Source organism: Salvelinus fontinalis, chromosome 2, assembly GCF_029448725.1.
Source record: "Salvelinus fontinalis isolate EN_2023a chromosome 2, ASM2944872v1, whole genome shotgun sequence".
Classification (NCBI taxonomy): Eukaryota; Metazoa; Chordata; class Actinopteri; order Salmoniformes; family Salmonidae; genus Salvelinus; species Salvelinus fontinalis.
This window is the reverse complement of record NC_074666.1, coordinates 76,717,407-76,829,938: the sequence shown is the minus strand read 5'-3', so window position 1 is coordinate 76,829,938 and position 112,532 is coordinate 76,717,407. Positions and strand designations below refer to the sequence as shown.

The following is a 112,532-nucleotide window of genomic DNA, read 5'->3' as shown; positions in this document are numbered from 1 at the left end:
TGTTTATTTTCAGCAAATTTAACATGTGTAAATATTTGTATGAACATAACAATATTCAACAACTGAGACATAAACTGAACAAGTTCCACAGACATGTGACTAACAGAAATTGAATAATGTGTCCCTGAACACAGGGGGGGGGTCAAAATCAAAGTAACAGTCAGTATCTGGTGTGGCCACCAGCTGTATTAAGTACTGCAGTGCATCTCCTCCTCATGGACTGCACCAGATTTGCCAGTTCATGCTGTGAGATGTTACCCCACTCTTCCACCAAGTTGCAAGTTCCTAGACATTTCTGGGGGGAATGGTCCTAGCCCTCACCCTCCAATCCAACAGGTCCCAGATGTGCTCAATAGGATTGAGATCTGGGCTCTTCGCTGGCCATGGCAGAACACTGACATTCCTGTCTTGCAGGAAATCACGCACAGAACGAGCAGTATGGCTGGTGGCATTGTCATGCTGGAGAGTCATGTCAGGATGAGCCTGCAGGAAGGGTACCACATGAGGGAGGAAGATGTCTTCCCTGTAACACACAGCGTTGAGATTGCCTGCAATGACAACAAGCCATGACCGATGATGCTGTGACACACCGCCCCAGACCATGACGGACCCTCCACCTCCAAATCGATCCTGCTCCAGAGTACAGGCCTCGGTGTAACACTCATTCCTTCAATGATAAACGCGAATCCGACCATCACCCCTGGTGAAACAAAACTGCGACTCGTCAGAGAAGAGCACTTTTTGCCGGTCCTGTCTGGTCCAGCGACGGTGGGTTTGTGCCCATAGGCAACGTTGTTGCCGGTGATGTCTGGTGAGGACCTGCCTTACAACAGGCCTACAAGTCCTCAGTCCAGCCTCTCTCAGTCTATTGCGGAGAGTCTGAGCACAGATGGAGAGATTGTGCGTGCCTGGTTTAACTCGGGCAGTTGTTGTTGCCGTCCTGTACTTGTCCCGCAGGTGTGATGTTTGGATGTACCGATCCTGTGCAGGTGTTGTTACACGTGGTCTGCCACTGCGAGGATGATCAACTGTCCGTCCTGTCTCCCTGTAACGCTGTCTTAGTAGTACAGACATTGCAATTTATTGCCCTGACCACATCTGCAGTCCTCATGCCTTCTTGCAGCATGTCTAAGGCACGTTCACGAAGATGAGCAGGGACCCTGGGCATCTTTCTTTTGGTGTTTTTCAGTCATTAGAAAGGCCTCTTTAGTGTCTTAAGTTTTCATAGCTGTGACCTTAATTGCCTACCGTCTGTAAGCTGTTTGTGTCTTAATGACTGTTCCACAGGTGCATGTTCATTAATTGTTTATGGTTCATTGAACAAGCATGGGAAACAGTGTTTAAACCCTTTACAATGAAGATCTGTGAAGTTATTTAGATTTTTACAAATGATCTTTGAAAGACAGGGTCCTGAAAAAGGGACGTTTCTTTTTTTGCTGAGTTTATCTCAAATTTGGACTCATAAGAGCAAAGGACAGATTTCCACCGGTCTAATGTCCATTGCTCGTGTTTCTTGGCCCAAGATAGTCTCTTCTTATTATTGGTGTCCTTTAGTAGTGGTTTCTTTGAAGCAATTCGACCATGAAGGCCTGATTCACGCAGTCTCATCTGAACAGTTGATGTTGAGATGTGTCTGTTACTTGAACTCTGCGAAGCATTTTTTGGGCTGCAATCTGAGGTGCAGTTAACGCTAATGAACTTATCCTCTGCAGCAGAGGTAACTCTGGGTCTTCCTTTCCTGTGACGGTCCTCATCAGAGCCAGTTTTATCATAGCGCTTGATGGTTTTTGCGACTGTACTCGAAGAAGGTGGGCGGCAGGTAGCCTAGTGGTTAGAGTGTTGGACTTGTAACCGAAAGGTTACAAGATCGAATCCCTGAGCTGACAAGGTAAAAACCTGTCGTTCTGCCCCTGAACAAGGCAGTTAACCCACTGTTCCTAGGCCGTCATTGTAAATAAGAATTTGTTCTTAACTGACTTGCCTAGTTCCAATTTGTAAGTTGTAAGTCGCTCTGGATAAGAGCGTCTGCTAAATGACTTAAATGTAAATGTAAGAAACTTTCAAAGTTCTTGACATTTTCTGGATTGACTAACCTTCATGTCTTAGAATAATGCTGGACTGTCGTTTCTCTTTGCTTATTTGAGCTGGTCTTGCCATAATATGGACTTGGTCTTTTACCAAATAGGGCTATCTTCTGTATACCACCCCTACCATGTCATAACAAAACTGATTGCCTCAAACGCATTAAGAAGCAAAGAAATTCCATAAATTAACTTTTATAAATTAACTTTTTGTCACACCTGTTAACTGAAAAGCATTCCAAGTGACTACCTCATGAATCTGGTTGAGAGAATGCCAAGAGTGTGTAAAGCTGTCATCAAGGCAAAGGGTGGCTACTTTGAAGAATCTCAAATATAAAATATATTTTGATTAGTTTAACACTTTTTTGGTTACTACATGATTCCATACGTGTTATTCATAGTTTTGATGTCTGCAATGTAGAAAATAGTAAAAATAAAGAAAAACCATAGAATGAGTAGGTGTGTCCAAACTTTTGACTGGTATTGTATATCGTTAATCGCCCATAAGTTTGAAAACACAGAGATATGAGTTTTTAAGCGATATTGCCCAGCCCTAACCTGACCACAAGCTAACATTTAAAAGCAGACACAGGTGTCTCTAACTCATCTGCCGACATAGGTCTAGTGTAGTCAACCAATTTATACTCTTGACATCCATTATCCTATACACCAATCTAAATGGCACTAGTCAATTATAAGGCTGGAATCTTATGCCACTCTTCCTCTTTAGTGGAATCTTTTTTGTGGAAGACAGTGTTGGCGCTACCTGCCGCACAAAACAAATGAAGAAGAGGAACTGGGTGCACTGGTTTGTTTTTATTTAGTCTCAGGTTCATTATGTGTGTAGTTTATAACATTGCCAAATGGGACAGAGAACCTACATGGATTATGCCTTGTTAGTAAGCCTTGTATCATACAGTATATCCTTTTCAATAGGTACAGTTGAAGTGGGAAGTTTACATACACCTTAGCCAAATACATTTAAACTCCGTTTTTCACAATTCCTGACTGCTACTGTTACGAATAGCCTACGCTTCAACCAAGTTCTCTTGCAGGTGAGTAGTGCCTTTTGCATTTTATTATACATTATTTTGTGGGTAGAATGGGCAGGTTAAACTAATCTTAAGGCAAGATGACCTTACATACAGTTGAAGTCGGAAGTTTACATACACCTTAGCCAAATACATTTAAACTCAGTTTTTCACAATTCCTGACATTTAATCATTGTAAAAATGCCCTGTCAGAATAATTGTAGAGAGAATGATTTATTTCAGCTTTTATTTCTTTCATCACATTCCCAGTGAGTCAGAAGTTTACATACACTCAATTAGTATTTGGTAGCATTGCCTTTAAATTGTTTAACTTGGGTCAAACATTTCGGGTAGCCTTCCACAAGCTTCCCACAATAAGTTGGGTGAATGTTGGCCCATTCCTCCTGACAGAGCTGGTGTAACTGAGTCACGTTTGTAGGATACTTGCTCGCACACGCTTTTTCAGTTCTGCCCACACATTTTCTATAGGATTGAGGTCAGGGCTTTGTGATGGCCACTCCAATACCTTGACTTTGTTGTCCTTAAGCCATTTTGCCACAACTTTGGAAGTATGCTTGGTGTCACTGTCCATTTGGAAGACCCATTTGCGACCAAGCTTTCACTTCCTGGCGGATGTCTTGAGATGTTGCTTCAATATATCCACATAATTTTCCCGCCTCATGAAGCCATCTATTTTCTGAAGTGCACCAGTACCTCCTGCAGCAAAGCATCCCCACAACATGATGCTGCCACCCCGTGCATCACGGTTCGGATGATGTTCTTCAGCTTGCAAGCCTCCCATTTTACCTCCAAACATAACGATGGTCATTATGGCCAAACAGTTCTATTTTTGTTTCATCAGACCAGAGGACATTTCTCCAAAAAGTACGATCTTTGTCCTCATGTGCAGTTGCAAAATGTAGACTGGCTTTTTTATGCCGGTTTTGGAGCAGTGGCTTCTTCCTTGCTGAGTGGCCTTTCAGGCTATGTCGATATAGGACTCGTTTTACTGTGGGTATAGATACTTTTGTACCTGTTTCCTCCAGCATCTTCACAAGGTCCTTTGCTGTTGTTCTGGGATTGATTTGCATTTTTCGGACCAAAGTACGTTCATCTCTAGGAGACAGAATGTGTCTCCTTCCTGAGCGGTATGACGGCTGCGTGGTCCCATGGTGTTTATACTTGCGTATACTATTGTTTGTACAGATGAACGTGGTACCTTCAGGTGTTTGGAAATTTCTCCCAATGATGAACCAGACTTGTGGAGTTCTACAATTTTGTTTCTGAGGTCCTGGCTGATTTCTTTTGATTTTCCCATGATGTTAAGCAAAGAGGCACTGAGTTTGAAGGTAGGCCTTAAAATACATCCACAGGTACACCTCCAATTGACTCCAATGATGTCAATTAGCCTATCAGAAGCTTCTAAAGCCATGACATCATTTTCTGGAATTTTCCAAGCTGTTTAAAAGCACAATCAACTTAGTGTATGTAAACTTCTGACCCACTGGAATTGTGATACAGTGAATTATATGTGAAATAATCTGTCTGTTAGCAATTGTTGAAAAATGACTTGTGTCATGCACAAAGTAGATGTCCTAACCGACTTGCCAAAACTATAGTTTGTTAACAAGAATTGTGTGGAGTGGTTTAAAAATGAGTTTTAATGACATCAACCTAAGTGTATGTAAACTTCCAACTTCAACTGTATCAACCAATATCAACATATTGGACTGTCTGGAAGAGAGGAGCTTTGTTTCAGCTCACCCAGTTCTAGACCAAAGGTGTCTGGACAGATAGGCCATGTGAGATGTGTGACACTGCATACAATCCTTCGTATCCCCCTTAATTGCCATCGCCAAGCAACCCTGAAATAGAATACCAACACTGACCTGTCACCTTATTGACACATTTCGTAACTGGCACACTTTCTAGAGAAAGAAAGAGAGAATTGCCTTTAATAATTCTGCATTTTTTTCTCATATAAAAAGGAATTTAATACAGTGCCTTCAGAAAGTATTTATACACTTTGACTTATTCCACATTTTGTTGTATTACAGCCTAAATTCAAAATGGATTAAATCGTTTTTTTCTCTCACCCATCTACACGCCATAATGTCAAAGTAAAAAACATGTGTTTAGAAATGTTAGCAAATAATGAAATACAGAAATATAGCATTTACATAAGTATTCACACCCCTGAGTCAATACTTTGTAGAAACAACTTAGGAAGCATTTACAGCCGTGAGTCTTTCTGGGTAAGTCTCTAAGAGCTTTCCACACCTGGATTGTGCAACATTTGCCCATTATTCTTTTCAAATTCTTCAAGCTCTGTCAAATTGGTTGTTGATCATTGCTAGACCACCATTTTCAGGTCTTGTTATAGATTTTTAAGTAGATTTAAGTCAAAGCTGTAACTCAGACATTCACTGTCTTCTTAGTAATGTGTTGCATTGGATTTTCCCCAAAGATAATTGCTTGCCACATTTTTAGCATTATTGCTAAGGGCATTGTTGCAAACAGGATGCATGTTTAGGAATAGTTTTTATTGTGTACAGGCTTCCTTCTGTTCACTGTCAATTATTTTAGTATTGTGGAGTAACTACAATGTTGTTGATCCATCCTCAGTTTTCTCCTAACTCTGTAACTGTTTTAAAGTCAGCATTGACCTCATGGTGAAATCCCTGAGCGGTTTCCTTCCTCACCAGCAAATGAGTTAGGAATGACAACTGTATCTTTGTAGTGACTGGGTGTATTGATACGCCATCCAAAGTGTAATGAATAACTTCATCATCTACCAATAGGTGCCCTTCTTTGCGAGGCATTGGAAAACTGCTCGACTGAGGGACCTTATAGATAATTGTATGTGTGGGGTACAGAGATAAGGTTGTACATCAAAAATCATGTTAAACACATTTTGCACATAGCGTGAGTCCATGCAATGTATTATGTGACTTATTAAGCAAACGTTTACTCCTGAACTTATTAAGGCTTGCCATAACAAAGGAGTTGAATACTTATTGACTTTGCTTTTCATTTTTGATTAATTTATAAACATTTCCAAAAATATAATTCCACTTTGAGATTATGGGTTATTGTGTGTAGGTAAGTGACACAGCATCTCAATTTAATCCATTTAAAATTCAGGCTGTAACACAACAAATGTGGAAAAAGGTAAGGGGTGTGAACACTTACTGGCACGTTATGTATGACGCTTTTAGGCTATTTTCATGTACATTTATTCCAATAAATATCTGAAAGAAAATAACTAGCAATTTTTCGTTCAAAAACTAGATTGTTTTAATGTTTTATTAAATCAATGAAGCTCCTTTTCGCTTTGTAGTGTAGAATCCCAAAATCCTCACCCCCATCAGTTCTGGGCAAAATTTCTTGCTACCTTGGCAACAACCAAATTATCAGGATTTGCTGTTTCAGTCCTTGAAGGTATATGTCCCTAGAATTGGAAAATGTGCAGCAGTGCAGCAATGAGAGCTCTTTCCTCAATCCCATACATTTGTCCAATAGGGATTTTAACCTATGACAAACTATGTCCGTATAGAACAAGTTATTCCTCACATAAACCCTTAAATCATATGGAATTTGAAAGAATTCCATGTCAGTGAAGCAGATATAAACTAAGGTTTCAACATCCTAATGTCAATGGCACAAAATAATGTGTCTGATGGATAACTGTGGATCTAAACCTTCCAATGATATATGATTAAAGGGTATACCTGAGCAAGAACTTGTTGTATACTGACATTGTCATAGGTTAAAATCCCTATGGGAGAAATGAATGGGATGGAAGGATGAAAGAAAGAGTGATAACACAGAGAATGCTCCCATTGCGGCACTGCTATCACACATTTTCCAACTCAAAGGACATTTCAAGAAAATCACTATGAGATATCGTCAACCCAAGTGAGCCTGACCGACCCCCCTTGCTCATGGATTATTTGTCATTTGTTTGCATTATAATTTTAAGCACTGCAGTGCACCACAGCTCCAGAATTATACACATTGTTGTTAAAAATCACTTGTCGCCCAGACAGCGTCTTCACATCTTTTTCATTCTTATCACAATATTGGGCTGATTTGTATGTGGGCGTGGATCAGATATTGTGTTGCCTATAGTTTGTCAGTATTAGGCTAATCAACATAATTGTATCCAATTTAAAATCACTACAAACATGCTAGATACAAGTCACCAATGCTTTAACCCCATTAGGCTGTATTTAAAAAAAAAAATATATATATATATATAAGTGAAAAATTAAAGATGCACTATGCAGAAATCGCTCCGGCATTTCCTGGTTGCTAAAATTCTAATAGTCCGCCTAATTTCAGTTTGTGACAAAACAAGCAAGTATAGTGTAGAGAATCATTGTCATCTAAACCGCTGTAAAATATATTTTCCATAACCAAAAAAATTGTCTTTTCAGCTGTTTGACGCTGGTGTACAAACCCAAAGTAAAAGAAGTGAAAACAAAATGTAAGACTGGGAAGCAAAGAAATAGCGCACATAAAACAGCCAATAGATGTGCTGCTACCAACATTTTGAATTACAAACAGGTAAATCACTTCTTAGACTTGCTTTCAAAGAGAATGACAGCTCTATAACTTACAGTTCTATGTGAATTTGGTCGGGTTGCCCAAAAAGTGACACAATGCAGCTTTAAAAGCCACTGTTATAGTTATCATTTAGCTTACGTTGATTATGAAGTTGTAGTATCAATAGAAGTTATCACTATAGTGTCATTAATCCTCCCAAATGTATGTGTCTTGTCGTTATGTAATTCTTAACTGTGTCATTGAACCAGTTCAGACACCAGTGTAACAAGTTGACTCTATGGGAGAATCACAATAATTAATTCAAGACAAGGGCACTAATTATTTACAGAATGGTCATTCAAAAACGTTTAATTAAGTTGTTAGGTGCCAGTTGTGTTAATATCCATGTTAGGCTGTGTGAATGACAACTGCAATACTGAATTCATTCATTTGTCAGGGAGCATGTGACAGTTTTCACAAAGGTGCACAAATTTCATACATTACACCGGATTTAGCACAAGCTCATTTTGATCTGCAGCCCTTGTTGCTCAAATGACAGAATGACAAAGACATAGATCTACTGTGAATGATACAAGATACACTGGAACAATAGAAATACCTCAACACGACCTTTAAAAAGGAATATATGCAAATAGATCGTTTCACATTTGTTTTTATGTCATCAATTTAGATTCAAATTGGAAACGGTTTCTGGCTGTGATTTTAAGGTACTGTATAGCCTTGCAGTTGCCATTGTGATTCACATTATGTCTTCAGATCCTACTTTGTCTCCTTCTTACCACATTGAAGGCCTAGCAGAAGAAATTCACTTGATGTATAAATACCACCTTTCTCTGACCAATTAGAGCTACTAGGTACTTGGAGTCACAGAATCCTGTTGGGTTTTTAACTCTCCAGTGAGAGTGGACGTGTGTGACATGTTCATTTGTGTGCAGTAACGTGAGGGTTTGCAAATAGCTGTGCTGCTACCAACATTCTGAATTAAAAACAGAGAAATCTACATTGAGATTCAAGTTGTCATACACTGTGAGATTTCATGAACGTGACCTTGGCTTTGAAGTTACAAATCAACCACAAATTGTGAAAAAATGAGAGAGGGAAGAAGCGGGAGATTAAAGATATAGAGGGAGAAGATGAGAAATAGATAGGGGTGAGTCACTGCAGTATGCCGTTTGGATCAGCTTGGGATCTGATAGCATGCTTGTTTTAAAGGGCACTTCACAAGGAGACTGTCTTATCATTCAACGCCCAATCCATCTCCTACACTACCAAAATAACAAGAACCACTTCTTAGCATCAACATGGTAACCATGACTGGTTGAACAGAAAGGGGTGCACAATACTTAGGAAATCAGTGTGACCCTAATCTGAAGGGAAGTCACACAGTGCATGGATGAGGCAGCACGAAATGTGTCGATTCTAGAAACATGGAGAAGGGGACAGAAAGAGAGAGAAAGGAAGAGAATTGAAGAGAAAGCGTGAGGGAGGGGTGAAGTTGGAAAAGGTCAAGTTGAAGAGATGAGATAGAGAGAAAAATAGATAGAGAGCAGCAGTTGTAATCTGGGCTTTAAGGCTTTCTATGGGTATTAAAGCCAGGACACTTATTAGATTGGACTGAGTGTTTCCCCTCAGCGCAGGCACTAATTGCATATGACAAAATCAGGGCCCTGGCGTCAGAGCAGCGGTGGAAAAAGTACCCAATTGTCATACTTGAGTAAAAGTAAAGATATCTTAATAAAAAAGACTCAAGTAAAAGTGAAAGTCACCCAGTAAAATACTACTTGAGTAAAGGTGTAAAAGTATTTTGTTTGAAATATACTTAAGCATCAAAAGTAAATGTAATTGCTCAAATATACTTAAGTATCAAAAGTAAAAGTATAAATCATTTCAAATTATCTTTATTAAGCATACCAGATGCCATGATTTTCTTGTTTTTAAAATTTACGGATAGCCAGAGGCACACTCCAACACTCAGACATAATTTACAAACAAAGGTTTTGTGTCTAGTCAGTCCACTAGATCAGATGCAGTAGGGATGACCAGGGATTTTCTCTTTAAGTGCACAAATTAGACAATTTTTCTGTCCTGCTAAGTATTAAAAATGTAATGAGTACTTTTGCATGTCTGGGAAAATGTATGGAGTAAAAAGTACATCCTTTTCTTTAGGAATGTAGTGAAATAAAAGTAAAAGTAAAGTACAGATACCCCAAACAACGACTTAAGTAGTACTTTCAAGTATTTTTACACAAGTACATTACACCACTGTGTCTGAGAGCCTGGACCTGTGACAGAGAGATGATGTGCACACCATATGGAAACAATGCCAAGCCAAGCCATGTATACACGGTGAGCTAATGATGCTTTCTAGCCACAAATAGGCTCTTAATCCGAGCTGTGAGAAGAATATGAGGGAAAAGGTGTCTCTGTGTGCATGTGTGTGTGTGCTCGCTTGTGTATAGATGTGAAGGTATGCAAGCGTGTTAATTCAATTAACGGCTCTCTGCAAAGCAAAGAACATTCAAGGTGAACAACACTAACACTACATGTGCCTTGTAAATTGGTTCATTGTCTGTAACAAATATAGTAGGTATTTATGAGAGAGAGAGAGAGAGAGAGAGAGAGAGAGAGAGAGAGAGAGAGAGAGAGAGAGAGAGAGAGAGAGAGAGAGAGTGTGTATATAAAAGGGGGTAACTTGAGATGAGTACCAGTGAAATAAACAGCATGAAATACGTTATTCAGTGTGGCAAAAGATCAAAGGCAGCGCTGAGAGGCTTTCACAGTAACATCCCCCAACATGAAGAAGCAGAACGCTGAGAGGCTTTCACAGTAACATACCCCAACATGAAGAAGCAGAACGCTGAGAGGCTTTCACAGTAACATACCCCAACATGAAGAAGCAGAGCGCTGAGAGGCTTTCACAGTAACATACCCCAACATGAAGAAGCAGAACGCTGAGAGGCTTTCACAGTAACATACCCCAATATGAAGAAGCAGAGCGCTGAGAGGCTTTCACAGTAACATACCCCAACATGAAGAAGCAGAACGCTGAGAGGCTTTCACAGTAACATACCCCAACATAAAGAAGCAGAACGCTGAGAGGCTTTCACAGTAACATACCCCAACATGAAGAAGCAGAACGCTGAGAGGCTTTCACAGTAACATACCCCAACATAAAGAAGCAGAGCGCTGAGAGGCTTTCACAGTAACATACCCCAACATGAAGAAGCAGAGCGCTGAGAGGCTTTCACATTAACATACCCCAACATGAAGAAGCAGAACGCTGAGAGGCTTTCACAGTAACATACCCCAACATGAAGAAGCAGAGCGCTGAGAGGCTTTCACAGTAACATACCCCAACATGAAGAAGCAGAGCGCTGAGAGGGAAATTATGCCTTTGATTTGATCTGATGTGAGTTCTCATATTGCAGTCTTATTTAATTTTATACACTCGAGGTTCCCCATCGTCTCCTTACATTCTGCTTTTAAAACTCTGAGGTTTTCTCATGGTCTAAGACTTTGGAAATCCTTTAAATGTGGTAAAAAATGCATTCATTTGGATTGAAATTAGAGATTTATACTAAAATCCTATTTCAGAGCGATATTCAGTTTAAACAGACCAACCTAACCCACCAATAAAATAGAACTTTAATGAGAAATAACAGGTAATTTTTGTTTAATTTCTGATCATTGAACATTACAGCAAATAGTCAATGTACTTACTTGCCATATGTAGACTTTTACTATTCAATCTAATTGGTTACAGATTTAGTTATTTTCCATTGCACACATCCTCGGATGTTGGGTTCAAAACATAATGACTGGAACTGAATTGAACCCAATATAGTATAAACACTGAGTATACAAAACATATTTTTCCATGACATAGACTGCCGAGGTGAAAACTGTGATCCCTTATTGATGTCACCTGTTAAATCCACTTCAATCAGTTTAGATGAAGGGGAGGAGACAGGTTAAAGAAGGATTTTTAAGCCTTGAGACAATTGAGACATGGATTGTGTGTGTACCATTCAGAGTGTGATTGGACAAGACAAAAAATGTAAGTGCCTTTGAATGGGGTATGGTAGTAGTAGGTGCCAGATGCACCGGTTGGTGTCAAGAACTGCAACGCTGCTGGGTTTTTCAAGCTCAACAGTTTCCCATGTGTATCAAGAATGGTCCACCATCCAAAGGACATCCAGCCAACTTGACACAACTGTGGAAAGCATTGGAGTCAACATGGGCCAGCATCCCTATGGAACACTTTCGACACCTTGTGGAAGATATCTTAAGGCGCTCTTAATGTTCGCTATACTCAGTGGATATAACCACGCCCACATGACTTATTCTGAAAACTGGAAGAGGGGGGTCTACCTGGAGGGAGTTTTACAAGTCATTTAATTTCATCAAGGGAAAGAATAGCTTTCACAAAGTGGGTTCAGTTGAATTGTGAGAGTGTTAATGCATGCTCCTCCCTCAAGCACAGACACACAGGTCATTGGATGACTATTCAAGCCCAAATCTTTGCAAAACAATTACACATACAATGTGCCATATGTCTTAGCACTGTACATCAACAAAATATTTCTCAGAAGTCCACCTTACGTTCTCCAGCTCAATGTCGTTTAGATGAGTCTGTCTCTTTAAAAACAGGGGGAAATGGTTGACAGGACTTGTCAAGTGTCATTATGAAATCCTGTATCCAGGGTATTTCTTGGCTCGCCATTCACTCTTTCCCGGTAGTGTGGTCTGCTACAGCACAGGTTCTTTCTAAGCCAAACAAAGAAGCCATAACGATCCAACAACTTCTACATTTAGGCTTCAATGTAATAAAAAATGCTATGTTTACTTTTAATCTGTGGCAGACAATACCTGCAGTGCAACAGTAAACAAATCAGGAGAAAACAAACTCAGTGAACCTACAGCAAAGATTTTCCAAAGACCTTTGTAGGCACAGTAAGTGTTGCGTAATGTTTGTGAAGTCTGCCCACGAGAGATTATAGACACAGTCACAGCTAAGCATACCCTTATTACACATGTATCTCTTACTGAATAGAACACACCAATGAATGAATCATATATCCAGATAATATTATGCTATTCTATTTACTTACTGCATATGTATTTTTTTATAAGCATGTCAGACAACACTGGGTATATTTATCCCCCTGTCATTCAGGCTTTTGTGTGTTAAGTGCAGGGTTGGGTAGGTTACTTTCTAAATGTCATCCTTTACAGTTACTAGTTACCTGTCCAAAATTGTAATCGGTAACATAACTTTTGGATTACCCACACTCAGTAATGTAATCTGATTACATTCAGTTACTTTTAGATTGCTTTTCCCTTAAGAGGCATTAGAAGAAGACAAAAAATGTATGTTACCAATTGAACCACATCTATTGCAGGATAAATCAATGTTAAAGTTTACATAGCTGGCCATATATGGATGTTAAAATTTACTTTATGGGTTGGTTATGTAGGCTTCTTCTAACCCATCACTTTCTACTACATATAATAATACGATTCAATTATATCCTTACATTAAAAACCAAAGTCTATCAGAATTACAGTTATTCTAATAAATGTTATACCCCTTGATCTTCAAGAATAGGACTTGGAAATATGGAAGTATAGATTAGCCATAATGTTTTACCTGAGCACCAAAACAAAGAACTTATTAGCCAGCCCTACTCTGTTGTTTATGATTTTGTTGTCATGGTGAACTGATTGGGCTCATTGATTTGAGTTGAAAAATGAATGCTGTGCTCATGGAATGGCATGCTTTGATCAATAATATATGATATCTGTGTCGCCATAGACCACACCACTGCTGTCATCCTTACCTCCAAGTGTTTATTCAAATTGGATAATCTTTGGATGCTGACAGCAGTCGTACCATTGGAAGACATAGCTTGGACTGTAGCCTACAAAAGCCTATTCCTGCTCTTTTAACGTGATCCATCAAACACATCTGGTGTGTCGTCATAGTGGTCTCTGACTTGTGGTCAGACTCGCTCGGGTGGAACAAACTTAAATGTGCGCCTTTTTTCAATGCTGATTTGAATGTCATTAAGAAAACAGAGAAGTGTAAAAAAAATGTTTGTCGTAAACATCCTTTCTGAATGTAATCCATGAAGTAATCATCTAGTTTTTCAAAAGTATCTGTAATCCCATTACAATTTTTTTGCTTGTAACGTTACGGATTACAGTTACCGTGTTTTGTAATCCCTTACATGTAACGGACTCCCCAGCCCTGGTTAAGTGGATGTTCAGACTGTTGGCTCATGGAGCGTAGAGTCTATATTGAACTTCCCCAGATTTTCTCCTCCTCCCATACTTCAGTCCAGCCTTGTCGGTTCAGTGGTATTGGTCTCACTCTCAGTGTCACACCCACACTGTTGAAAATGTACAGATAGATGGAGCAAGAGAGCGAGATAGAGGGTGTGTGTGTGTGTGTGAGGGAGAGAGAGAGAAAGAGAGAGAAATGTTGCTGAGAGATGTGATGAGGATAGAGAGAGAGAGAAACCCTTAAAAGTGACAGGGAGTGATGGGAGGCAAAGCATCAGATGGTGAAAAGAGAGGAAAACCTGTAAGCCACTCTCAGATTGTCACTGACAGCTGTTTACTGATAGCTGAGAGGAGGATACACAGGCAATTAGGAAGAGGTTAGGAAACACTTATAGTGAAAACGAGAGACTGGAATGGAAATACTCAATAGGGAAACAGTGATATGCAGTTCATTATTCCTAGTTGCTGTCATTATTATGTTGCTATACCATTCATCTTTATTCTGTTTCTCTCTCTGTAACCATATGTTTGGCACAGGACCTTTTTGTCGCCGTGGCAATGGGGCAATGTAGGCATGGGCCTTCAAGTGCCAAGCCCTGTTGGCTGGTGATCTTCCTGGCGAGGGTAGGTGAGTTGGAGCTGGAGGGCGCATGCGGACAGGAAATGAGGCCGCAAGCGAAGAATTATGGGATTGGCAAGCACCTCAAAACCACCGTAAATGAAAGAGGCTCAGAACAAAAGGGATGGTGTTGAAATAGCCTGCATATTGTACGAATCTGTTCTGTGTGTATCTGCCTAAGATCTGAGGTCTGTCTCTGATCTAAATACATTTTATTATACAACCCATTTATATTTCTCCCAAATTTTACTGTCATTTTATTTTTGTAAACATTGCTATACAATGTCCAAATGTCCTTGTCCTTCATCGACTTTACTCATCTGTGGCATCTTTGTTCAAAGTTAAACCGTGTCAACAGAAGTACGCTAGGGGACTGACTGTCTGCAAAAAAGGTTCCACTGATCACATGCAGACACCTCCCACTATCCACCTGCAGAGGGCAGACTAACTACCGAGCAGGGACTGTAAATGGCTTTATACCATTACATTAACTACAGCTGAGAGATTAGGGATAGGATTATCAGAGTTTCGCGGTGCCATATAATTCACATGCAGCCCATAGGTTTATGCTGTCTAATTCACAAGTGAATATGGCCTGAACATAGTTAATCTCAATGGGTTAACTAACTCAATGATTACCCGTAAAATGCTTAAAAACATTATATATTTTTATAGTTAATCCTTACATGCAACATCTCATAATTCTTAAACAGTTCTGGGAAGCACTACACTGAGTAATGACTGTGTTTGTCTGTCCACACTCATGTTCATTTACAATGTTTGTTGAGTACATCCCTGCTGTGCTCTGTGTATCTGTGTATCTGTCTGTCTGTGGACTGGCTGTGTGTCACTTGCTGGTTACATTCTGTGTTGGCGTGTTGTGTTATTGGTTCAACACATGTTATAACACAGCCGTCAACAAACCACAGACGGACAGAGGGAGTGAGGGGAGAGAGAGAGGGGTGAGAGAGAGGGGGTGAAAGGGAGAGGCGACAGAGAGGGGGCGAGAGAGAGTGTCAGAGGGCAGAGAGTGCACCAAGGGTGGGAGGGAAATTAAATTGAATCTGAGACTGATCAAATATAGATGAAAAGCAAGAAATCATAGGAAATATGAAAGAGCGAAAATGTTCCAGTAAAAAGTACAGGTGTTTAACTCAGACATGATGAGGGGTAGAAGGACTAGGATTATTATAAAACATGTTATACCCTACATAGACAGAGAAATTCAGCTATAAAGTTCAAGTATAGATTCCAAAAAAGAGAAGACAAACTGAGCTCAGAGTTGGTTGTGGATAATTAGTGGGGAGCCTATAGCCAAGGGGAGAGGAGAAAAGTACTGTTGTGTTGAGGCAGGAAAAAGAGAAAGAAAGAGAGAGGGAGTGAATAAGATTGAGAATTATTTATAAATGAGCAGAATGTTGCATTTAAGTCTTTGTGGTTATGCATAATAATAACTATGGGGATTTGGTTTGAGGACATGCCTCTAAAACCGATTGCAAAGGGCAGAGTATGCCTGTCCTCTGCTTTCATATCATTGCATTCAACACCCTTTTTTGAAAGCCATGAATCTGTATGTGAATGCGCAATTTTATGTACAGTACCAGTCAAAGGTTTGGACACACTCATTAAAGGGTTTTTCTTTATTTTTTATTATTTTCTACATTGTAGAATAATAGTGGAGACATCCAGACTATGAAATCACACATATGGAATCATGTAGTAACCAAAAAAGTGTTCATTTATTTTATATTTGCGATTCTTCAAAGTAGCCACCCTTTGCCTTGATGACAGTTTTGCACACGCTTGGCATTCTCTCAACCGGCTTCACCTGGAATGCTTTTCCAACAGTCTTGAAGGAGTTCCCACATATGCTGAGCACTTGTTGGCTGCTTTCCTTCACACTGCGGTCCTACTCATCCTAAACCATCTCAATTGGGTTGAGAACGGGTGATTGTGGAGGCCAGGTCATGTGATGCAGCGCTCCATCACTCTCCTTCTTGGTCAAATAGCCCTTACACATCCTGTAGGTGTGTTTTGGGTCATTGTCCTGTTGAAAAACAAATGATAGTCCGCTAAGTGCAAACCAGATGGGATGGCACATCGCTGCAGAATGCTGTGGTAGCCATTCTGGTTAAGTGTGCCTTGAATTCAAAATAAATCACAGACAGTGTCACCAGAAAAGCAACCCACAACATCACACCTTCATGCTTCACGGTGGGAACCACACATGCGGAACCATCACCCGTTCACCTACTCTGCGTCTCACAAAGACATGGTGGTTGAAACCAAATTTCTCAAATTTGGACTTTGCTCGTGTTTCTTGGCCCAAGCCAGTCTCTTCTTCTTATTGTCCTTTAGTAGGGGTTTCTTTGCAGCAATTCTACCATGAAGGCCTGGTTCATGCAGTCTCATCTGAACAGTTGATGTTGAGATGTGTCTGTTATTTGAACTCTGTGAAGCATTTATTTGGGCTGCAATCTGAGGTGCAGTTATCTCTAGTGAAATTATCCTCTGCAGCAGAGGTAACTCTGGGTCTTCCTTTCCTGTGGCGGTCCTCATGAGAGCCAGTTTCATCATAGCGCTTGATGGTTTTTGCGACTGCACTTGAAGAAACTTTTAAAGTTCTTGACATTTTCTGGATTGACTAACCTTCATGTCTTAGAGTAATGATGGACTGTGGTTTCTCTTTGCTTATTTGAGCTGTTCTTGCCATAATATGGACTTGGTATTTTACCAAATAGGGCTACCTTCTGTATACCACCCCTACCTTGTCACAACACAACTGATTGGCTCAAATGCATTAAGAAAGACATTTTTTTCACAAATTAACTTTCAATAAGGCACACCTGTTAATTGAAATACATTCCAGGTGACTACCTCATGAAGCTGGTTGAGAGAATGCCAAGAGTGTGCAAAGCTGTCATCAAGGTGAAGGGTGGCTACTTAGAAGAATCTCAAATATAAAATATATTTTGATTTGTTTAACACTTTTTTGGTTACTACATGATTCCATATGTGTTTTTTCATAGTTTTGATGTCTTCACTAATATTCTACAATGTAGAAAATAGTAAAATAAAGAAAAACCCTTGAATGAGTAGATGTATCCAAACTTCTCCATTTCGTCTGTGTGCAATGTGTCTCTGTGTGTGTACTGTTCACATTTGACACCATATGTTATCCTGTCTTGTGTCAGTGTATCTCTGTTACAGTGAATGTGTGTGTTTGTGAATGTACCAAACGTGTGATTAAATCCATGTACAGGATGTGGTTAAATATTCTTGTGACTGTACTGTCTGTTAGGTATTTGATATGTCTGAGTGTGTATGTACGTACCTCAAACTGCTGACAGGGTAGAATGAGTGTTGGCATTGTGCAGGACAGTTTGTTGCTATTGGCACTGAGGAAGTGTAGGGGGAACTGAGGCAAGAGAGACTGAGATTACTTAAAAGGAGAAAGTTGGATAGTGCTCTCAAACAAGGAATATTATCAGATTAAACTGTGGAATGCAGACAGAACTATACTCACACACACATACTGTACGCACACACGCACACACACACTTTCAAAGTATACCTCTCTCCTTGACTGACCCCACTAATTGATACAATTAACCTCATCCTCGAATAAACCGTAACAGCTTGCACATGTATCTTATACACAGACATGCTGTCTCATTGTCAAATCCAAACCGTTGTCTAGCGAGCCCAAACAGCCAAGAACACAATATTCTGGTAAATATTATGAAAACAAGTATTATCATAATTGCTGACAAAGCTGCACAGAGATATTGCTGTAATAAAGAGTTTTTCCTCCTTGATTTTGTATAATTCACAAAAGGCATATACAAGAGAATGTAGAGCAATTCATTTCAAAGGGAATGGCAGACAAAACACAATGAATTAATTCAGGAAATCGTTTCTAATTGGTGTTTAAGTAATAACCTGTTGAGCGGTGGAGAGAGAGATGTTTGGATTTGGCATTGTTCAGCTAGCTGCCTGTTCCTCCTTCCCACTGACAGTTAGAGGAGATGTGTTTGTTGCTGAGATGCGGGACAGAATAAACATACTTTATTGGCCAAGCAAGAGGAGAAATAGCAAACACCAAAATAACAACTCTGGCATAACAAGTATCTGTCATGAATGCATATTCTACAAGAGCCAGCTGAAATGTTAAACCTGAAGAGCATATACTTTACAGTTCTGATGAATTGAAGAGGTAACTTACCTAACTTTCACTACACCCTGCACAAGGCCCACACAGGCTTGTCACAGGCCAGCTAGGGACAGGGACAGTAGTGGGACCATTGTTGGCTCATAGGGAGACGGTCTTGAGTAATGTCTGGATACGTCCAGTCTCGAAAAATCCCCCACTGGACAACGTATTGGTGGAGCTATGGCATGACATCACACTGTTGTTTACTGTTTGTATTTCCTCATTTTATTGAGTCATTTTCTAAATGTGTCTACTGTCCTCTAATAACTTGAGACAGTGAATCATTGCAACGACTATTACAAAAATATGTTGGAAAAATAGCTGGAAAAACACAAGTGTTGGCCAAGATAGGCTTTACTATAGAAGCTTGGTCATGGGTTTGGGTTTGGAGTGAATGTTAGCCCAGTGTTTTTGTGGGTTCTGTTCTCCCACTAGCCAGCAAACTAGCTGATAGAGCCCCAAAGTACACCTATACCTGTTAGACAGCTTCAAAGACTGTCTTGAGTGTGAATGTTTAGGGACCTGATGTTTTGGGTTACGGTAATCCAATTTCCACGTTGAGCGTGTGGCATTGTCAAGAAAACAATTTCTCTCTCCCTCTCCCTATGCCTGTCACTGGGTCCAGGCGCTGGCTTTAGAGCCAGACACACAGGTGCACTGTGTTAGTCACAACTGAACCCGTCGGCTCGGGTGACTGTCTCTCATCCTGTTTTTCATTTATACAGTAATTTATCAGTGCAGCGTGCATCTTGCACAGTTTGTTTTGTGGCTTTTTTTAGGAATGATATCCAGAATATTTCTCTTGAGGTAAATATTTAGATTGTAAAAAGACAGAGGGTGATAGGTGAAAACAGGACAGCAGTTGCATAAGAGAGAGTAAGAGAGGGAGAGAGTAAGAGAGTAAGAGAGGGAGAGAGAGTAGAGAAAAGACAAGAGGAGAGAGAGGGGGAAATATACAGGTAGTTTAGAGTAAAGAAAGACAAAGGGAAAAAAAGAGAGAGATGGTGAAAAAGCATGGACACCGCTGTCAATATTTCCACGCTCTCACTTTCTCCGTTTCTTTCCGTTTCCCGCCTACTCTCTCTTTCTGCCTCTGTCTCTCTGTCTCTCCCCTAGATTTTGACTATCTTGGCATTGTAATGATCTGGCCGTGTTCCAAAGCTCTTAAATCAATATAAATATCAGTGAAAGCAAGACAAAAATAACATAAATACACACATATGCTCCCTCTCATGTTTGTCTTGTTGCATTCCTCTCTCTCTCTTATGATCCCGCTCCCTTTTCTTTCAATCTCTCTCCATCCTGTTGATGTTTGTAGAAGGAAATAGGATCTTTAGTATTGCCATTAGATATTCAACTTCAGCACGACTGCACATGCCCAGTGTTGCAACCCTAATATGACCACATCACTAACCCTGTATGAACCAGAGCGCCAAATGTCTGTTTGACAACCTGTGCCTACGCCCCTGCCTTCATTTTGACAGTGCCTTCTGAAAGTATTCCTACCCCTTGACTTATTCTACATTTTGTTGTGTTACAGCCTGAATTCAAAATGGATTCAATAAATGTTTTCTCTCTCGCCGATCTGCACACAATACCTCACAATGACAAAGTGAAAATGTTTTTAGACATTTTTGCAAATTTGTTGAAATTAAAATACAGAAAATATTCCGTTTATACACTGCTCAAAAAAATAAAGGGAACACTTAAACAACACAATGTAACTCCAAGTCAATCACACTTCTGTGAAATCAAACTGTCCACTTAGGAAGCAACACTGATTGACAATACATTTCACATGCTGTTGTGCAAATGGAATAGACAAAAGGTGGAAATTATAGGCAAAACATACTTGGTAAGCATCACAACATAGGGTATAAAATCTATTCGAGCTCTTAAAGGGGCAGTAGCCTACATTGGGTGTACATTTTTCAATTATAGTATTATTTAATCTGCATTTATTATTCTGCTATTTATTCTGTTACCAATAATATTTGCATATTAATAGTATCTTCTGATTACACTTATTATGTCTCAACTTTTAACTATATGCAATCTATTAGCTTCCAAAATGAAAGTAGGTATATGGTAGAGTATATCTAGCTGTCCGATAACACATTCTGATGGAATGGCTTATCCTGCACAGTGTATTGAGGGAATGTTGGAAAAAGATCTTGGTTCCTTTCTAAACATAGCAATGAGAATGCAAAGAGGATTTGGACCACAAAATAGGTGAAGTGAACAGGCAAAATAGTTCAAATCAAATTTTATTGGTCACATACACATGGTTAGCAGATGTTAATGCAAATGTTTGTGCTTCTAGTTTCGACAGTGCAGTAATATCTAACAAGTAATCAAACAATTCCCCAACAACTACCTAATACACACAAATCTAAAGGGATGAAATAAGACTATGTACATATAAATATATAGATGAGCGATGGCCGAGCGGCATAGGCAAGATGCAATAGATGGTACAAGATACAGTATATACATATGATATGAGTAATGTAATATATGTAAACATTATTAAAGTGGCATTGTTTCAAGTGACTAGTGAGTCTTTATGTAGGCAACAGCCTCTTTGAGTTAGTGATTGCTGTTTAACAGTCTGATGGCCTTGAGATAGAAGCTGTTTTTCAGTCTCCCGGTCCCAGCTTTGATGCACCTGTACTGACCTCACCTTCTGGATGGTAGCGGGGTGAACAGGCAGTGAACAGGCAGCTGAGTCCTCATTCAAAGGCAAGGGCAATGTGAATACAATGAGAACTGAGATCGAGCTCTTTTTTTACCCCAGAGTTCACTTTAAAGAGGACTGAGATAGGTTATTTTAAAGGGGACTATATGTGAAAACCCAAATAAGAGATTTCCACACCTGGATTGTGCAACGTTTGCCCAATATTATTTTCAAACTGTTTCAAGCTCTGTCAAATTGGTTGTTCATCATTGCTAGACAACCATTTACAGGTCTTGCCATAGATTTTCAAGTAGAATTAAGTCAAAACCGGAACATTCACTATCTTCTTGGTAAGCAACTCCAGGGTAGATTTGGCTTGTTTTAGGTTATTGTCTTTCTGAAAGGTGAATTGTTGGAAAGCAGACTGAACCAGGTTTTCTTCTTGGATCTTGCATGTACTTAGCTACATTTTGTTTCTTTTTTATCCTGAAAAACTCCCCAGTTCTGAACGATTAGAAGCATACCCATAAGATGATGCAGCCATCACTATGCTTGAAAATATGAAGAGTGGTACTCAGTAATGTGCCACATTGTCTTGCAAACAGGATGCATGTTTTGGAATATTTGTGTTCTGTACAGGCTTCCTTCTTTTCACTTTGTCAATTAAGTTAATATTGTGGAGTAACTACAATGTTGTTTATCCATCCTCAGTTTTCTTCTATCACAACCACTCTGTAACTGTTTTAAAGTTACCATTGGCCTCATGGTGAAATCCCTGAGCGGTTTCCTTCCTCTCCGGCAACTGAGTTAGGAAGGATGCCGTATCTTTGTAGTGACTGGGTGTATGGATACACCATCCAAAGTGTAATTAATAACTTTACCATGCTCAAAGGGATATTCACAAATATGTGCCCTTCTTTGTGAGGCATTGGGAAAAAAAACATCCCTGGTCTTTGTGGTTGAACCGGTGTTTGAAATTCACTGCTCGACTGAGGGACCTTACAGATAATTGTATGTGTGAGATGAAGAGATGAGGTATTCATTCAAAAATCATGTTAAACACTATTATTGCACACAGTGAGTCCATACAACTTATTATGTAACTTCTTGACGACATTTTTATTCCTGAACTTATTTAGGGGTAGTTATTGACTCAAGACATTTCAGCAAATGTTTTATTGATTTGAAACTTTTTCTAAAAACATAATTCCACTTTGACATCATGGGTATGGTGTGTAGGCCACTGACAAAAAATCTACATTTTATACATTTTAAATTCAGGCTGTAACACAATCACATGTGGGAAAAGTCAAGGGGTGTGAATACTTTCTGAAGGCACTGTATCCGTCCGGCTCTTCGTCTTCTGTTTGTTTCCCTTTGGGCAGGTCTGGTTTCACTGAGTTATTCCTAGAACATTCCAACTTAAGTGAGGTTATATAAGGAAACCTTAAGTGAGGTTACATAAGGAAACCTTAAGTGAGATTGCATAAGGGATTTGTATTCTCATCTGAGCTGAAATCTAAAGAGGTTATTACATACAACCAACTGTAGAAGTATACTCAAATAGCCCTAGATATATGATTAGTATAATAAATGCATCACCCCACTATGCAGTTAAGAACAGTTTTGGCAGTCAAAACATGAAAGGACTGGCACTACAGTGAAAATTCTACATGACATTTTCGTGAAGTGTTGATGATAAATAGCGGAGTCAGTCCGTGTGGAGTTTGTATGTTACTTGCTCTTTTCATACCATGCTGTCATGTTGGTAAACAGCAGTAAATATTGTCAGGTAGCTGTGATAGAGCAGGTAACTCCGCTACTGGCCTTCCTCTCTATTCCTCTCCTCCATCCCTCTCTCGTTCTCTGTTTACACCCTGTCTGTTTTGCTTCATTCCACTCCACCTTTCCATAATCTGTTTTTCAGCGAACGTGTGAGTATGTTTATAGAAGAGAGAGGGAGTTAAGTGTGGTCTGATTGAGGAGGTGGAATGGGCTGATAGTAAGAAGAAGGGAGGAGAAAGAGAGAGGGAGGGCTGAGAAAGAGGGAGTAGGGGGAAACAGACGGGTGGGGGGAGAAGAGGTATAAAAGTATAAAAGCCTTGCTATACAGAATAAAGAAATATCCCCAGAGGGAGAGAGAGGGAGATTGTGAAAGAGACTTTACCAGAGAGTTGACTTCTTAGGGTAAGTACAACTATCTCATTGGTTTATAGCTACATAACAATATACTATCCACAATATATTAAAAACAAGATATACATTTGATATGGGTAACTTTGACATAACTCCAACAGAAATCCCATAAAGGAGGTTAATGTTTAGGTATAAATATTGGCTGTCACTTTTTGCAGCCTAAAATTAAGTGTGACTGTAAATAACAAAACATAGAGACTTTGATCCATTAAAATAGTGATACAGTGAGATGCATGGGTACAGCCTTCAGTTTATTTGATGTGCTACTGAGTGCTGAGTGAATAGGGGTCATTAGCCTGGTGGTGCAGTTCTGCGGGTTAGCACAATCTGGCCTGGGGGGGGTCTCAGGGCCTGCTGTGTGTTTGCCAGGCTGCAGATGTGCATAAAAGGCTGCAGACGATGCTGTCAGCACCTCACTAACACACACACACCCACTCATTGATATCCTCGTAACCCTTTTGCCTGTAAGGTCTGTGAGCTCCCTCCCTGTGGGCCAGCTGTGCCCCATGCCTGGGGGGGGGGGGGGGGGGGGGGGTGACGTGTGCCATTGGGTATGTAAAGGAGGGGGGTTGTACCAGGTTGTCATCCAAACCCTATAAACACAGGAGGCGACAGAGAGGGTCTGCCATGGGGCACATGGATGTGGGTGAATGTGTTTTTTTTTGTTCGGAAGGTTGGGGTCTTGTTGACTATTTGTACAGGTGTCAAAAACCTGGCAAGATCACTGTGTGTGTGTGTGTGTGTGTGTGTGTGTGTGTGTGTGTGTGTTTAACTATACCAAAAGGGACCAAAAGTCCCTACAAGAATAGTAAACTAACAAACATTTGACCAACTGGAGACATTTTGTTGGTCCCCACACGGTCAAATGCTATTTCTAGGGGGTTTAGGGTTAAGGTTAAAATTTGTGTTAGGTTTAGAATTAGAATTAGGTTTAGGGTTAGGAGCTAGGGTTAGTTTTAGGGTTAGGAGCTAGGGTTAAGGTTAGGTTTTTTGGTTAAGGTTAGGTGTGTGTGTGTCACTGCTCCATTGCTGCCAGCACTATGACTGTTTTTCTCCCTCCCCCATCATTCAGCAATAGCACTGACTAGTTACTACAGTATACCCATATACAGTGCCGTGAAAAAGTATTTGCCCCCTTTCTGATTTTCTCTATTTTTGCATATGTTTGATACTGAATGTTATCAGATCTTCAACCAAACCCTACAAAGAGAACCTGAGTTTACAAATACCAGTTTATACCAGTTTAATGGAAGTATATATGGAGATAGTTTAGTGCCTAAAATAAGGGGATAAATAAAAATGGGTTCCTGATCTATAGGACAGACAATTCAGAACAAACTTCCTTTAGATTTTTTGGGGGGACTATATGTTGTTCCATGTAGTGAATCTGTTATTCAATGTGTTTCTATTGGCTAATAGCAGTAATGACACATTCAATGTTTCATCCAATAATTTTATATATTTCTTTGATACCTTAAGGGGTCTTAAAATTCAAATAGCTAAAAAATCATTGGTATGGTCATCTTAAAACAATTCATAAGTTAGCTTAGAACCCCCCTCGGCTTAGACAGGGCTTAGACTCTAATTAAATAGTTTTCAAGCATGAACTGCTCGTTTCAAGTCTTCGTTTCAGATCTTCAACAGACGGGACCCATCCAAAACGTTGACTCAGGTTTGCCAAAAAAACACCTGGAAGCACCTGGATGATCATCAAGAATCTTGGAAGAATGTTCTATGGACAGATGAGTCAAATGTGTACCTTTTTGGATGACATGGGTCCCATTATGCCTGGCGAAAACCAAACACTGCATTCCACAGTAGAACCTCATACCAACGGTCAAGCATGGTGGTGGTAGTGTGATGGTTTGGGGATGCTTTGCTGCCTCAGGACCTGGACGACTTGCCTTATTAGAAGGAACTATGATTTCTGCTCTGTATCAGAGAATTCTACAGGAGAATGTCAGGTCATCCGTCTGTGAGCTAAAGCTGAAGCGCAGCTGGATCACGCAGCAAGACAATGATCCAAAACACACAATCAAGTCTACATGAAAATGGCTAAAACGCAACAAATGTGAAGTTTTGGAATGGCCTAGTCAAAGTCCAGACCTAATTCCAATTGAGATGTTGTGGCAGGACTTAAAACAAGCAGTTTATGCTTGAAAACACACAAATATTGCTTAGTTAAAGCAGTTCTGCATGGAAGAGTGGGCCAAAATTCCTCCACAGCGATGTGAGAGACTGATGAACAACTACAGGAAGCATTTGGTTGGAGTCATTGCAGCTCAAAGTGGCACAACCAGTTGTTGAGTGTATGGTTGCAATTACTCTTTCCCACAGGGGCATTGGGTGTTGCATAACTTTATTTATGAAATAAATTAAATAAGTATGTAATTGTTTTGTTATTTGTTCACTCATGTTGCCTTTATCTAATATTAGGTTTTGGTTGAAGATCTGATAACATTCAGTAACAGAAATATTCCAAAGTAGAGAAAATTAGAAAGGGGTTAAATACTTTTTGGGGAATTTGTTTGTTTGCCCTCTACTCTGGAAATACATAAATGTATAGGCCTAGATATTATTATTTTTGTTGACATTGAGAAATAGTGTGTAGTCAATGGATTTATGGCTGTGTTAACATGTACATGAACCCACATACAGACCCATGTAGAATCTTTACCACCAGTTCACTTGTTTAATAGCTGTCACAGTCCCTAACGTACAGTAACGTCATGCGCTCCCTCCATGCCTTCTTTCTCACATGGTGGTGGTGGTATTATGACACATTTTAACATCAGTCTTCTCTCCAGCAGACCAAGAGACCGACAGACAGCCAGAGTGAGGATGAGGACTCTCCTCCAGTGTGTGGCCCTGTGTGTCACCATCTCTCTCTGCGTCTGCTACGGTACATTTCTACAAATCAACACTACGTCAATTCAGAATCTTTTTAGTAAACCTGGTGATCTACAGTGATAAGTCACTAATAACTTTCCCCTTCTTTTCCACAGATTCTCAAGAAAGCACAGAATCCTTTGAAGGTGATTGACCTTCAGATTCTTATGGCAGTAGAACATTCCCACACATTTGATGTATTATAAAAACACTATATTTGTAATTTTTTTATTTTATTTAATCTGATTTAGAATTCCAGAACAACTAGGCCATTCAGTGAATTCAATATGATTTTGTCACTGAAATCTGTATGCCCGCCCCTGTTGAGATGGGGGTAATTTCTTCTAATAAAATGGTTTTATTTAATTCCATTACATTCCAGATGTGTTTGTCAGTCCATACCGAGCCAACTCATTCATCAACCCACAGAGTCCACAGAGGGGAAGCGCCTACAACACTCCATCAAGAGGCAGCACTTACAGGAGGTACCACACACACGATCATTGGCTTACACACAATACCCCATAATGTCAAAGCTGAAATGTCTTGAATCAATAACTATTCAACCCCTTGTTATGTTAAGCCTAAATAAGTTTAGGAGTAAAAATGTGCTAAAAAAAGCCACAAAATGAGTTTCATGGACTCACTCAGTGTACAATAATAGGTTTTAACATGATATTTGAATGACTACCTCATCTCCTTACCTCACACATACAATTATCTGTAAGGTCCCTCGGTCGAGCAGGGAATTTCAAACACAGATTAAACCACAAAGATCAGGGAGGTTTTCCAATGCCTCACAAAGAAAGCCACCTATTGGTAGATGTTTTTTATTTATTTTTAAAGCACACATTCAATATCCCTTTGAGCATGGTGAAGTTATTAATTACACTTTGGATGGTGTATCAATACACCCAGTCACCACAAAAGATGCAGGCGTCCTTCCTAACTCAGTTGCCGGAGAGGAAGGAAACCATTAGGCCAATGGTAACTTTAAAACAGTTACAGAGATGGCTGTGATAGGAGTAACTGAGGATGGATCAATAACATTGTAGTTACTCCACAATATTAACCTAATTGACAAAGCGAAAAGAAGGAAGTCTGTACAGAACACAAATATTCCAAAACATGCATCCTGTTTGCAAGGCACTAAAGTAAAACTGCAAAACAAAGCAACTAACTGTTTGTCTTGAATACATAGTGTTATTTTTGGGGCAAATCCAATACAACACATTACTGAGTACCACTCTCTGTATTTTCAAGTATAGTGGTGGCTGCATGATGTTATGGGTATGCATGTAATCATTAAGGACTGGGGAGTTTTACAGGATAAAACATTTACGGAATGGAGCTAAGTACAGGAAAATAAATCCTAGAGGAAAACCTGGTTCAGTCTGCTTTCCACCAGACACTGGGAGATTAATTCACCTTTCAGCAGGACAATAACCTAAAACACAAGCCTAAATCTACACTGGAGTTGCTTACCAAGAAGACAGTGAATGTTCCTGAGTGACCGAGTTACAGTTTCGACTTAAATCTGCTTGAAAATCTATGGCCAGACTTGAAAATGGTTGTCTAGCAATGATCAATAACTCTTTTGAGAGAGTTTGAAGAATTTTGAAAAGAATAATGGGCAAATATTTAAAGCTCTTAGAGACTTACCCAGAAAGACTCACGGCTGTAATTGCTGCCAAAGCTGATTCTAACATGTATTGGCTCAAGGGTGTGAATGCTTATGTAAATATATATTTCATTTCTAAAAACATGTTTTTAGAAAAAATATCAATTTAAACCATTTAGAATTCAGGCTGTAACACAACACAATGTGTAAAAAGTCAAGGAATATGAATAGTTTCTGAAGGCACTGTAGGCCTCTGTGTTCTTTGTTTATCTGTGTTTCATAATGGTTGACTATGATTGTAGTTGACTTGTGTCTGTGTTTCAGAACAATGAAGTCTCCAGCGGAGAGGCGCACAGAGACATGTGAAGACTACTCTCCCTGTCGCTTCTTTGCCCATCGCTATGGTTACCAGCTGGCCTATCAGAGATATTTTGGAGCCAGGAATCCAGGCACGACGGGGACCCGTGGATTCTGAGTTCCTGTCCATCTTATTATAGCAATTGTTCCTGCTATTGATTTACTGTACGCTCATTCAACACACTCTAACATAACATAATAGGATATTGGTTCGGTGATGTAACAGTAAAAGAGATATGACAAATATATGAAAACATATCAGTAAATCAATTACGTATATAGTGATCCAATAATCTTGCGCATTTATATAATTCAAGCTCCATTTATTGTATACATTTATAGCCTACTCACAATCACCACACCCTCAAAGAATAACTGCTTTCAGAAATCTGTGTTTGTGAAGATTAGCTTCACACCCACCTCCATTGTTCCCTTTTTCCATCCACACTAAGACAACAGCCTCTGTCTAACCCATATGTATTTATGTATTTATGTATTAAAAAGTGTTTTTGAAGAGTTTCTTACATTCATTGTCTAAATCCTATGGTGTCACGATATTCCTCAGAGGGGCTTAGTAACCTTACTTGTGGGCTACAGAATTCCACCTCATTTGGTTCCACGTGTTGCCAGATTTCAGCTGAATAGGATTTTGAATAGGGAGCAGATGTGTGAACGCTAATAGCTGTCCCAGTTTGACCAGTGTGGTAGCAACAAATCAGAAAAATGTAGTGTGGAAACAATAGAAGCCAAGGGAAGCTACATCTGTGCACCAGCATGACAAAGTTTGCACCTGTTTTTAAACTGTAAGTGTAAATTATGTTCAAAGTCAGTTACTATTTGTTTGATTATCCAGTAGTTTGTACGGCCTCTTCTTCCACTTTTGGAATGTAAATGTACATATTTTTGGTAATTTATTTCCCTAACTTTTGTAAATGGGAGCATCAATGGTATCAATAGAAAATATTCATTTCCAGGTCACATACAAAAATAAGTAGTCAGTGTTTTTGTAGACAAGATGCAGCTCCTTCCCGTACCATAAGAACCAGAGGTCATCTGAACACAGTGAATGTCAGTCTCTAGAAGACGAGAGAGACACAAGCAAGACACTGGATCTGGTCATGGCACACCCACGAACAGTGGTGTAAAGTACTTAAGTAAATATATTTCAAGTACTACTTAAGTCGTTTTTTGGGGTATCTGTACTTTACTTTACTATTTATATTTTTGACAACTTTTACTTTACTACATTCCTAAAGAAAATATTGTTATTTTTACTCCATACATTTTCCCTGACAACCCAAAGTCCTCCTTACATTTTGAATGCTTAGCAGAACAGGAAAATTGTGAAATTCACGCACTTGTCAAGAGAACACATGGTCATCCCTACTGCCTATGGTCTGGCGGACTCACTAAACACAAATGCATCTTTTGTAAATAATGTCTGAGTGTTGGAGTGTGCCCCTGAATATCCGTACATTTAAAAAATAAGAACATGGTGTCGTCCGCTTGACTTATTATAAGGAATTTGAAATGATTTATACTTTTACTTTTGATATATTTTAGCAATTCAATTTACTTTTGATACTTAAGTACATTTAAAACCAAATACTTTTAGACTTTTACTCAAGTAGTATTTTACTGGGTGACTTTCACTTTTACTTGAGTAACTTTCTATTAAGGTATCTATACTTTTACTTAAGTATGACAATTGGGTATTTTTTCCACCACTCCCTGTCACACTGATGTTTTTTTGTGATTCCGCAGAACCAAAATGTTCATAATTAAGGCTTTGCTAGGATAGATTTCTGAACTTTGTCCCTACATGGAGGAACGACATCAGCACTGACCCAGACGCTGAAATTACACCCCACATTGTCAAGGCCACTTCAGCGTTCCAGAAGTCCGACTTGGAAAGAAACTGAGAGAGCAAAATATAGAGGGACATTTCCCTTAAAGGTGAGGTCTTTCAATAAGGTCTTTACACACCCCTTAAGGGTGAGGTCTCTACATTCTGCAATGCTGTCAAGCAATAATGTGCTACTTAAGAAGTTGAACATGAGTGGGGAAAAGGCAACAAGTAATAGAATAGAATGGAGCAGAATAGAATAGAATGAAGCAGAATAGAAAAGAATGGAGCAGAATAGAATAGAATGGAGCAGAATAGAATGGAATGAAGCAGAATAGAAAAGAATGGAGCAGAATAGAATGGAGCCGAATAGAATAGAATTTTGTTCTACTTCAGTAGTTGAACAATATATGTGTTTTAGTTTTTATATGCCTATCAATGCTCCATACAGGCACTGGATATGCCATACCATGTGTATCACTGGTGAATGAATGTACAATCAACAATCAATCAAAAAATTGCTTTCAGTTTCTTCATATAGGAAATCACTGTGGTTTGTTATAAAAAAACAAAACCTCTGATCAAAAGTCTGTCACATAATGACGAATGTCGGTTTCTCTTCTTGTTCAATGAATATCATATGGTTTTATCAACCAGTAGCTAGTGGTTTGAATAGGATGTCGTGTGGGGATGCTGTAAAACTCGGACCTCTTGAGGTTGTCTGGTGGTACTGCACATTTAAAGGAATGTTGTCTATACAAATTGGGGTCCGAAATTATTGACACCCTTGATAAAGATGAGCAAAAATGACTGTATAAAATAAATAATTCAAATACTGAGCTATATTGTATGCAACAACAAAAAATGGGGACATTTTCATTCTCTATTTTCATGTCATCCAGCAAATGTAAACGCCTGGAGTTTGCTAAACAGCATTGTCACTTGTATTGGAATCAGTGCTATGGTCAGATGACATGAAAACAGAGCTCTTTGGCCACGTACACCAGTGGTGGGTTTGGCGTCGAATTGAGAATGCATAAGCAGAAAAGAACCCCATACCAACTGTAAAATATGGTGGTGGATCTTGAATGTTATGGGGCTATTTTTCTTCCACTGGTCCTGGGCCCTTGCTGAGGTCAACGTCATCATGAACTTTACCCAGTACACAGACATTTTAGCCAAAAACTGGTTGCCTCTGCCAGGAGGTTGAAACTTGGCAGCAAGTGGATCTTCCAGCAAGACAATAACCCCAAGCACATGTCAACATCCACAAAGAAATGGTTAATTGGCTACAAAATCAACATTTTGGAATGGCCATCTTATTCTCTAGGCTTGAAATCCATAGAAAACCTGTGGTTTGAATAGAAGAGGGCAGTCTATAAGCACAGATGAAGGATATCAAAGATCTGGAAGGATTATGTATGGAGGAATGGTCTAAGATCCCTCCCAATATGTTTTCCAACTCATAAAAAAATTCCTCATTGCCATTATCCTAGCAAGGTGAGGTATTGAAAGGTACTGAAAACAGGGATGTCAATAGTTTTGACCCCTATCTTTTTGAGAAAAAAAGTATTATTTGTTAAACAAAATCTCTTTCTCTGAAGAATTGTATTAGCAGTGGTGTAAAGTACTTAAGTAAAAAATACTAAAGTACTACTTAAGTAGTTGTTTTGGGTATCTGTACTTTACTATTTCCATTTTTGACAACTTTTACTTTTACTACATTCCTAAGGAAAATAATGTATTTTTTAACTCAAAACATTTTCCCTGACACCCTAAAGTACTTGTTACATTTCGAATGCTTAGCAGGACAGGAAAATTATCCAATACACACACTTATCAAGAGAACCCCCCTGGTCATCCCTACTGCATCTGATCTGGCAGACTCACTAAACACACATGCTATGTTTGTAAATTATGTCTGAGTGTTGGAGTGTGCCCCTAGCTATCCGTTAAAAAATCTAAATAGTGCCGTCTGGTTTGCTTCATAATATAAGGAACGTGAAATGATTCATACTTTTACTTTTGATACTTAAGTATATTTTAGCAATTACATTTACTTTTGATACTTAAGTATATTTAAAACCAAATACTTTTGTATTTGTAGTATTTTACTGGATATCTTTCACTTTTACTTGAGTCATTTTCTATTAAGATATCTCTACTTGTACTCAAGTATTACAATTAGATACTTTTTACACCACTGTGTATTAGTATAAAATAATAGCATTTCCAAATTTTTGGAGCATACAATTTAACTCAGTAATATAATTATTTAATTTCCACATTTTCGGGGGATACAATTTAACTCAGTAATATAATTATTTATTTCATCTTCATCAAGGGTGTAAATTTCGGAATTATTAGAGACATGTACATATGTTACTACAACAGTTAAGTAGAAAAGGTGTAACACAATTTTTTCATGGGGTTTTTTAAAAACGCTTTTTTTTAAAGCATGACCGCACCAAAAAATATGATGAAGCATAAATGTAGAATGTTTTTTCGAATGTTTAGAATATATGCAAAATTATTTGAGAATTCAGGGTGTGTGTGTGTGTGTGTGTGTGTGTGTGTGTGTGTGTGTGTGTGTGTGTGTGTGTGTATCTGTTCATGTGCCAGTGTACATTTGCTGTTGCTTGTGGGTGTATGATACATGATTCCTCAACCAATCACAAACTCAAGATATTGTGAGGGTCATAACTATAATCTGAGTGTGTGTTCATGTACTGGTGAGAGAGACAAGCAAGACAGAACAGTCTAAATCTCATACTTGTTGATCGTCCAGATCGTGAACCAACAGCAAAGAGAAAGATGAAGACCTTGGCCATCCTTGTCCTCTGTGCTCTGGCATGTGTGTGCCACTCTATTGGAGGTAAGAGCAGAGATAGAGCGACAGCGTTAGTCAAGGTTTTGCAAATGTGCAAAATGTGCAACTCTTTTAAGGATTTCAGCATAAATGGAATGGAAAAGAATCAAATAAATAATGAAACTTCATATAAATGTTAAAGAATAAATAAAACATGTACATGTTGTAATTGTGTTTTCAGATCGAGATGATGAATCATGTACAATGCTGTTTCCTCTCTACACAGACTCCTCTACCTCCACTGCCTCAAAGCCTGCTAGTGACAAAAGAGTGGGTAAGAGACATCAGTAGGATATTTGGTACCAGAATGGCAGTGGTCTGATTGTGTGTACTGTAATGTTGATGACCAGTCGTAGATGCACTGAACATGGTTATTCTAAGTGCAGTGTGATTACACTTGTTTATATTTCTCTCGTTTTAAAAAGTGAATATGTTCTATGACCTTACAGGTGTGTTTGTTAAGAAGGACCTGGCCTCCACTTTGGTGCGACAGAAGAGAGCCGGCACTGCCCTTGCAGACTTGTCCCTGACTCAGCTGGAGAGGTACCGTACTGTTGTCCCATGTCTGTCATCTGATAGCCTGGCACACAAGGTTGTTTTTCTACAAGGTGTCGGAAGCGTTCCACAGGGATGCTGGCCCATGTTGACTCCAATGCTTCCCACAGTTGTGCAAAGTTGACTGGATGTAATTTGGGTGGTGGACCATTCTTGATACACACTGGAAACTATTGAGTGTAAAAAACCCAACAGTGTTGCCGTTCTTGACACAAACCAGTGTGTCTGGCACCTACTACCATACCCTGTTCAAAGACACTTAAATCTCTTGTCTTGCCCATTCACCCTCTGAATGGAACACATACAGTACACCATCCATGTCTCAATCCCTCTTTAAAAATCCCTCTTTAACGTGTCTCTTCCCCTTCATCTACACTGACTGAAGTGGCTTTAACAAGTGACATCAATAAGGGATCATAGCTCTCCCCTGGATTCACCTAGTCAGTCTATATCATGGAAAGAGCAGGTGTTCTTAATGTTTTGTACACTCAGTGTATGTGTTTTGCTGTTAATCAGTGATTGTATGGGAACATGCATAATTTCCACTTCATTTAAGATTAATTTAAGATTAAATGTGCTCAAATATTCAGGGAATTTCCTGTTGTTATCATGGAATGAAATGTTAATTTTATAAGCCTATTTCTTCATACTGGATAATATCTAGATTTTCATCTATGTTTTTTTTCGACACCCTTTTTTCTTTCACCTCTTCCTCTTATTTTATGGAAACTGCCCAACCCTTCATTCCCAGTCTGAGGGAGGTGTGTGAGCTTAACTACTGGTGTGAGAACATGATGGACACCGCTGGGATCATTGCTGCTTACACCGAATTCTATGGACCAATCCCATACTAGATGTCAACCCACTGCACAAACCAACTTCCATTCTGCAAGGCTTTTTGGAGAGAAATAGTTGTAATGTTCTGAGGATGAAACATCTGAATAAATCTAAACAAATGAAGTATAAATTGATACGGTGTTAGAGGGAGAGCGAGAGAGAAAGAGAGAAAGAGGACAACGAGAAGTTATCAAGAGAACTATTTGGTAATATTCTGTAGTGTAGTATGGTCAATAAAATTATCTAAACAATGTGTCTTTCATAAAATTATTTCATATTACATAACAATATTCTAACAATGTTATAACATGATACATTGTATGAGATCTGTAATTTCCTTAAGGGAACAAATGAGAAACAGATTAGGCTACACACTAATGGAGACCTGAAGAAATTACCTCTGTGGTATCAAAGGCTGGTAAAGACCTTGATACCAAAATAGTGGAGCAAAAAGTTCCATTGGCTTGACATTACTGACTTTGCTTATTGAAATTTTGAAAGAGAATAGTTACATGTACAGATCTTCAGCACCTTCATGAATATAAAACATCTATGACAGCTGAAAACATTTAGACTACATTGCATTTTATATTGCATGAACAAACATATCTATCTACCTGTTCAATTGCATAAATGATTCCAAGGCTGGGGCATTTAACTTGGTCATCACTGCCAATGTTCGTATTTACAGTTGAAGTCGGAAGTTTACAAACACTTAGGTTGGCGTCAATAAAACTAGTTTTTCCACCACTCCACAAATTTCTTGTTAACAAACTATAGTTTTGGCAAGTCGGTTAGGACATCTACTTTGTGCATGACACCATCTACTTTGTGCATCCAACAATTGTTTACAGACAGATTATTTCACTTATAATTCACTGTATCACAATTCCAGTGGGTCAGAAGTTTACATACACTAAGTTGACTGTGCCTTTAAACAGCTTGGAAAATTCCAGAAAATTATGTCATGGCCTTAGAAGCTTCTGAGAGGCTAATTGACATCATTGGAGTCAATTGGAGGTGTACCTGTGGATGTATTTCAAGGCTTACCTTCAAACTCAGTGCCTCTTTGCTTGACATCATGGGAAAATCGAAAGAAATCAGCCAAGAAATTGTAGACCTCCACAAGTCTGGTTCATCCTTGGGAGCAATTTCCAAACGCCTGAACGTACCATGTTTATCTGTACAAACAATAGTAAGCAAGTATAAACACCATGGGACCACGCAGCCGTCATTCTGTCTCCTAGAGATGAACGTACTTTGGTGCGAAAAGTGCAAATCAATCCCAGAACAACAGCAAAGGACCTTGTGAAGATGCTGGAGGAAACAGGTACAAAAGTATCTACATCCACAGTTAAACAAGTCCTATATCAACATAGCCTGAAAGGTTGCTCAGCAAGGTAGAAGCCACTGCTCCAAAACCGGCATAAAAAAGCCAGACTATGGATTGCAACTGCACATGGGGACAAAGATCAGACTTTTTTGAGAAATGTTCTCAAGTCTGATGAAACTAAAATAAAACTGTTTGGCCATAAAGACCATCATTATGTTTGGAGGAAAAAGGGGGACGTGTAACGGCAGTCCTCCTCCTCTTCATCTTCGGAAGAGGAGGAGTATTGAGGGAACCAAGGCGCAGCGTAGTGAAAAGACATATTTTATTAACGAAACACGAACTTGATTAAACTAACAAAAACAACAAACGGTGTAGACAGACCTAGACGACGTACTTACATAAAACAAGAAAACGCACGAATAGGAACATAGGCTACACAAACCGAACAAACCGTAAACAGTCCCGCGTGGTGTACAAACACAGACACGGAAGACAATCACCCACAACGAACACTGTGACAACGCCTACCTAAATATGACTCTTAATTAGAGGAACGCCAAACACCTGCCTCTAATTAAGAGCCATACCAGGCAACCCAAAAACCAACACAGAAACAGAAAACATAGAATGCCCACCCAAACTCACGTCCTGACCAACTAACACATATAACAAACTAACAGAAATAGGTCAGGAACGTGACATAACCCCCCCCATAAGGTGCGAACTCCGGGCGCACCAGCACAAAGTCTAGGGGAGGGTCTGGGTGGGCATCTGACCACGGTGGTGGCTCAGGCTCCGGGCGAGGTCCCCACCCCACCATAATCAATCCTAGCCTCCCTCTCCCCCTAAAAATGTCCACCCTCAATTTACCCCCACAAAATCCTCTTAGTAACATCAATGACAGGGACAGCACCGGGACAGAGAGATAAATCAAGACAGAGGGATAGCACCAGACAGAGGGATAGATCAGAATATAGAGGTAGCTCAAGATAGAGAGGGAGATCAGGATAGAGGGGCAACTCCGGACTGAAGGGCAGCTCCGGACAGAGAGACAGCTCTGGACTGAGGGGCAGTTCTGGGTATATAGCCGTTTCTGGCTGAAGGGCAGCTCATGGCTGACTGACGAATCTGGACGCTCATGGCAGGCTGACGGCTCTCGGCGCTCATGGCTGGCTGACGGCTCTCGACGCTCATGGCTGGCTGACGGCTCTCGACGCTCATGGCTGGCTGACGGCTCTCGACGCTCATGGCTGGCTGACGGCTCTCGACGCTCATGGCTGGCTGACGGCTCTCGGCGCTCATGGCTGGCTGACGGCTCTCGACGCTCATGGCTGGCTGACGGCTCTCGACGCTCATGGCTGGCTGACGGCTCTCGACGCTCATGGCTGGCTGACGGCTCTCGACGCTCATGGCTGGCTGACGGCTCTCGACGCTCATGGCTGGCTGACGGCTCTCGACGCTCATGGCAGGCTGACGGCTCTCGACGCTCATGGCAGGCTGACGGCTCTCGACGCTCATGGCTCTCTGACGGCTCTGGCCGCTCATGGCTCGCTGGCGGCTCTGGCAGATCCTGTCTGGTTGGCGGCTCTGGCAGATCCTGTCTGGTTGGCGGCTCTGGCAGATCCTGACTGGTTGGCGGCTCTGGCAGATCCTGACTGGTTGGCGGCTCTGGCAGATCCTGTCTGGTTGGCGGCTCTGGCAGATCCTGTCTGGCTGGCGGCTCTGGCAGATCCTGTCTGGCTGGCGGCTCTGGCGGCTCCTGTCTGGCGGACGGCTCTAGCGGCTCCTGTCTGGCGGACGGCTCTGTAGGCTCATGGCAGACGGGCGGCTCTGTAGGCTCATGGCAGACGGGCGGCTTTGCAGGCTCATGGCAGACGGGCGGCTTTGCAGGCTCATGGCAGACGGATGGCTCAGACGGCGCTGGGGAGACGGATGGCTCAGATGGCGCTGGGGAGACGGATGGCTCAGATGGCGCTGGGGAGACGGATGGCTCAGATGGCGCTGGGGAGACGGATGGCTCAGATGGCGCTGGGGAGACGGATGGCTCAGATGGCGCTGGGGAGACGGATGGCTCTGGCCGGATAAGGCGCACTGTAGACCTGGTGCGTAGTGCCGGAACTGGAGGCACCGGGCTAAGGACACGCACCTTCATACTAGTGCGGGGAGCAGGGACAGGGCACACTGGACTCTCAAAGCCCACTCTATACCTGGTGCGTGGTACCGGCACTGGTGGCACCGGGCTGAGGACAAGCACATCAGGATTAGTAGGGGGAGAAGAAACAGTGTGTACAGGGCTCTGGAGACGCACAGGAGGCTTAGTGCGTGGTGCCGGAACTGGAGGCACCGAACTGGATACACGCACTACAGGGAGAGTGCGTGGAGGAGGAACAGGGCTCAGGAGACGCACTGGTAGCCTAGTGCGTAGTGTAGGCACTGTAGGTACTAGGCTGGGGCGGGGAGGTGGCCCCGGAAATACCGGACCGTGGAGGCATACTGGCACTCTTGAGCATTGAGCCTGCCCAACCTTACCTGGTTGAATGCTCCCGGTCGCCCGACCAGTGCAGGGAGGTGGAATAACCCGCACCGGCCTATGTAGGCGAACCGGGGAAACCATGCGTAAGGCAGGTGCCATGTATGCCGGCCCGAAGAGACGCACTGGAGACCAGACGCGTTGAGCCGGCCTCATGACACCTGGCTCAATACCCAATCTAGCCCTACCAGTGCGGGGAGGTGGAATAACCCGCACTGGGCTATGCACTCGTACAGGAGACACCGTGCGCTCTACTGCGTAACACGGCGCCTGCCCGTACTCCCACTCTCCACGGTAAGCCTGGGAAGTGGGCGCAGGTCTCCTACCTGCCCTTGGCCCACCACCTCTTAGCCCCCCCCCAAGAAATTTTTGGGTGTTACTCACGGGCTTTTTGGGCTTCCGTGCAAGACGCGTTCCCTCATAACTCCGGTTCCTCTCTCTTTTTTCCTCCACTCTCCGAGCTGCCTCCAGCTGTTCCCATGGACGGTGATTCACTTTAGCCCATGGTCCTTCTCCGTTAAATATTTGCTCCCAACTCCACAAGTCCTGTATACTTCCCCGTTGCTCCAAATTACGCTGCTTGGTTCTGGATTCTTGGTGGGTGATTCTGTAACGGCAGTCCTCCTCCTCTTCATCTTCGGAAGAGGAGGAGTATTGAGGGAACCAAGGCGCAGCGTAGTGAAAAGACATATTTTATTAACGAAACACGAACTTGATTAAACTAACAAAAACAACAAACGGTGTAGACAGACCTAGACGACGTACTTACATAAAACAAGAAAACGCACGAATAGGAACATAGGCTACACAAACCGAACAAACCGTAAACAGTCCCGCGTGGTGTACAAACACAGACACGGAAGACAATCACCCACAACGAACACTGTGACAACGCCTACCTAAATATGACTCTTAATTAGAGGAACGCCAAACACCTGCCTCTAATTAAGAGCCATACCAGGCAACCCAAAAACCAACACAGAAACAGAAAACATAGAATGCCCACCCAAACTCACGTCCTGACCAACTAACACATATAACAAACTAACAGAAATAGGTCAGGAACGTGACAGGACGCTTGCAAGCCGAAGAACACCATCCCAACCGTTAAGCACGGAGGTGGCAGCATCATGTTGTGGGGGTGCTTTGTTGCAGGAGGGACTGGTGCACTTCACAAAATAGATGGCTTCATGAGGAAGGAAAATCATGTGGATATATTGAAGCAACATCTCAAGACATCAGTCAGGAAGTGAAAGCTTGGTTGCAAATGGGTCTTCCAAGCTGACAATGACCCCAAGCATACTTCCACAGTTGTGGCAAAATGGCTTAAGGACAACAAAGTCAAGGTATTGGAGTGGCCATCACAAAGCCCTGACCTCAATCCTATAGAAAATGTGTGGGCAGAACTGAAAAAGCGTGTGCGAGCAGGGATCCTACAAACGTGACTCAGTTACACCAGCTCTGTCAGGAGGAATGGGCCAACATTCACCCAACTTATTGTGGGAAGCTTGTGGAAGGCTACCAGAAATGTTTGACCCAAGTTAAACAATTTAAAGGCAATGCTACCAAATACTAATTGAGTGTATGTAAACTTCTGACCCACTGGGAATGTGATGAAAGAAATAAAAGCTGAAATAAATCATTCTCTCTACAATTATTCTGACATTTCACATTCTTAAAATAAAGTGGTGATCATAACTGACCTAAAACAGGGCATTTTTACAAGGATTAAACGTCAGGAATTGTGAAAAACTGAGTTTAAATGTATTTGGCTAAGGTGTATGTAAACTTCCGACTTCAACTGTATGTAAGGTCATCTTGCCTTAAGATTAGTTCAACCTGGCCATTCTACCCACAAAATAATGTATAATAAAATGCAAAAGGCACTACTCACCTGCAAGAGAACTTGGTTGAAGCGTAGGCTATTCGTAACAGTAGCAGTAGCAAAGGTAGCAGGTTCACCCAAAACTGCAGACATGAAGCAAAGACTTTGAGTGCAAAACTGCAGTCTACTAGGTCAGCCACTGGGGGGGTTGAGCGTATTTTGTTTGACCTTCTTTTTGGCGTTTCCGGTTGATCTCACACGAGACATCCGCCCAAGCTCGCGTCAATCAAAACATGATGGACTGCATCAATTAGCCAAAAGCGTTTATGTCAGTGTGATCTAAAAGGGTATCACATACATTAGTTTGATACAGGCAACGACATTTATAGTTGGCAAATCACCCGATTGGAAAGTAAGAGAGGGGAAAGGCGCACTGCCGACAGTTTTCACGTGGATAAAGGTAGAGTCAATTCAAGTTAGCTTTTTCTTTACCTGTTCATCGAGCTAGTTGGCTGGCTAATTTAGCTAGCTAACGTTATGCTGATGTGAAACCTGCAGACTTTGGTGATAGAGCTACCGTTGGTTACACATTTTGCTAGCTAGCTAACTATTTAACATTTCAGCAAATTAATATTGGCGAGTATTTGCATTATATATAGTTAGCTAACATTAGAACTGGTACAGCTTTGCTAGCTAATTTAGCTAACGTTAGTTGTTAGTTTGGACTAGTTAACGTATACTTCTGACTAGCTGCTTTTCAACTAATAATTGTCTTGTGACATTGTGCTGGGAGACGAACTTGTATGTACAAGTATGTTTCCCAGCACAATGTCAAGAGGCAATTCATTATTGGTTTAATCGCAGCAAGAGAGTGAACGTTATTTATAATAAGGACCTCTCTGAAATGGAAATGGATGGCCCTCCCAAGAGCAAAATATATTTCACCTAAACCCTCCCTGAACGCAAATAACGAGTGACCCTCCCCTATACCCAAAATAATAATTAAAACAAAGTGGATAGCAGAGAACATGTCTACCGTTTACCCTCACTTCATGGACAGACCAGAGCCTTAAATATGAATATTTGTTTAATACCATACCAATTTCCGAAATTACAGGCAAAGAATGAACATATGCCTGTGTGTTCATATCATCATATTAATCCAATGCCAAATCAATGTATCTTGTTTGCAATGAAACTGCCCCTGTTTGCAAATAATAAAATCTGAGACCTCATTAGGAATCTGAGCATGGTGCTTTCCAAAGTTAGGCCTAACTTATCACCCCAGACAGAGTAGACCGACCGACGCAGAAAAATGGAAACTTTAACTGCTCGCTACTCATCTTCCGTAGTTCAACCCAACGAGAGAAAGTTACCTAAAAGCTGTCTGGGTTTAAACATCTTATATTGTATAGAAAGTGAATAACTTAATCAATTGGTAGTGACAGAATAAGATTACTTCCCAAGCAAAGGACATTTTTTGTCTTTATGCTAGAAACAATGATATCCCCATATATATCGGAATCACGTCTTTCCTGGATATTTTACAGCTTGTTTCTAGCATAAAGCATCGCGGACCAAAGCGCTGTTATAGATGACTTTCTATAATCAGATCTGTTTTTTTATTTTTTTGCTATTTTCTTTAATAAAAAGCAGACCTATGGCATACCATCTCATACCCCATCAATTCGACTCTTGGTTTTAACTTAGCCTACCTCCGTGTCAGTGAAGTGCTGTTATTTAAAGAGTGGATGGTGGAATTGACCAACAAATCTATTGACATAGCAGCCTATAGCCTAAGTTAGTCTGCCAACCAGGTGGGCCTACCTCTTATTTTTTAAATAGGCTCCAACACAAAGCCCTCTTGTTGTTAGTAAACTAATTAAAATTAAGACTGTTGAAATGAGTTATGCCTATTTGAATTTGCCTGCTTTCAGCACCATGAGCTGTCCATTTCCTATTGATTGTACCGCTGCTTCGATTCAGCACCACAATGTAAGTTACTCGAATCTGGCTTATTGTGAGGTCAATAACTCTGATAAATAGGCCTACATCATGGGAAGAAACATTTTGTTTTTAATCAAATCAATTATTGTAGTAGCAAGCTATAAAAGTTGACCTCCAGTCCTCCTTTTCATCTTTGCGCTCTCCTTCTCAAACTTAACTGAACATAGGCTATAGCAGTGTTTCCCAACCCTGGTCCTCTAATACTCCCAACAGTACACCGTTTCGTTGTGGCCCTTGACAAACACACCTCATTGAGTGCTTGCTGATTAGTTGACAAGTTGAATCAGGTATGCTTGTCCAGGGTTACAATAGAAATGTGTACTATTGGAGGTACTCAAGGACCAGGGTTGGGAAACACTGTTCATGCGCAAGAGTGCATTTTTTGGAAGAAGCCTCTGACTCTCCCTCTGAACTGCCACTGTAGGTCTACACAGCACAGCTATTGGTTAGGAATCACATTAAAAAAAGTTTTGTTCAGCGAGAGCAGAGCATGCTGGGGCTCATGGTTGGAATATACATTGCAGTGTGTAATGCAACCTAGTTTTATTTACACCATCCCAGCAGCTATCTTAGAAGTGTAACTTATAGATTTTTTCCTGATTCCAATAAGTTGATACTGTATCTTCCCTGGCAGGGTGAAGGAGACTCGCCGGCACCATGGGGCGACGTTCGACCTCCTCCACTAAGAGTGGGAAGTTCATGAACCCCACCGACCAGGCCAGTAAGTAACGTCACACCCTTTCCGTCATCATGTGACCGCTCACATCATACGTTCACCCCAACTTGAGCATGAACACATCAGTGGACACCCATTGTTACTTAAGCTTCAGGGGATCCCATGTCTGTGAAAGGAAAATCATTTCTGTGTCTGTTATTGACCTCAGCAGCACTATGAACAATAGTAAAGGCATCAATGTAGAAGAGCTGTCAGGTAACAGTTTCTACATCAAACTTAATGCGGTGCCTTTTCCTCTTCAGGGAAGGAGGCCAGGAAGCGGGAGCTGAAGAAGGTAAGACCTTGGCTGACAAGTTGAATGTCAATGACAGGTTGACTTTAATCTGTCTATAAATCTCACTCCGCTCTTCTTTGCTGCGCCACAGAACAAGAAGCAGAGGATGATGGTGAGAACAGCTGTACTGAAGATGAAGGACCCCAGACAGATCATCAAAGACATGGAGAAGCTGGATGAAATGGGTGAGCCATGGCAAACGGGTTTTAAACAAGGTTGTGCGTTTGTTATTTGTCTTCCAAAAAGATCTTGCTAATCATTTTCTTTTCTCCTGTTCACATCCATTCTCTATCTGTTTTTTCCTGTGCCAGAGTTCAACCCTGTGCAGCAGCCGCTGCTGAATGAGAAGGTGCTGAGGGACAAGAGGAAGAAGCTACGAGAGACGTTTGAGCGCATCGTACGTTTGTACGAAAGAGAGAACCCAGACACTTACAAGGAGCTACGCAAACTGGAGCTGGACTATGAGAGCAATCGCGGCAAGCTGTCACTCTACTTCGACTCAGTCAAGGTGTGTATGCTATGCTGATAAGCATGTATGAATTGCACAGATAAACCGAGCAGTGCTGAGATCATGTCATAATTGTTGCTGTTGTTCACTACTCACTCTTTCTCTTCCTCGCTCTGTCAACTAGAATGCTGAACTAGTGGAGGTGGATAGCATCCCACTCCCAGAGATGCCCCACGCCCCCTCCAGCATCCTGATCCAGGACATCCCCCTGCCTGGGACCCAGCCTCCCTCCATCCTGAAGAAGGGCTCCTCGTTTAGGTGGGCACTCCCCTGAATTTACAGTGCTGTCTCAGTATCATTCCTATGCACCATACCACAACCCTACCAGCTGCTCTGTAAACACTCTCTCACTCTCTCTTTCTCTCTCAGTAAGGGGATCAGTGCCTCCATGTCTGCAGCGGTGGCAGGCGTCCCTCGGTTACCCCCTGGTAGGAAACCCCCAGGTCCCCCACCTGGCCCCCCACCGTCTCAGGTCCTGGCGCTGTACGCCTCACGCAGGGCCCAGTTCGCAGCAGACGCAGGTACTGCACACACACCTCACTACTGCTTGTTTGCACATGGGATCAGGAGGAATAAATATGCTTCATTCTACTTTCTCATCCAAATCCACCTTTCTCTGCCTACAACCAGATCTGTCCAACCAGGCCTCTGACATGGAGAAAGCCATGGACACTATGCTGATGGGAGGAGAGAGGGACAGTGAGAGCGATGGAGACGATGGGGAGGAAGACGACAGCGACTCTGAAGAGGACAGTGAAGGAGAGAGGGATGACGGAGGCGAGGTTGACAAGAGGATGATGGAGGGCGATAGAGAGAAGGGCAGAGAGGAGGACAGAGGGGACAGACATGCAGGTGAGAGGCGGAGCCTTGTCCGCATATGTGCTTTCTTGATCACCCCAAGTGTGTTGGGTTCTGTCTTCAAGTCTGTGCACTGCTTGGTGTTGTAGTTTAAAAAATGATAACACAGATATGGCGTTTTACACGAGGTTGGTTGTGTGATATGTTTTGCAGGACGCAGTGTGCGGTTTGCAGACATGCCCCCCTCAGCACCCAGGGAGAAGAGCAAGAAGAAGAGGATTGTGAAGAAGAAAAAGGCCATCACTCCTCTGCAGGCTATGATGCTTAGGATGGCAGGTACTGTATGTCCTTCAGTCTGCACACAACACCACTACCACACTTCAGCAGGACTTGATGATGCAGATGAATGATTGGATTGTTGCCACTATTTTGGAGAATGACCTTTAAAGAGGTTTGTATTCGCTGGAGGATGATTTCTCTTTGGGAACTAGGTTATACTTTCTTCCTTCATCCTTTTCTCACTCATCCCCCTTTATTATTTGTCTACAGGGCAGTCCATCCCTGAAGACGAAGAGGAGGAAGAGGAAGTTGAGGAGGAGTATACTGACTCTGACGACTCAGACATCGAGGATAGGGGACCACCAGGCGACAACCAATCTCATCTTATACCCAATCAGCGCATGCCTCCACCCTCTGGACCAATGGGAGGACAGCAACCACCTCTACACATGCAGGGTCCACCAGGAACAGGGCCTCCACCGTTGGGACCACCACCAGCTCCTCCAATGAGGCCTCCTGGTCCGCCCTCTGGCCTGCCTCCCGGCCCTCCACCCGGTTAGTTGGTTTTATTTGTAGTAATGATTGGAGTACAGTGTCATCTTGTGTGACGTTGCTTCATTACTATTAAATTACTAAAACAAGGCACTATGATGTGATATGTCATATGATATGTCTTGTTTGTCATCCTAAGGTGCTCCCCCATTTTTGAGGCCGCCTGGTATGCTAGGTGGTCCAAGGGGGGCGATGCCCCGGCTACTGCCCCCTGGACCTCCACCAGGTCGTCCCCCTGGCCCTCCCCCAGGCCCCCCTCCAGGTCTCCCTCCTGGTCCTCCACCCCGGGGACCTCCACCCAGACTGCCTCCCCCAGCTCCCCCAGGTATGTGTGGATTTATTTTTGTGCCTTTTATTGGAATTTCATATGACTTTATCCCTTCTCCTTAAACACGGAACATTGTCAAAACATACATATGTTTTAAACATAACTACAGTTCAGCAGTACCCAAAGTTAACAGTAATAAAAATATATGTCAACATGGCACATACCTCTGCTAAAATAAATGTAAAATGTATTTTGGGCCGCAAAGCATGGGAATAAAGCAGGATTTTCCCCCACTCTAATCTCCTCTCTTCTCCCTTTCTGTAGGCATCCCCCCTCCACCACGATCTGGCCCCCCACGCCAACTCGCCCCTCCCCTCTCTCTTTTCCCCCCGCCGCTTAACTCCAACGTCCTCAGCGCTCCCCCCAGCATCGTCCACCGCCAGAAACCCGGCTCCAACCCAGATGGCTCCCAGAGCAACCCCAATGCCTCCATGCTGCCCCCTCCCTCCATGCCTATGTCCATGCGCCCAGGGATGCAGATGCCCCCTCCCCCGGGGACAAGTGCCCTGCCGTTGGGCGCAAACCCCACCAGCCACCACCATGCACCAACCATCGAGAAGCGGGCCAACATCACCTCTGTCTCAGCTGGAGGCAGCAATCTGGCAACAGGCCAGGGGAGTGGCGGAGCCACCATCTCAGCCAAACCCCAGATCATCAACCCCAAGACAGAGGTCACCCGCTTCGTGCCCACGGCGCTGAGGGTGCGCAGGGATAAAGGGGCCGGGAGCGGAGGAGGACCTATGGAAAAGAGAGGAAGAAGAGAGGAAAGGGTGGGAGGCCAGAAGCAGCAGTCGATGGCTGCCCCCATGGGGTCGGCCAACCCTACTCAGATGGGCCCAGTCTCTCAGCCCAACATGAAGACCAAGGACCAGATGTATGAGGCATTCATGAGGGAGATGGAGGGACTCCTCTGAGACTGACAAGGGCTGCGGGGTGAAAAGGGTGGGTGTGTTGAGAAGGAATGAACAGTAGGGGTCATGAAGAAAGTGTTAGTGATACCATCAAGCAGATGCTGTTCAGAAACACATTGGTTCCTTTAAATGAAGCGGAAAGGCTTTGTTTTTCACAATGAGACAAGAATCTCCTCCCTACCAACTTACTGTACATGGCTATGATAATTTGTCTCAATCTTTGTGAAAAAGTTAGTGTTTTTTTAGGACTGTCAAATGTTTATTTTATTTTTGAACTGAGAAAAGTGATGGATTTCAAAGAAAGAAGGGGGTGTTTTGTCAGGTGTTTGTAGGAAAATCCAAATGAGTGTGCATATGCTTGTCTGAAATGGTTAGACCTGCAACTAAATAAATACTTAAACTCAATTAACTAGTTTCAGTCCAATCTTTTTTTTAAGTATCTTTTCATAAGTCAGACTACAAATTAATAAACCACCATGATGAACAGGCTCGTTCAGCAGGATGCAACATTTTGGGAACATTCAGATGTGAGAACTAGGCTATGTAGGGTAAGGAATCACATCAGCTCTATTCGTGGCATTTCTATCTGCAACGTTCGACAACGTTTGACAACTGAATGTGGTCTAAACATTGCAATTAATTTGAATGATTTATAAATTCAGCGGGGAACATCAAGTCCCAGAAATCATAGCATGAAATCTTATCCATTTCCGTACATGCGCACTTTAGCGTAGACGGCACGTTGGCAAACAAGCATGGCGGACGACTCGGAGAAAAGTGTTGAGATAAAAACAGATGACGCAAAGGATGAAGATTCGAGTAGTGATGATGATAACAGTAACGTTAATATCACTGAAAAGAATGAGCCAGTGAAGACCTTCAAGGATCTGGTGAGTAACGTTAGCTAGCTAAATGGAAATGGTGGATAAGCTTGCCGGCTTGGAAGCGAGCTAACGTTAGTTAACAGTACATCAACAAACCAACCTACCGCCGATAAGTTAGCAAGTTAACTGTCTTTCAACCACCAACATACAGTTCAGCATCCTACTGTTCACCAGGTAGAGAGCTGGGTACAGCTGTGAGATGATGTGATGTCATTGACAGACATTTAAAAATGGGGCGCGCATTCAGCCATGTTATTTGTGTAGATGTGTAACATGCACTCCATATTCTAACGCGTTTACATATTTCTGCTATGGCATGCATCTGTTAATATAGGGTGTAACTGAAGTGCTGTGTGAAGCTTGTGAACAGTTGGGATGGAAGACTCCTACAAAGATCCAGGTAGAGGCAATACCTGTAGCCTTACAAGGTGAGTTCAGTTGAATGGAGGGGGGTGAATGTTCTTGTTTGTGCCATGTATAAAACGGTTTGTAAAGACCTGTCCTCTCGGTGGAAGGTCTCATGTCTGTTTGTACACTCACGACGCACTTCTCTCCTATCTCAGGAAAGGATGTAATTGGCTTGGCAGAGACTGGCTCAGGGAAGACCGGTGCGTTTGCTCTGCCCATCCTGCAGTCACTCCTCGCTTCTGCTCAGAGGCTGCATACACTCATACTCACCCCCACCAGAGAGCTGGCTTTCCAGATAGCAGAGCAGTTTGAGGCCCTGGGCTCCAGCATCGGAGTCAAGACCGGTACGTGGGCATTGGAAGGAGTAGAAACATATTTAAGGGAACTCAAGTGTCATGTGACTGTTGTTTTAACTCGTCTTTTTTTCTGTTTCAGCTGTTATAGTTGGAGGAATTGACATGATGTCCCAATCCCTGGTCCTGGCCAAGAAACCTCACATTGTCATTGGTGAGAAAATAACTTCATCCAACCTACCCCTTTTAGGTGCATAATATGGTACCATCTTTTAAGTGCATTCCTGGTTGATACTAACTGTGTATTCACCGTGCATGTCATAACAGCCACCCCTGGGCGGTTGATAGACCACTTAGAGAACACCAAAGGCTTCTCACTGCGAGCGCTGAAGTTCCTGGTGATGGATGAGGCAGACCGGATCCTCAACATGGACTTTGAGACTGAGGTGGACAAGATCCTAAAGGTTATTCCCAGAGACAGACGCACGTTTCTCTTCTCTGCCACCATGACCAAAAAGGTACCCACATAATAGCCCCTATTATCTATTCCTTTTAGCTCTTCATTTGAGACTTGTCAGAGTATCCCAAACACCTGGCCTGTCACACTAACCCTTCTATGTCTCTATATTTACCAAGGTCGCAAAGCTGCAGAGGGCAGCTCTGAAGGATCCAGTTAAATGTGCCGTTAACACCAAGTACTCAACAGTAGAAAAACTTCAACAGTACTATGTCTTCATACCCTCCAAATACAAGGTACTTGAAGTTTGATGTTCTAATGGTATCAAGGTAATTTTTCTCTGAGAAGTCAGAGGCTGTGTATGGCTAGTGTTGGATTGTAAGTTAACTGCCTGTGTCTCCAGGATTGTTACCTGGTGTCCATCATCAACGAGCTGGCTGGGAACTCCTTCATGATCTTCTGCAGTACGTGTAACAATGCCCAGCGGGTGGCGCTGCTGCTCAGGAACTTGGGCATCACTGCCATCCCCCTGCATGGGCAGATGAGTCAGGTACCCCCCTTATCCAAACACACTACTGTCTACCAACATACTCACTCCAAATATCATACTCTAACACTTCCAAATGTTTTACACATCAGTGAAATCTGCATGTAAGAAAGTATAAATAATGTCTTTCTCTGTTGGTCAGAACAAACGTCTGGGGTCGCTGAACAAGTTCAAGTCTAAGTCTCGCTCTGTGTTGCTGGCGACGGACGTGGCATCAAGAGGACTGGACATTCCACATGTAGACTGTGTTATTAACTACGACATCCCAACCCACTCAAAGGTATCAGTCTGGTGTGGATGTTTCTCCCTGGTCTGCAGTCTCTTCAATGTTATCACAAATGATGGACCCAACTGAGCAAGTTTTATTGTGTGTGTGCTCTCAGGACTACATCCACAGAGTGGGGCGAACCGCCAGAGCAGGACGGTCTGGAAAATCCATCACATTTGTCACACAGTAAGGGCCACCTTTATGCTCAATCTCAACCAATCCTATTGAAATTGGTTACTTCGTCCAAATATTTTCTTCTGATTGACATATTAACCTCTCAGGTATGATGTGGAGCTGTTCCAGCGAATCGAAACTCTGATTGGCAAGAAGCTGCCTGCCTTCCCCACGCAGGAGGAGGAAGTGATGATGCTGGTGGAGAGAGTGAGCGAGGCACAGCGATTCGCCAGAATTGTGAGTCTCAATCAGTGTCTTTTCAGCAGTGTCGTCATCCATTGTAATAGCTCTAAAGTCAGTCACGATAACCTCTTTCCCTCTCAGGAAATGAAGGAACAAGGAGAAAAGAGGAAGAGGCCCAGAGGAGAAGAGGGGGATGACACAGAGCAGTCCAGCGGTGTGAGGAAGAAAGTAAGAGGTGGCGCTGGTAGTGGTGGTGGAGGGGGGGGAAGAGGTGGAGGAGGAGGAAAAAACCGTGGCGGAGCAGCATGGAGAGGAGGACGTTGAAGGTGCCAGTAGAATAACACAATACTGTACATATTGTCAGATAGTATGTCATTTTCTGCTTGATATAAAACATCTATGATTATTAAAGGATGCCGCTTTCTTTACAACCACCACATCACAGTGACAGGCTATTTAATTACCAATGACTTGTTCAATTTACTAATCAATATTTCCATTTGTAATAAAAATGTTTATGTAAAATCAAGACCATTTTCAGTGAGTTGTGTTCACATTCACAATTTGATAATAAAGCTTGGTCAACATGAATGGAATCCTGATATGATAATATAACATCTTCATGAATTTTTATTCAATATTTCATTAAATCTTTTGAATGTAGATTAGCAATGCAGGTGACATGAACAGGGCAAAAATAGACTTTAAACCAACAATGACCTATATTTCCAGGAAGATAATGATACAAATAAGCCCCACCACTTTGGACACAAGATGCGGGGGGTGTTGCAAATCATGATATCTAACCAGTTACTCTGTGGTAGCTTATTGTAACATTTGTACCATGTCAAATATCACACCATGCAATACTTAACGAACATACAAAATTAACATTGCACCAACAGCGTGTTAATGACTTTAGGAACAAATACGTGCATTATTATTTCGTGCACTGAGCATAATGATTTAATTGAAAGGAAATTAATTAGAAAAAAAATACATGTCGAGGGTCAGGTTGAAAATTGTGTCAGGAACAGGTGGAACCGTGGACCAGAAATAATTCCTCTAATAATAGTTGGGTTTTTAGCCAATAGGAGGCGAGGGTACTAGAGACTGCAGCGTGCGAATCCAATTGTGTTTTACCCGCATCTAGTAGGTGTGTGCAGTGTATAGACTTTCACAACTAGATATTATATTCACCTCATGTGACTTCAGAATTAAACATGATTTGTATTTGTTTATCATTAGACGTCTGTTTTTCAGAGGATATCAACACTTTAGAAAATATAGACCGTAAAGCATCACAATGAGCTGTTGAATTCGAACGAGCTGATCTATTGGTCAATATCTATGTCTGCACAACCCATCGTAGGCGGAGTAACAGCGGTCAGATCTGTTCGGTTGAGGGGTCCCACCAGAGGGGCAGTATCTTTGGTGCAAACCAAAGCCTAGATATAGATGCCTGCATATCAGTTGTGTTGTTGCATAAAGTGTTATTAAAGAGGGAGATCGGTCTATTCGTGTGAACAGTTGTCCTCGTTTCTTCTCTCACACCACCAGGTAAATTACCAGTTCTTTTAGGAATAATTGTGTTCTGCATGGTTACATTAGCAGCTTGAAGACTGTCCAGCTGGATGGATTTAGGCTACATAGCGCAACTGTGGAGGTACTTGCAATGATGTCGTTATATTATGTTCAGGACTATTGATTACCCAGACACGTTGAATTAAAATATGTTAAAGTCATATATTGAGTTATATTTATCGAAGATTTTAATTGAATGAAATTGAAATTATGACTTTGGAGATGTTTCTACACCAAAATTGACTCCCTTGACCAGTAGAGCTCTCAGCATGATTTCAGATGGTTTCTGTTATTAAAGTGATCGCAAATGTCAGATAACGTACAGCTATCTGAATCTATGTGATCTATAATAGCGATTTAGGTTGTTCGGGGACCTGCTGATCTAATAAATACATGCTTATTGTCTATGTTGATTGTCATGTGTGGCAAGATTGCGTACCATTCACAACACCGTTACACCAGCGCGCGAGATGGCTCTAGTTAAGTCAGCGTAAGACGCGCGTTATTAAACGAGTCAACCATGTAGCCAGCCTGTCAGGCAAATCAACAACAAAAAAGTTTTTAAAAACGGGGTTCTGTTTGGCACTTACTTTATTCTGAATACATTTGTTCAACACGATGAATACTCTACCTGAAGGTGAGGAATTGCTTTCCATGTTTGGCTGCAAACGTCTACTTGGATGAGGAACTTGTGATAAATTCTGCTGTAAAAAGCAATGATGCTGTTGGTCTATTTTGGCTGTACAGATACAATGTAACAAACATCTGTGTCCTCTGTCCAATATCTGATACAATGTGGCGGAAACCAACATCATACACAAGAAACACACTTTTGTCGTACTGCTGTTAGCTTTCAAAACGCTTAAACTATAACCTATAAGAAATAAAGAAACAATGAGGATGTTGGGAAATCTGTACCCTAATTTAGCAGCCGTAAAAAGAGTCCCTACATTTATGTTGAATACTGTATCCCTGAAAACTGGAAACATCACTGTATTACTATTATTTGACCATGCTGGTCATCTATGAACATTTGAACATCTTGGCCATGTTCTGTTATAATCTCCACCCGGCACAGCCGGAAGAGGACTGGCCACCCCTCATAGCCTGGTTCCTCTCTAGGTTTCTTCCTAGGTTCTGGCCTTTCTAGGGAGTTTTTCCTAGCCACTGTGCTTCTACACCTGCATTGCTTGCTGTTTGGGGTTTTAGGCTGGGTTTCTGTACAGCACTTTGAGATATCAGCTGATGTAAGAGGGCTTTATAAATACATTTGATTTGATTTGATCAGCTTTCTGTCAAGCCCTCGGAGAGTTGCGAGAATTCTGGGCTGCTCTGGAAAGCACTTAGGCTACCTAGCTACCATTCGTTATCCATTGCTAGGCCTAGCGCAGTGCAGCAGAGTATACTCATCTCATCCATTTTTGTAAGTATGTAAAATTATGCAGCTTTGCGCTGTGCCTCCCTTCATAGCCTATAGTAAAACCTCTCTGTTTTCCTCCTGAAAATAAGATACAGGTGAGTAAAAATGTCCCCACCTAGGCTAGCCAGCAGATCCGACAGCTTGCTTAGAGCTGCACTAGGGTCAGACAGCATTCCTATATAGTTTAAGACAGGTTTTCCCAAATTCACAGCTGATTCAAATATCCAACTCATCATCAAGCTTTGATTATTTGAATCAGCTGTGAGTGCTACAGCAAAAAATGTGCCCCCGGGGGTGGCCCAGGACCAAGTTTGGGAAACCCTTGATATCTCGCCAGTGTGCGATATGGCTCGGGAAACATACCTTCCAAAATGGCTGCTGTGGCTTTTTCTACCTAGGACGAAAAGGACAGCTTTCCGTAAAAACTGGCAGTAGTTCAGTCTTCTCGGTGTAACAGTTGGGATAATGGGACAATTCTTGGAGTGCAACGCTTTTCCCATCCTTGGAGGTGCGTTTTCCGAGCCATATTCGTGCCGGCTTCACGTTGTCTTAATCTACACAGGAATGCTGTGGGGTCGGATCTGCTGGCTACACCTAGGCTTGAAAAGGGGGTAGCTTTATTGTCACAAAGGAATGCGACCTTGATAAGTGCCATGCCTGAGAGTGCTTAACATTTCATGACAAACATGTTTCTATACTGAGTTTCTGCCTGTCTCTGCCTCTTCCAGGTGGCACTCTTGCTCTGGTACCCCCAAAATGGCTCATCGAAGTGGGCAGGAGGACCCGGAGCGGTACCTGTTTGTGGATCGCGCTGTGGTCTACAACCCGGCCACACAGGCCGACTGGACAGCCAAGAAGGTGGTGTGGATCCCTTCAGAGCGTCATGGCTTTGAGGCGGCCAGCATCAAGGAGGAGCGGGGAGAGGAGGTGGTGGTGGAACTGTCAGAGAATGGCAAGAAGGCCATTGTCAATAAGGACGACATCCAGAAGATGAACCCGCCCAAGTTCAGCAAGGTGGAAGACATGGCTGAGCTCACCTGCCTGAACGAGGCCTCTGTGCTGCACAACCTCAAAGACCGCTACTACTCTGGCCTCATCTACGTGAGTGGTTGTGTTGTTGTACACAGTTAGAAAAAAGGGTTGCAAAAGGGTTAGGATATCCCTTTTTGGTTCCAGGTAGAACCCTTTTGAGTTCAATGTAGAACCCTCTGTGGAAAGGGTTCTACCTGGAACGAAAAAAGGTTCTGCAAAGGGTTCTCCTATGGGGCCAGCCGAAGAACCCTGTTAGGTTCTCGATAGCACCTTTTTTTTCAGAGTGTATTCTTATTATACATCTATTCACCTAGAAAGCAGATTCAACCATACTTACACATAGTGCACACAACAGACATGGCTCAATAGTTCAATATTTTAGCTGTTTTTCAGCAACTCTGGCGACGCATACCTTAAATGAGACCCAGACCACAGAATCCCATGTATTGGTCTCTTGATAATGTTGAGACAGGGCTGTTTGAGATTTTTAATTCTGTGTCCCTAACCCACTCCTTACCGAACACACCCCCTCACCTACCCCCCACACACTGACACAGCCACTGATAGAGGGGAAAATAAAATATTTTTTTAAATTACTCCTTAAAACTCCCTGTGTCTGTCTGCTCTGCATACATAAAATCATAAATTCCACGGGTATAAAATATACCATGACCTGGCTCACCTACAGAACCTAACCTCTGGGGAACTCTGAGGAAACAGGGTCTGTGTCTGAATAAGTATACATACATAAACTGCATACTGATTTTGACGTTTGATCTAGTAGAATTCACTTGTCTTTTCTGACTCACATGTCTGACAACAGCTGATAATCAGATAAATTGACTCGCTGTACCAAAATGAGCGAATGGCGGGAGTCAACGCAATCACGCATTAGATGACTCATTTAGAGTACTATTTTAGAAATTGCATATACTTTAACACTTTCTTTTTTCGCATACTATTTAGTATGCTAGTGTGGATATTTGGATACGCCACTGTCTTGTGGCTTGATTGAAGTTTAAAAAACATATAAAGACTGATCATACTCTATAACCGTTTCCAGATAGTTCAGACCGATGGTAAATTCTCTCTCTGGAACTAGATTACCTGCCCATCTTCTTTACTTTCACCACATTTCTACCATAAACACTGGTGGGTCAGTTTGTTTGTACGACCCCATTCCTCGTGGTTTCCCTGTTTCATCTCTAAGCTGTCTGTGGGGCTCTCTCATCTCAATGGGATCCCTGGGTATTAAAGCAAACACATTTGGCCCTGTGTGTTGACTGTGGAGCCCCAGAGCAGGGTGGCAGACTAGGAGAGGCACTGGCCCACCTTCTGTCACTGCTGCTGCTGTGCTCTATGGCTCAGACCGGTTGCATTAGGTCTGGTTCATCTTTATGGTCGGGAGCCTTTGTCCTCTCACACATAAGCCCTCTGTAGAAAAGACCACCTACAATCCCAGAATTCTATTAGATGATAGATAGTGTCAGTGATGTATATGATGTCACTCATTTTAAAGCTACCCCTTGCTGTTGGTACCCCATCAATGTTTTCCATTCTGTAGTCCGTAAACTTTTTTTTATCTAAGCACACGTGCAATAAAATCCAACGTCCGAGTTTGCATTGGTTTAAATTGGATGCTTTCACTGTGTGTGGAGTTATCTGCAGCTATGATTCAGTGCAGATGGGTCTAGTTAATGATGTCATATATACAGTGTATCGTCATGATCTTGACCCATTTAGTGACATGCGTTCCAGGAATAGAGTGTGGATTGGTTATCACCTGAGTCATGGTGACGCAGATTCTGGAGGAACTGCAGTCTTTTTGATTTATCTTCTTTACCAGGCTTGATGACGAATTCCACCAGATGGTAGCTTTATGTTTCTATGGATTTCACATGACTCGGAATGCAAATATGCATCTGTTGGTCACAGATACCTTTAAAATAAATAGGGGCGTGGATCAGAAAATCTGTCAGTATCTGGTGTTACCACCATTTGCCTCATGAGGTGCGACACAACTCCTTCGCATAGATTTGTTCAGGCTGTTGATTGTGGCCTGTGGAATGTTGTCCCACTCCTCTTCAATGCCTGTGCAAAGTTGCTGGATATTGGCGGGAACTGAAACATGCTTTCGTACACGTCGATCCAGAGCATCTCAAACATGCTCAGTGGGTGACCTGTCTGGTGAGTATGCAGGCCAAAGAAGAACTGGGACATTTTCAGCTTCCTGGAATTGTGTACAGATCCTTGTTACATGGGTCCGTGCATTATCATGCTGAAACATGAGGTGATGGCGGCGGATGAATGGTACAACAATGGGCCTCAGGATCTCGTCATGGTATCTCTGTGCATTCAAACTGCCATCGATAAAATGCAATTGTGTTCGTTGTCCGTAGCTTATGCCTGACCATACCATAACCCCACCTCCACCATGGGGCACTCTGTTCACAACACTGACATCAGCAAACCGCTAGTCATATGCTCGATACAGTTGAAATCGGGATTCATCTATGAAAAGCACACTTCTCTAGCGTGCCAGTGGCCATCAAAGGTGAGCATTTGCACACTGATGTCGGTTTCGACGCCGAACTGCAGTCAGGTTAAGACCCTGGTGAGGATGACGAGCACGCAGATGAGCTTCCCTGAGACAGTTTTTGACAGTTTGCGTAGAAATTCTGCGGTTGTGCAAACCCACAGTTTCATCCGCTGTCCGGGTGGCTGGTGTCAGCCGATGCCGCAGGTGAAGAAGCCGGATGTGGAGGTCTTGGGGTGGCGTAGTTACACGTGTTCTGCGGTTGTGAGGCCAGTTGGATGAACTTTCCCCCCTGCTACTCTAACTTCCGCGATGCATACATAGCCATTCCCCTTCGGAAAATCCGACCACGACGCCATCTTGCTCCTACCGTCTTATAGACAGAAACTCAAACAGTATGTACCAGTTACTATAACCATTCAACGCTGGTCATACCAATTGGAATCCACGCTTCAAGATTGTTTTGATCACGCAGCCTGGGGTATGTTCCGGTCAGCCTCAAAGAACAACATCGATCTATACGCTGACTCGGTGAGTGAGTTTATAACGAAGTGCATTGGAGATGTTGTACCCACTGTGACTATTAAAACCTACCCTAACCAGAAACCGTGGATGGATGGCGGCATTCGCGCAAAGCTGAAAGTGCGAACCCCCGCATTTAACCATGGGAATATGGCTGAATATAAACAGTGTAGTTATTCCCCCCGCAAGGCAATCAAACAAGCAAAATGCCGGTACAGGGACAAAGTGGAGTCTCAATTCAACGGCTCAGACACGAGACGTATATGGCAGGGTCTACAGGAAATCACGGACTATAAAAAGAAAACCAGCCACGTCACGGACACCTATGTCACGCTTCCAGACAAACTTAACACCTTCTTTGCTCGCTTTGAGAATAATACAGTGCCACCATCGCGGCCCACTAACAAGGACTGTTCTCCCCCCCCTCTCCTTCTCCATGGCCGACGTGAGTAAAACATTTAAACGTGTTAACCCTCACAAGGCTGCTGGCCCAGACGGCATCCCTAGCCGCGTCCTCAGTGCATGCGCAGACCAGCTGGCTGGTGTATATATTCATATTCAATCACTCCCTATGCCAGTCTGCTGTCCCCACATGCTTCAAGATGGCCACCATTGTTCCTGTATCCAAGAAGGCAGAGATAACTGAACTAAATGACTAGCAGCACTCACTTCTATCATCATGAAGTACCTTGAAAGACTAGTCAAGGATCTTATCACCTCCACCTTACCGGCCACCCTAGACCCACTTTAGTTTGCATACCGCCCCAACAGGTCCACAGACGATGCAATCGCCATCACACTGCACACTGCCCTATCCCATCTGGACAAGATGATTACCTATGTAAGAATGCTGTTCATTGACTACAGCTCAGCATTCAACACCATAGTACCCTCCAAGCTCATCAAGCTGGAAGCCCTAGGTCTCAACCCCGTCCTGTGCAATTGGGTCCTAGACTTTCTGACGGGCCGCCCCCAGGTGTGATGTGACCAATAAAGTTTGATTTGATTTGGTTTGCCAGGAGTGTGTAATGCGGTTTGCCAGTACCAGTGGTTAGTAGAACGGTGACGTCGAGCGACGGAGAAAGGGAAGGGGAGTAGGCGTGACATAAATAAAGAACATATTTGTGTCAGTGGGAGAGTGCCCCAGCCCCAGGAGGTGACCTCCCCCCACAGTGGGGCATAACCCATACCCAGCTGCGCTGTACTCTGCTGCCCCAGGCTTTGTGTGTCTGAGCTAGGGTTGGCGTGCAGAGGGAGCCCCCTAGGTAATGTGGCTCCCTGCGTTGTGGTCAGTCCCTCAGTGAGGCCCCAGTACGGCACGGTGGCGTAGCCTTGGCTCCATGTGAAGTCAGGGAGTTGAGCCAGTCCAGTGGGTAACAGGCTAACCGGAACGCTAGCTAGCGACGCTACAACCAGGCCTTTGTATCAGCATATAATCCCCAGCTGTCAGAAAGCCTCAACATTCTTTCATGAAAACAGCGTCCGTCTGTCTCCCGCCCACTTCATTGCAATGTGTCTGACTGTCCTGTCTCCTTTCCCACACTCACTCTCTAATTTACGATTTCTCTCTTCTCTGTCCTAATGCTCTGCCCAATGCCAATAACCTTATTCCTGCACTTCTTTAGGTGTTTCAAATGTTTGATTGTTCAAACATTTAATAAATGTATTGCAGTCTTGGCTGTGCTTCTGTACTTGTGGAGGACGCTGCTTCTTGGTTGACAGGATGTAGGTGGTATCACTAATGGAAAACCCCCACTAATTAGCTGTCTTGTCATTCTTGTTTGGCTGATATGTTTCTTTATTGAGGTTCGAGAACAAGCTTTCACTCGCTATGTGCATGAAGGGTACATTAACTCTCTCTCAAGAGTGGCATTGTTTTCAGGCCTCCCACATAGTCATATCTTGAGTCTCTTGTTGTTGTCATGGCATTGCCATTGTTCCATGGAGAACTCCTTTGCATGTAAACAACTTAGGTGTTACCATAAACTTGGCACACACACACACACACACACACACACACACACACACACACACACACACACACACACACACACACACACACACACACACACACACACACACACACAAACTCCATGGATACCAAACCCGCACCAGGCTTTTCATGGATCACCATGCAGTTATCAGTGGTTGTTTTTGAATTAAATTATCCAGAAAGAGTGAGCAACAGTTTCTTTATTTTATAAAAAATCTTCTGTTTTAAGAATTTCTGAGTAGCTTTGTGTTTAAGCTGGTGGTTAAGGTCATGGGTTAAGAGCTATGCAATGTTAGTGCCATGCATTTACGGTATTTGCCACAATTCCACCTAAGGCATAGCTATCTTTCTTTCAGTTTCCCCAGGTATTATTAATATGATTTTGTTAAAAGCCCATTACATTATCAAATCAAGATAGTTGAACACCCTGCTATTGGCTTGACACTCTTTTTCATTCAATAGCTCTGCACAAAGAGTATTGATCATATTTCAAAGCATACTTTGAAGGGTTATTAGGTTTTATGAATATGCACTGTCAAGGTCATTCTCCACAGATCAATGGACTAGGCCGTCCTCTCCTTGCTGCAGTAGGGGTGCTATTAATTCCAAATGGCAGATGCAGGCGACTGTTATGTCTGCTGTTGCCTGTGTGTTTCTCAGCTGTTACTAAGCCACTGCATCCCCGGATCCGATTTCACAGTGGAAATATCCCCTTCTCTGGAGCATGGAGAGCAGGCTAACCTGACCCACTTCCTCCAGCAGCAGTCCTGGCCTACCACTCCGTTTTCTGCTGAAGTGGCTGCTGCCTCCAACCCCTCCTGAGAGGGAGGGAGAGTGGGGAGGTAAGGGGAGAGGGATTCACATTTTTGTGAGAGGGAGAAAGAGAGGCCTCCTTAGTAGACTGTACTGCAGAATGCATTTATTTGTGTTCTGCAACGTAGCTGAATTTGTGACTGGAGACAAATTATGCATCCGTAAGGTATTGTAGGTCTACCCAGAGTAATGGCAAAACTAAACGCAAAAACTCTCCTGCAATGTTTACAGTGTCAACTCGCTATTGACACACACTCACATTTAACCTGAAAGTAAGCATAATCAGTATGATAGGAAAGTGTTATTTTAAATCAATACTGTTGATTATATTATTATAGAATTATTATCAAGAATAAACAAAATAAACATTGTTGTTTCATCCTGGTCTGGTGTTTAACCATCTCGACCCTGCTGCAGGCTGGTGGGATCTCGACCCTGCTGCAGGCTGGTGGGATCTCGACCCTGCTGCAGGCTGGTGGGATCTCGACCCTGCTGCAGGCTGGTGGGATCTCGACCCTGCTGCAGGCTGGTGGGATCTCGACCCTGCTGCTGGCTTGTGGGATCTCGACCCTGCTGCAGGCTGGTGGGATCTCGACCCTGCTGCAGGCTGGTGGGATCTCGACCCTGCTGCAGGCTGGTGGGATCTCGACCCTGCTGCAGGCTGGTGGGATCTCGACCCTGCTACAGACTGGTGGGATGCAACAGTAGCCCCTGAGATTATTACTGTGGGTGCAGCCAGGTAGCTCTGCCTAGCCAGCTGCCTGGGTCCTGCACGTCACAGAGGCACCGCCACACTATTAATAGCTCCTGCTTTCAGATCAAGGGAATCCATTTTTAATTAGCTACAAAATGGAGCTTCAAGTTAGAGTTACAGAGGGCTGGATTTTCCTATTCACCTCCTCTAAGGTTTAGAAGGAGTGAGAGGAGGCTGATAGAATCATTATGCCCTGCTTCTCTACCAACAGGGATTCTTGTCAGCTCAGCTGCCTCACAGACCAGCTCCGATTAACTGAGACCCCCTCTCTCTCCTTCCGTTCCCCTCTATCTCCTTACAGCCTACTCTCTCTCTGTTTCTCTCTCTATGTCATTGTCAGTGTTTGGCAAGGCATTCCCCTGAAAGGGCTGACTGGGCTCCTCTTGCATCATGAGCATGCTCTCCAGGGCCGCTTGTCGGTGGCTGGGCTGCTGAGTCATTATCCTTCTGCCTTAATTGCTTGGCTGACTCCTGATTGTTAGACAGGGTTGCATCTTGTGGCTCACAAATAGACAACCCATGGGCTTCACCACCGAGGTTTAGGATAAGGTCTAGTATGCCATATATTTTGGTGGTCTCATAAAAATATAATTATTTCTTAATTATAATTATTTCTATTGTGGTCACCTCTGCCCATTGCCTTATCCAGACCCCTTGGAAGAGGTGAATGGAGCCACTGGGCCTTAGGCATGAAATGAGAGTTCTTGAAACAGTTAGAAGCCTTTTAAACAGAGGCTCTGTCAGTCATGTTTGGTGTGTTATAGATACCTCTGTGTGTTCTATGAACTTACTCTCCCTCTCCCCAAAGGGGTTAATTGGCATGGCCAAAGCAAGTGAAATAGATAATAAACAAAAGATAAAAAACAATCAGAAATTAACAGTGAACATTACACTCACAAAATATTATAGCTATGTACAGTTAAAGTACAAAAGGGAAAATAAATAAACATAAATATAGCTTGTATTTACGATGGTGTTTGTTCTTCACTGGTTGCCCTTTTGTTGTGGCAATAAGTCACAAATCTTGCTGCTGTGATGACACTGTGGTATTTCACCTAATAGATATGGGAGTTGATCAAAATTTGATTTGCTTTCAAATTCTTTGTGGGTCTGTGTAATCTGAGGGAAATATGTTCCTCTAATATGGTCATACATTTGGCAGCTCAGCTTCCACCTCAAATCAAATTGTATTTGTCACATGCGCCGAATACAACAGCCCTTACCGTGAAATGCTTACTTACAAGCCCTTAACCAACAATGCAGTTTTGAGAAAAATAAGAGTTAAGAAAAGATTTACGAAATAAACTAAAGTAAAAAGAAAGTAACACAATAAAATAACAATAACGAGGCTATAGTACCGAGTCAATGTGTGGGGGTACAGGTTAGTCAAGGTAATTGAGGTAATATCTACATGTAGGCAGTGGTAAAGTGACTATGCATAGATAATAAACAGTGAGTGGCAGCAACGTAAAAAAAAAAACAGGTGTCAATGCAAATAGTCTGGGTAGCCATTTTATTAACTGTTCGACAGTCTTATGGCTTGGGGGTAGAAGCTGTTAAGGAGACTTTTGGATCTAGACTTGGCACTCCGGTACCGCTTGCCCTAACCGTATGACATGGGTGCCTGGAGTCTTTTACAATTTTTAGGGCCTTCCTCTGACACCGCCTGGTATAGATGTCCTGGATGTACTGGGCACTACCCTCTGTAGAGCCTTGCGGTTGGATGCCGAGTAGTTGCCATACCAGGCTGTGATGCAACCAGTCAGGATGCTCTTGATGGTGCAGCTGTAGAACTTTTTGAGGACCCGTGCCAAGTCTGTCTACGGCGCCCTCTCTCAATAGCAATGCCTACTGAGTCTGTACATAGTCAAAGCTTTCCTTAATTTTGGGTCAGTCATAGTGGTCAGGTATTCTGCCACTGTGTACTCTCTGTTTAGGGCCAAATAGCATTCCAGTTTGCTCTGTTTTTTAGTAAGTTTTTTCCAATGTGTCAAGTAATTTTCTTTTTGTTTACTCATGATTTGGTTGGGTCTAATTGTGTTGCTGTCCTGGGAGGATGATGTTGATGTGAGCCATGACCAGCCTTTCAAAGCACTTCATGGCTACACCGTTAAACGGGTGTCCTGACTCTCTGAGGTCATTAAAGATCCCATGGCACTTATCGTAAGAGTAGGGTTGTTAACCCCGGTGTCCTGGCTAAATTCCCAATCTGGCCCTCAAACCATCATGGTCACCTAATAATCCCCAGTTTACAATTGGCTCATTCATCCCCCTCCTCTCCCCTGTAACTATTCCCCAGGTCGTTGCTGCAAATGAGAACGTGTTCTCAGTCAACTTACCTGGTAAAATAACGGTAAAAAAAAAAAAAAAAAAAAAAAATACTGACGTGGGTACTACGGGACGGTAATCATTTAGGCAGGTTACCTTCACTTCCTTGGTCACAGGGACTATGGTGGTCTGCTTGAAACATGTCAGTATTACAGACTCGGTCAGGGAGAGGTTGAAAATGTCAGTGAAGACACTTGCCAGTTGGTCCACGTATGCTTTGACTACACGTCCTGTTAATCAGTCTGGCCCCGCGGCTTTGTGAATGTTGACCTGTTTAAAGATCTTGCTCACATCGGCTACCAAGAATGTTATCACACAGTCATCCAGAACAGCTGGTGCTCTCATGCATGCCTCAGTGTTACTTGCCTCGAAGCAAGCATAAAATGCATTTAGCTCGTGTCACTAGGTAGCTCGCAGCTGGGTTTCCCTTTGTAGTCCGTAATAGTTTTCAAGCCCTGCCACATCTGACGAGCGTCAGAGCCGGTGTAGTAGGATTCAATATAATCCTGTATTGACGCTTTGCTTGTTTGATTGTTCGTCTGGGGACATAGCAGGATTTCTTATAAGCGTCCGGATTAGTGTCCAGCTCCTTGAAAGCGGCAGCTCTAGCCTTTAGCTCAGTGCGGATGTTGCATGTAATCCATGGTTTCTGGTTGGGATATGTACGTACGGTCACTGTGGGGATGACGTTGTCGATGCACTTATTGAGAAAGCCGATGACTGAGGTGGTATACTTCTCAATGCCATTTGATGAATCCCAGAACATATTCCAGTCTGCGCTGGCAAAACAGTCCTGTAGCATAGCATCCGCGTCATCTGACCACTTCCGTATTGAGCAAGTCACTGGTACTTCCTGCTTTAGTTTTTGCTTGTAAGCAGGAATCAGGGGGATAGAATGATGGTCAGATTTGCCAAATGGAGGGCGGGGGAGAGCTTTGTATGTATCTCTGTGTGTGGAGTAAAGGTGGTCTAGAGTTTTGTGTGACATGCTGGTAGAAATTAGGTAACACTGATTTAAGTTTGCCTGCATTAATGTCCCGGCCACTAGGAGCGCCGCTTCTGGAAGAGCATTTTCTTGTTTGCTTATGGCCTTCAACAGCTGGTTGAGTGCGGTCTTAGTGCCAGCATCGGTTTATGGTGGTAAACAGACTGCTATGAATAATATAGATGAGACCTCTCTTGGTAGATAGTGTGGTCTGCAGCTTATCATAAGGTACTCTACCTCAGACGAGCAATACCTCGAGACTTCTTTAATATTTGACATTGCGCACCAGCAGCTGTTATTGACAAATAGACACACACCCCCGCGCCTCGTCTTACCAGACGTAGCTTCTCTGTCCTGCCAGTGCATGGAAAATCCCGCCAACTCTGTATTATCTGTGTCGTCGTTCAGCCACGACTCATACATAAGATATTACAGTTTTTAATATCCCATTGGTAGTATAATCTTGATCATAGGTCATCCATTTTATTTTCCAATGACTGCACGTTGGAAAATATGTGTTATTGTATTATTCTAGCATGGCAGTGGTGAATGTGTGTGTGAGGGTAGGTACTCTAGGGTAGGTATTGCACTCTTTAGTGAGAATGTCAAGCCCCAGTCACATGAGAATGAGCTAATATCCCACCAAAGCCTCTGTCATTTCTCAGAACATTAACCACAGGGCTTGATAAGGAGGCACTCACTATGGCTGTGGAGTTCAAACTGTTTAATGGGGAGGCGTCACTGTAAGGAGCCGCCAGATCTTACATTCAACTGGATAGTTCATGATAAGCTAGTCTACCATTTGACTGCATTTCTCACAACTATTTCTCTCACTTTATCCGTTTTCTACTATTGCCTCTTTGCCACTGCATGCTCAGTCTGCCCACTCTGGTGACGTAAGGGTCCAAAATGTAGCATAATGATGACCGCTCAATTGCACTGACATTTTGCAGACCACTTCAGAGCCACTCTAGAGTTAGAAAATGATGATTGAGTAATTCTTTTGAATTATGTATGATGATTGAGTTCAACCACATAGAGAGAGTTGATCACTTCTCAGACTAACAAGTGGTTATCCCCCTAGATCACAGTACAATGGAAACTCATATTGAAAAACCTTCAGTCCCTAACCTCTTCTAGAGATAAAATCTGCATTCATAACGTACTCTTATTTTGTGGATTTGCTGTATTTGTGTTTTGTTTCTCTCTCCCCCCATAGACTTACTCTGGGCTGTTCTGTGTGGTGATAAACCCCTACAAAAACCTTCCCATCTACTCAGAGAACATCATAGAGATGTACAGAGGGAAGAAGCGTCATGAGATGCCACCACACATCTACGCCATTTCAGAGTCAGCATACCGCTGCATGCTCCAAGGTAAACCTCCTCTCTCACTCTGTTTTATGCAGTGTTTGGGAGGTATAGCTCCTTCCTCAGTGGTCTCTTTCCGTCTCTCTCTTTTTCTGTGACGCAACATGCATAAAGTGTGACTGGCAGTTGTGGATTGCGTGGGTTTTGCTGCATAATCCAGGAGATTAGTGTGTGAAAGGTTCCGGAGTCAGGGAGGCAGTGGCATCATTAGTCATGGTTGAGCTGCCCCTCTGCCTCTGTTAGCCATATTGGTCTGACAGACTACTTATTGATGTGGATCTACTAAGACAGACAGACTATACTGTACCACTTATAGACTACGTAAGGTGTAAAAGCTCAACAATAGGCTTGTAGTTTTACAAACCACAGAGTACTGTCTATCTGCAAGTTATGTACATTGTCTGAAAAACATGAATGCCTCAATTTCAGAGCATGGCATGTATTTGTTTGCGTTAAGTAAAAAACCACTTGGCGCTCATAATTAGCCTTCCTTAATGGCCACCTGCAGTGTGTTAAGGCCAGTCGACTGCCCTGCCGACTGTCCTGTATCCCAGGTAGGGACCAGGACCTCACTGGCTCCTTTGCAGATAAGAGACAATTTAATTAGAGGTGAAAGTTCAGCCTGTTAACATTGATGGCCACTGACTGAGGGATTTGGAGAGTGTGAGCCCAGGATCAAGACATGATGATATTAACTCAACCTGTGATCCTAGGGAAATGCACGACTCACTGTTAATCTTCCTCCTTCGGTGAGAAATTCCATCTATCTCTGGCTCCTTGGAAAGGGACACTTTTCAATAGATACAGTGTGTGTTCAGTTTCAATGAGTTCAGAGTAACATCAGCCTTCTGAACAGTACAGTCTCTCAGTGGGTCTGGTTTTGCCTCCTCAGCTAAATTATATTTGATGGAGCCTGGAGCCTCTCTGTCATTACAGCTCCTCAGGCTGGCCCTAACTGGATATATCCAGAACTGTGACTTGCTGTTCTGGCTGTTAGTCTTCCACCCTACAGTACTGCTGTCACTATCACTGCTGCTGCAGCTCAGTGCTACAGGGAGAGAAAGAATTTCAGATCTTTTCATCTTCAGGAAGAAGCTGAGCTATTCTCTTTGTACCGGGAAGGGTGCTGGACACAGGCCCCCTTAGCAGCCACGTCCCTGTGTTAGAATCTAGACATTTTTCTTTATTTTTTACTATTTTCTACATTGTAGAATAATAGTGACGACATCAAAACTGGGAAATAAAATATAAAATCATGTAGTAACCCAAAAAGTGTTACACAAATCAAAATATATTTTAGATTTTAGGTTCTTCAAAGTAGCCAAAGTAGTGAAAGTTCCCTTGATGACAGCTTTGCACACTTTTGGCATTCTTTCAACCAGCTTCACCTGGAATGCTTTTCCAACAGCCTTGTTCCCAGTCAGTTTCCACATATACTGAGCACTTGTTGGCTGCTTTTCCTTCACTCTGCGGTCCAACTCATCCCAAACCATCTCAATTGGGTTGAGGTCGGGTGATTGTGGAGGCAAGGTCATCTGATGTAGCACTCCATCACTCTCCTTCTTGGTCAAATAGCCCTTACAGGAGGTGTGTTGGATCATTGTCCTGTTGAAAAACAAATGATAGTCCCACTAAGCGCAAACCAGATGGGATGGTGTATCGCTGCAGAATGCTGTGGTAGCCATGCTGGTTAAGTGTGCCTTGAATTCTAACCACACATGCGGAGATCATTTGTTCACCTACTCTGCGCCTCACAGAGACACAGCGGTTGAACCAGAAATCTCAAATTTGGACTCATCAGACCAAAGGACAGATTTCCACCGGTCTAATGTCCATTGCTCATGTTTCTTGGCCCAAGCAAGTCTCTTCTTCTTATTGGTGTCCTTTAGTAGTGGTATCTTTGCAGCAATTCGACCATGAAGGCCTGATTTCACGCAGTCTCCTCTGCACAGTTGATGTTGAGATATGTCTGTTACTTGAACTCTGTAAAGCATTTATTTGGGCTCCAATTTCTGAGGCTGGTAACTCTAATGACCTTATCCTCTGCAGCAGAGGTGACTATGGGTCTGCCTTTCCTGTGGTGGTCCTCATGAGAGCCAGCTTCATCATAGCATGTGATGGTTTTTGCGACTGCACTTGAAGAAACTTTCAAAGTTCTTGAAATTTCTCTTTAATTATTTGAGCTGTTCTTGCTATAATATGGACTTGGTATTTTACCAAATAGGGCTATATTCTGTGTACCACCCCTACCTTGTCACAACACAACTGATTGGCTCATAAGCATTAAGAAGGAAAGAAATTCCACAAATTAACTTTTAACATAGCACACTTGTTAATTGAAATGCATTCCAGGTGACTACCTCCATGAAGCTGGTTGAGAGAATGCCAAGAGTTTGCAGAGCTGTCATCAACGCAAAGGGTGGCTAGGAAAGCTAAGGCTAGCTTTTTCAAACAGAAATTTGCATCCTGTAGCACAAACTCAAAGTTCTGGGACACTAAAGTCCATGGAGAATAAGAGTACCTCCTCTCAGCTGTCCACTGCACTGAGGCTAGGAAACACTGTCACCACCAATAAATCCACGATAATTGAGAATTTCAATAAGCAATTTTCTACGGCTGGCCTTGCTTTCCACCTGGCTACCCTTACTGCCCTGCACTCCCCACAGCAACTCACCCAAGCCTCCCTCATTTCTCCTTCATCCAAATCCAGTTAGCTGATGTTCTGAAAGAGCTGCAAAATCTGGACCACTACAAATCAGCCGGACTAGACAATCTGGACCCAATCTTTCTAAAATTATCTGCCGAAATTGTTGCAACCCCTATTACTAGCCTGATCAACCTCTCTTTCGTATCGTCTGAGATCCTCTAAGGTCTTTGAAAGCCAAGTAAACAAACAGATCACTGACCATTTTGAATCCCACCGTACCTTCTCCGCTATGCAATCTGGCTTCCGAGCTGATTATGCTCAAGGTCCTAAACGATATCATAACTGCCATCGATAAGAGACAGTACTGTGCAGCCGTATTCATTGACCTGGCCAAGGCTTTAGACTCTGTCAATCACCACATTCTTATTGGCAGACTCAACAGCCTTGGTTTCTCAAATGACTGCCTCGCCTGGTTCACCAACTACTTCTCTGATAGAGTTCAGTGTGTCAAATCGGAGGGCCTGTTGTCCGGACCTCTGGCAGTCTCTATGGGGGTGCCACAGGGTTCAATCTTCGGGCCGACTCTCTTCCCTGTATACATCAATGATGTCGCTCTTGCTGCTGGTGATTCTCTGATCCACCTCTACGCAGACAACACCATTCTGTATACCTCTGGCCCTTCTTTGGACACTGTGTTAATTAACCTCCAGACGAGCTTCAATGCCATACAACTCTCCTTCCGTGGCCTCCAACTGCTCTTAAATGCAAGTAAAACTAAATGCATGCTCTTCAACCGATCACTGCCCGCACCTGCCCGCCCGTCCAGCATCACTACTCTGCACAGTTCTGACCTAGAATATGTGGACAACTACAAATACTTAGGTGTCTGGTTAGACTGTTAACTCTCCTTCCAGACCCATATTAAGCATCTCCAATCCAAAATTAAATCTAGAATCAGCTTCCTATTTCACAACAAAGCATGCTTCACTCATGCTGCCAAACATTCCTTCGTAAAACTGACTATCCTACCGATCCTCAACTTCGGCGATGTAATTTACAAAATAGCCTCCAACACTCTACTCAACAAATTGGATGCAGTCTATCACTGTGCCATCTGTTTTGTCACCAAAGCCCCATATACTACCCACCACTGCGACCTGTACGCTCTCGTTGGCTGGCCCTCGCATCATACTTGTCGCCAGACCCACTGGCTCCAAGTCATCTACAAGTCTTTGCTATGTAAAGCCCCACCTTATCTTAGCTCACTAGTCACCATAGCAGCACCCACCCGCAGCACACGCTCCAGCAGGTATATTTCACTGGTCACCCCCAAAGCCAATTCGTCATTTGGCTGCCTTTCCTTCCAGTTTTCTGCTGCCAATGACTGGAACGAACTGAAAAAATCGCTGAAGCTGGAGACTCTTATCTCCCTCACTAATGTCAAGCACCAGCTGTCAGAGCAGCTCACAGACAGTTGCACCTGGACATAGCCCATCTGTAAATAGCCCATCCAACTACCTCATCCCCATACTGTATTTATTTATTTTGCTACTTTGCACCCCAATAACCCTACTTGCACGTTCATCTTCTGCACATCTATCACTCCAGTGTTTAATTGCTATATCGTAATTACCTCGCCACTATGGCCTATTTTATTGCCTTACCTCACTTATCTTACCTCATTTGCACACACTGTGTATATATATATTTTCTATTGTATTATTGACTGTGTGTTTGTTTATTCCATGTGTTTATTCTGTGTTGTTGTATGTGTCGAACTGCTTTGCTTTATCTTGGCCAGGTCGCAGTTGTAAATGAGAACTTGTTCTCAACTAGCCTACCTGGTTAAATAAAGGTTAAATAAAAAATACAAATAAATTAAACTTTGAAGAATTTTTTTAACACTTTTTTGGGGGGGTTATTACATGATTCCATATGTGTCATTTCCTAGTTTTAATGTCTTCACTATTATTCTACAATGTAGAAAATATTAAAAATCAAGAAAAACCCTGGAATGAGTAGGTGTGTCCTAACTTTTGACTGTTACTGTCTGTGTCTGTAGTTTTTTTAGCCAGAGCTTGAAGCGATGAGCAGTAATCTTTCCTGCTTCTTAGTTCTATTGAGGAGTTGAGTAGTGTTATGATATTGGCCAGTGGCCACACATATACAGTAGGTCAAGTGCTTTACTGGTTGGTCCAACTCCAACACCTCTATTCCCCCCACCTCACCCAACTTCTCGTCACTTACTTCCTTTTGTGACCCCCACCCCCATCCACAAATACATTATTGTTTCTTAACCAGTGATAGCCATGAAACCCTTGTGACCAATCACCCCCTCCCTCATCATACTTTCCATTAACTAAATATACGCTGAGTCCCTGCACAGAGCCATCACCCATTGTTGCCAGCCTGCCTTTCAGTTTCAACATGAGAGGTGTTTGAATTGGGGCCCCATGTCAAATCTACCCCCCTCATTGCCCCACTGTCCCCAATCCTGCCACATAGTGGTCATTGGGTACACTCCCTAGGGGGTCTACTGTAGAATGGGGTCATCCCTTGTCTTAGCGATCTGCAGCATGCTAAGTACAGAGTCATTGTGGTAGTGTCATGGCCCTAAGATCACTGCGGAGTGCAGACTGTCCGGCTGCCTGAAGAGGGATGCCTCACTATGGATATGAGTGTTACCAAAATAACATTCCCGCACTGGCACATCACACAGAGGAGTTAGTGTGTCAGCTCACTTTCTGAGTAGCTGACCTTATATTGACAGTATCTTGTGTCCTGCACAGTTAAATAAATATTGATCTGCATAGTGCTTACATTGTGTTGTACAGATTATTTCATTTGGGAGTGGAAAGACTGCCTCTATTGATGTTTCAAAAGCCATTTCAGGCTGTTAAGTATCCCCCACTGTTCTGTAATGGCTCTCTGTCCAGTTCCTGAGAGGAGAAGAAAATCTCATTTCCACTCTTATTTTCTTTCATTCCTTATTTTGTTCTGTCTTTTTTCCCCTTCTCTCCAAAATGTTCTGGCTCGGAGGACATTGAAGGAAATATTCCACTCATCCTGCCAGGGCTTTTCTGGGACCCTTTCACTTACGGCACTGTTAACTGAAAAATGCGACCGGGTGGCTTTGTGCGGTCTCTTTCCCCAACGTGGTTCCTTCCTTTTCCTCCTTTGTGAGGAGAACACAGGAGGACAAGTGTGTGGAATGTCTGTGATCTGACTTCAGCCCAGACTATGGCTCTAGCATTGCTATGGAAGGTTCACAGACCATTCACCAGTCTCTCTTCTGCCTCAACCAATCACCCTCTCTCTCTCTCTCCAGTCCCATTCTCTTCTCTCCTCATTTACAGTAACAGCGTCCCTGTCTCTGGCCCTCTGGCTTCAGTCAGGGGGTTAGTGAACCGAACCGTACCGAGGCCTCACTGCACCTAAGCTGTCAGCAGGAGCATAATTCTAGGTGCTTATTATGGGCTGTAGCCCTTTCCTCAGGTCGTTTGTTTGTGACACTCTCTCTCTCTCTTTCTCTCTCTATCTCTCTCCGACACATGTTTTAGTCTCAGGAACTGCTACAGACGAGGCTCCCTCTCTCTGCTCTGACCCACTCGTCCGAAGCACGCCCTGCTGCTGACATGTAGGTCTGGACGTGCTCCTGCACTCCAGAGCAGACGGGAGAGAAATGGGGCGGACTGTATTGTGGCTCACAATGGGGGCTTTGTGTTGCCTGGAGAAGGGGCCAGGGTGCAGTATGGGGAGGCCCGGACCGACAGGGCTCTTCCTTGGGAAAAGGGGGCCTTGTGTTGGGGCAGATAGGGTTGACTGCAGGGAAGAGGTCAGGTCTGAGTGACAGCACAGGTGTGAAGGGCCAGGAGGGACGGGGGTATGGTAGAAGGGGGCACACCAGGGGAGATAGGGATGTGTCTGTTAGGAACCCTCTCTCTGTAGTGAAAATAACTCTGTGTTCTTTGGTGAATGTACTAGAGTTTCAGACAAATGGCAGTGTACACACACACAATCCCACTCATATAGACACATGTTGGCAGATGCTCCCCTAATGGCAGACAGCTGTGGAGTTCATTCAGTATAAAATGGTATTTCAGTTGGCTGGCTCTTGTCATAGATCTCTGATCTCAGACAGCCATGAACTGTTGAGTCTCCAATAGGGGGAAAGAATGCACCCTTAATAAACCAGAGACATGAACATGTTATCCTCAGTTCACTGGTTTTTAAAGGTTTCACTGGTGGGAGGGAGCAGAGTCTGAGATTACAGACCGGGGTTGAGTGGAGACCCCATGAAAGCCCTTGACTATGAATGACAGCCCTGTTATGAAATAAAATATTATCATAGATTGCTGTATATGTTAGAGGTTATGGGGCTGTTATAAGTACCCTTACAGAAAAATCACATGATTTCACATGTGGAAAATCACATGATTTCACATGAAATTTCACGTCTATTAATGTGAAAACATGTCTTTTGGAGAACTTCACGTGATCACATGTTTTCAAGTGTAGTGTCGTGTTATCACATGTTGTCACGTTATCGTATTAACTTCACATGGAAACATGTTTTTGGAACACTTCACGTGAAATGAATGTATTTTTCCCGTAAGGGTAGAGAGGGAAGCTCAACCACCTCTGGTAGAATGGCAGCTTCCCCAGCGCTGCAGGTCTGTCCAATCTCGTACTGGGGCCTGTGTCTTGGGTGGCCACACAATGCCACCTATCCACCCACGGTCTGGGCATGCAGGGCACCACTGGAGACATGGTGCTGGGTGGGTGGGTGAAGAGGGAGAGCCACCGTCAACTGTCTAGAAGTGTTTTCATTGGTCACACATAGCTGGGATAGCTGCAGTCTGAGCCAGGGAGATGAGGTTACCTGAAGCTGCTGCCCCTCACTCCCTCCCTCCCTCCCTGGAGCTGCCACCAGCCACTGTGGAGGGAAAGGAGGGACATGAGGAACAGTATACAAACAACTGATTCCAACAAACACACATTTAGTGGACCTCTGGGGAGAGGGGAAATGTGGAAAACTGCCTAGATTGTCTGGATAAAGTAGCAGCAGTGCCTGAATGTAAATATGCTCCATAAAATGAGAGCATGGGAGATGTCTATTTGAAAGTGACATACATGTAAAGTGGGCAGATGAACACTGACAACCAGGTCACTTGGTAACATTCTGACATGGAGGATCTCTGTGGAACCAGGGAGTGTTTGGATCGCTGTCTGGAGAATGTAGCAGTGACTACACACTTAGAATGTAGATATACAGACTGGACTGGACTGCATGATTTTGCCTCATGGTACACTGCAATAGATCCCTTGGAATATCTGAAGCTACAATTCAAGGAATTCAGATCAACTACCTGGGTGTACAGTATTACCCCCCCTGATGGCAGCAGGTGTTCTATGCTCGGACTCAACCTGTTTTCAGCATATTTAAGAGTGAAGACAGGTTTGAGTCATTCTGTAGTTCTCACAGTGATGACTGTAGGGTGGGGCTCTGCCAGACTGGGCTCTGTAGGTAAGAGCTTGGATGAATAACAGTCTGTTTTACAGATGACTGCATTCTAAACAGCATGAGGTGCATCCGTGTTTAAATCAATGATGGCTTTCTGTTGTGAGATAGTGAATGGGTCCAAACAGGGATGAGCTGTATCAGACGTAGGGATTGGGTCTGAACAGGGACTGTATCAGGAGCAGGGCAGGGCGGCCCCACCTCTCTATTGTGACTAGCCTAAGCATTGAGAACATGAGTGTGTGTCTCCTGCTATTTTGGTGCTGCTGGATGTCTGTCAGGGCAATGGGTTTAGTGAACCAAAAGGAACATTGAGTCTTGCTGTTGTTCTGTCTGTTCTGTCTGCCCCTGTGTGTGTGTGTGTGTGTGTGTGTGTGTGTGTGTGTGTGTGTGTGTGTGTGTGTGTGTGTGTGTGTGTGTGTGTGTGTGTGTGTGTGTGTGTGTGTGTGTGTGTGTGTGTGTGTGTGTGTGTGTGTGTGTGTGTGTGTGTGTGTGTGTGTGTGTGTGTGTGTGTGTGTGTGTGTGCGCGTGTGCATAACACTGCTCAGAAACATAATTTGTAATGCAGGTCCCTTGCATGGGTCTCTACTTTGTCTGACCCACCTAACCCTCCAGTGACCAGTAATACGTCTCTACTCCTCCTTTGAAGTGAGACCATGACTTCTCATTCCACTCTCCTGTACCTCTATATCTCCTCTCAGAGCAGCTTGTGCTGAATTCAGTGGAATAGAGACATTATATTCCAGTTTCCAATAAGCCCTAGGATGTTGACACCAGCAGCAGGGCTACATTAGAACCCCATGATGGGCCTCTGTTACTGCTGTAACACATTCACAGGTGTTTCTCATTTCACCCCCGCGTCAGAAGCATGTGGAAAATGTGCTTTGTGAGGTATGAGCAAAGTGTGTGTGTGTGTGTGTGTGTGTGTGTGTGTGTGTGTGTGTGTGTGTGTGTGTGTGTGTGTGTGTGTGTGTGTGTGTGTGTGTGTGTGTGTGTGTGTGTGTGTGTGTGTGTGTAAGGCTGATATCCTCTGTGGGGGTCAACTTGCTTAGGTGTGGGAGGAAGGAAGCCTCGCTAGGTGTGAGGGAGGACAATGACTTCCTTCCTTTAATGTGCAGGATCTCTCTCCTCTCTCTCTCCCTCTAGTCCCACTGGTCACTTCACAGACCCTCCCCTGTCATATCCACTAGATAGGGAACAGTCATCACCTTCTATCTGACCCTTATTCCATTCCTGTCAATGATCTCAATTTCCACTGTAATTGAATCAAACCAAAAAAGTACTCTCTCTCATAGGATGGGAAGCTATTTATTGTAGCTACAGTATTCACTGCAACACATTCCATTCCGGCCTACAATGCCACATCTAGAATGCCCTCATCTGTGTATCCGAGTTGACTGACGCCATGCTATCTTGCCCACTGCATGCCCAAGTCTGGCCCACCACACACTGGCTGCTCTCTATGTATTACTGTCAGTGGGTTTCCATGGCCTTGAAGGGTGCAGTCTACAGCTTCCCTTCCCCCTCTGCCCCCTCACCTCCTCCCATTTACCCCTACCAGTTGCTGTAGGCCAGGAAGCCTGGCCACCCTCTGTGACATCACAGGAATGTCCTCGCCCCAGGACCCCAGCGTTGATGGTGAGGGGAACCATGGGCATCCAAATTCCAACAGTCATAACTGATTACTGACTGCAGCCCACAATGCACTGCTAGCTGGCAGAACTGCTGGCAGAACTGGAAGGTCTTCTTCTGATCTGACACACTCAGCTTTGTGTCAAACTGGTCTGAAAGTATCACTTTGTAGGTATTTTAATGAGACAAAACCTGGTAAAATACATTTAAAATAGGAGAGAAAAAAGCCCAGTCTCCATTACAACATTCATCAGGCTTCATTACCGCCAGGATATGTGACCAGAATCCCCCTCTGACGAAGAAAGAGTCATACTGTGTTGTGACTGCTTTAATGAACGGTGCATGTCGGCTTCTCCCTCTGGCCCAGTCCTCTCAGCAGCAGCACTCCACAGTGTTAGTGTGGGTTAACATAACAGCTCAGAAGCCCAGAGGTGACAGTTACACAGAGCAGGTACAGAGAGAACTGACCAGATCTAATTGTGTGATTACCAGTTCACCCGTCTGAGAATGCAGGCTGGCGGGGGTGTGTGTTTTGTGTGTGAGAGTGTGTGTGTGTGTATGGAGGGGTTATTGAGATTGGGCTAGGCTCCCTGCATCGCAGCATTGACAATACAGCAGTGAGAAACCCCAGACATGGCAGGGACCTCACACACTCTCACACAGACACTCAGTCTTTTGTTCCTCCGGCTTTAAATACCCCTGGAATCCATCCTGACTGCTCTATATGAGTAAACAGGCCACAGCTCTTTCTATTGCTACTGCTCTAATGACCAGTCCTAGTAGACGATCCATGCCTCTGCTCTACTATGACTGATGAGTGTCTGTGTCTGTGTCTGTGTACAGGGTGGGTAGGCCTGGGTAGTGATATGCCCTTAGAGTGTATGGGGAATACTGGCCATCACTCAGGATTTCTGATGTGTGCAAAGTGGTAACCATGGCTCTAGAATTAGCACTGCGTTTGTTGGGGTTTTATGACTTCTTTTATGAAGCTAATTTAGAGAGCAGGAAGAAGGATGTGGAAAAAGAGTGTTGTATCCAGTTAAAGTGGTGGTGAGGCTGTTTTCTCATACCAGCTCTCACCCTGCCTCCCCTAGTCTGTGATCATATTTCACTAACTACAGACCCCATGAAGTCTGAATAAAACCATTATTTTCTCTGCCTCTTTGACTTGTTTGAATTTGGAGTGGTCCAGCAGGAAGCGTGGAATAGAGTAGACTACAATCCATACTTGGGCTCCACTGTACTCCTACGTTTCAAGATTAGGGAGGCTTGGACATGTTTTGGGGAGTATATGGGAATGTTGAGAGATCAGGGGGCTAGTTGAGGGAGGAGGGGAGAGGTTGAGGGGGTAAAAGGGGTGGTCTGAGGGGGGTCTGGAATGTGTGGAATGAGTAGATTAATCCGTCTGGGGAATAAATGATTAGTGGAAAACGGATCCCCAGTCTGTCTCCTGCCGCGTGGCCCAGGCGGGAGACGAGGAGAGGGTTGTTTGTCTATGTAGACCTAGATGTGTTGTTGTTTATGTGTGCCACCTTCCATCTCTTTCACTCCCATAGTTGTTACATGCTGTGTGGAGCAACAGACAACAAGGCCAAGGACATGTTTGTGTCTGCCCAACCATTATCTGAACTGTTGTATTTCGTTGGTAGGGGTATAGGTTCTCCCCTGGTTATAGTGAACTGTTCACTCTGAATTGATGGCAGGAGACTGCCAGCTTGATTGTACTGAAATCAGCCTTCCTGAGCCTTCAGAAAGGGTTTTTCAGTCGTCCACAGCTTGATGAATGTATGTACTGATTTGACCCTGTCCTCTTGTTAGTAGGCCCAGGAGGCCTAACCTTTCATCAGTGGAGAGGGAGTAAGGCAGGTGTCAAGGAGAGAATATTAGAACAAGAGAAAACAGAGGAAGTAGGTAGAGACCAGCGTACCATTTTATATCAGTGACTGGATTGATGAATCAGTGGCTGAGGTTATCATTATCGCTGACTACCGACAATCAGCTGCCATTTTTAAAAACGCGATTGGTCTCTGATGTGAATAATATTCTAATCATGTATATCTGAGTTGATGTAGCTCGGTGTTGGGTGCTTCGATTCAAAGCGATCACAGCTACAAGGTCTGGTTGAAAATCAACATGACGTGGATGATAACCATCGGAGTTAAATAGAAAGTTATTCTCATGAAAACCCAGTGAAAAGCTCTGTCGCGGAGAGGAAGAGTAATCAAACTTTGACCTGTGGAGCTCTGGAGTCTGCTGTGTAGTCAGGAACCTGGCCACTTCTACTCAGCAACCCATCGATCATCCGTCCTGTTTTGCTATTCTCATCAGACACATACAATTTGGAGAGCAATAGCTTTTGGGGTTGGCTGAGGCAGAGGAAAGGTTGTCTGTAATAGAGCAATAGACAGGTATGAGTAGAAACAGACATTGTGTCTCTGGGAGGAAAAAAGAGCACCACAGGCCAGAGAAATAGGAGCTCAACGATATGGTCATTTATCAGTGTGACTAGTCGCCAGCAGCAGTTCACACTATAGTGACATAACAAAAGGTCATGCCTATGACACCTGGTAGACATTCAGGTAGCCAGTCAGTCCTCTGATGAAAGGTGACCGACATGAATGATTTATCATTCAAACCATCATTTGAGTTTAAAGATGATCATCCGTAGAGTTATATTTGTTCCTGGGACTCATTGTTCAAATCTGTCATGAGGTCACAGTCCCGGATCTGTGGGCTTAATAAAACCATGTAAGCTCTTTATCTTCTGATCAAATATGGGCTTGGGCTGGGGAGCAATGTACCCATGACGCAGGGTCCAGCAGTGACAGCTGCCCTCTGTTGCTGTCTAGTCAGAGGGACATGGGGCTGATAAGGTAAACACAGTGACCTTAAAGGGTATCCAATGGTGACCTTCAGTGTGGCTGAGTCACCCCCAGACCTGCACAGGCCACCTCACACTGACAACACCTCATACCATGGACTGCCAGGGTGAGTCTGAATGGAGCTGAGGCACAATGAGCTTTTAGGGAGTGAGGACAGAGCTACGACAGAGACACAGAGAGGGAAGGGGTTGCTGTAGGACCAGAGTTGTAACCAACACATACACAGTAAGCTCTTGTCCCTCTGATCCCTTCTGAGAGTGCTCTGCCTGTTTCATCTATAACATCCACTGTAGCTGTCATCATGTCCGTGTTCACCGTTTGCGACATGCCTTTCTCTTTTAAAAATTGCAGTGGATTCATGAGCTATTCATGATGCACATGCACACAAAGAATCAGTGTGTCCTCACTTCACCCCTCTCCCACTCTCTCCCTGGCTCAAAGCGTCGTCCCCAGGGTGGGTAGATTTAGGGGCGTCAGGCAGGCTGCTGGTTCAGCAGACAGTGGAGGGGATACGCTCTGCTGGCGACAGAGACCACTCACAGCGTGGTTGTCTGTAATGCCGGGGCTACACAGACGTATTTTAATGTGACACGCCAACTTTATCAGTGTAACCTACCGCAGCGGAGCTGTGAAATCAAACCCATTCAGAGATTGGGGAGCACAGCAATACTGGTTAGACATTGATGGAGGTGATAAGAGTTGGTGGTATTAGTGGAGGGGCCATTCCTCCCAGTGATATTGATGTTTAGGAATTTAAGGTACGTTTGGAGGATTTCCACAGGAAATGAAACAACCTCTGTCTTTCTTCCCATGCATGTCGAGGACTCCATCCTTACAGCGTCAGAATGTTGTCTGCATTTTAGGAGAAAAGGTTATCCAAACACAAAGGTGCCTCAGGGGCTATGATGTTTGTCCACATTACAAGATGTTTCCATCTGGACTCAAATAACTTCCCACCCAGAGACCCTCATTGTGTTGACTCTGTGTGTTACACCCCTCCGGATGATATACCTTCTGGTGTCACTGTGTCATGTCAGCTATGTCACCTATCCCCAAATAACTTTGTGATTTCATTTCCCATACATTCAAGGGTTGAGAGAGTGCCTGTCACATCATTCCGACAGGTCCTGTTCCATTATATTTTTGGGGCTGATAGCCACTCAGATACACTGGCATGCCTCCACAACACCCACTAAAGAGCTTCAGCAGAGTCAATCTATGGAGAAAAAAAGAGAGTTGAGTTACTGTGTCCAGTCCACAGAGCAGGTTCTTGTTAGAGGAGATGGTGAATAGATGCTGAGTCATGAGTGGGCTGAGGGGGTGAATAATGAGAGGCAGAAGGAGAATCATGAGGACAGCAGCTGCAGCAGGTATTTCTCTGGCAGAGCACTGATCTATCTAGCATCTGTCTCTATCTATGCTTTTAACCCAGGGGTCTCCTACCCTGTTCCTGGAGAGCTACCGTCCTGTAGGTTTTGACTCCAACCCCAGTTGTAACCTCGCTGATTCAGCTTATCAACCGGCTAATTATTAGAATCAGGCGCGCTTGATTAAGGTTGGAGCAAAAACCTAGAAGTCGCTGGCTCTCCAGGAACAGGGTTGGAAAGCCCTGTTCTAGGCTATTTGAACATTGACTTTTAGATCAGCTTTAATATTGAAGATAGATTTAGGCTTACATCAATGTAATTGTCTGCATAATTTCCAATCCCCCATATATATAAAAAAATTGTATTCAAAAATATATATTTTTTCCTTTATTATTTTTCCTAACCCTATCACCCCTCCCCTAATTGTAGTAAACTAATGGACAACAACACTTTGGCTTCTACTTCCAGCTTATACATACTATACATTTTACAGACACAGTATATTTTACAATAGTTAGCTTTTATTTGTTTTTAGTCCTATCCAATACCAAAACCCTTCCATCTATCTCTGAAGACCATCCAGTTTTGATTTCTATTTGCCATATATTTTTCAACTGTGCTGTTTCACAAAAATTCTGAACCTTTATACATTTTACTGACACAGTATATTTTACATTTAGTTATCTTGTTATTTTTAGTCCCACCCCTCAGCTCCCCTCAACCCCTCCCATCTATCTCTGAACACCATCCAGTTTTGATTTATATTTGCCATATATTTTTCCGCTGTGATGTTTTCAGAAAAGTTCTGAACCTTTCTATTCTCAAAGATTTTACATATTGTCACAATTAAAGATAAACATTTTTGCTAAGAGTATTATTATATTATTGGTGGATTGACTATGACTTTTAAATCACCCAGCAGTGCTATTTGCAGATTTAGCTCCAGGTAAATGTTGCAATTCTTCAGCCATTCCTGAAACTGCGACCAAAAACAAGCTACATATGGACAGTACCAGAACAAATTATGTTCTTTAATGATTCTCTAATGATCTCTTTATAGCAAAATCTGCAGAGCTGGGATGGTTGTATCCCCCATATACTGTATATAACATTCTATTGGTTGCAAGAATTTTGTATAATAATTTAAATTGAAAAACCTTTTTCAAATCAAATGTTATTTGTCACATACACATGGTTAGCAGATGTTAATGTGAGTGTAGCGAAATGCTTGTGCTTCTAGTTCCGACAATGCAGTAATAACCAACAAGTAATCTAACCTAACAATTCCACAACTACTACCTTATACACACAAGTGTAAAGGGATAAAGAATATGTACATAAAGATATATGAATGAGTGATGGTACAGAACGGCATAGGCAAGATGCAGTACATGGTATAGTGTACAGTCTATACATATGAGATGAGTAATGTAGGGTATGTAACATAAAGTGGCATAGTTTAAAGTGGCTAGTGATACATGTATTACATAAAGATGGCAAGATGCAGTGGATTATATACAGTACAGTATATACATATACATATGAGATGGGTAATGTAGGGTATGTAAACATTATATTAAGTGGCATTGTTTAAAGTGGCTAGTGATACATTTTTACATAATTTCCATCAATTTCCATTATTAAAGTGGCTGGAGTTGAGTCAGTATGTTGGCAGCGGCCGCTAAATGTTAGTGGTGGCTGTTTAACAGTCTGATGGCCTTGAGATAGAAGCTGTTTTTCAGTCTCTCTGTCCCTGCTTTGATGCACCTGTACTGACCTCGCCTTCTGGATGATAACGAGGTGAACAGGCAGTGGCTCGGGTGGTTGTTGTCCTTGATGATCTTTATGGCCTTCCTGTGACATCGGGTGGTGTAGGTGTCCTGGAGGGCAGGTAGTTTGCCCCCAGTGATGCGTTGTGCAGACCTCACTACCCTCTGGAGAGCCTTACGGTTGTGGGCGGAGCAGTTGCCGTACCAGGCGGTGATACAGCCCGACAGGATACTCTCGATTGTGCATCTGTAGAAGTTTGTGAGTGTTTTTGGTGACAAGCCGAATTTCTTCAGCCTCCTGAGGTTGAAGAGGCGCTGCTTCGCCTTCTTTACAACGCTGTCTGTGTGGGTGGACCAATTCACTTTTTTAAATCCAGCGTCATTTTGTGTATCAGTACATAAACCAAGTGTCATTAACTATTTTGCAATCTATATGGCACAGCAGTCAATACATTTTTTGGCCCTTAAATTTTATATTTATCACAACTTTCCGATTTTGTTCTTTAATGCAGGGCCGACAGACAAGTTCCTTACTTTTCCCCCTTCCACTTGCCTCTTCCATTTTTGTGGTAATGCTGTAATTAGTTGGTTGTAATTTAGAGCAGACATTTCCATATATTTTTGTTAGCTGCATGTGTGACAACTCCACCAGTCCTGTTTATGATATAATTGACAAAGATCATACCAGTTTTTTTAGTATATTTGAGTTTAGTATATTTGAGTTGAACCATAATATTGGTTGTAATATTTGTTCTGTCTTTTCTGGTGGATCAAACTGAAACTGCAACCAACTTTCTATGGCTTGTTTTAAAAATAGTGATACTTTGGAGATAATTTCATTTTCAAATAACCTGAAAGTGAGAGGTTGTAATCTGAATAAAGGGAAAAGGGTCATTCTTGAACATGGGGTGAGACATTCCTGCTAATCTGCTAGAGAACCAGTTTGGATTTAAGTATACCTGTTGTATGACTGAATCCTTTGGTGAGAGGTCTAATGCTTTAATATTTAATCATTTATGCCCGCTGAATTCATATTCATTATATAAATAGGCCTGTTTAATTTTGTCTGGCTTGCCGTTCCAAATTAAATAGAATATTGATTTCATTTAGTAGCCCCCAATTGTAGCTAGCTAGGGATCTTATCATACCACCATCGGCAGAATAAAAGGTTATGGAAACATTATTATGCACTAGTTTCAGAGCACCTGTATACACTCAGTGATATCCAGCTACATCTGAGACTTAGGCCCAGTACTCTTTAACCTCACCCGTTGCTTGTGTTTACTGGATTAAACACTTGCCTTGCAGCGTAGAGGAAGACGCTTGCCAAATTGGCGGCTTTCATCTGGGAATTCCCTGTAACTGGGTGTTCAACTTTAGTAGTTTTGTCATATTGAATATCTTTTTTTTCAATATATGGATGAAATTAGGGCATGATTTGATAATATCAAGCACCTACTCAACCACAGAGCCAGGGTGTCAGAGCAGTCCTCTGTGGATCCTAGGATTTGTAGTCTGCATGGCTGCCCTCAGAGTTTAGGACTAGGCACGTCCAATCTGCTATGGATCGAAATCTCTTTTGAAATGAAAGACGTGTTAAGATCTGACCCTGACACAACATGACTGTCTCTCATACAGCTAGAGTCTTTATGAATGGGCTGTAAGGCTGATCTGATCACACTCCTCAGTGTCTGCTGGAGCAGAACAGGACCCCACTGTCACTGCAGGCCAGGGGACTCCTGTTGACATAAACACTGCATATGGGGGGGGGGGGGGTCTGGATGTCATGAAATGGCCTGTGTGTGTGTGTGGACATTATCTGTAGTGGAATAGGCTGATTCTGACTCTGTCGTTTTGTTTTTTTCCCACAGATCGTGAAGACCAATCAATCCTTTGCACGTGAGTATCCTACTACTCTGTTGGGATCATTTCTATTGACATCCTTTTCATTCACATTTCACTGAAACATTTTACATGATTGAAAACAGCTTGCTTTTCAAATCAAATAACATTGTATTTGTCACATGCGCCGAATACAACAGGTATTACCGTGAAATGCTTACTTACAAGCCCCTAACCAACAATGCAGTTCAAGATATAGAGTAAAGACAATATTTCCTCAATAAACTAAAGTATAAAATAAAAAGTAACACAATAAGATTACATAACAATAACGAGGCCATAGCACAGGAGGTACTGGTACCTAGTCAATGTTTAGGGCTACAGGTTAGCCGAGGTAATCAAATGGGGGTAATGACATTGACTAAATTTAACATATCAAAAAAATGTATGTGTATATTTCAGTGTTGCACATCAGAGGTGTATTATCAGCCCAATCCTTTATCTAAACTGCATTATGCTAATGCACCTGATGACGCCTGATGATGTTCTCAGAGGCCTCTGCTCTGCTCCATCAGTATGCTAGCTGTCCTGCTCCTGAAACATTACCTCATTAAACTGCCCAGTAAGGTAAACGGATCGCCTCAGCCTGCCAAGTCCTGCTCTGACACCATCTCTCAAATAGGACTCAGAAGGTAGAGATTGTTTTTTAAGGTGGGCCGATTCCAGAGGAGACTCAGCAGCTTTATGAGCTGGAAAAGTAACCTGTCTGGCGCTGAGACTGATGTGGCTGCACCTTAAATAGGGTCTCAGTGACGTACCCCCTCTTGTCCTTGAGTTCCCTTTTGGAGATTTCCTCCATGCAGAGTTGCACCCCAGTCACTCCTTTCAGATTTACAGTCGAGCTCTTAGACTCAGGGAAGAAGGCAGTACAAGCCTACAGTATGTGGGAGTGAAGTGAGCAGCATTAGTATCTGTTAGTTGGTCAGAATGGGAGTTATACTGAAGTGATTTGCAAGGTCCTGCCATCCTGCTGGTTTTCAATTATGGACTAGATCTAAAGAGCTTTATCAAATCAAATCAAATGTATTTATAAAGCCCTTCTTACATCAGCTGATATCTCAAAGTGGTGTACAGAAACCCAGCCTAAAACCCCAAACAGCAAGCAATGCAGGTGTAGAAGCACGGTGGCTAGGAAAAACTCCCTAGAAAGGCCATAACCTAGGAAGAAACCTAGAGAGGAACCAGGCTATGAGGGGTGGCCAGTCCTCTTCCGGCTGTGCCGGGTGGAGATTATAACAGAACATGGCCAAGATGTTCAAATGTTCATAAATGACCAGCATGGTCAAACAATAATAATCACAGTAGTTGTCGAGGGTGCAACAAAACATCAAAATAATCTGAAATGGCATTTGATTAACATATATTACACTATACCCCCACACCACCCATATACAAAGTGTAGAGGAGGAGACTCGCATTGAGTTGCACTCTGGCCATTTATTCATTAAGCCAGCATTCTGTGTGGAGAGCTAATAGCTGGCTATGGTAAAGCCACGGGTATATGGCTGTGTGCTGGGTCTGGAGGGGAGTGAGAGTTGGGTCCTGGCGGAGCTGTGGACGTCCCTGTCATTAGAGCCGGGCCAAAAGCAGAGCCTAGAAACCCTGGAGACCTGCCCACCCAACCACAGGACCCTGGAGTTAAAATCAGACAGAGCAGAGCAGGCAAAACAAACAACAGTATCAGACTCTCTCTAGTCTATAGTATGTCCCAGGGCTGAGCAGAGCCATCCCATCTGACATGATGAGCCTATGGGCTGGGTCGTTTATGTGTTTTGACTGTATTTGGTTGAGATTTTATGTGGAAGCCTTCAAGGAAGCTAGGCTCTGTCTGGCAACCAAAGGCACATTTATAACAGTAGACAAAGGGTTATGTAAGTATTTGCTGGAAGTGTTCAACAGTGCTGAAATGTTATTTATTTTATGAGGCCTGCTTGGTAGTAGATTAGACCAGTTTCTTTGCTCTCCCTCACCCCCCCCCCCCCCCCCCCCCCCCCTCCCGATCCTCTCTTCCTCCTCTGTTTAATCTGATATGTATTGGTCATGTCTGTCTCCTCCTCACACAGAGGCGAGTCGGGTGCCGGCAAGACAGAAAACACCAAAAAGGTCATCCAGTACCTGGCCCACGTCGCCTCGTCACACAAAGGACGCAAAGAGCACAACATTCCTGTGAGTGTTTCCATTCCCTCCTTCCCTGTTCCCTTACTGAACTCCTCATGTTAAACCCTCCAATGTGTCCATGCTGGACCCAAAGGCAGAGGCTTTACCACAGTGTGTACTCAACTTACTTCTAAACAATGTGTTCTAGTTTAATGGCCCCTGATGCTAATGGCTAACGTAGCTCCTCTAATAGAGTCTAATCAGTTTGTTGTTGTGTACCACCTTAACCTGAACGGTCTCAGCTCTAGCTCTGTGGTGCTCAGTGCCATTCTGTCAGAGCCAAATCTTTGCAGGATAATGTTAGCCACCAGTAGGTTCACTGCTTATGGCTTGTTTGACATAAGCACCTCCAGGTCTAACCCTTCCCTTTGTTTATTACCTGAAACAAACAGCCCGAATCCCCTAAAGCGTTGAACAAGCTCCAGGCAAGTGTTTCCCCACTTTCTAAAACAGTTGTGCTCAGTTTGGATGTTTTCGCATGCCCTTACGAAATCAAACTGTACTGTCTTTTCCTATGAACTTATCTCTGCTGGCTACAGTATATGTGGTATTTGTTTGTGCTGGAAAAACATTTAAGTCTGCCATCAAACCGACAGACTCGTATTACATTGTGTTTTATCAGTTGTTTTAGGTTTATTTTAAGGAAATGCCCAACAGTGTCAACATACAGTAAGCCTTAAAAAGTGAAATAAATATTTTGTCATTTGAAACACAGTGGCTGTTCATTTTCAGTGACCTTACAATAATTAACCCCATATGCATGTGCTGTTTGTGGTTAGGTTCCAGTCACATTTATCTTTGTCATTCCCACTTTGAATGTCCATGGCAATGAGAGGATTTGGTGTGAACTGTGAAATCACATCAGACTGTGGCTCTCCAAACCCTCTGCCACAACAACCCTCTAATATCTCAACCATTCTCCTTTATTCATGCTAGCTTTTCATTTGATTAGCTCAGAAAGCCTTTGGCATAGCTTCAAATACCTTTCATGCATGGTTAATGCCCACGGCCACACTAATACTGTTTGTGTCCATATTAACACCTGACTACTCATTCACACACAGTGGATTCCTGTCCTACAGTACAGTCTGATAGTAGCTGTTGCTTTTGATTGTTCCTAATCAATAAGCACATGGTGGGTCAGTGATGTGGGAATGCTGTGACCTTCCTATCTCCATCGCGATCCTCACTTGGACATCTTGGGGAATGAAATGAAGCTACTATTGTCTCTCTGCTGCATAACACGGGCATGCTTCAGTAACAATGGAGGCTCACCTGGGACTAATACACCGCGCAGAATGTTTCAGCTTCATTCATGATCCACTGTTCCCCCACAGAGACTTCTAACATGACAGCATTCTTTCCAACTGAATACTCCACTGTGGATACTTCTGAGTGTAAATTAGATATTTACTGGCCCTCATTGTCCCCCCACTCAGTTTGCCCAGGAGCTATTTTTCTTTCCCAAAACCTTTTTTTCCCCCTCTGTAAAGCTATGCTTTGCTGAAGCAGATGCTGCTAAGATGAAACACCCCCTAAAAAAATGTACACTCACCCAGGTTGTATATATGTAGTGTTGATGTGTGGCGTTATCCTGGCTGTAACTCTGTACCTGGGTCCCAGGATACACCAGTCCACTACAGCCTACTGCCCTCCCACACCACGCTGCCTCTGTGTCCAGTTAGGATCCTTATGAGCACGGGCCAGAGGAATGTGGAGCGAGGGGATGATGGGAGGGAGGAGAGGGGAGGCTGGGGGCCAAGTAGCAGCTCTGATAGAAGAGTGGGCCCCAGACACCCGGTAGCCAGGAGCCTGGGGCTTTTTCAGTGGGGCAGAGCAGTGGAAGTATTGCATTGATCTGATCCAATGTGTGTGCATTAGGGAGGTAGGGAGGTATTGTGCAGTGTAGTAGGTAAAAGATAAGAGGGGAAGTGAAAATGTACACATGGCCCCTCCCTAGCGTCCAGCCATCAGGAGAGAGAGGTTTGACTGGAGCAGCTCTCTGAACTCAATACCTCCATGTGACCTGTACAGTTCAGATCTGATTTCCACCCTGAGTTGAGCTCCTGAAAGAAAAATAGTCCTCACGTCGTGTTCTGCCCCGCCAGGCACCTCAACTCCAGTCTCATTCCACTGGAAATTATATATGTGGAGTCCTTGGGCTAATTAAACACAAGCTACCCCTGTGATGCTCCCTTCTCTTACATTGACATGTTTAACTATTCATTAACATTAACATTAACATTATGTTAATAATGTGTCTTGTCTGGAACCAGGGGTTTAGTGTATGTATGCTCTGTAGTGCATTTCTCGAAAACTCTAGAAGTTATAGGATGTGCTTCAGGGTTGGCTGGGACACATCTACACGGTAGAGGCTGCAGTATGTTTAAGTGGGCCAGAGCCCAGTCCTTCTGGCAGCAGCCCTACTTCTCTCTGCACCACTCTCTCACTCACCCGTATGTAGGCTGAGCCTATCCCACATATCTGTGGTGGGGCTGGGCAGCGCTACCCCCCAACCTTTAAAATCACAGAAAACTCTGGCCCACCGGGTCAACAAAAACCAGGCCCCAGTGTCCCATCCACGAAGAGAAACCAGGGCATTACAGGCTGGCTGGTTGCAGTGCTATTTCTGTTGTGCCCACACAGCCAGCGCCCTGGTGAGAGTGGGTAAAGTGGGCGAGGTGTGGGATGGTGGAATGCCCCCACCGCTCGAGGATTTGGGAAGTAGCCACCGCCACGTCACAGCAGTGCCTCCCAAAAGTGGAGGGTGCATGTGAGCATCGTCACAACCACAGGAATGTTCTCACCACCCCAAATGTCTCACTTTAGTTACTGCAGGCAGGGCTGCTTTTGACCCTCTGTCCTCTCTGTTTGTGGGGAAGAAGTAGACTAGTGGCCTCTCAATCCAGTTGGCTATGCCCTGTGGTTGGCTATGCCCTGTGGTTGGCTATGCCCTGTGGTTGGCTATGCCCTGTGGGTGGCTATGCCCTGTGGTTGGCTATGCCCTGTGGTTGGCTATGCCCTGTGGGTGGCTATGCCCTGTGGTTGGCTATGCCCTGTGGTTGGCTATGCCCTGTGGGTGGCTATGCCCTGTGGTTGGCTATGCCCTGTGGGTGGCTATGCCCTGTGGTTGGCTATGCCCTGTGGTTGGCTATGCCCTGTGGGTGGCTATGCCCTGTAGTTGGCTATGCCCTGTGGTTGGCTATGCCCTGTGGTTGGCTATGCCCTGTGGTTGGCTATGCCCTGTGGTTGGCTATACCCTGTGGTTGGCTATGCCCTGTGGGTGGCTATGCCCTGTGGGTGGCTATGCCCTGTGGTTGGCTATGCCCTGTGGTTGGCTATGCCCTGTGGTTGGCTATGCCCTGTGGTTGGCTATGCCCTGTAGTTGGCTATGCCCTGTGGTTGGCTATGCCCCGTGGTTGGCTATGCCCCGTGGTTGGCTATGCCCCGTGGTTGGCTATGCCCTGTGGGTGGCTATGCCCTGTGGTTGGCTATGCCCTGTGGTTGGCTATGCCCTGTGGTTGGCTATGCCCTGTGGGTGGCTATACCCTGTGGTTGGCTATGCCCTGTGGTTGGCTATGCCCTCCAACCTGTGATGGACATGACCAGCAGCATATAAACAAGATATAAATCTCTGTCTACATGATTCATATAGTAGGCTTGTATTCGCTCTGCTCAATAGCTCAAATTGATCAGTTGGTGTATGTTTTGACATAATATTATTAAACTGTATATTATTATAAACTGAATAATATTTAGTCCCAGATGTTAATATGAGCATAACATGACCGCACATCTGATTTAAGAGCATTATGATCAGGCCCTTTGAGGAGGATTCTAGTGCTGCATCATTTTGTGTTCAGTCAAACAAAAAGTATTTTTCTCTGCAAAGACTGGTATTGATATTGAGGAATGTATTATTAAAGAAAGTCTCAGTCAAGACTGCACTGAATTTTCGGTTTTGCAGATGAGCTGAACCATATGATTTACATTTAGTGTTTCTCAACATTGTATGAAATAATTGGGTACAATGTCATCTTACTGACATCATACTTTTAATGGGTTATTCATTCAGTAGAAATATAGCAGCTGTCTACTGCATAACAGAGGTTCCATTCTCACACTCTTTTAACTTCCCATGTCCACCCTGTGGTGAAAGCAAAGGCACTTGTCCATACCGATTTAATACATCTTTCATTAGCGGTTCATGGCTGGTTTAGGTGGTGGCGGTATTAACTGGCTCTGTATCACTCAGTTTCTCCCTCACTTTACAGGGCGAGCTGGAACGGCAGCTTCTGCAAGCCAACCCCATCCTTGAATCCTTTGGCAATGCCAAGACGGTGAAAAACGATAACTCGTCACGTTTCGTAAGTTCTAAAAGCTACACTTGAATACAAATAGTCTTGAATATGACAGATGTACTGTGTGTTATGTACACATTTGTAGACGGTCTATACACAGACCCTCTGTGTAAATAGGCATTGTAGGACCTGCTTCTCCAGAATACAGTGAAATAGTGTATGAAGGAGAACACTGTCTGCTAAAGAGCACGGCAATGTGCTTTCCATCTTCCATAATCCTGGCACGCATACACACACACACACAGTGTATCCCCACTTCCGACCAGACCTGACATTATGCGTCACTGATGTCTGCAGAAGTGATACTGTTGACTCAGTGGGGACTTTTTTGGGCTCACAGAGGCCTACAATGTCACACAATGTTTAGAACTGCTGCCTTACATATTTTGTATCCCTCCCTACAGGGCAAGTTCATCAGAGTCAACTTTGACGTGACCGGCTACATTGTTGGGGCCAATATCGAGACCTGTATCCTCAAAGATGGGAGACTGGGAAGTGAAGGGGGAGGGGATGTAGGAGTCTGCAGATGTACATACATAGTCGTGGTTTGGCTCAAGGGGTTCTGGGATTTGTGGCGCACTTCAATGCAGAGTTCTCACCAGATAGTGGATAGACTTAGGTTCTTAGAGCTAGATATATTCATACACAGCCTTTCTTTATTCATGTTTAGGTTGACTTTGGAGAATACTGGTTTTCGTTTTCTAAGATTGAATTATATCTGGTCGTTATGCTTGTGACAAATGTCAAATTTGTGTCCCTCAAGAATAGCATGTTGTGCAAGATTTGGCGTTGCAGAAAGTATGATTTATAAAGCAGTGTGATTTGTGCTATACAGCCATTCCTCTTTCTGAGATGGTGGTAGTCAAGGTTTCTGGAAACACTGACTAAATAGCAACCCACTCAGTGGGCATTTCAGTCTCCTGTAAAACTAAGGTCCAGTGATGTGCACAGTTGAGCTCTTGCCTGAAGCCCAAAATGGTCGCTCTTTAGACAAAACGCCCTGTACTCAGACACAAGTGATCAGAAACACATGACTTTACAATTTTAGTGCCAGCAAATTATGCCCAGTATCTCTAGATTGGGACCACATTTAATGTATTAAAGTCTGTTGAGATTGGCGTTAACAGAAATAAACACATTATTTTACAGTATATCATACAAGTATAGCAAGAAGCAGCAATTCATACCAATCCATTGTATGTTTGAGAAGATTCTGCTAGGCATGGCACAATAACCAGTAAGCCATTTACCAGCACAGGAATGATGGCATTGCTCCTTAGGACCTTGACTTCCCTGACTACCAGACCTCCTGGAGAAGTCCAGGGCCGTTCGCCAGGCCAAAGACGAGAGGACCTTCCATGTCTTCTACCAGCTTCTGGCAGGAGCCGGGGAGCACCTCAAAAGTCAGTATCTTATACCCCATTCCAATTATAATGGTTGTCAGTAGTGTCTTCTGCAAGAAGAATCACAACCATGTCTATTATTTTCAGTTTTTCAGTGTTCTGTGCCAGAAATGGATCATTCAATATTTTATATACCATTTCATTATTTCATCTCATGTTATAAGTCCTGGCTGTTCTGTTATAGTACTGGTTTTTGATTTGTCTCCCCCTACTCCTCTCCTCTCAGCTGACCTGCTCCTGGAGGGCTTCAACAACTACCGCTTCCTGTCCAACGGCAACATTACCATCCCTGGCCAGCAGGACAAGGACAACTTCCAGGAGACCATGGATGCCATGCACATCATGAGCTTCTCCCATGAGGAGATTGTATGTGAGTACACACACGCTAGACCATACATGTAGTATCAGTGTCTGTCCTTGCCTCTTGTCTGATTCCCTCTCCCTTGTGGTTGCAGGCATGCTGAAGGTGGTGTCTGCAGTACTACAGTTTGGTAACGTTGTCTTCAAGAAGGAGAGGAACACAGACCAGGCCTCCATGCCTGAGAACACAGGTAATGCAGAGGCCATACATAGTCCAACCAACACTCCAGGACTTTGAAATCATCCAGCTTAAGTTTGGCCATTTCTCACCACACAGCTGAAAATACATTGTCCCAGTTTACACTCTCTGGGCTGCAAATCTTAAACATTGATCATCCTCCCACAATATGCTGCTCAGCCTCAAAAACAGTCCACTCACTTGGTCCACATAATTTACTGCAGAACAGCTTCATTAAAATTCTGCTGAAATCAGTATTGGGTCTTAGTGTGAGTCAGCTGGAATCACAACACTAGCAGAGTAGAGTCATCCTTCACCGTTGTGGCTGAGACAAGGATAGCAAAGCGTCAGCAGCTCCAGATGTCTGTCCTTAGTACAGTATGAAGTCTGGCAGCACAGAGACACTTCACTGAACAGAGGTCAGATTCCTAGGAACTCCTGCAGTGACCGTGTCTGGGCGGAAGCTCTTTGTCCGGATTTTGTTAATATAAAGACATGCAGGCACATTGTAGTGGTCCATATCAGGTATGTTATACCCCGGGGCTCATGCTGCGTGTCTGTATTTTACTTATTTTACTTCAGAAGGAGATGGCTAGTAGGAATAAATATGTCATTTATCATTTCTTTCTGGCACGTTGCTCTGCATTAATGGTCAGTTTATAACGGTAAGCCATGCAGTTTGGTTGTCATTAGGGAAATGGATGTGTCTCTGCTGAGATTTATCCTTGGTGATTTTAACTGATGAATCATACATCAGACTGTGGCGATATCCTTGGGTAGCTGGGGTGAAATGAAGCGGTAGTGCTTTACTGAGGTCTTTCATTACATCTGTCTGACATTTCCCCAACTGTTTTGAATTGAGACTGGTTAGGCTGCAAACAAAGCTCTCTATTTGTACTGTATAGAAGGCTCTGACTGTGCCCATCTCCAGGTTGCAACACTGATGGGTCACTAGTAACCCAATGTCCTGTCTTCCCTCCCAGCGGCTCAGAAGCTGTGCCACCTGCTGGGGCTGAATGTGATGGAGTTTACTAGGGCCATTCTGTCCCCCCGCATCAAAGTGGGCCGAGACTACGTCCAGAAGGCCCAGACCAAAGAACAGGTAGGAGCTGTTCTCCAGTTCCCATCAGTTGTACACTCCTAACTGTTTCTGCATTCACTAACACCAATCTATGTAGGTCCATGAAGTTGGGTTAAGTAGATACAGACTGGTACCCAGCAAACTGTCGTCTATCTCTCTCTGGTTCTCTCCTCAGGCTGACTTTGCAGTGGAAGCCCTGGCCAAGGCCACATATGAGCGTCTGTTCCGCTGGCTCGTCCACCGCATCAACAAGGCCCTGGACAGAACCAAGAGACAGGGAGCCTCCTTCATCGGCATCCTGGACATCGCTGGCTTTGAGATATTTGAGGTAAACTTATTTTCAAGATCATTCATCTCTTGTTGCAGACATATAATCATGTCCAAGAGGGACTGTCTTGTCTTATTGATCTGTAATACTCATCTCTCACATCTCTTTCTCTCCCCATATCCCTCCTCTAGCTGAACTCATTTGAGCAGCTGTGCATCAACTACACCAACGAGAAGCTGCAGCAGCTGTTCAACCACACCATGTTCATCCTGGAGCAGGAGGAGTACCAGAGGGAGGGCATCGAGTGGAGCTTCATCGACTTCGGCCTGGACCTGCAGCCCTGCATCGACCTCATCGAGAGACCGGTCAGCTTTTCCTCTTTACACATATAGGTGTATTTTACTCAAGATTATGTCTGAGGAACTTCATCAGATTATTCTCCTTTCTCTCTGTCTGCAGACCAACCCTCCAGGAGTTCTGGCCCTGTTGGATGAAGAGTGCTGGTTCCCCAAGGCCACTGATAAGACATTTGTAGACAAGGTGCTCCAGGAGCAGGGCACCCACCCCAAGTTCCAGAAACCCCGGCAGCTGAAGGACAAAGCCGACTTCTGCATCATTCACTACGCTGGCAGGGTACGTCCACGCAGAGCCTGGGTCTCAATACACTGAAATGACTTCCTCTCCTCTGCTCGTCCTCTCATCAATCATATCATTGATTGGTGAAAACAAGGCAGCTCTGCCATATGAGCTCCCTTTTTCTGGTGAGAGCCTCATTCGTTCGAAGAAACTGATTTGCCATTGACATTTTTGTGGCTTTGCCTGGTTAGGGGTTGCAGTGTTGGAAAGATGAAGCAGTGTTTTTGAAATTAGAATTATTGTTCAGCTCCATAATGTCTTGAGAAACATGTTTTCTTTCTGAATGACGTTGTAACCAGTCAATGTTAAAGTGCTGCCTTTGAGGCAGCGGACATGTCTCCACTAAAGCTCTAGTTAACAGGTAATTGCCTTAGCACAAAAGCCCAGTTGTGCTCCCAATCTCCACATCTGGTTCACATTTTTGTGAGACTTTTACACTGTTACGTATTCAAGGATTTTTCAACTTTCACCTCAGTGTGGTCTCCCATCTGGAGAAGGCCTGTGTACATTCCAGGCCAGACTCCACATGAAATAAAGTTCATATGATCTTTATTTATTTTCTTATTAAATTTGTCGCACAAAGTCCAGATGTACATTTTGTCCACCGCACCAGTAGTCCTCATGCATGTTAAGACTTAATAAATAGGTTTTGTTTACAGCGCATAAACTCATTTTCTCTTGACCAGGTATCTATTTAATTTGATCAGACATGAAAGTCAGTGAGACAAGATAAAAGGAAGCTATTTAACACTACGCACCGGTACATATAGCCTGTTTATCTTAAGTCTGTCTGTCTCTCCTCAGGTGGACTACAAGGCTGACGAGTGGCTGATGAAGAACATGGACCCTCTGAACGACAACGTGGCCACGCTGCTCAACCAGTCCACTGACAAGTTTGTGTCTGAACTGTGGAAGGACGGTGAGTCCCCCATACTCTCTTCCTGTTTGGACCATGTAGTTGTCACTTTGTTTGAGTCTTGGTTGTTCAGTGACAGTATTGAAGAATCCCCTTAAAACCTGGAACTTAGGATAGTTGCTATGATGGGAGTTTTTGTACGTGCTCTCATCCAATAGACTTCTTGTCTGTTTCATATTCAACTGCTTGCTTCTCTGTGATGAGCATTGCCAGCCAAAACATTGTGCGTTTGTGAGGTAACCTGAAATATCCGCTCGTAAATCTCCTCCCGCCATTTATTTTCCCATTTGGCACATCTACTTGTTTTAAAAAGCGATTGAGTTTCATTATGAGTCATTGGACATCTACAATGTATACAGAAACAACTAATAGAAAGGAAAGGACTGAATTGCTTTGTTTTTGTGCATGGAATATTCTACTAGACCAGTAACAGCAATATGTCTCTGTCCTTTACAATGTACACAACTAATCATTGTTTGTGTGAGTGTGTATGCAGTAACATAAGAATAAATCTGCATCTGCATGGATGTTTATGTAAAGCTGAGTTGTCCCTCACATCCTCCCCTCTCTCTGTTTCTGAGCTATAGACATTCAGACCTTTCAGAGAGCCTCTTTCTATGATAAGGCCTCTGATCTCCTTGAGCCTCCAGGTGAATGCACATGTTGCTGCTCCTTTGTAGGGTTCTTCCTGCTCGCTCCCGGCTGCACTCTGCACCCTTAGATGCACCCACCGCCTCTAGGCTTTGCATGACCCGTAATGCACTATTGCTAACCAAGACAGTACCTTTCAGCGATGCTGGTTTGTCTGGCGCCATTCTGTCTCAGTCAAATCTCAGCTCAGATTGTTTATTTGAGATACCTGCACAAGGAAGCACCAGGATTGTTACAATTTGTTTGGAAGAGCCATCGTAAGTAGGGCCTTGAAGAATACTAGCATGGAGACATCTGCCGGTGTGGAGTAAATGTATGAGAAAAAGCCTGGACATTGCCAGGGCCATGGCTATTTAATGTATTCAACACTCACCTGTAAACTGACGTCAGTAAGGCTTGGAGTTGACTTGGGAGTGATGGATGGAGACCGACTTCCTCCACCACCTCTTTCTCAGGATATTTTAGCTACAGATCACACTGACTTTGCTGGAATTCATAATCCCTTTGGCATGGGCTAAGCCTGTTTTTTGAGGGTAAATGTTTTAGCAACCTTAACCTGCATGCCAGATCACTGATCTGATTTCCATAATCTTTTATTTAAAAAGACAGATTGTGAAATGAAGCTTCGCTAAAATATCACCCTGTAGATATCAGTGAAGCTGATGTGGAATGACAATGATTGAAGAAGAAAAGATTCATCTGTCAGTGTCACTTAACCTTCGCACACACTCCTTAAACTTCTGCCACCCTTGGTTATTGAAGTAAATCAGAGCAGTCACTACGAGAGTTAAGGGGAGAATATGATTCAAAGAGTTGTAATGATTCAGCACTGTTCCTGTTCTAATCAGTTGTCAGTCTTGACCATTGCCCTATGGTTAGAAGCCTGGTTCTGGTTCTCCAAACGGATCAGGGCCCTTTTCATCTGATGACTTTATCCTTTGCACCATCTATGAAGAATGTGTATGCATATGTCCAGATCCTTTCATAATAAGGCTAATGAAGCTTACCATGCCAATGAAGCTTTCCATGCCAAGGAAGCTTTTACCATGCCAATGAAGCTTTTACCATGCCACGTTTAAGGAGAGCCGACTACACTGTGAAACCATGGTTTCCAAATAAGCCTCTAAAATCACATCAGAGGCATGATGTGTCCCTGCCAAGGGAAATACTGACTGACGCCAACAGAGGATTTCTGAAAGATATTTCAGTACAGTATATACAGTTGAAGTCGGAAGTTTACATGCGCTTAGGTTGGAGTCATTAAAACTCATTTTTCAACCACTCCACAAATTTATTGGAAACAAAGTATAGTTTTAGCTAGTCGGTTAGGACATCTACTTTGTGCATGATACAAGTAATTTTTCCAACAATTGTTTACAGACAGATTATTTCACTTATAATTCACTGTATCACAATTCCAGTGGTAAAGAAGTTTACATACACTAAGTTGACTGTGCCTTTAAACAGCTTGGAAAATTCCAGAAAATTATGTTATGGCTTTAGAAGCTTCTGATAGGCTAATTGACATAATTTGAGTCAATTGCAGGTGTACCTGTGGATGTATTTCAAGGCCTACCTTCAAACTCAGTGCCTCTTTGCTTGACATCATGGGAAAATCAAAAGAAATCAGCCAAGACATCAGAAAACCAATTGTAGACCTCCACAAGTCTGGTTCATCCTTGGGAGCAATTTCCAAATGCCTGAATGTACCACGTTCATCTGTACAAACAATAGTACGCAAGTATAAACACCATGGGACCACACAGCCATCATACCGCTCAGGAAGGAGACGCGTTCTGTCTCCTAGAGATGAACGTACTTTGGTGCGAAAAGTGCAAATCAATCCCAGAACAACAGCAAAGGACCCTGTGAAGATGCTGGAGGAAACCAGTACAAACGTATCTATATCCACAGTAAAACTAGTCCTATATCGACATAGCCTGAAAGGTCGCTCAGCCACTGCTCCAAAACCGCCATAAAAAAACAGACTACGGTTTGCAACTGCATATGGGGACAAAGATCGTACTTTTTGGAGAAATGTCCTCTGGTCTGATGAAACTAAAATAGAACTGTTTGGCCATAATGACCATTGTTATGTTTGGAGGAAAAAGGGGGATGCTTGCAAGCCAAAGAACACCATCCCAACCGTGAAGCACAGGGGTGTGGCAGCATCATCTTGTGGGGGTGCTTTGCTGCAGGAGGGACTTGTGCACTTCACAACATAGATGGCATCATGTGGCAGGAAAATTATGTGGATATATTGAAGCAACATCTCAAGACATCAGTCAGGATGTTAAAGCTTGGTCGCAAATGGGTCTTCCAAATGGACAATGACCCCAAGCATACTTCCAAAGTTGTGGCAAAATGGCTTAAGGACAGCAAAGTCAAGGTATTGGAGTGGCCATCACAAAGCCCTGACCTCAATCCCATTAGAACATTTGTGGGCAGAAATAGCCGTCTTTAGCCGTCTTCATCGACCTGGCCAAGGCTTTCGACTCTGTCAATCACCACATTCTTATCGGTAGACTCAGCAGCCTTGGTTTTTCTAATGACTGCCTTGCCTGGTTCACCAACTACTTCGCAGGCAGAGTTCAGTGTGTCAAATCGGAGGGCATGTTGTCCGGTCCTCTGGCAGTCTCTATGGGGGTACCACAGGGTTCAATTCTCGGGCCGACTCTTTTCTCTGTATATATCAATGATGTTGCTCTTGCTGCGGGCGATTCCCTGATCCACCTCTACGCAGACGACACCATTCTGTATACTTCTGGCCTTTCCTTGGACACTGTGCTATCTAACCTCCAAACGAGTTTCAATGCCATACAACACTCCTTCCGTGGCCTCCAACTGCTCTTAAACGCTAGTAAAACTAAATGCATGCTTTTCAACCGGTCGCTGCCTGCACCCGTACGCCCGACTAGCATCACCACCCTGGATGGTTCCGACCTAGAATATGTGGACATCTATAAGTACCTAGGTGTCTGGCTAGACTGCAAACTCTCCTTCCAGACTCATATCAAACATCTCCAATCCAAAATCAAATCTAGAGTCGGCTTTCTATTTCGCAACAAAGCCTCCTTCACTCACGCCGCCAAACTTACTCTAGTAAAACTGACTATCCTACCGATCCTCGACATCGGCGATGTCATCTACAAAATAGCTTCCAATACTCTACTCAGCAAACTGGATGCAGTTTATCACAGTGCCATCCGTTTTGTTACTAAAGCACCTTATACCACCCACCACTGCGACCTGTATGCTCTAGTCGGCTGGCCCTCGCTACATGTACGTCGTCAGACCCACTGGCTCCAGGTCATCTACAAGGCTATGCTAGGTAAAGCACCGCCTTATCTCAGTTCACTGGTCACGATGGCAACACCCACCCGTAGCACGCGTTCCAGCAGGTGTGATCATCCCTAAAGCCAAAACCTCATTTGGCCGCCTTTCCTTCCAGTTCTCTGCTGCCTGCGACTGGAACGAATCGCAAAAATCTCTGAAGTTGGAGACTTTATTTTTTTTTTATTATTATTTATTTCTTTCTTTTTTTTATCCCATTTTCTCCCCAATTTTCGTGGTATCCAATCGCTAGTAATTACTATCTTGTCTCATCGCTAAAACTCCCGTACGGGCTCGGGAGAGACAAAGGTCGAAAGCCATGCGTCTTCCGAAGCACAACCCAACCAAGCCGCACTGCTTCTTAACACAGCGCGCCTCCAACCCGGAAGCCAGCCGCACCAATGTGTCAGAGGAAACACCGCCACAGGAGTCGCTGGAGCGTGATGAGAGACAAGGATATCCCTACCGGCCAAACCCTCCCTAACCCGGACGACGCTATGCCAATTGTGCGTCGCCCCACGGACCTCCCGGTCGCGGCCGGCTGCGACAGAGCCTGGGCGCGAACCCAGAGACTCTGGTGGCGCAGCTAGCACTGCGATGCAGTGCCCTAGACCACTGCGCCACCCGGGAGTCCCCGAAGTTGGAGACTTTTATCTCCCTCAACAACTTTAAACATCTGCTATCTGAGCAGCTAACCGATCACTGCAGCTGTACATAGTCCATCGGTATGTAGCCCACCCAATTTACCTATCTCATCCCCATACTGTTTTTATTTATTTACTTTTCTGCTCTTTTGCACACCAGTATCTCTACTTGCACATGATCATCTGATGATTTATCACCCCAGTGTTAATCTGCTAAATTGTAATTATTCGCTCCTATGGCCTATTTATAGCCTACCTCCTCATGCCTTTTGCACACATTGTATATAGATTCTCTTTTTTTTCTTTTCTTTCCTACTATGTTATTGACTTGTTTATTTGTTAACTCCATGTGTAACTCTGTGTTGTTGTCTGTTCACACTGCTATGCTTTATCTTGGCCCGGTCGCAGTTGCAAATGAGAACTTGTTCTCAACTAGCCTACCTGGTTAAATAAAGGTGAAATAAATAAAATAAAAAGAACTGAAAAAGTGTGTGCGAACAAGGAGGACTACAAACCTCCTCACCAAAGGTGCTTCAACAAAGTACTGAGTAAAGGGTCTGAATACTTATGTAAATGTGATATTTCAGTTTTTATTTTTTTAATGAATTAGCAAACATTTCTAAAAACCTGTTTTTGCTTTGTTATTGTGTGTAGATTGAGGAGGGGGGAAAAACTATGTAATACATTTTAGAATAAGGCTGTAAAGTCAAGGGGTCTGAATACTTTCCAAAGGCACTATATTAGGAATACTCTGAGGAATGCCTTTTTAGCCTGGAGGTTGTTTTGTCTGTCCTAAATGGAGACAGCCAACTGGTGTCTAAAAGAAGGTGAGCTGCCACACACCACGGTGAATAAGAATGTCTCTTCCCTTCCGTTCCCCTTGATCTCTGCAAAGAACATTGCCTCATATATTGATGCTATCTGAATATGCAAACAAGATGGTATTGTTGATCTTTTTTCTCTGTATTCCATGGCAAGAACAACCACTGATCTAGCTAGTCTAATTACATTCAAATAAAACCAATTGATTGCAGTTTATGTAACGGTGGGGGTGGAAAGGTCAAATAAAATGGCTGTGCTGTTCTTGGAAAAACAGCTGTATTATGAACATGTTTTGAGTTAAGTTGGATTAGGTTTTGCAATAGCTTGGTTCAGTCTTGTTTCCTTTGTCTGCTTTTAATGAACATGTAGTCATGCTAGGGCCAACCGCCCATCCCACCCACTCTGGCTGTCAGTCATGTTGTTTACATGTTGTTGCGCTTAGAAGCCCTCATCTGTCCTGGTCATGCTCTAGTCCTTTGCTGTTTGATTATACAGTATATATGTTTAGTTCACGCACCAGTCACCCCTCTACCAGCGTCTACCCATCTAACTCTGCCCTTCTCTCCTCTCCCTCTTTCTTCTGTCAGTGGACCGTATCGTGGGTCTGGACCAGGTAGCAGGGATGAACGAGACGGCCTTTGGCGCAGCCTATAAGACCAAGAAGGGCATGTTCCGTACGGTGGGCCAGCTCTACAAGGAGTCTCTCACCAAGCTTATGGCCACGCTGAGGAACACCAACCCCAACTTTGTCCGCTGCATCATCCCCAACCACGAGAAGAGAGTGAGCAATGAGCAGCACCCCCCCCAGAACCCCTGTAGCCCAGACTACAGCCCCCACAACCATCCACCAGAACCCCTGTAGCCCAGACTACAACCCCTCCACCACCCACCAGAACCACTGTTGCCCAGACTACAACCCCTCCTCCACCCACCAGAACCACTGTTGCCCAGACTACAGTTCCCACACCACCCACCAGAACCCCTGTAGCCCAGACTACAGCCCCCACAACCATCCACCAGAACCCCTGTAGCCCAGACTACAACCCCTCCACCACCCACCAGAACCACTGTTGCCCAGACTACAACCCCTCCTCCACCCACCAGAACCACTGTTGCCCAGACTACAACCACTCCACCACCCACCAGAACCACTGTAGCCCAGACTACAGTTCCCACACCACCCACCAGAACCACTGTAGCCCAGACTACAGTTCCCACACCACCCACCAGAACCACTGTAGCCCAGACTACAGTTCCCACACCACCCACCAGAACCACTGTAGCCCAGACTACAGTTCCCACACCACCCACCAGAACCACTGTAGCCCAGACTACAGCCCCCACACCACCCACCAGAACCCCTGTAGCCCAGACTACAGCCCCCACACCACCCACCAGAACCCCTGTAGCCCAGACTACAGTCCCCACACCACCCACCAGAACCACTGTAGCCCAGACTACAGCCCCCCCACCGCCCACCAGAACCACTGTAGCCCAGACTACAGTCCCCACACCACCCACCAGAACCCCTGTAGCCCAGACTACAGTCCCCACACCACCCACCAGAACCCCTGTTGCCCAGACTACAACCCCTCCACCACCCACCAGAACCACTGTAGCCCAGACTACAGCCCCCACACCACCCACCAGAACCCCTGTAGCCCAGAATACAGTCCCCACACCACCCACCAGAACCCCTGTAGCCCAGACTACAGCCCCCCCCACCGCCCACCAGAACCACTGTAGCCCAGACTACAGTCCCCACACCGCCCACCAGAACCCCTGTAGCCCAGACTACAGCCCCCACACCACCCACCAGAACCCCTGGAGACACACTCTGCTACCAGGCCTCAGTGGGCCCTCTGCCTCCATAAACAACAGCTCAGATGGAAGGCTGGAAATGAACAATAGCAGAGTGGAGAGTTATGGGCTATGTGGGCCTGTTAAGTGTTCCCTAATGTATTCCAGGGGATTTAGACGAGACACGCTTGTTTCTGCAGTGCAACCACAAATGACTGTCATAAATGGATGGTATGGATGGAGAACAGGATATAAACACCGGTTGTTTTGGTGTAAATGTGTTCAAGTAGTTAGTCTAGTCCCTATGCAATCCTAATTGTAGAATGGCATTTTGCATAATATTACACAAATATATTTGAAGTAACATTGTTTCCCTATAAAACATTTTCTGGATGAAATTTTCAAAGCTAAATGAACAGTAACAGCATTTAGTTGCTATTAGTTTAGAAAAATCTTCTTTGCAGGAAGTTTGGTACTGTACTGTACCTCCCCCAAACCTCTCATCTCAAAGCCCCTCCCTCCCTACAGGCTGGTAAGCTAGACCCCCACCTGGTTCTGGACCAGCTGAGGTGTAATGGTGTTCTGGAGGGGATCCGTATCTGCAGACAGGGCTTCCCCAACCGTATCATCTTCCAGGAGTTCAGACAGAGGTACTGTACTCACTGTACACGCACCTCATACGGACTATTTATGTATTTCAACCCAATTGATAAGTTCCTGTGTTTACTTTTGAGAGATAGATTATAGAGGACAAAGTGGCATTGGCTTCCCATTGCCCTGGGTGTTGTGCTTTGATTATCTCATGGAGCTGTTCTATTTCTGAACAGTGAGGCTTCTGTAAGATCTGAGGCCTCTCACGTCTCTCCTCACACCCTGGTCCTAGTCAACATGGAGGTGTTGACCCAGGGCCTTTACACATTCATGTCCATTCTGTTGCCAGGTATGAGATCCTCACCCCCAACGCCATCCCCAAGGGCTTCATGGATGGCAAACAAGCCTGTGAGAGAATGGTGAGGATTTGTGTGTCACTATTTTACTGTGTTTAGCACATTGAATACTTGGGAGAGGCTCTTTGTCCTTTTACAAGCTAGATCACGGTAAGCATGTTAAATGTATATCGACTTCATAAACATCCATGACATGATTTTTCCTTCGTATTTATAGGGCATCACCTAAATTACACTGTTTATTATGATTTGGCCTTCCTTCCCTGGATTTAAATCTATGACCCATTTTCACTCCAGATCCGAGCCTTGGAGTTGGATCCTAACCTGTTCAGGATTGGGCAGAGTAAGATCTTCTTCAGGGCTGGAGTGCTGGCTCACCTGGAGGAGGAGAGAGACATGAAGATCACTGACATCATCATCTACTTCCAGTCTGTCTGCCGGGGGTACCTGGCCCGCAAGTGAGTTCTATATATGCAATGGCCTTACCTTTCCTCAATTCCTTCCTTTCGTGACCACTAGAACCCTTTTAGGACAGAAAGATGCCACAGATATGTTTCCTTTGGCCTTCTTGGTCAGTATGTCTGACCATGTATCCCCTCTCTCTCCTGACAGGGCGTTTGTTAAGAAGCAGCAGCAACTGAATTGTCTGAAGGTGCTTCAGAGGAACTGTTCTGCCTACCTGAAGCTGAAGCATTGGCAGTGGTGGAGACTCTTTACCAAGGTGGGTATGTCTCCATTACAGTACACTATATCTACTGTATATGGCTAATCTGTCTTTGTAACACCAGAATTGTCAAGTCTCTCTATATAGCTATATGATAAGGCTCCTAGTCATCTACTTTTGAACAGTGGATTCTGTGTTCTGTCCCCCAGGTGAAGCCCCTGCTGCAGGTGACCAGGCAGGAGGAGGAGATGCAGGCCAAGGACGATGAGCTTGTCAAGGTGAAGGAGAAGCAGACCAAGGTGGAGGGAGAACTAGTGGAGATGGAGAGAAAGCACTCACAGGTCAGTGTCCAGTCCACACCAACTACAGTAGACTACACTCTTAGAAAAAAAGGTGCTATCTAGAACGTACAATTGTTATTTGGCTGTTCCCATAGGAGAACCCTTTTGAGTTCCATGTAGAACCCTTTCCACAGAGGGTTCTACCTGGAACCCAAAATAGTTCTACCTTGAACCAAAAAGGGTTCTACCTGAAACCAAAAAGGGTTCTACCTGAAACCAAAAAGGGTTATCCTATGTGGACAGCCAAAGAACCCTTTTGGAACACGTTTTTCTAAGAGTGTAGACCCTAAGGATCATCCCTTTATGAACTTAAATTCCGCATTGTACCATTCATTCCATTATGCCCATGTTTGCATTGTGTAGCTGATCGAGGAAAAGAACATCCTAGCGGAGCAGCTGCAGGCCGAGACGGAGCTGTTTGCCGAGGCTGAGGAGATGAGAGCCCGTCTGGCCGCTAAGAAGCAGGAGCTGGAGGAGATCCTTCATGACCTGGAGTCTAGAGTGGAGGAGGAGGAGGAGAGAACCCAGGGCCTGCAAAGTGAGAAGAAGAAGATGCAGTCTCACATCCAGGTACTGATGAGACATGGAGACTGCAGAGTGGAAGCTTGAGAAGATTGAACATGGAAGTGGTTGCACATATTTTATGACAGAAAATGGACCCAAAACATTTCTACCAGTTACCTTCTTAATAAATGTTTTTTTCTTCCAGGACCTGGAGGAGCAGTTGGATGAGGAGGAGGCTGCCAGGCAGAAGCTGCAGCTGGAGAAGGTGACAGCCGAGGCCAAGATGAAGAAATTTGAGGAGGACATCTTGCTCCTGGAGGACCAGAATTCCAAGTTCCTAAAGGTGAGTGGAGATGAAAGGCAGTCTAGGGTTGAGAAATATCGGACCTTACTAACATTATGCTGCTGGACTTTACTATCATTATAAACAACCTGACTCCTCTTTCCTTCTTCAGGAGAAGAAGCTCCTGGATGACCGTGTGAATGAGATGATGTCCCAGCTGACTGAGGAGGAGGAGAAGGCCAAGAACCTGGGCAAGACAAAGAACAAGCAGGAGGTTATGATGGTGGACCTGGAAGGTAGGTGTCCTCTTACCTACAAGGTCTCACTAGTTATAGGTAGTGAGTCCAGACACTTTAACACCATTCGTCTCCTTCCCTTCTCCCTTCAGAGCGTTTGAAGAAGGAGGAGAAGACTCGTCAGGAGCTGGAGAAGGCCAAGAGGAAGCTGGATGGAGAGACCACAGACCTGCAGGACCAGATAGCTGAGCTGCAGGCCCAGATAGAGGAGCTCAAGGTGCAACTGGCTAAGAAGGAGGAGGAGCTGCAGGCTATACAGGCCAGGTGAGAGAGAGAGACACAGACAGACAGACAGACAGACAGACAGACAGACAGACAGACAGACAGACAGACAGACAGACAGACAGACAGACAGACAGGATGGAAGCCACCTGGAGATATAGTTCAGATGTCTTTTGCCATTGGAAGGTGTTTGACTGCGAGGAAGTCTGATTCTCTGACTGCCTTAGACTGAAGTAATTATCACATAGCTGTTTAGCGCCGTCATCAAATTCCCTCCTATTTTAATTGTTTCAACACCTGTCTTTTATATGCCATATTTAACAATGGTAGGTCTACAGTTGGCCAGACTTGCACCGGTAATCTTGTAATCTGACTATTAAAACCCTATGAGCATTTACCATTTTTATGCCCTCTCGTAATGATACGGTGCTGACCAGACCACCCAGCAGCTATTTATTCAGCAGATCTCACTGGGTTGGAATGTGTAAATGTTGGCCCCACGTCTAGTCTGTGTTGATCGCTGGCCATTAAAAACAATCCGCTCTTTCAGGACCAACTCACATACTCAATGGTAGTGACAAACAAGATATCTGTGTTTGTTTCAGGATATATTGTCTGATACTGCCAACCAGTGGGAAATACATGCATAGCAACTTAGTTCAACTGTCCAAGCATAGGCCTATGACTATTTGGGGTCCTTTGTACTTATACGACAATGTTATATTTTGCATCCTAATAAATCATTTAAAATGTGTGTCAGGGGAGACGAGGAGGTGACCCAGAAGAACAACGCCCTGAAGCAGGTACGGGAGCTACAGGCCCAGTTGGCAGAGCTGCAGGAAGACCTGGAATCAGAGAAGGTCTCCAGGAACAAAGCTGAGAAGCTCAAGAGAGATCTGAGTGAGGAGCTGGAGGCCTTAAAGACTGAGCTGGAGGACACCCTGGACACCACCGCAGCCCAGCAGGAGCTCAGGACCAAGCGTGAGCAGGAGGTGACGGAGCTGAAGAAGGCCATCGACGAGGAGACCAAGAACCACGAGGCCCAGATCCAGGAGATGAGACAGAGACACTCCACGGCCCTGGAGGAGCTGTCTGAGCAGCTAGAGCAGACCAAAAGGGTGGGTGGCTTCACAACAACCGCATGGTCATGTTTAGTCAGAGAAAATGTTTCACTTGGATGAGGTAGTGGAGGTAGTACTTCCTCTGTTTTAAATGTTTTGTGTTGTCTGAGCAGGATTCCTATTGTAATATCTCTTGGTCTGTGTCCAGTTCAAGGTCAACCTGGAGAAGAACAAGCAGAGCACAGAGAGTGCCAACAAGGAGCTGGTCAGTGAGGTAAAGGGGCTGCAGCAGGCCAAGACGGAGTCAGAACACAAGAAGAAGAAGCTGGAGGCCCAACTCCAGGAGTTCATGGCCCGGGTCACAGAGGGAGAGAAGGGCAAGGGAGAGCTGGCCGACCGCTCCCACAAACTACAGGTGAGAGAGGGCCATTTGCAGCACACACACACACGTTATCCTCTGCTGGTGATGGTCTCTCAACTGTGCTGTTTGCTGTGTGTGCAGACGGAGCTGGATAGTGTGTCTGCTCTGCTGGAAGATGCAGAGAGGAAGGGAATCAAGCTGGTTAAAGACACCACTGTCCTGGAGGGTGCTTTGCAGGACACACAGGTGAGCTAGACTGGACAACCTCTCATCGGCGAGGAACACATTATGTGTATCTTAAAGGCCCAGTGCAGACAAAATCTTGTTTCCTGTCTTGTATATCATATTGTACAACAGCTGATGAAACTAACACTGAACAAATGTGATCAATGTTATTTCCTGATAGTTGCATAAATTGTATTTTCAACCAGCAAGTCCTTCTAATCAGCAGGTTTGCATGCGTGGGAGTTTCGGCTTTCCATGGTGACATCGCCATGCAGTAAACTGATTTAATAGACCAATAACAAAGAGAGATCCAAACCTATTTGCTAATAGCAGCTAGTTTTCAGTTTTCCCCTCCCCACTCCCAGACAGTCCTAGCGAAATTGTTGCTTGAAAAAAAGTTTTTTGCTAAAAGCTATTTTTGCCCATTTTAATGGAAATCGATTACAGTAAAGTACTTAATTGTTACCTAGAAATGATTTAATATAATAATGGCTGTATTGGGCCTTTTACATTAAGAGGAGGTGGCATTCTGTTTCCATGTCAATGTCTCATCTTTGGGATATGGGATGGTGTCTGTCTGTCTGTCTGTCTGTCTGTCTGTCTGTCTGTGTAGGAGCTTCTCCAGGAAGAGACACGTCAGAAGCTGAACATGAGCAGTCGTATCCGCCAGCTGGAGGAGGAGAAGAGCACCCTGCAGGAGCAGCAGGAGGAGGACGAGGTGGCGCGCAGAAACCTGGAGAAACAGCTGTGCACACTGCAGGCCCAGGTCAGCACAGCGCCTTACAGCTTAATTGTATCTATTCAATTAATATTTCACATTAACTGCAACACAGATGATATCACCATAACAAGCTACCACCTACTGTAGCCATCCTTCAGCGAGCATCATATCATTATAAACGTGATGTATGTGTAGCTGGTTGAGACCAAGAAGAAGCTGGAGGATGACGTGGGGATGGTGGAGGGTCTGGAGGAGGTGAAGAGGAAGCTGCAGAAGGACATGGACCTGGCCACCCTGAGGCTGGAGGAGAAGGGCATCGCCTTTGAGAAGATGGAGAAGACCAAGACCCGCCTGCAGCAGGAGCTGGACGACCTCATGGTGGATCTGGACCACCAGAGAACCATCGTCTCCAACCTGGAGAAGAAGCAGAAGAAGTTTGACCAGGTTTGACTGATCACTCTAAGCCATTCATAATGGTAGCTAAATTGGCTTGGTCTTAGAGCACAGTATGGAATGGCATTGTGTAGATAGATGGTGGACATTTTCCCTCTGTAAGTCAGTGTTTGTCCTTTGTTGTAGCTGCTGGCTGAGGAGAAGAACATCTCTGGACGCTACGCTGAGGAGAGGGACAAGGCTGAGGCAGAGGCAAGGGAGAAGGAGACCAAGTCCCTGTCTCTTGCCCGGGCTCTGGATGAGGCTCTGGAGGCCAAGGAGGAGTTTGAGAGACTCAACAAGCAGCTGAGGAGTGAGATGGAGGACCTGATGAGCTCCAAGGACGACGTGGGCAAGAACGTGAGTGTTGCACTGAATACCGGTGTTTTCTTCAGCTGAGGGCAGAATGGTTTGCATCTGTTGTTTTCAGATCGACTACTCTGCATCCTACAGAAATAAACTAGGTTAAACCTTAACTTTAAAAGCCAGTTCATTCCAAATAGCATAACCTCAAAGTATCTTCTCTACCACTGTCCAGGTCCATGAGTTGGAGAAGTCCAAGAGGACTCTGGATCAGCAGCTGGAGGAGATGAGGACTCAGCTGGAGGAGCTGGAGGACGAGCTGCAGGCCACGGAGGACGCCAAGCTGCGTCTGGAGGTCAACATGCAGGCCATGAAGACCCAATACGAGAGAGACCTGCAGGGGCGAGACGACCAGAACGACGAGAAGAAAAGGGCGCTTGTCAAACAGGTGCATAGAGGACACATCACTTCCATACAAACAAGAACTGTGTGAAAAAATTCCAGGAACAATAGGTTGTCATACTCTCAGAGAATGTACACCACCCCCTTCCCCTCCGCTGACCTGGTCTGTCCTGGTCTCCTCAGGTGCGTGAGATGGAAGCAGAGCTGGAGGATGAGAGGAAGCAGAGAGCCCTGGCCATGGCTGCTAAGAAGAAGCTGGAGATGGACCTGATGGGCATGGTGGGACAGATAGAGGGCGCCAACAAGGCCCGTGACGAAGCCATCAAGCAGCTACGCAAATTGCAGGTAATAAACTCACACCGTCTGTAGAACAGACAAGACAAATAAAAAATGATAAAACTGATTATTTTGGTCAATAATGGGATTCGATCTATCTCCACTTTGTCCCTCAGTCCCAGATGAAAGACTATCAGAGGGAGTTGGAGGACACCCGGGCCTCTCGGGACGAGATATTCTCCCAATCCAAGGAGAACGAGAAGAAGCTGAAGAGCCTGGAGGCCGAGGTTCTCCAGCTTCATGAGGTACAGTGGGCTGTAGTATTGCTCCTGTCATAACTATGTGTTTTGGTCTGCTGTTTCCTGTAGTCTAGACTGGCTCATCTTACTGTGAAAAATGGTGCCCTGTGTGACCTCTGCCCTGTAGGACCTGGCGGCGTCAGAGAGGGCGCGGCGCCATGCAGAGCAGGAACGGGATGAGCTAGCGGATGAGATCTCCAACAGCACCTCGGGCAAGTCTGCCTTAATGGATGAGAAAAGGAGGCTGGAGGCTCGCATCGCTCAGCTGGAGGAGGAACTAGAGGAGGAACAGGGCAACATGGAGCTGCTCAATGACCGCTTCCGCAAGACCACCATGCAGGTATGAGCCAGGAGGAAACCTTTTCAGGTTGCAGACTTGATCATTGTAATCATTTTACTCTTGTTCCTTTGACTTTTTGGGAACAATCCATTATTCAGCCCCTACCATAAAAAGTACTCTTATCTCTCTCTCACTTTCCCCTCTCTCCTTCATTCCCTGTTTTCCTCTCTCCACCTCTCTCTTCCCCCTCTCCTCCCCCAGGTGGACACCCTGACCCTGGAGCTTGTGGCAGAGCGCAGCTTGGCCCAGAAGAGTGAGAATGCGCGCCAGCAGCTGGAGAGGCAGAACAAGGACTTGCGGGCCAAGCTGGGTGAGCTGGAGGGCTCCGTGAAGAGCCGGTTCAAGGCCTCCATCACCGCCCTGGAGGCCAAGATACTGCAGCTGGAGGAGCAGCTGGAGCAGGAGGCTAAGTGAGAAACTCAGCAACTCTCTTATAACAACTCCAAACCTTATTAGACAGGGTGAAATAGGAGACCAAGACTCAGGAGGAGTTCATGAGGGCTTTAGAACAAGCTCAGCCCGTTGGAAGAGAGGTTCTTGAATGTGATCTAAATGTTAATGTGATCAATGTAATGAGTCAAAAGCAATCTTAAGAGATGTACTTGAAGATCTATGACTGACAACCTTTGTTACAGTGCGGTTCCTGTGGTGCTCTAACCGTCCTATGACCTCATTCCTCTGTCCTCCTCTCAGGGAGCGAGCAGCGGCCAATAAGCTTGTGAGACGGACAGAGAAGAAGCTGAAGGAGGTGTGCATGCACGTGGAGGACGAGCGCCGCCATTCCGACCAGTACAAGGAACAGGTGAGGAGCTTGTCATGGATGTTTGGACGTCCCAGATCTTAAAGCTACAATATATTTAATTCTCATTGAAATCAAGTCTAAGAAGCGATAGATCTGTTCTGTGTGCTCTATTTCTATGCTTCCCGTTCTTAAGTTTCGTTTTGCGTCTTTTACTTTCAGTTTTGTACAACAGCTGAAAATATATAGTTTTTTGGTTATGGATTCTCTACACAATGACTGCTTGTTTTGACACAAACAGAAATTAGGCGAATTCTGCATAGTGCATTTTTAAGATGTACACAGCTAAAGAAGGAATTCTATCCAATTCAGTACAACTTGCAAAGGTGGGACAGGATTAGATAGGTGTGAAGATTTAGGAATGGAGTCTTTCCTACAGTAGGTTCTTTCAAGTAACCATTGGACCATAGGACTGCTGAGTATTGTAAGTATTAGTATTGACTGTTCATCATTGTTGATGTCTGTTGTGACTCCTGGCTGAGTCAGATGGAGAAGGCCAACTCTCGCATGAAGCAGCTGAAGAGGCAGCTTGAGGAGGCTGAGGAGGAGGCCACACGTGCCAACGCCTACCGCAGGAAGCTGCAGAGGGAGCTGGACGATGCAACTGAGGCCAGCGAGGGTCTCAGCCGCGAGGTCAACACACTCAAGAGCCGCCTCAGGTATTTAGAGCCCCACACACACACACACAAACTCTAAGATGATATTTTTCACACAAACAGTTGTGTATATTGGCCAAATTGTGGTCCTCGTTACTAATACCTCTCCACCTCTCCTGGCCCCCTCTGTCCCCTGCAGGCGTGGAGGCCCCATCAGTTTCTCCTCCAGCCGCTCGGGAAGGCGTCAGCTGCAGGTGGAGGGAACATCGCTCGACCTCCTATCCGACGACGAGGTGGAAAACAAGCCCACAGACGCCAATGCCAACGAGACGCCAGCGGCTCCCCAACCAGAGTAGAAGCTCTCCCTCCAGCCCACACGCAGCATGGCCTCTGCCCCCATAAACCTTACCCCTGTCCTCCTAACCCCAGACACCAGCAGTGGACCCCACTACTCTGCCTTACCCCTCTATGGCAAGCTGCAGGGCCAAGCAAATCCATAATCTCCTCTATGTGAATATACTGCACATCAAGCCTTGGATTTGTTTTTAACATCAATTGCAGATAAAAGTGCATTTAAATTGCATAGGAGTCTGAGTGTGCATAGGCACTCGAAAACAAATAACAGGAGTTTACCATAATTATGTTAAGCTACTTCCCTGGAACAGCCATTAGAATCAAACAGCCCTCTAGCTAGAATTTAACCACTGTCATTTCAGCTGGTTTACTGGCACACAGGTGGACGACTGCACACAAGTCGGTAAAAACATGTGTCTTTGATGATTGTATGTGATTGGACCAGGATATGTAAAACAAAGCACAGCATAAGCGAGGGAATTATTTTTAAATGGTAGCCTAAATGACGATCCCACTGATTTTTTTTCATCAAAACCACCACTGTCATAGAGATACTGCAATCCACTTAGTTTACTATAAAAATGAACTATGTGAATAACTATTTGGTAGCAGGTTTGTAGTAAATGAGATTGTACCACGCCATGTTGCCTCAGCACTTCCCCCTATATATATGACCAGCAAAAGACCCTGTTAACTTTACCAATGTAACCTTGTCCAATAACCCACCATTTTATATTTGACATATCAGTCAACTTTAAGTGGTGTACGATAATGTGTGGAATTAGGTTTGTCAGACTTGGAGCAAAGGCCCTTTTTTTAGGATGACAGCCCAAATGTGTGCTTGACATACTACAATATTGCTATGTATAATTCTGCCTATTCAGTTATGTTTTCTGTACCATGTACAAAATACTTAACTCAAAATGCATAAGGTTTCTTTGACATCTCGTGTCACCTTAATATCAATTCATTACAAATGGCTGAATAATATTAGCATGATTTACAGAAGGGTAATTCATGTTTATTGAAGTTTTATTGAGTGTTAGAGAGTTGGTTTTAATTCAGTGGTTCAAGGGTAGAGAAATCGATCAATTTGAATATGCACACTTGTTGATGCCTTGATTGTTAAACATAAATTACAATTTTGTAAATTAGTAAATACATATGAGGCCTTTATTAATTATTTTAAACCATAACAAATTGGGGGGAAAAGGGTGTTCTGTTTCTTTTGAAAGACATGGGGGAAACAAGTGTATATTGTTTGAACCAGTTTCATAGCTTTAGTGTCATATACCATAAGCACCTCTCCCATCATGTTGGTGTGAACCAGTGTTATAACAGAATGATTTATGGAGCCTTCTGTCTGCCAGGCAGAAAGTAGGATTTCAATGGGTTCAAAGCTTTAACATCCTGAAGGTTGTTATTATTAGTGGACTGGCTGTTGACGACCAGTTATTCATCTCCTTTTATTTCTTGTATTCCTGTATTTCTAGCCTTTT

The 112,532-nt window shown here is 43.8% G+C and overlaps 5 protein-coding genes across 10 annotated transcripts; all 5 read left to right on the top strand.

Moving 5' to 3' along the window:
- The first annotated feature begins 23,576 nt into the window (after positions 1 to 23,576).
- On the top strand, positions 23,577 to 29,054 carry LOC129826675 (matrix Gla protein-like). 2 transcript variants are annotated; one of them, XM_055887659.1, is made up of 5 exons: positions 23,577 to 23,662; positions 26,482 to 26,573; positions 26,677 to 26,706; positions 26,943 to 27,045; positions 28,506 to 29,054. In XM_055887659.1, the coding sequence occupies exons 2-5, from the start codon at positions 26,513 to 26,515 to the stop codon at positions 28,654 to 28,656; spliced, it is 345 nt and encodes a 114-aa protein (XP_055743634.1). In that variant the 5' UTR covers positions 23,577 to 23,662; positions 26,482 to 26,512; the 3' UTR covers positions 28,657 to 29,054. The 2 variants fall into 2 exon arrangements, with proteins under 2 accessions (XP_055743634.1, XP_055743642.1); XM_055887667.1 differs by having other exon boundaries at positions 23,589 to 23,662; positions 26,479 to 26,573.
- A 1,309-nt stretch (positions 29,055 to 30,363) lies between these two features.
- On the top strand, positions 30,364 to 34,898 carry LOC129869220 (osteocalcin-like). Of its 3 annotated transcripts, XM_055943630.1 has the most exons (5): positions 30,364 to 30,494; positions 33,173 to 33,259; positions 33,435 to 33,527; positions 33,703 to 33,796; positions 34,560 to 34,898. In XM_055943630.1, the coding sequence occupies exons 2-5, from the start codon at positions 33,199 to 33,201 to the stop codon at positions 34,660 to 34,662; spliced, it is 351 nt and encodes a 116-aa protein (XP_055799605.1). In that variant the 5' UTR covers positions 30,364 to 30,494; positions 33,173 to 33,198; the 3' UTR covers positions 34,663 to 34,898. The 3 variants fall into 3 exon arrangements, with proteins under 3 accessions (XP_055799605.1, XP_055799604.1, XP_055799606.1); XM_055943629.1 differs by lacking the exon at positions 30,364 to 30,494 and having other exon boundaries at positions 33,057 to 33,259; XM_055943631.1 differs by lacking the exon at positions 30,364 to 30,494 and having other exon boundaries at positions 33,074 to 33,259; positions 33,480 to 33,527.
- Positions 34,899 to 40,583: 5,685 nt separating this feature from the next.
- LOC129826669 (WW domain-binding protein 11-like) lies at positions 40,584 to 47,131 on the top strand. The gene is made up of 12 exons (XM_055887645.1): positions 40,584 to 40,793; positions 42,975 to 43,061; positions 43,319 to 43,350; positions 43,442 to 43,535; positions 43,662 to 43,858; positions 43,983 to 44,116; positions 44,228 to 44,379; positions 44,489 to 44,710; positions 44,870 to 44,992; positions 45,206 to 45,490; positions 45,627 to 45,812; positions 46,080 to 47,131. Exons 2-12 carry the CDS (start codon positions 42,998 to 43,000, stop codon positions 46,727 to 46,729), a joined length of 2,139 nt encoding a protein of 712 aa, XP_055743620.1. The 5' UTR covers positions 40,584 to 40,793; positions 42,975 to 42,997; the 3' UTR covers positions 46,730 to 47,131.
- Positions 47,132 to 47,452: 321 nt separating this feature from the next.
- Positions 47,453 to 50,469, top strand: LOC129826661 (probable ATP-dependent RNA helicase DDX47). The gene is made up of 11 exons (XM_055887635.1): positions 47,453 to 47,616; positions 47,945 to 48,038; positions 48,174 to 48,362; positions 48,454 to 48,525; positions 48,639 to 48,829; positions 48,948 to 49,064; positions 49,172 to 49,318; positions 49,458 to 49,595; positions 49,699 to 49,769; positions 49,865 to 49,994; positions 50,082 to 50,469. Exons 1-11 carry the CDS (start codon positions 47,482 to 47,484, stop codon positions 50,262 to 50,264), a joined length of 1,467 nt encoding a protein of 488 aa, XP_055743610.1. The 5' UTR covers positions 47,453 to 47,481; the 3' UTR covers positions 50,265 to 50,469.
- Positions 50,470 to 51,322: 853 nt separating this feature from the next.
- Positions 51,323 to 111,306, top strand: LOC129826646 (myosin-10-like). Of its 3 annotated transcripts, XM_055887622.1 has the most exons (41): positions 51,323 to 51,500; positions 53,673 to 54,045; positions 65,127 to 65,283; positions 82,967 to 82,994; positions 85,061 to 85,163; positions 85,547 to 85,579; positions 89,429 to 89,521; positions 89,920 to 89,983; positions 90,820 to 90,918; positions 91,145 to 91,288; positions 91,374 to 91,469; positions 92,440 to 92,558; positions 92,713 to 92,865; positions 92,997 to 93,170; positions 93,265 to 93,438; positions 94,246 to 94,360; positions 94,945 to 95,007; positions 100,395 to 100,588; positions 102,136 to 102,257; positions 102,548 to 102,617; positions 102,852 to 103,012; positions 103,167 to 103,275; positions 103,428 to 103,559; positions 103,923 to 104,129; positions 104,269 to 104,406; positions 104,519 to 104,642; positions 104,735 to 104,906; positions 105,625 to 105,982; positions 106,134 to 106,340; positions 106,428 to 106,532; positions 107,125 to 107,277; positions 107,428 to 107,676; positions 107,812 to 108,024; positions 108,203 to 108,415; positions 108,553 to 108,714; positions 108,822 to 108,950; positions 109,072 to 109,284; positions 109,486 to 109,694; positions 109,978 to 110,086; positions 110,570 to 110,742; positions 110,879 to 111,306. In XM_055887622.1, exons 2-41 carry the CDS (start codon positions 53,701 to 53,703, stop codon positions 111,033 to 111,035), a joined length of 6,039 nt encoding a protein of 2,012 aa, XP_055743597.1. In that variant the 5' UTR covers positions 51,323 to 51,500; positions 53,673 to 53,700; the 3' UTR covers positions 111,036 to 111,306. The 3 variants fall into 3 exon arrangements, with proteins under 3 accessions (XP_055743597.1, XP_055743579.1, XP_055743588.1); XM_055887604.1 differs by lacking the exon at positions 94,945 to 95,007 and having other exon boundaries at positions 51,324 to 51,500; XM_055887613.1 differs by lacking the exons at positions 85,547 to 85,579; positions 94,945 to 95,007 and having other exon boundaries at positions 51,325 to 51,500.
- The last annotated feature ends 1,226 nt before the right edge of the window (positions 111,307 to 112,532 follow it).

Excerpts from the sequence above, each read along its gene's own strand:
- LOC129826675 (XM_055887659.1), top strand. The coding sequence starts at position 26,513 with ATGAGGACTCTCCTCCAGTGTGTGGCCCTGTGTGTCACCATCTCTCTC. Across the intron at positions 26,574-26,676 it reads CTCTCTCTGCGTCTGCTACG|ATTCTCAAGAAAGCACAGAA; the intron begins GTACATTTCTAC and ends TCTTTTCCACAG. Across the intron at positions 26,707-26,942 it reads AAGCACAGAATCCTTTGAAG|ATGTGTTTGTCAGTCCATAC; the intron begins GTGATTGACCTT and ends ATTACATTCCAG.
- LOC129869220 (XM_055943630.1), top strand. The coding sequence starts at position 33,199 with ATGAAGACCTTGGCCATCCTTGTCCTCTGTGCTCTGGCATGTGTGTGC. Across the intron at positions 33,260-33,434 it reads TGTGTGCCACTCTATTGGAG|ATCGAGATGATGAATCATGT; the intron begins GTAAGAGCAGAG and ends TTGTGTTTTCAG. Across the intron at positions 33,797-34,559 it reads TCCCTGACTCAGCTGGAGAG|TCTGAGGGAGGTGTGTGAGC; the intron begins GTACCGTACTGT and ends CTTCATTCCCAG.
- LOC129826669 (XM_055887645.1), top strand. The coding sequence starts at position 42,998 with ATGGGGCGACGTTCGACCTCCTCCACTAAGAGTGGGAAGTTCATGAAC. Across the intron at positions 43,536-43,661 it reads GGAGAAGCTGGATGAAATGG|AGTTCAACCCTGTGCAGCAG; the intron begins GTGAGCCATGGC and ends TTCCTGTGCCAG. Across the intron at positions 43,859-43,982 it reads TCTACTTCGACTCAGTCAAG|AATGCTGAACTAGTGGAGGT; the intron begins GTGTGTATGCTA and ends TCTGTCAACTAG.
- LOC129826661 (XM_055887635.1), top strand. The coding sequence starts at position 47,482 with ATGGCGGACGACTCGGAGAAAAGTGTTGAGATAAAAACAGATGACGCA. Across the intron at positions 48,363-48,453 it reads CAGCATCGGAGTCAAGACCG|CTGTTATAGTTGGAGGAATT; the intron begins GTACGTGGGCAT and ends TTTCTGTTTCAG. Across the intron at positions 48,526-48,638 it reads GAAACCTCACATTGTCATTG|CCACCCCTGGGCGGTTGATA; the intron begins GTGAGAAAATAA and ends ATGTCATAACAG.
- LOC129826646 (XM_055887622.1), top strand. The coding sequence starts at position 53,701 with ATGGCTCATCGAAGTGGGCAGGAGGACCCGGAGCGGTACCTGTTTGTG. Across the intron at positions 102,618-102,851 it reads AACAAGCCTGTGAGAGAATG|ATCCGAGCCTTGGAGTTGGA; the intron begins GTGAGGATTTGT and ends TTTTCACTCCAG. Across the intron at positions 106,341-106,427 it reads ACCGCTCCCACAAACTACAG|ACGGAGCTGGATAGTGTGTC; the intron begins GTGAGAGAGGGC and ends CTGTGTGTGCAG.